This window comes from Echeneis naucrates, chromosome 4, assembly GCF_900963305.1.
Source record: "Echeneis naucrates chromosome 4, fEcheNa1.1, whole genome shotgun sequence".
NCBI lineage: Eukaryota > Metazoa > Chordata > Actinopteri > Carangiformes > Echeneidae > Echeneis > Echeneis naucrates.
Window position 1 is genome coordinate 21,281,271 of NC_042514.1, and position 144,179 is coordinate 21,425,449.

Genomic DNA, 144,179 nt, shown 5'->3' on the forward strand with positions numbered 1-144,179 from the left:
ATTCCTGGCCTGGGGCCTTTCTGTGTGGAGTTTACATGTTCTCCCTGTGCCTGTGTGGGTTTTCTCCGGGTACTCAGGTTTCCTCCCACCATCCAAAGACATCATGTTTGGGTTGACTGGTGACTCTAAATTGTCCATAGATCTGAGTGTGAGTGGTTGTTGGTCTCTGTCTGTCTCTGTGTGTTGGCCCTGTGATGGACTGGTGACCTGTCCAGGGTGACCCCGCCCTCACCCAGAGTGAGCTGGGATTGGCTCCAGTACGCCTCATGAGCCAGAAATAGATAAAGCGGATGAAGATCAATCAATGAATGTTGATTAACAGGCAATAAAACATATCATCTTATAGGAGTCCGTTAGCTGTTTCTGAGGTGCTCTGTGAATGAAATGTTAGTTTTCATTCACAGAACAAATGGCATAGCCTGCTAGCTTAGCTGCGTTTTCACAGCCTAGCTCATTATCTCTGGTTCCCGGATGGCCACGTGGTTAGGGTGGGGAGGGGTTAGGTCCAGACCAGTTGCATCCTTAAATGCAGGGAGTCTTCTGCTGTTAGCTTAACCTGACCTCTGACCTTCACCACATTCAACGTAAACTATGCTCATTTACCTGCAGATTAAAAACTGTCGCATTGTGGTGTTCTCTGATAAGACTAATCTGCTGGAACAGCTGATAATGTGATCAGAGTTGACTGCTAGAAATGGAGGTTACATTACATAAGAGACAAGCTACTGGTTCGATCCGTGGTGAATCAAATATCTGTTCGCCCGAGTATACCTGATGGAAAACCCTCTGAATCTCTGTCTTCACCATCTCTCTTTCTCCTCCCTCATGTTTTAGATGATCTCTTTTACTCCTGGAGTCCCTGCTCGTGTCATTCACCGATAGTACAGGGATTTCCTCCTCGTAGCACATTTTTCAATTGTTGCTCCAGCGCCCTGAGCCAGCAGCTTGATGCATGTTCTGAATGTAAGTCAACACAGCAAGAACACAAAATGTGTAGTGCCTCCTTTCATCTCGACTGCATTATGTCAGATTATATCTTGAATTGAATTCTGTGAAAATCATGTTTCTCCCTCCCTGATCCGCTTCCATCATATATTTGGTTATGATGATACAATGATAAAATCGAATCAGATATAAACACAGAGACCGTCGACTGCTGTCATGGTGATGTTGCGTCCGATGGTATTTTATCACATTTCCGCTGCTGTTTATTCCCAGTAGAGCTGCCCCCCCCCCCCCCCCCCCCACACACACACACACACACACACACTGTGCTGATTTAAATGAGACTCCATTGTGCTTTCATTCACAGTTATTTTTGCCTGTGTGAGGTCCTCATCTATATTTATCTACTGGATTAGTTGAGATCAACTTTCCAACTTTCGAAGAAGCCTCTGGACGGTGCTGCTGCATCCACTCTCAATATTGCTCTTTGACTGAATCAGGACACTGTGATGCCAGCAGGACTAGACGATCACACAACTTCTTTAGAGTTATAAGATTCTTATTGGGATGCACGCACATATCATGAACAGGCAAACATGCAATGCACAAAGATGTGGGGCTTTGTGTATTTCAGTGAGATACACTTCTATGAGATAAAACCACTCTGCCGTCATTGTGCATGAACAGAGAACTGATTTGGTCCTTGAAATTTCCCATGGCTCACGTTCAAGTACAGTCGCTCTCCTCGACGGCAGCTCTGAATGTTACGGCCTTGGATGGCATGTAGGACATGGTGGCCCAAAGCTCAGAAGAGCCCAGGTCCTTCACTGGCTCGTTTAGTATCTTTTACGTCTGCAGTGTGACCAATATACATCCTCAGTTCCTGTACGTTCTGCCTACAAATGAAAGAGCCGCAATCAGTGCCCTGTCCTTACACCCCTTGGCCTCCACAGTAATCTGAGAAAGTTCAAACAGGCCATTTCAAATCTCTTTCTGACCTCAACTCTGATTCGCTTCAATTAAAACTTCAATATCATGCCGTTGCTGTGACAACCTGCGTTCTCGTATGAGCAGAAAGTGCGCAGTCACACTCAGCACTTTCTTTAACACCCGGGGGCCAGAAGGGCTGCAGGATGGGCAGTCGCACAGTTCAGTCCAGGTCTTTTGCCGCGTCTAGTTTCCTGAGTTATGTTGATACTTTGATCTTTTGTGTCAAGCTTAGCTGCGTGATTTGCGTTGTCTTGATTTGCCTTGTCTAGTTTTCTCCAAGCATTGTCTTGCTCCTTTTGTTTCTAATAGTAATTTCTAAGCATTTGCTGGTCTGTCTTTTGCTACTGCTCACTATTCATTTTGTACCAATTTGTTTCCTCGAAAACTGTTTTTGAGTTGAACTGTGTGAATAAACATTTATTAAATTGACACTTTGTGTCGCGAGTTGTGTATCTGGGTTCAGATTCATACCGTTCTGTCGATTATCTCCACTGTGAGTTTGAAATCTGACCATCATAACAATATGGATCTGATTTGTGTAGGTAAAGCCTCAACACTTGGTCAAGTTCACGTTCAACATATTTCCTTTAATCAATAGCAGTTTGGCACCAAAAATGATGTTATATTAGATGATGCTGCTGTTAGTAACACATCTCTGTGTACATTCAGTAAATGTTATTTGACCAGCAAATAAGTAATTAGGATCATTATCTAAGGAGACGTTATGCTGGACTTCTTGAGTTTAATGGTCAGCTGGAATTGGTTCGGCCCTTCAGCCTGGAGGATAAGGATGCTTAGTGGAAGAAACATCAGACAGACTCTTGTTTGAGCCTTAGTCAGAATCAGATCAGGACTGTACTGAGACCAGCAGATGGATCAGAACAGTCACATCTGTTGGCATCTTGTATTTCTCTGTGTTGTTGTTGTTGTTGTCTCTGTACTGACAAGGTTTCAGGTGCACTTAGCTCCGCCCCCCATTACAACAACATGACAGGATTGGTGATGTATGTATCTTTTTTTGTCAGACTGTCAGTTGAGTTGGAAACAGTCATGGTGTTTACTGATTGTTTCACTCTTTTTGCATTTGGATCATGTACACTCTAATGAGGTTAGAGGGTCTTTAAATGGGGCGGCGTCTTCTCTGTCTTGTCTTGTGGTTTTGTTTAGAGTTGGAACATCTGATCCTGCCTTGTCTGACCCATTTACATTAAGCAAACCTGATACAGATCCTCTGTGAGGTTTAACAGCCCAGTGACGAGACACTGCTCTTTGCTTTTGACCTACCTCCCCTCCGCTCATTCATCCATCCAGCAGAGTCACGCTCATGGCCACCTCCTTGTGTTTTTGCTCCAATGTCAGTGTCATGGATGTGGTTTTCTCTCTCTTCCACCTCCGTAGTCTCACACCTGGAATCCATCTCCCATCGTCTGAGATAACTTGGAAAAGCCTATCCCTCACTGTTTTCCTGCTCGGTTTATCTCCCTCACATTCCCTGAGTGCTGCCTTCTCACCTCCCTGTACCTTCACTCCCCAAGAGCAGACGGAAACCCCCTTTCCTTATTCATTTTATTCTGAGTCTATATGTTCAAACTTCCCCATATTGACCGTATTGTTCAGCCTGTCCTCTCAGCGGATCTGTCCATCTGTTGACAGATCTGCAGACAAAGCCCGTCAGACCTGGCCTTGATTAGCCAACAGATGGGTTGAGTGAGCAGAGAGAAAATGTGCTTGTGTTTCGAGCGTACAACTCAGTGGTCTGATGTAAGGATTGTGTAAGAAAAGAGTTAACAGAGAGAAAAATCCTGAATGAGGCGGACAGCGATGGATCGAAGGCTAAGTGACCGCTTTAAGTTGGTCCTGTGGGAGGAATGTCAGAAAAATCTGCCTGAACCTGTCGATGCATCACAATTCAGACACGTACATGAAGTGCTGATCAATAATGACCTATGTGAGCGTGAGTGTACACACGAGCGTGTTTGTGTGGACATATGTTTTTATGCATCTGTCTTTAGCTCACATTGGTGAAATGCAAAGCTGTGCAAACAAATGGGATTTGGCATTTGCACAACAAAAAAATTCCCCCTTCCCTGGTACATTGGTTCAATTGTGTCAGTTTCAAAAACTTGAGGAGAAACAGAAGAAGGAAAAGTGACGTAACATGAGAAAAATGTTTTCTGGGAAGGATGCAAAGGCCACTGAAACGACATGAACAGCTCTGGATGGAGAGAAGAAGAGAGAATGAGGGAGGGAGCGTTGAACTGATCCAGGGATTTTTCGCTCCCAAACCATCACTGAGCAGCATAATGATGCTGTGTTGGCTGCAGAACCTGGCTGTTTCATTAATTGTGATTGAAGGCTGCTATGCTGGGCGCACCTCACCTCACCCCTGTGGCATCACTCAGCCCAGCAGAAAGAGGCGGGGCGTCGAGATGTCAGCCATCTTTGTGTCAGCGTGTTTTATCTTTCGAACTGATAATGGGCTTTTTGAGCCAGTTTGGCTCCAGGCTGGTGAGCCAGTCAGAAAAGGGGAGCGCACCCTCCCTTCTGATTGGCTCTATTTTTTGAGGAATCCAGTAAAAGCACAGCAAATATCAAGAAACCAAGCCCTTTGATAATTTCATTGTATTAATAGAGAACTTAAACCTGATTTATAATAAAAACAGATTTACTTACTTTTAATATTTACAGTAGATATACAGCAGATGTCTGGTCTACAACTGCAGTAAAAAAGCCAGAAGACACTTGTCTGTCCTCAACGAAGGGATTTGCTGTCCTACTTGGTAGAGAAAGCATCGGCCCCTATATAGTTTAACTGCTCTGGATTTTTCAGCGCACTAACACACACACACACACAGCGTTCACCGAACAATTCACCTGAAGTACTGAAATCGAAAATGATATTTATTTGCAGGTTTAGTTCTCCCTGTGTCTGCGTGAGTTTCCTCCGGGTACTCCAGTTTACTCCCCACGGTCCAAAGACATCATGTTTTGGTTAATTGGTGACTCTAAATTGTCTGTGGGTCTGAGTATGAGTGTGAGTTGTTGTCTCGCTTTCTGAGTATGTTTTTGCCCTGCGATTGGCTGGTGACCTCTTCAGGTTGCACCCCGTCCTCGCCCAATGTGAGCAGGGATTCACTCCAGCACTGCCTGCATAAGCAGTAGAAGATTAAAAAATATATATATATATATTAATGTATTGTCCAGTTTGCTGTTATATCTACAGAAATGTGTTTACTTCCCAACTTTACCCTTGCATGCTGCCCAGAAGGTGCCTTGTCCAGTCAGTGAGTTCAAACTGGGTGACTCACAAACAGCTCAGCTCATGTGACACCAGGGCAAGAACGAAGCATTGATAAATACCACCAAGGTTTAGACAGATTTTGGTTGAACAGATCAGATATTTATCTGGTAGTTTCTGAAATTAGGCGCCAATTTTTTTGGTTTCTCCTCTACACAAGAAGCTGCTTATTATCTGCACAAAGCCACCTCTGCAAAAGACATGGTCATTTTTAGTAGTTTTGGGAATGCCCCTATGCTGAATCATATTTTTTATTTGGTGTCCACATTAGCCACCTGATTTTTCACAGCACTGAAATATGACCCCTGTACCTGCAATGGACTCGTGAGCAGTTCTCCAGTACAATAGCACCCATTTTTCTGTTCGTGTGGGAAAAACAGACGCTCACGTCTCATCAAAATGTGTCTTAAACAAGTACTTTTTGTCACAGCTGTCTTTATAGCTCACTCCCTTTCAAGTCATAACTAACTCATGACCAGCCAACACACTCTGTGGATTTGTACATACAATGAGCATCCAGTTTTTCAGACCTACCACCTGGGCCAGAGGTGTCCAAATCCGGTCCTGGAGGGTCCTGCATGTTTTAGATGTTTCCTGATTTAAATGAGTGGCTCCTGATCAGAACTCAGCAGAGCTTGATGATGAGCTGATCATTTTAATCAGGTGTTTAGGAGCAGGGACCATCTAAAACATGCAGGACACCTTGAGGCTCAGTCTGCTTTGTTCAGCCAGGTGATATTTTTTTACTTATGTCAATCTAGAAAATAATCAATTTTTTGGAACACGTGAAAGGCTCATCATGCAAAATGATTTCATCATTAATGTCCAAAATAATATGCAAAACTCCTGATCAGCTCTAGAAAAATCCAAACACATGTGAGACCTTTCTGTGTTGAACATTTCTTTCGTTGTTTGGATTTATAGTGCTTTTACCTAAAAAATAATGAAACATTCAATGTGTGCCCTTAGTTTTTGTTTACTGAACTACTAACCCCAATTACATAGAACAGTCTCCAGATAGAATCGGCTGATTCTGAATATGTGGAAAGTTTTATTTTTTCAATCAAATCTTTATAAGTAAAAACACAAAGTGAAGAATAATTTTCACATAAGTTCACATCAGGTGCTTTCCAACATTTAACACTATTTATGTGTCACTGGGTGTCATAGCTTGGGATTTTTTTCATATACAGCCTTCTCACTGTTGGTAACTGAACGCGGCTCCGGATCATTCGCTCCCCAGTCAATCACACACCTGCTCCACCGCAATCAGACCCAACAGGTAGCACCTGGTTTCCTGTGCCAGATTGTTTCTCTGCAGCATGCAAGACTTTTATCAACCTCTCCTCTCACCAGCCCCTTGAGCTAAGTGTTTATTTGTTGTATTTTTCTCTCTCTCTCTGATTAAGAAGAGAATTGTGGTCAGGACATTTGTTGTGTCTGTGTTAAAGAAAAGTGCTAGTCCTGACCTTTTTGCCTCCCCGTTTTTGTTCAAGAGGAAGATTTGAGATTCTGACCTGTATTTCTTTATTTATTTTTCCCCTGTGTCCTATTAGGTAGAGGATCAATAGTCTTGGTCTGTGCTTTATCTGTTGGAAAGAAGAATAGTTTAAACAAAGCTTGACTGTTTCTGATTGAAGTTACTTTGCCTTTTCTTTTTTAATTAAAGGTCATTTCCAGCGTAGCTTTTGTCTGTGCTGCTTTTGGGCCCACACACTCCCCTGTTCAACTGGGGTTATGTTCACAGATTAAAAAGGAAATTTTAATTCAGAAAAAAAACAAGAAGAAAAAGATGTAAAATCATTAATATCGTCAGACTTTCCCCACGAAAACAGTCGGAACACTGACTCTGTCTGTTCACAAACATCCCCGCTGATGTGGTTTCTGCTGTCTTCCCTTGAGGAAAGCACACCATCACGCAGCGTTGCACAACTTAATGCATGTCACCTGAATCTCATAGGATGTCATCATAGAGACAGGAGAATCAGTTGGGGCTCATAAGCTGGAATCAGCTGAATGGAGTTGCTGTTGACTGTGGTCAACAGTAGTAATGTGTCGCGAACGGAATGGCTCTTTGAAATGAACGACAGGAACCGGATCCTGCCTGGCTCGGACTCTTATTTTTTTTTTATTTTTTATTATTTTTTTTCTGTTTAAGTGATTGGTGATTGGTCAACTACATGGCCTGTGGCTCCAAGGGGCGGGGACTATACACAGCACACAAAAAGAGAGAGAGAAAGAAAACAGGTGGGAATTAAAAATGAGTGGCAGGAAACAAAGCAAAATTTGGATGCATTTCTGTTTCATTGATCAAACAAATGCAGAGTGGGACACCAAGGTTTCAGTCTACCCACGGTTTGCACATATAATGGCGCGGAGACTGTGTGTTGTGGCCACATCTGTCGCCTTCGAGCAAATCTTCTAATTCAAGAGAGAAGGAACAGAATCAGTCCCTCAAAGCTGAGGCACTTGGCCTTTTTTCAATGCCATCTTCTCTAAAGACTTACCTGAATGCTGCTTTTTTTTTCTTTTTGTTTTATACATTTTTATTTATATTGCTATGTTCAATACCTTTATACACTGTTATTTTGTTGTTTTTATTTAGTTTTTGTATTAACACTAAATAGTTAAAAGTTGATAAATCAGAGCTTGAACCTTTTTTGTAAGTCCATTGTTTCTGTACTTTATAATTTATTTTTCGTAGTACTCTGCTCCATATTGAGTATAATAACCTATTTGAATAATGAACATTTGATACTTTTTTTTTTTTTACATTTAGTAATTAATTTACACATTTTACATTATGGTAACAACGTAACAACTTAACCAACAAAAAAAATCTGAAGAGCTACTTGAGAACCAAAAGAGCCAATTCTTTTTAGGGAGCCATGCCAAAAGAAACAGCTCTCTAAAAAGAGCTGGAATTCCCATCACTAGTGAACAGTTCTACAGTCTAAAACAAGCTACAACAAAATCAAGGTTAAAATAACTGCTAGTGATGACTGAAGACATGGAAAAATTCCAAAAATGTTTGGCAACTATAGGTTTCAAAGCTATAGTATACCACCATGCCAGAAGGGTGTGTGAAACCTACAGTGACTGAAAGAGTTAAATCTGTGTGCTTATAAATCTGATTTATAGAGACCTGGAGCCAAAACTGAGAGAAAAGGGTGAAAAGTTAAGCATTAAAGGTCTACTAAAAGTAGATGTTAAAGGTCCACACCTCTAAAGGTTTAATGGTCCTAATGGGGTCCTAAGGTAGGCATTAAATGTCCATAGGCTCTAAAGGTGAATGTTAAAGGTCCATACCGTCTAAAGGTGGACGTTAAAGGTCCATACCGTCTAAAGGTGGACGTTAAAGGTCCATACGGTCTAAAGGTGGACGTTAAAGGTCCATATGGTCTAAAGGCAGATCTCAATGTGGTCTTTGATTCTAAAATGGGTCTAGGTTGTATGTTAATCCAGTGAAAGTATCAAAGGTCTTATTCCACAGAGAAATGCTCACGGTATGTATTCAGAAGAGTGTTAAACCCAGCCGTCAGGACCTCTGGGACTTTGTGATGTATTTCATTGGGTCTCTCAGGAGGGAGAATTAGATTCTGTCTCCTGACAAAATTGTAAAACTAGACCGATTGGTTCTTTAAAGCATAATACGGATATGAATGTGAAGAAAGAATCCCCCAAACAACACCCAGTGGAAGTGCAGGGATGCTTTGTTTCCACGGGTGAACACACTGAAGGGGCCATCATATCTGGGTAGTGTACACAGTTGTTTGTTCCCAGAATGGCTAACTAATCTGAAGACCATCAACAGTGTCGTTAATATCAGCAGTTAAAATCTCGATCCAATAAAAAATAGGTATCTCAAATTAACAAATTACAGTCCGCTCTTCAGGAAACAAATTGTTTCATGCTCTAAAACACACATCCACAGACCCCAACAGAAATAAAAGGGCATTAATATCTTTTCATGAGCCTTGGTCCCATGGCAACTCCAACTGCGCTCTGTCTGGGTGTTGGGGGTGATCGAAATCCCCAGACAGATCACTTCACGATAACACAGGCCTCAGCACGCAGATGTGAAGAGGTCATCCATTGATATTAATGGCCTGGTGGTTTACTGGCCTGTGCTGATTGGTTAAATTTATTCAGGCATTAGTTAGGGGGGCAAATCAATGGAATTTAACAGCCGTTTTGACTCCAGTTGGTCGGGTGCATATGGGGTGGAAGAGGAGGACAGAATGAGAAAGATGAAGGGCGGAGGGAAAATAATGGAGAGAAGAAAGACGGTGTAAGAGGATGAAGGAGGGAAAAAAAGAAACGGCAGATAGGTCAAAGAGGAAGCTGAACAGGGGACGTAGGGGGAGGACGGTAAAAAACGTCCTGTGGCGCCATGATGTTTGTCCTTTGCTAATCTCCTGGCGTGCTCACGCAGGCTCCTTATCAGCTGCTATGTCAACAGGCAGATAAATCTGTAAATTGTCTTGGAGGATTGGACATCCCAGCATTTTTTTTTATCTGCCTCTGAACAGTAGCACTCCTGGACCCTTTTCCCAGAAACTACTGACCATGAGAGTTAAAACACTGGCCAATCTGTTCAGAACCCATCTGAACCCACACTTTTTTTTTTTCCCCCAAACACATTTTAGCCGAGGCTGCTCCAGGGGTTCATGGAGTTCAGCTGATATTTACTTAAAGAGCAATACAACACTGAATTCACCTTTTTAGTCAGCTCAGATGTGGCTGTGTGTGCAGTCTGGCTCAGTCCTGTCTGTGGTTACTCTCGTTCTTTACCTGTATCTGAGCACCAGGGCCTGACCTCCTCCAGAAACCATTTCCTTCAGGAATCCTGGTTTCGTAAAAATAAGGATGTAAATAATGCCAGATTTCAATGGATTAACCTCTAACACCCTCCTGTCTTTGATCTCTGTCCTTTCAGACCCATTCTCAGGAGATCTGGACCAGTTTGATGTGGTTTCTTTGACCGATGCTCTCCGAGGTTTCCTGCAGGACCTGACTGCCCCCATCATCCCTGCTGCAGTCTACAGCGAGCTGGTCTACAGCGCCCAAGGTACGGTGTGGTTTCACTTTCAGAGACCGATCTGAGACATAGATGAGCAAAGCCAAAACCCTCACACATCAATACAGACAGATATCAAATCTGTGACTTAGAACGTCACAGTCAAAGTGTGTTGTTCTAACTCAGCAGTGATCCAAACCTACCTGACGATGAGTGTTTCTGTAGCTGTGGACAGCATTTTCATGGCTGGTGGCTGATGTGAGTTCAGGCCTCCGGCTACATCCTCAGTCATGTGCTCTCTCTTCCCTCCGCTCTCACGCACCCCTGGGTCAACATCTGGAGCTAAATCTGGGCTTGTGGTGTTTTCATGCTTCTGTCACTCTGCATGAGCATTGACATTTGTCACACCTGACAGATTTCTGCCTTTCCCTGCTGTGGAGTGGACGAAAACTGTTACCTCTCGTCAGTGTCAAATTCCGGCTAATCTCCCACAGCTTCAGGATTCAGTGGAAACAAACTCTGAGCTGAGACGTGTCCTAATGCCAGTCTCTCCCCCTGTCTTTCTTTTCTCGTTTTCTGTCCTGCCGAATCTACCTGTCCACCCTTTTACGTGGTGCCCACCTTGCAGCCGGCCCTCCTCCCTTAAGCTTTTAGGGACTCTTAAAATGTCATCTATTTTTTTATGAGCCCTCCCTTCGATATCCTACTATTGTGTTCTTTGGATGGAAGATGTTTGTGCCAGTGTGTGGAAACAGGACAGTCAAAGACGGACAGACAGGCCAATGATTGTGTTGAACTTGTGCACCCTTGCTAGTTTTTCAGGCTCACCTTAATTTCGTGCCAGGTTCCCTGCAACCTCCTCCCAAAATATTACTCGGCCAGCTCTTTGATGTGCTCTCCAACTGAAAATTTCCTGAATTATGTAACTGGCCTTCTCTCTCAATCCGGGTTCTGGTAAGTGACAGCTCTGATTTGCTCGACTTATTCATAAAAATATTTAAGTCAGGATAGACCATATTAAAAGTGACTTGCTGAGGTCGTCCAAGGTTATACCCAACAAAATTAAACTTCTTTTTGGGGATGGTTCACTTGAAGGCCACATAGTGCTCTCTTTTGTAAATCAAAGGATCAAAGCATTTATTTTGTATAGTAAGGATAAGTCAAGCAATCACTTTGAGAGATCCCTGGAATATAAAATATTTGCTCGAGGGTGCAAAGAGCTGAGACTGTTTTCATCATATTGGTATGAAGTCAGGGTGTTTTCACCCTCCTCAGTTATTCAACAACAAAATACAAGATGCCTCAGGCTCCTTTGAGTTTCCATTTGGCCTCTAACCCAACCTCAAGTCTGTTAATGAGCCATAACTGCTCGATTTAAATGTTCTCATTCATCATTTATTTTGTTATTTCTATCTCTTTTTTGGTCACATAACTTCCTGTCTCACGGGATCCTGTTTTGTCTTTTTTATCAGAATCCAGGTATCTGATTTGTGTGATATTCCTCCCAACACCAGTGGATGGAAGTGAACCAACAGTTTGTGACTGGTATTAGTCATTTTTGAATTAGAATCAGAATCAGTTTTATTTGCCAAGAATGTTAATCCCCACACAGGTGAGTTTATAACACATTCAATTTGCCAGTTAAATGGCAAAAAATGGTCACTTTACTGGAGGAGCTCAGATTTTAGAGCCACCAGGTCTACCATTTCTCATAGGGCAGGCGTTTCTTTAGGACTGGCCCCTCATTGGGGATAGTCTCTCTTCAGGGATTGGCAATGGGTTGGTATTTGGTTGTTTATTTAAAAGCATTATGGATTAAAAACGTTATTGAAGTGGGAGTTGGGACAGATGTTCATGTGGAGTTGCAGAGCTTCTGCACAACACAATTACATAGACACTATACACTTGCAATGTACTTTTAATGAAATTTTTGTATATATATTTTAGGGCTGTCAAAAAATTAACATTTTTAGTCAGATTAATATGGCCACTTTGTGTTTCATTTTACAGGGGCAAATTAACTAATGAAAGAAGGCAAAATATATATAAATACTTTAAATGTGTTTATTTAAACTGAAGAGCAGATGGGCTGTCCAGATTGCAGTATATAAATAAAGAATAATAATAAAAATACCAGCCACATCATATTTAGAAACCACTCTTTTCTTTCTTTCTTTTTTAGTAAACAAACTAATATCCACATGAATGTGGCCCTCTTATTCATCTCTTAGCCAGCTGCTCCGACAGACTCACTTGTTTACTTGTTTATCGGAGTGAGCTGACTGCTTCTTATGTACAATGTTACCTGGAGTGGTGAGATATTATGGAGGCTGCAGTGTGAGCTTTTCATGAGCCCCTGAACGAGCTGACCACTAGTGATGGAGGTTTCCATATATCGACACTAATCAATAAATGTGAAATAAAAGCGCAGGTGTCACTTCTGAATCTGTTATTGTAACTTACTTCAGGGTTTTGTGTCCTCTCCAAAGGACAGTCAGCTTTGCTCTCTACTGCCGGCCGCCATCTTGGACAGAGACTTACAGCAACTCCGTTTGGACAAACTTCATTAGGACACTGCCCAATATGATATCACCAGGGGCCAATTTTTGGGGGGATTTTGAGTGCGTTATTTGCATTAAAAAATGTATTCATATTAATCATGCAAACAAATGAATCTAGATTTACATACATTTTGACAGCCCTAATATTCATGCTACTGTATAATGGGGCCCCAGGTCACTGGTGCATCAAGTAGATGTAAATTTTGTCTTAGTTTAGCTAAAATAAAACAAATCAATGATACAGAGCTGCCCTCAGTAAACAGCAGTCTCTTTTGGTTAGACTACACACCATGCTGCGAACATTTGAGTTTGAGGGGGCGTCTTTCGTGATTGTGTCCATATGGATGGAATCAGTAGCATTTCTGTCATACACAGACAGTTACCATCAGTCTTAGTCTGATCCCCGAGATTTGTTGATGTTGTAATAGTTGAAATCCCCTCTCAGTCTTTTTCATATATTGCCTCTCCTCTGACTTTCCCGCTTCCCGGGAGACGAGTCATACTCTCATCTGTTTGATCTGCATTCCATTTTCCACTTGATGGCTCATTGTGAGGGAAATACAGTACAAGCTATACACTGTAAAGGTTGTAGGTGGATGTTAGAGGTCGACATCAGCATCCAAATATCTGGTCTAAAGGTAAATGTAAGAGGACATGTTGTCCCTGGTGTTCCAGGGAGAAGCCTGATTCTTTGATTCTTAAAACCACAAAATATCATTATGGATATCAACTCTTCAAAATAAAAGACTATAGAAGTATAAAAAAGGGGGTATCTTACTGCAGAGATGTTTTTGTTGATTAAAATTAAATTCAAAAACACAATTTACCCTGAAATTAGTCCAATCATTGACTTTTTCAGAATAGCCATCACTCTGCTGTTTCTTCAGTAACAGAATAATATTATTTGTTGTCATCAGATGGCTGTAATCCTCCTGTAAGCCTCCTCTCATCTGTGCCTGTAGCATCCTCACAGTAATCAGCCTATTGTCATCAGGGCTGTGCCCCTTTTTGTTCGTTAGTTAGTCTCTTTTTGCCACAGAAAGACAATAGGATTGTGACAAAGGGCAGGAGGGGAATGGTTGTCATGCTGTGTGTGTGATTTCATCAGAAGTTGTAGTTTCAAATGTCAGGTGAGAAGAATTTTTCTCTCTGTCTCAGCTTTTTCTTTGTCTTAATTAAAAAGCAACAGAGCAGTTATCCATTTTCTGCCCCATGCCATCCCACTGCTCCCTCATCCTCCATCTGTCTTTTGTCTCTGGGTCACTTATCTTAATAATTTTAATCTCCACTTCCCTCCGTCTGCCCTTTGCCTTCTTTATCAATTCCTTTTCCCAACATCCACCCTCGTTTCTATTTCTTTAATCTTTTCCAATTCATTAGTTTTACCACAAATGAACCTTAATGGCTGGAAAGAGGTCATTGTCTGCAAAGACAAAGGTCGGCTGGCGTAGTTGGACTGACCATCGTCCATCTGGACCTAAAAAGTAGGCTGCAGATGGCGATTGTTCTCTCATTTCAGTCATGCAAGTGGTGGCCAGGATATTCGGGGATAAGATCGCTTCACAGAACCTCAGATTCATGACCAGGTTTAAAGGTGGTCTGCGGTTTTAGCTCTTCAATCATGACTTCAACACTGAAAAGCAGCAAAATAGATATATTTCGGCTCTTTCCTGCTGGGACAGACATTTTGGCCCTCAAGACATCTTTAAATGCATCATGGCTGCAGATGAGTCAGCATGGGGTGGTCAGTCACCTCAGACCACTTCAAGCTCTGATTAATAGTTGCCTCTTTTTAACATGCTGGTCTTTGTGTTTCGTGTTTATCTCTTGAGTTTTATCGTGTGTAAATTCTAAGAAGTTTTTTTCTCCGGTTGTGTGTGTGAACCCAGTGATTCAGTTTCCTTGTCTTTAGAAAATGGTAAAAAATGGGAATTATCCCCAAATTTGTTCCTGCTGAGAAGCTCCGCTTGACCCAATTTCTATTAAATAAGGTCTACAGCAACCTATTATCACTCGCAAACAGAATTACCCAGACACACGGAGACACAGCGTCCAGTTGTCCTGTCTCCCAAAGTCCCGTGGGGCCAGATGCACAGACCAAGTTCCCACTCTGGCCTGAAACTCCACTGACCATCAGGGTCAACCACAATCCATAATCACAGAGGCAGGAGGCCTCCATGTGTGTGCATGGGTGTGTGTATGTGTGCGATGGCCGTACATGGTCATTATTGGTCAGACAAAGAGACGTAACTTCCATGACCCCCATCAGGCTGCAGCAGATCGTCAGCCATCCATCACTGACCACCTGCCCACTCAGAGCGCTCTAGCACGTACAGATGCATGTACAAACGTCATTTTTAAGTTATTCTGATGATATACACCAGTTGGTCTGCTTTGGCTGCATTCATTTGAAAAGCAGAATAGAGAATGAACCAGATACTCTGTCAACAGAGCATAAGGTTTGTTCTAACAAATCAAAGTGAATGATATGTAAAATCAGTACTCGGGGGTTGAATTCATTTGATAAATATCAATGTGGTTTTGACAAAGTTGACTGAGCTCCACAGGGGTCAGATTATAAAAAGGATGATTAAGGTGACACTGAACCAGCCGAAGTTTGGACATTTGATCTGAAAACTTGCTGTCATGAACAAAAGCAGATGAAAACAGCAGGAGGGGCACATTTGATTTCCACCTGATCTCAATAACTTCATATACAATGATTTAGTTTCAAATTCAAGAGACTATCATTGCAGAGCAGTAGTGTAACGGACACTAGCAGTAATTAAACTGATTGATTTAAATGGATAAAGTACTTTTTGTGAAGTGAAACTACAAACAACATAAAGCAAAAACATAAATAAGGCAGTTCTGAGCGGCTCAGAACTGAGTGCAGGAAGATCTTTCATCACCACCGTCATCACCGATCATTACTTTGAAGATTTATTGTATATTTGGCCAAAGCTCATGTATTTTAACTAGCAAATCAAGCTTTTCACCTCTAAAGCTGCTTGGTCAGTTTTGGACAAATGAAACCATAAACAGTCTTTATTTCCAAAAACGCCAGCAGGGCGCACACACATACACAACCCACTGTACTGAGACAAATCCAGAAATACACACTACTAGTGGTTATCAAACAAAGCCTCTTGACTCCACCCTGTTGACCTCCTCTCTTTGTCTGTCTGACCTTTGACCCCTAGGCTGCAGTTGCCCCCCCCACAACCACTTCCCCAATATAGTAAAACACAGACACACACACACACCGATTAATGCCTGAAGCTCGTACGTAAATATTTCACACAGTAATTTGTCAGCTGTCGAGTGTTTGGCGGTTTACGTCCAGTCCCAGACATAATTTTGGACCCAGCAGTGATGGTTAATACACTTTGGACCTCAGGCTCATGGGAAATCGGGGTTTGTTATCGACTGCTTCAAATATAAATGCTATATAAATACAGATATTACTTCGATTTTAGCTCGTAGACATTTGAGTTATGAAGTCCCAGGGATCCTGATTCGGGGTGGACTGGAACCTGGATGTTGAGCCAATTTCCAGTTTCTGGCTCTTCTTCTTCTTCCATGTTTCATTCCAGCGAGTCCGTCTGTTGGCACTCAGTGTTATTGGAATTGATTTGAACACTTGGCTCCTGCACAGAGGCCAAATACACCAATACTTGCGATGATCAATCAATAGATATCAGCATCCTAACACCTGGATACAACCAGCACTTACACATGCAGAGTGCCACATCGAAAGAGTGCCACAAATCACTGCAGAGCAGATTTATGTAGTACCAGCAGTGTACAAAAATACACACTCCCACACACTAAGCTGCTGTGTTTTGGGCCAGCAGGAAGTTGAGTTTCATCTGCTGCGAGTGAAAACACATTTTCACCTTTGGTGACCTTTCTATAATACCGGTCGACAGCGTTTGCTATCTGTTGGTAATAAAAGCAGCGGTCACAAATGCTGTGCTGTCCATATCCTGTGTAGCTTTCATGTTGTGTTTGCTTTAACATCTGTTTCATTTGTGTTTTGAACATTTAATCCAGTCATTCTCGTTATTACACCATAATGAGCGCATAACTTTAAAATCACAGGCAAATTTCTTGGTAATTCCAATTTCCCATTAGAAACCTTAGAATCAGGGTCATTCTTTAGCAGTTTAATCCACTTGAACCTCACGACAACAGAAAGCTGAAAGTTCACTCCATGTATAGAAACAGATCTTCCAACCAGCTCCTTTTCTCTCACAGTCAAAATCTGTTGAAGTGAGTGAATGAGTCATTGTGAGTGACATCCCTGATCAGTTCCAGACAGAGCTGATGCCTCTGTGGATTCTGGTGCAAAAGAAGATGTGTCTGGCATTCGGGGGCAGATCTGTGTTCTCCCACTGAGCCTCCCCGTCATGAAGCCAGCATACGGCGGCTCAGACACAGATGTTTTCTTGTTTGCGGCTTGTTTGTGGTGGTACAGCGCCTGTGGTGAGAGCATTCATCATTACGTCTGCTCCTCTTCAAACATGCCTCATAGTCTGAGCCCAAGCTAATACATGAAAAGGAGTCGGTGTTATCCCGTGCGGCCTCCTGCTGTGACATTTTTACAAGCCACCGTAAACGAAGCCCCTGTGACTTTCTTTTTTCTGGCCTCCATCACGTCTGTCCGGCAGCTGCTCACTGGACTGGGTCTGAATCCAAAGCACTGATCTCCTGCCAAGGCCCAAAACCTCCTCAAAGTCAGTGAGATATTGCTGCTTGGATTGACAGATACTAATGGAGGTGCTGCTCCGGGGGGAGCTGTTTTAAAGTGATGGCTGTCTGTGGCATGGATGGGGGTCTATTTTCGCCGAGCACTCAGGCTGATCTTATTTTGTCTGAGTATTCGTTTTGTGTCTGCGAGTATCACTCTTTTATCAAAACCCACACATGATGTATGATCCATATTATAAATTTACACAAACTCTGAAAAGGACAAATACTACATTAGAGTTCATCAGGGGCCCTGGACCTCAATGTGTCCATTGAAGGGAAAAATTGAGATTTTGAGAGTCAAAATCAAAATGAAGTCATAATATTATGATCACTTATAATAAGTCATAAAATTAATAGAATAAAGTCGTAATTTTACAAGATAAATAGTGAAATATTAGGAGAATGTTAGTGTTTTATTTTAGAGGAGCGAAATCAGATGGGCATTAAAATGAGGAGCTCTCTGTTAAACTGGACTTCAGTAAAAGTTTCACAAAGACAATTTATTTAGAGAAAACACAAGAAACTTGTGCGACAAAAAATGGACAAGTTATCAGAAACGGGACTTAAAGAATTCACAGAATTGACTGATACCTGAGGAGGCTTGGAGTCTTTGTTTATTTCTGTCAAACTAAAAAAGAAAAAGGAATTTCTGATGCAGGTTTTATATCATAATATTATATTGTCATAAAATTGTTCCTTCCAGAAGTCTCGACCATACCGCGTTTTGCAGAACATAAGGCGCAATATCAATGAACGGGTCTATTTTCACACATAAGGCGCATGATGAAACATATATAAAGTGAAACAAAACACTCAGGTAAGTCGAACTTTATTCAACCCATTCACAATAACTCAGAATATATTCAGCTGTGACAAAAAAAAAAAAAAAAACACTCACATTTTGAATCATTTGTCTTCCACAAATCCATCAAATTTCTGATATGGATTTGAAAATTGGGTGTACGTTGGCTTGACGTCTAGATATAATAAGGTAACATTGACTGAATGTTGAATGATGGTTGCTTGCCAGGACTACACAATTAGTTATCTAACGTCTGACGTTGCAACCCATATCCAACCAAGGACCAACGTTAATACACCGTCCCAATCCATCAACAGGCTTTGTCACACTAAAACATTTGACAGATTTTTGAGCGCAGTGTACCACATAAAATTGGTTCAAGGTACAAAGCACAACAAGAATTCATACATGCCGATTTTTGAGAAAATTTAAGGGTTTTAAGTGCGCATTATAGTGTGAAAAATTTTAGTTCAATCAACCCATTGATGTTTATACGTAAATTGACATTGGCTCACGGATCACATGTCACCAATGCCACAGTCTTGTTCAGTCTTATTCTGCAGCTCTACTCAAACTGATCCAGGTGAAAAACCTTTCACAGGAAAGACAGGAAAGTCATTATTTCAGCTTGAATTTGGATGGATGTTGGTTGTTCAGGTAACCTTTCTCACGCCAAAGTTTTCCCATGGATGTTGAGTTAGTAATCAGTTAGTCATCAATCAGAGTCAGTAATCAGCTCATCTGTTTTAAATCAGTCCTGTGTGTGAAAGTCTGGACTCAAAAGATATGATCTTCGTAAGAAGAAGACACGGCTGAATATGGAAGTGTGTATTTCATGTTCAAATTAATGAAATAACTGTTATGTTCTGCCACGAGTTTATCATTTCACTGCTCCAAGAAAAAACAGACTCACTGGCAGTTACAGTGCCCACCCACAAATGACTTTCATTTAATGTTTCAATGATTGTCATCACGTTTGTTTATTCATTCATCTTCTAACACTTATCCATATCCGGGTCACTGGGGGTGCTGGAGCCAGTCCCAGCTCACATTGGGTGAGGGTGGGATCACCCTGGACAGGTCACCAGTCCTCACAGGGCCAACACACAGACAGATGGAGATCAACAACCACTCACACACTCAGACCTACGGACAATTTAGAGTCACCAGTTAACCCAAACATGATGTCTTTGGATGGTGGGAGGCAGGCAGGAGTACATGCAAACTCTGCACAGAAAGGCCCCAGGCCGGAATCGAACCCACGACTTTCTTGTTGTGGGGCAACAGTGCTCATGTTTACTTAACTGAAAATAAATCGGTAAATATAAAAATTATTCATTTGAATCAGTTTCATGTACGCATTCGTTTTTATTTAGAAAACTTCCATGCACACGCACATGCCACGCAGCTGTGGGCCAATCAGCGCCTGTGTTTATATTTCTATGAATCAATGGCCCAGGCGCTTCATTTTTAACCCGGCCCCACCAGTCAGAATACACAGGGTTCCTCCAAAGGTTCCTGGATCCTGGGGAAGGTCATGTGGTCAGAATCCGACTGATGTTGTTCATGTATGAGACTATAAGTGTCTGGTCTGATCTTCCTGCTCTGTAAAAGTTCTTACAGTAAAAGAAATAAGATATTTTAACCTCATCTACCTTGGACTGAGAGGGGGTTTTTCCCTGTTCAAAACATAAAGGACTGATGAACAAAATGTAACTTTTCTGTTCCCTGAATTTCCCTGTGGATGCTATTCTTGTCTTCTAGAAAGTCAGGGTGTGGAAGAGTGCGGAGAGAGGCTGAGGAGGATCCTGGAGTCTCAAAGTCTCCCTCAGGCCAACTACCAGCTGTTGTTCCACCTCAGCGGGCACCTGGCCCGGGTCAGCCAGCACCAGAACGAGAGTGGCCCGAGGATCCTAGCACAGGCCTTCGCCGAGGCCGTCTTCAAGCACTCTCCTCTCAGGTAGAAAACTTCTTTATGCAGCACCTTTAACACCTGTACAAGATGCCGTTGCCGTATTGGCTGACAGGTTTACCTGTAAGGCAGTGATATCACGTTTTTTGCACTGTCTTCTTTGATCAGGGTACTGTGTCGTTTCTCACCGCTCCCTAAACATGTCCCTGATTTGCTTCTTTATTTTTTCATATTAAAATAAGGTGCACGTGTTAATCGTTCTTCACAGAGTATGTCTCTGGGGCCAAACAGGGGAACAATAACACTTCCCTCTAGCAGGTAGTGGGAAAAATTGAGCAAAACCTCGAGTCACACAGGAGGGAATCCACCTCTCTGTAAACCACAAGTACTGGGGGGAATTTCCCGTACTATGAAGTCCCAATTCAAAGTTTTCTTTTCATTAGTATTCAGAAACACAAGAATCTCCTGGATCATAAAATACACATTGGTTTTACTTTGTGCTGCCAGTTTATGTGATTTCATCGTTGTTTCAGTATTGGGGTTATGAGGTGCCGCCAACAGCGTTATGAGGTGCAGCTGAAGCTGTGAATTCTGTTGTACTCGTGACCTTAGCTGGCATCATCAGAGAATAGAGACTGGTCAGCATGAATAAGAGCCAAAGCGAAATCAAAAACTGAAGCAGACATCACAAAGAACCAACCCAGAAGATTTGAAGCAGCAACGTCAAAGAATTTTATGTAATTAAGTATTTAAGACATAAGTCTCAATCTTTCACTGAATGAAGTAACACAACAGCGACTGAGCCTGTGACTTGCTGATTAAATTATGTGGGAGTCCTTCAGTTTCACAGTTTTCACAGCTGGGTGGTAAAAAATCACATGGACAAGCTATGTTTGGGACAACATCCTTCAGAGGACAGATGAAATCAAGTCAAACCAGATCCTGTGGTTTGACAAGACATTTGTCCCATCTTGAGGGCTCGTCCAAATGTCCCTCAATAACTTAGTGTCCCCATTTGGATCCTTCGCAGGAGTCAGTCCACGAAAAAGTCAAACAAAAATGTTGGCTGCGGTTTCTAATGTTCACGTGGGTCATGAGGGGATCCACCAGAAGACCTACACCAAATTTAGCTCAAGTTTGAATTTTCTCTCCACAACTGGGTGGTCTTTCTTCTCTTTATTCTCTTGTAGTGACCTTTTCCCCATCAGTTACTACGTCCAAAGCCTTGTACTTTTGACTTTTTTTTTTTTTTTTTAAAAGCCAATCTAAACAAAAAAAACAAAACAACAACCCCAAACCCAATGTATTCTCTAGCACAGTCTGTCTTATTTGTTGATAGTTCAAGTTGGGGAAATTTCTGTTGTTATAAAACTTGAAGAGCTGCCACTGTTGTTGCTTTTCTATCCATCTGTCTGCAAATGTTGACTCACAAACACAACAGAGAAATCTTTAAGACACCTTTAAATTTAACACAAATCGATAGATAATTGTCTGGGAATGTTTTATGTTTTCACATGTTGTTCTGTGCATGTTTAATGGCCTTTTGAAGAATTATATAAAATCTCAGTTCAAATCAAAACACGAAAGCCACAAATGATAAGGTACTTCCCACACAGATGTGAAATGCCATTTATGCTCTTTGGCACTTCAACTATTTCTTTATTGTTTCCATCTGTTGCGTAAAACCATTGATTATTCCAACCGCAGTCACATCGCCTGCAAAAGTCCAACAGCAGCTGTGTGGGAAGGGTATTCCCGTTTTATTCAGCATTTGTGAAATAGCTAGCCAAAGAGCTGGAAAAACATCTTGGCTGAGTGTTGTGGCCTTTTTCCTTTTTTTATTTTTTTCAACTCAAGAAAACGTTGTCTTGTTCCAGCACAAAGACCAATTATTTTTGTAGTAAAAAATCTGACCCCGCGAAACCTGCTCATGTTCGTTATTTTGCTCAGCTGTAACACCAACATCCAGGAGTCTATGAGCAGAGAGAGGGGCATCAATGAGTCTGTTTCTCTAAACCGTGTTCAAGCTCCACTGAGGTTTCTGTGGCTGTGTGTGTGTGTGTGTGTGATGGAGTGAAAGTGGGGAGTTGCATTGATGAAATTCACCTCTGACATTCTTAGTTTATCTTATCTGGTATGTCTGCGGACAAGTGAACCCTTTAAGGGCTGGATTTTTGACACCAACATTTCAAAAAGCTGTGATTGGAAAGTTTGTGAAAATACAGGCCTCATGTAAATACGAAAAATATTGAGTATAACTCGAAGTCCATGAAGGGATTAATTTCCCACCTACACAATAATCAGTCAGGGTCCAGGTGCTCCAGGCCTCATATCCTCCTGATTACCTCTCTGATCACCGCCCTGCTGTTTATGGATGCAAACAAAGTTAGTGTCCATGTTGTGTTTTTGTCAACAGTGCGGACGTGAACCCAGAGCACCACATCTTGATCTTGGAGTCTCTGATTGCAACAGGAGGTCTGGTGGAGATGCAGGCTGCACCAGGTAGGATGATACACTAAGACGCACCACATGGAGACTCTTCACTTCTGCCCGTTCTCTCGTGGCTTGGATTCTCCTGAAACATCATACCTCACATGCACGGCTCAAACTTTCTGCTGCAGTTTGTTTCTCACACTGAAAACATGACGTTCTCCCTGCCCTCCCTACTGCACCACAAACTGCTGCTGAAAACACACGTTTGGTTTGTGAAAAATGTGGAAAACACTAACTTTTTTTTTGCTCTGGTAAATTGAGCATGAAGTGTGACACAACAGCATTAACTCTGTCCTCTTTTAGTTCACTTCACAGAGATACTAAACATAGCAGGCTTTTTTTACATTCCTGTTTTACAGCAGATGGTAAGCCTAAGTAAGTGTGACAGGTCTGGCTTAGTGTATATGGACTGTTAAATGTACACTTTTAGTAAATCCTCAGACCTCAGCATCAGTTTTCCTGAAGCTTAAAAAAATCTCCATCCTTTGTTAGACCATGAGGTTTTGAGTCGGAGGAGATTTTAGTTTAGTTTAGCTTTTTTTTTTTTTTTAAGTCTTTTTCTTTTAGATAACTCACTTCCAAAGGAAAAGTAAACGCTTTTATAGAGTTTGAAAGACATTTGTGTCAGTGAACAATAAAAGCACCACGATCCTTCAAATGTTCACCGAGAGATCCTGCCAAAGATCTTTCATTTCATGAAGGTCATTTTGTGAATTTAAAATCCCTGGTTCTCCCTTCACCACCTCATGGACATGAGCAGACTGCTGCCGCTTGTTTTGTTGTTGGGTTTTGGTTCGGGGTTTTTTTTTTTTTTTTACAAACAGGAGCTTTAACCTCCATATGAGTCTTTGGTCATCATCTGCTGAAATAAAAATCAGGCTCTATGAGTATGAAGGAGAGGTCATACAGCAGGTGTGTGGCTGATTGTGCGTCTGCTGAGGTCATTGTGTGAGGGTCAATTCTTGTGTGTGTGTGTATAAATGTCAGTAGGGCAGTGTGTGCAGTGATACTGGTCTGTGGAGGGCCACAGTGTTAAGGCCAGGGTCGGCACATTGGTTGTAGTAGTGATTATGGCGGCTGCTCAGGGTTATGTTTCCTTTACATGGAGCAGTGGTGCTCACTCAGAGGTGATATTGGAAAATGTCGCTGGACTGGTGAGCAGATGATAGTCCAATTTACGGTTGACACATGACCAGACAAGGACACAACCAGGACAACATCAGTGTCATCCAACACTGGATGAGAAAGCGGCTTCTTATTCTTTCATTAATACATCCAGAGAATGGTTCAAATTAAAAATAGTTTTTATGTTGAGCTGGAGGAGGCGCAATCTGATATAATCAGATGTTTATCCGGCCAGAGAAGGAAGCGAACAACACCACTGATGCTCTGTACTCTCATCTGATTGGGTGGTACAGTCTGTCAGACAGACAAATCTGTCCCCTGCTTTTGGGTCCATTTTCCTCTAAATGGGAGCATTTATAGAAAATAAACATCATGTTGTTTGAAAACTGTATTTCACCTCCCTCTATGGTCTACCGTAATATTAATATCCACTGTATTGTTTGTTTACACACAGGTTTGTTTGGGGCAATGTGTTATGGTTGTAATATATTTGTTTACAACCTCAGGTGACATGTTTCCTGCAGCCTGCGATCGTGAACCTGCCCTTCTGCCTTGAGCTTCATGCACTCAGATTCAACCAATGATGTCTGGATTTGAACTGTTTGCCCTGAAATCCAGAAAGTTGTGATTTTTTTAATTTTTTTTGGGTTTTCAGCAACGTTTGCATGTGAGCATGTGTGTGTGTGTGTGTGTGTGTGTGTGTGTGACAGGATGACTGTATGTGACTGAGGTTCTCTTCTCTTTCCAGAGAGAGAGAGAGATTGTCCTGCTAAAATCTGGAGGTCAGGTTCATGTGTGAACATTTTCTTCCCCCCAGCCACCCTTCCAGGCTGCATTAGTGGAGGTCAAAGGTCACCACAGTGCCTGTTGGCGATATGTTAACCCCTTAGAAAAGGCATGTGGGGGTGTGTGTGTGTGTGTGTGTATGTGTTCACGCCCCTTGACCTCAAAGGAGTGCTGATCTCCCAACTTGCTCTCCAAATGGTGTCTTAATATATGACCACTTCTACTCCAGCTCAGCATTGCTGCACTGTGTGTGTGTGTGTGTGTGTGTGTGTGTGTGCGCGCATGCATGCAATTTGCCTATGAAGCATTGCCTCGTGCAGCCGCTGTCAATCCCAACGCCAAAATCAGAAGGGGGGAAAAAGCTAGTGTTGTAAAACTTCCAAACACACCCATTGAAATTCTTGCCCTGTGTCTCTGCTTTTGTGATGAGCTGTTTTCCTTCTCAGACACACAAATTGTGCCCGCAGCTTGGCAGGACACACAATAATACACTCAAACACACTGTCATTTTCTCCACACATTCTTTCTGCTCTCTGCTGCCTTTTACTTTGCTGCTCACATACCAATGAGGGTTCGATGGTAAACACATCATCAGTCCTCATCATAATCTTTCACCTTTAGACTGTGTGGATGGTGCTGGTTTGCCACCAACTCACATTTGTATTACCATCATGTTAGTGCTCATCTCTCTACACCAACGCTTCTACTGGCTCTTGTGGGTTATGTCACAGCAAGAGTGTCTCAAGAGAGTCTCATTCAGAGTTCCAGCTTGTACAGCCAAAGTCTGAATCCTGCATTTTTCTGACCACAGAGTGAGCAGAAGCTGGTTTCACTTCATTGTGTTGACAGAATAAAGACAAAAAGAGATGGACTTTAAGATATTTAGAGCATTACAATCTGATTTTACATCATTACTACCGAACCACTCATCAGATAAACATAGAAACTTTTTGTTCCCTGACCTACAATCTTCTATTAGAGAGTCTGTACTGAGTGCCACGCATAATTAGCTGAGGTTGAGGTGATTGTGAAGGGGGAGACAGGATGACATTTTAAAAATAAGAACTATATTTTCAAGTCCCTCTAAAAAGAGAAATGAATGGAAATGGAACAGACAATATATAATGTTTTGTATCTATGTATAAAGCAATGAAGGAAAATCACATCTGGAACCTGCCCTACAGCAAGAAGGTTGAGGGTTCAGATGAGTTTGCATGTTCTCCCCATGCCTGCATGGGTTTCCTCCCACTGTCCAGAGACATCATGTTTGGGTTTACTGGTGACTCTAAATTGTCTGTAGGTCTGAGTGTGAGTGTGAGTGGTTGTTGGTCTCTGTTTGTCTCTGTGTGTTGGCCCTGTGATGGACTGGTGACCTGTCCAGGGTGACCCCGCCCTCACCCAGAGTGAGCTGGGATTGGCTCCAGCACCCCCAGTGACCTGGAAACAGATAAGCGAACAAGATTAATGAATTAATTTCTTCCTGCTGGAGTAGAGTCAGGACATGAATTAACTTTTAAACAAACACACACCAGCATATGTAAATATGTGCAGGGCATTATGGTTGTGTAACTTAGTTCAGGTCAAGTAAGAGCTCATCTTTTAGCGGCTGTATTTATTAGTATTCGGCAGGTTAGAAGGTCTGTCCCAATCATGCACACACACAACCCTCCATCCACTCCCCATTTTTACCTCCTTTGAATTAAACGATCACAGATCATGAAAGGCATCTGCTCCCTCCTCTAAAGAAGGCCACTCAGTCCTCCACAGCGGGCTGATGGCCCACTTCAGCTTGAGATCAATGTGTTGTTGAGGATGTGACACAGACAGACGAAGGACAATGGAGCTCTGACCGACCAAGACAACATCAAGGTCCTGACTGCATAAACCTTCATCCTACTTCATATCTCAATAGCACACTGACAAGTTGACTAGAAAATATTAACATCAACATGTATTGCTTTTGGTTTTTGTTTGGAGTTCAGATTTCCAATCTAACTCCTTCGACTCTCTCTTGTTCAGCCTAATGTTTGGTCAGAGGTCACAATACAGCAGGAGATGAAGGTAATGGCCTTTGAAATGACTTTGTTAGCTGGATACAGGGAGACATGTGACCTAGTCAGTCCCAATGAGAGGTGAGAAGGTGAAGGTGAGGGTCATTCATTCATTCATTGATTCTTCTTCTACCGTTTATCCGTTTCTGGGTCGCGGAGGGGGTCAATCCCCAGCTCACATTGGGTGAGGGCAGGGTTCACCCTGGACAGGCCACCAGTCCATCAGGGCCACCACACAGAGACAGACAGAGACCAACAACCACTCACACTCAGACCTACGCACAATTTAGAGTCACCAATTAACCAAAAGATGATGTCTTTGGACGGTGGGAGGAAACCCACACAGGCATGGGGCTGCAGAGCTGCAGATAGTAACCACAATGAGCTGGACACACGTTTGTTGGTCCGCCGTGACATATCTCTATAACTATGTGATTGATTTAACATAATATTTGGCGCACAAGTTCATGATCCCCAGATGATGAACTGCCACGGTACCATGGTGTCTTTGTCGTGAAAATTTTCATCATGAAATTCAGTGCAGATGTTCATATAACTTTGATGAGCAGTGAGTCAGACTCCATCCATTTATTATTATGGAACTGATGTGAAAACATATATCCCTCTGGGACAATAAAGCCTGTTCTAGTCTATTTGAAGGATGGGTTAGGTTTGGACTGATCAACAATAGGTTGAGTTATGACCAAAAACCCATAAAACAAAAAAAGCCATCAGTGTTTTGGCCAAGCTAGGAGCACACTGATCAGAAAACCAAGGAATCAGGACATAACTTGTATTTAATGTGTAAACCTTTGAGTCCATTATTTCATTCAGACTTTCCTCATGGTACTGAAGTGCCATTTAGAGGGTTAAAATCCAGCAGTGTAGTCCCCTTCCCCCGACGCAGTCTTATCCTTCAGCTCAGTCTCTATTGGAGGATTATCTTATAATACTCATCATCCAGCACACTGCTCTCTGGTTGAGTTGTTTTATGATGCATTCTGGGAAGTAGCTCTCCCCTGGTTAATGTCCAAATTCTGCTGTAATGTGCTCATGTAAAGCTTGAATTAACACCAAACAGCCCCTGGCTCCCATGTTTATCCCCCTCATATGTAATTTTAAGGCTCATAAGGGACAGAGGCTTCACTTCTTGTCATATACTGCCCCCTTAGCCTTCCTCCCTCCATAATATAGTGAAAGTGTTAAAGGTCTCAGTCCACAGAGAAGTGCTCAGAGTCTGGATTAAGAAACTGACCATGGGACTGTGTTCTGAGACTTTGTGACATCACAATGAAGCAGTCAGTACCCATGCCCCCCCCAAACTGGAGCCAATCCCCGCTCACATTGGATGAGGGCGGGATACGCCCTGGACAAGTCACCAACGCAGGGGCAACAAAGTGACAAACAGAGACGAACAACCGCTCACGCTCACGCTCAGATCTACGAACAATTTACAATCAATTGCCTCAGTGAGGCGTTATTGTGGGGCAGCCATGCTAACCCATGCTACCCCGATGTAAAGCATGCCATCAATAATGCAGTGAACGTCTGACATTATATATAACTATATATAACATCCGAAGTTCTGATGATAAACATAAAGTAAAAATGAAACATCTGATTCTCCCATGTATCAATTAAAAAAGCTTGTTTTTGCTTCAGCTCAGTGGGTCAGTGTGTGTGTGTGCAAACACACACGCACACACACAAACACACACACCACAATCAGGCCTTCCTCTGCATTTACTTGTGATAAGCAGATGTGTAGTTTCCACCAGCTGTGTGTGAGACATTTGCGGTGCTGAAGGGCAAAGACTGTAAGGCGGATGGATTGGTGAGCAGACGTGAATACCAATGTGCTGCCTCCTGTGTGCGTCTGTGTCTGCCACCACCCCTTTCTCTCTCTGCTTCAATCTCTTTGTTCAGCTTCTTCTCTCACGTCACCTAATTGGGGCCGAGCCATCGGCCGCCATCCTCCCCGACATGTGGCGTCAGCCCTCCGGAGTAAGGGAGGGCTAAAACATGGAAGCCATGGTGTCGCTGTTAGGTAATCACCACCTCTGAGTGTGGGCATTGTAAAATCGTGTACCTTCCAGTTTCCTTCCAGCAACCCTTCATCAATCGATGTGCAGCGGCGTGGCAAAAAACTAAACAAAACACACAACCCAAATTTTGTCTTTGTACACAGAGACCCAGTTAATGGTGTGTCATCCACCGTCAGGTCCAGGCTAACAACAGAAACAAACAAACAAATGCGTCAGATTGACTGGAATTATAATGGAGCCTGTTGGAGAAATGCATCCAGAGTTGACTGCTGTTCACCAATGGGGATGATTCATGTTTCATTCCATTTACTGCAAACAGTTGACAGCGATGGCCTTCGTCTTTGGCATTTTGAATATATATTCACAGCCAAAAAATCAGAAATCATCATTACAGATATTTTTTGGGACCAACTGATGAACATCAGTAAATTAATTGATACATTTATTGGTCTTTGAATTACTGCGAACAGATACCTGGTCGTGGTTCTAAGAAGAAGTCTATATCCTACTTTGAGGTTTTCAGGTGTTGCATGTTTTCGAGACATCTTTGGCGAAAAAGTGAATGGTGAACATGGAGTGATGGTATCAGCGTGTGTCTGTGTGCGTATGTGGTGTATATTTGCTTCCTTAAAACTTTTCTTCCTCCACCTTCCACTGGGGAGATGTTGTTTTTCGGCAGTAATAATTCTGTTTTTAAATCAGACCTACTGTTTTCTCCTCCTGACTCAGCCCGATGTGCATAACTAATGACTTGGTTTTCTTTACCTCTGGGCAGCTCTGGGAACAGCTGGTCACAGAGTGGGCTGATCAGTATGCGCAAAGCACTTCATCTTGCCTTGTATTTTGTTGAATTTCAGTTCAACAAATTAGGTGGAATTGGGTGGATTGGAGCAGCTTTTGGCCTTGGATGGCTTTGTGAATTCAGCCTCAGGAGCTTCATGACCCCAGATGACGTAAATTCGGCCTCTGTTAGGGGAGCTACTGTAGGTGACCAATTGTTTTTGCCAAGTTTCAGGGAAAAAAACTGACAGGATAGCATCTGGGGAGAAGTAGGTGGTAGTAAAGCCCCCCCCCTCCTTTTTATCTCCCTCGCAGCCTTTGGGGTTCACTATACTGCAAAAGAGTCTGCCCATGATAAAATGAATTTGTTTACATCATCAGTTGTTCTTCAGCATGCGAAGACACTTTGCTGACACAAACTCAGTGGATAATGGCAGTACGGCTAACACCTCAGCAACAAAGCTCAGGTCACGAAAAGCTGGTGCCTCTGTAAATTTGCTATCTAGGAGCCGCAAATCAACAGTACTTTTATCCCAGATTTTGTCACAAAAAAGCTTTTTTTTTCCTCTGAAAATCAGATCCTACATTTACTATCAGTAGAAAATGGGGAAAAAACGGCTCCTTTATCCTTTAAGATTACATGTTTTTGTATCTTCAAACTCAATTTGACTAAATTACTTGGATATTTTTTTCTTTTCTTTTCTTTTTTTTTTTTTTTTTTTTTGTATCCTGACTTTGCACCCGACCTGTTTTATGTGTTTTATGGGCTCAACGAGTTATGGCAACACACTTTAACAGCTAATCTGTAGCAAGCTGCCCTGCCAGCCTGCAGTGCTCTGCTTGCTCAACCACACGGAAAGTTATAGAGCCCCATTATGATGCTCTATCAAGCCCCTCATATTGCTTGAAGGTCAAGGGCACTTTATATGAAAGATGTGAAATCTGCCTGATATTATAAGGACTGAGATGGATAAAAAAAAAAGAGAGAGGGCCATTTCCTTCCTTTCCTTCCTCAGGTTCCACTATAAAGAGACAATTTCACCTTTCCTTTCATGCTGGGAGGTTTATATGTGGCTTGGGAGCAGTAATTGGTGCCCGACAGGCCGATCTTTGAGGCGGTAGATCAACAGGTGACGGTAATCTGCTGGATCTCATGGTACACATACATTTGGCCACATACCTGCTGAGGCTGCACGCGCACACACACACACACACACACACACACACACACACACACACACACACACACACATTAATGCAAGCTGCATGCTCTGATGTGTTTGTGGTGCCTTTGTGATTCAAGAATAATGAGTTTTGAATTCTCGAAAGAATAATAAAAATCTCTCTCCTTCTTTTTGACTCAAACAAAGAAAAATACTAATTTTATTTAGGAGAGTTTTATAAGCTAATATAAACAGTGGCTCTTTAACTGGTTCCTTACTGATGGAAAATATTCACCGTACCATAAAGTCTCCCACATATAGTGGAATATTATATGATATACGTGGTTTAATGACACTGTGACTCTCATACAAGTGACGTTGGGAAGGTGCAATGTTTTGACAGGCATCCCTCCACGACACAGGTGACGTCATTCAAACTATATTTGAAGCTATTTATGATCAAGATGAAAGAGGATCAAAGTCTGTCCGTCCAGTTACTATCAGTTACTTCTTACATGTTGAGCTGTTTGTTCTCAAGGCTTTACTGACCTCTAAAATCAACCTTGAGATTGTATGGCCCTTTAACATCTACCATTAGACTGTATGGACCTTCAAAATCTACCTTTACAGGAGTTATGGCAACACAACCTGTGCAAAACCAGGACTGACAATAAGTGACAAATGAAGGAAGGATCTTACAGGTTGATTGGCAGCAAAGAGCTGTAATATGATGCATATATATAATACATAAGGTAACACAAGGTTTGATGCCAATAAGATGGAGAGACACTGTGTTTTGTATGAAGTGTTATTTTTTAATACTGGACCGAGTCTGTTAGGGATTGTAGAAATTAAGAGCTGTTAACCTATTGCGACCATGGTTTCAAAATACAGCTAAAATTTTGTCGAAATTTGCTTATTTTTTTCACAGAAGCTCTTTTTTTCTTTCTTACAAAAAACTTTCTGATGCAACGGGGCATAAGGTCGATGTAAAAATCAGTCAACGAATGTGTCAGAGCAGCGAAATGAGGAGCCTGAAAGAGTGGGTTTCAGCCGGGTCATCAGTGTTTGTGCCCGACAGGCTGCTCTGACCTCATCCCTGGCGTTGGCTCAAACCCTGCAGCTAACAGCAGATGTCCTCTCTCTCTCTCTCTCTCTCCCTATCTTCTCTGCTCTCCTTCCTCCATCCATCCCTTCATTTCCTGGTGCTCTTCTTCATCTTCCCGCCTCATTGAGGTGAATGTGTTTCTGCTTCAACGCCTCTCCAGCACATGAACGCCGCACTTCCTTGCCTGGCTCTCAGTCAATGGCCTCGCTGTGCTGTGATGCCTCATCAGGACGGCTAAGAGCGGCTGATTTGTTCCCAGTGCCACATCAAGCTCATTGTACACTTTTGATTTCTGACTTTCAGGCTAATTTCATTAACTGACTCAACCCAACTCGCTCAACCTAAAGGTATTCCCCTTGATGCCCTCACACAGACACACGCACATATTAATGGAGAGCAGATTTAAGGGGGCTAAAGTAGTTTTCTGCTTTAGAAGAAACTAAAACTTTGTCTAAAAGTAAAGAGATGATCAGCAAAAGCTGTGTCTATAGCCTTGGGATATTAGAAGCCAAAACTAAAAGAACATTACAGCCAAGTGTCATTGTTTTTCAGGGCGTCTTGAAAGAATCACACCAACAGATTTGTCTGTCAGCTGGTTATTATGATGTCATCATTAGGTTTTGTTGATAGGCAACTCCCAGCGGTCATATTGTTGAAGTGAGAAAGTCCATGTCAGGCAGTGATTGGCTGTGCTGTGTTCGGTTCCCATGTGACAAAAGCAGTTTGTGTCGTATAATGCTCCGTGACCTTTGTTGTTGTTAGTGTAATCATGACAACGGAGATCCTCAGATGATGAGGATTAATTTTACCCTGCTTTTATCCTCAAATATAGCAGCACATTGTTCCTCAGGATCAATCTGATGCCAAGGATATCTACCTCCAGAAGATGATTTTAATTAAATTACTAGCCAAGTTTTTGTATCAGGCACTTTGTTTCTTCATCGAATACATAAGTAATCCTTTGATAATGAAACTAGCATATTTCCACCATCAGGCCACCATCAGGCTTAACTTTCAAAGTAAAAAGAATGTATCTTGAAAAGATTTCATCTGAATCTTTTCAAATCTTTTCAAACTCAGAGCAGAATTTTGTGACGTTAGAACATGAGAACACTGGTCAGAACATGAACAGTTTTTTTTCTTGATACTACATGTATGTCTTTTTGGGCACAGTCAGTTAGTATGTCCTGCTCTACACAGGATGTGCTTTTGTGCATATTCCTTGAAGACACCCTCACTCACTCACTTATTTTCCTTACCGTAAGGGTTAAGGGGGGGTGCTGGCACCAATCCCAGCCAACTTTGTGCCAGAAGGAAACCTATGTAGGCAAGGAGAGAACATGCAAACTCCACACAGAAAAGCCCCAAGCCGAGGAACCAAACCCACAACAGCGAGGCAACAGTCTAACCGTTATGCCTTCATGCTTACTTGCGGACATTTCTTGCATTGAGCACAGGTCAGACTCATCTTTTTGGTGGGACGAACCTGGCCCCTGCCACATTACCTGCCTGGTTTGTATGATTCGAGATGTTGGGGTTCCTCACCAGGGCAAGTGAAGGGCATGTGAAAATGCGATTTTTTCAGGTGCTTCCTCAGGGGATTTTCCTGTGTAAACCTGCATATTTCAGACAAAACTGGACTGTGCATCACATGCTGCCCAAACCTTGAAGCTTTATTTGGCAGGTTTGCTCAGCAGATATTGTCGGCCAATATCAGCCCATGAAAAGCATTCAGTGAAAATCAGCACGAGAAGTATCAAAGTTCCCTTGCGAATTACACTTTCCCTGTCCCTTTGTCATGTACCAACTCAAAAGTATCAGTTCTGCACCTGCAGGTGTTGGGATGTGCGGTGTTACACACAGCTAAAACAGCTTGAGGTCAAACTAACCCCAGAGGAACACCGATATGTGCGAATGTCTACAACAAATGGAAAAAGTATCATCATGATAATTTCATGCTAAATCAGTTGTTCCCCTCAAATTGCAAAAAAGTCATGTAATATGAAGCAAAAAAAAAAAAATAAATAATAGAGTGGAGGACTCGGCCCTGTAAAACCTGCATCACTGAATCTGTGAGGTGTTACTTTTTCCCTTGTCAGCTGATAATAAACATAAAAATGTTCCAGGCTGGACCAACACCAGAGACCAAAACAATGAAAACATCTTAGACCACAAAGAACTTTCAAACTTTCAAATGTCAGTGGAGGTGTGCTGATATTTGTGGTTTCATCATCATCTGTTGGATCATCAGTTCGACCAGGAGGCGGCGGAGCAGCAGTTCGAAGGAAGTCCTGCTTCTTAATGTGTTTCTTCTTCACTGGTTCCAGACAGGTTGCAGTCTTTGGATGTCAACAAAGAGTCACAGGGTCACTATTTTAGTTTCAATCTGCAGATGGCATCAATTTTTTATGTTAAGCGCAGCTGGCAGCCCACACTATTCCTGAATTTATTTTTTATTCAGGAAGAGCAGTGAAGGAATAAAAAATGGGTGTGATAGTGAAGAAAAGGTCAGTTTTCACCTGAGAACACGAGCACCAGGCCAGAAAAACGTTGTTCTCATTGTCTTGCCGCACATTTTATCGACACCTTTAGTGCCGATATCTCCTACTGAATTGTACTTGAGTCAAAAGTTTAAGAACTTTTCTAATGATTGAGGCTGAAAATTGACTGAAGCAGCTGCCGTGGAGTCTCTGAGGTAGTTGGCTTTCATCTCAGAGATTCACAGCAAGGCTATTTAATAAATGATGAGGCAGCCAATGACTATGGCCAGGCCTCCTTATAGAGATAATCCATATCTGATCTTATATTAACACACACACTCACACAGTCTTTGTCTTCTTCTTCTGCTCTTCTATTCACATGTTGTTTTACGGCTCATGGCGCATTGTTTGACGCCTGACTCCTCCCAGCTGCTCATGTACTTTTGTTTGACAAACACAAAATACAAAACATCATGCCCAAATAATTTATAATAGTTACAGAGGAACTGAAAAATAAAACAGAGACAGTAAATTAAAATTATAATCTTCTAATTCTTATGTAATCCTGATTAACATTCAAATGATTTGCATTGTGATGAAGTCAAAGTCAAAAACAGTTTTTACAGTCAATACTTTGTTACTGGTTTTTCATCTTCAACCTTCTGCCTTAAAAATTCATTCTATATCATGACCATCAAGACACAACTCCAATGATAATTCAGATGGCATTGAAATGGGAAACTGTTCCTCCTTCTTCCTTGATTTATTAGCTCCGTTAACCCTTTCCTAATGAATTTACAGTCTCAGGCTTTAGCTTCAAGCCTTCACAATGATGTTAATTTTTGAAATGATGCTCCCATTTAAAGGGAAGGAGACCAGAAAGGAGGCGATGGATTAGGGGCCGGGGGGCTATTGTGTGACTGACAGGCTGTACCCCACTCAGAAGAGAATACAGAGGAGGTCAGGCCCACCTTCTTTTCTGTATTCCGTTTCATGTGGTTTCATAGGAAGACAAGATGACCAGAGGACATAATTACAAACTGGATGCTCTAAAGTGTCACTGTGGATTTTACAGCACCAACACTTGTTCAGCAACTTACAGGGTCCACTCAGAAACACACAACATAAGTCAGCTGCACCACAAATGAATCTGAAGCTGTGTGAGCATTGATGTGATAATGGGAACTGATGACAATGAAGATCATGAGTGATGAGTGTGAGGAGGACAATTGTGCCGATGATGCGGAGTACAATGAAGAGTATAGGGTGAGTGATTGGCTGTGTTTGATGAAAACCCAAAGATCTCTCATTATGTGTCATAATTGGCAGCAGCTCTGTGTTCACATATGATTAATTACTCTAAATGAGGATTAGAAGTCTGCAATTACTCAGTGATATCACAAGGACCGAGTCCTGATTATAAGGGTTAATTATCGTGACCTGCCTGTGGTCTGTGTGTGTGTGTGTGTGTGTGTGTGTGTTACAAACTAGGCCTTTTCTTATTCAGGATCTACGTTCCCCTTTTTCCTCAATGTCAATTAGATGCCCGTTCATTCTTTGTAAATGTCATTTAGAAATGTCATATCTTAAAATAATCAAATGAACACAGCTGGACTCATCTGTGTCCCTGCTTAACACTCGCTTCAGAAATTAGTTAAAACATAAAATATGCACTCAATCCGGGCATAGATTTCTTCTGTAGGACAACCTTGTGCTTCTTCAACGGGGAGAGCTGATGAACATCTCATACTCTCCCACGCTCTCTCTCACTGGTTTATTCTCTCATGAAGGTTCATTGTGTCAGAAAAGCAGGAAAGAACATTTAACAGAGATTATTTTCTTAAAACTCAACACTTACATCTCCTGTATCTTCTGTAAGTATGTAACTACTCATGGTTATTATGATAATAGTGCTGTCTTGGTTAGGTTCAGGAAAAAATGCTGATTGTTGTTGAAAGAAAGTAGACAGCCTCTGTTATCATGCATTGCATTAAAAACAACAAATGGTCATGGTTAACAGAAACAAGAGAAACTGATGCTGTCACATGAGAACCGAATCATGTCCTCATGTGTTACACAGCAGGAAACTTGCTGGACTTCCTTCACTTTTACCATAAATTTCACATCTAATATAAATGACACTACATTTTGGCTCATTAATGTTTGTATTTACACAACAGCCATAAAACAGGACTTGTGCGTGTGTGTGTGTGTGTTTGCTGTGTGTTGGTGTGAGCCCACCCACCTTAAAAATGTCACGAGTTGAGAAAAAACAACAACCCAAACCTAATTACTGTTCCCAGTACAAGACTTTGTCTGAAATAATCAGAGTGAGATGATGGAGGACAGAAATATATTAGACATAATGGATCATGGAAATTACTTTCATCATTGTTATTATTATTGTTATCCCTGAATCTAATTCATCCTAATTTACTGCCCTCCAGTGGTGTCGAGGGGGGTCGTGACTGAAAGCTAGCTGGATTTTCAGCTGTTGTATCGTTAGTTTCTGTCTTATTGGTCGAAGTGACCATATCCTCATGAACAGAGACAGCTCCTTCCAGGATAAAAGGTTGCAAAGGTTGTGAGATTGCAGAGCATAACCCCCAAAGAGTTAGCGCATTCATTTGCAGTAAGCAGTGTAGACATGAGCGTCAGTAAATAAATTCTACAACTCCTCCAGGCACAGTTGGCTGCTTGGTTCCGCTCACCGCCTGCTGCTGATTCTCGTTGAAAGAAGGTAAACTGATGAGCCAGTAACAGTTTCCTGTTGTAAATATGCAAAAATGTTATCACAACATTTTTATAAAAATAAATATAAAAAAAAAACCTACTTATTGAAAGCGGTGAAATGTCTGTTGATGTCTACATCTAATGTGTGAGAGCAGTTTCACAGGATGTGAAAGGTCAGATCAGAGTGTGTGTGTCTGTGTGCATGTGTGAGTGCACAAATAGCTTCCCTTATTCTGTTTTCAAAGTACTGGGGGGGTGTGTGTGTGTGTGTGTGTGTGTGTGTGTGTGAGAGAGAGAGAGAGAGAGTGTGTCTTCCAGTTTCTAACCCAGCCGTCCCTCCCTGCCAGATCAGTCCTGCTGCTAATGATGCTGTCAAAGTGGAATGTGGAGCAAAAAAAAAAATTTTCTGCTTCTTTGCACGCACATAGACACTCAATAAAGACTGTTTGTTGTAATAGAGGAGAGATAGAAAACAAGAAAAAACTAATAAATGCGTATTAAATCGTTCTTATTTTCTGGATAAAAACTCTGTAAACCAGAACAACCAATGAAATGCTGAAGATGGAAAGTTCCTCACATGTTTTTGGGTTGTTTTTCAGCTGATCTTGAAGTTTCTATCGTCATCAGATCAGGAGTTCTGCGCATTCTTTCACACAGTAATGATGAAAAATCAGCTCCAAAGCCTCTAATGCTCGAAATATCTTACTGTCCATGTCTCTCTGACTTTATTTTGTCAACACAATAAACTCAGACCAATTTCTCAATATAAGATCAGAAAAATACAGGATTGATCCCGGAGACTTTGGATGTGCACGTGGCCAACAGCTAGGACTCTGAATGAGACACTCTCGGAGCATCCGATGCAAAGAAATGGCTCTAGACACTGCTATTGGAGGAAGAGAATCAATGGATGAACACAGGTAAGTAAAGCAGCAACGTTCAAAGAGTCAAACTGATCCAGATCTGAAGTGATTGTCAGACGCAACAAATCGGGGCTGTTAGAAAGAGCTGATTCTCCAATTTTGCAGTGTTTTGCCAAAGACAACTGAAACTAATCACAAAACCTCAAACAGTTGACTCTGTCGCACCACAAATGCTTTCTGCTGCAATTGAGAATACACAAGAGTCATTCACTTAAAAGCATCACTGGGATCGCTAACTGTCTTGTGATCACTGAATTAAAAATGTAATCCCTGATAAAAGTAATCAGATTAATGTGATCCCCCTTGACATTGAGCTCTTATAGACTGGCTCTGCTTGGACGTCTGTTTTAAAACTGCGGTTCAAGAAGTTCGCCTGCCAAAACTCTGGAAGTAAGACCAACTGTAATTTGTGAAATTAAACAAAAACTTTGGGGGAACTGCCCTTTAAACATTTACAGAACCCTGACTACACAGCCAAACAACCAAACAGATTCCCTCTCTCGCTCTCTCCCTGCCCACATGTTCATGTTTTCACAGCAGCTGCTGACAAATTGACATGATCCTGGGAATTTTCCCCACATGGAAAACCAAAATTTTTTGGTTTTATTTTGGAGCTCTGTGCAGGGCGAGGTCGGCCTAGGAAAAAGAGGGAGCATGCTGTCCCTGTCAGTCTCTCCCTCGTTCTCTCAGTCTCTTGTTCTTTGTGGTGGCAGCTTTTCCCAGGCTTGGCTGAACTGACGTATTGGCAACATTTAACACACACACATAAGAAATAGCACATCAGGATGAACAGTGTAGGAGACTGCGGCTCTGGAAAACAGACTCAGAGGACGTAAATCCTGTCTTCTTGTCTCTATGTGGATGTCCCTGCTCCTGTTTTACTGGGGTCTCCCAGGTCAACATTCATGTCTACATCACAACTCAGCTCACTGACAACGTGACAGCTGAGACACTTGCCAGCTTTTTGTTGAATTTTCAGTCACAATCAGCAGAGACACCCAGGTACAAAAATAAATCAGGTCCAGTTTCATATCCACTGACCAAAGACCACGTGGAGGTCTACCTTTAGTCCTTTTGGATCTTTAAACCTTTAGTTCAAATGGACCTTTAACACATTTAGACTGGCCGGAGCTTTAACAGACCTTATGGACCTTGTTTATCGACTCAAAGGTGTGAAACATTTTTATCAAACACAAGAAGAAGAACGGCTTTCCGCTAAACTTCCCTCGCTCTATCCTCCAAAAGTGACTCCGGACTGATGGACACAGCAGATATGTAGAACTGGACTGAAGCCCAAAATGAGAGGAGTTTGGTCACACCTGCTCTGAAAAGTCTGTGCGTCTGAATATCCTGAGCTGAAATGAGTAAACACATCCATCCTGATCAGATTCTCACTCTGAGCCTTTCGTGCTGTAATTCATTCAGCTCCATCTGGAAACGCTCTGGCGCGCTCCCCGCGATGATTGAAAGAGGATTTGTTTTTAAAAAAGAAAAGTTTAAAGAGGAATTTCTTCACTTTAAAGCTTAGAAACCACCATCTAATCTTGTTGAGGAGTGTTCATTTTTTTGCACCCACACAATCATCGTCATCGTCCGCCTCCAAAATCAGCTCCCCTGCTGTTTTCTGATCCATTTTGAGCCGACCCCTGATCTCTCCTCTCCTCGTATCATTGTGCGAGCGAGTGCTGTGGCTGTTTGATATGCAGCAGGCAGTAGTGTGCTCTGTGTGGCAGCTACAACTTAGATTACCACTAATTGCAACCAGAAGGGCCAGCATGAATTTACAAGCTTCATTTGTATTCTGGCGAGATCAGAATTTGTGATGGGCTGGATTCTGGCCCATTGCTTTGTTGTGTGATCTGATGCTGAAGAAATTAAAAATTTGGTAACTGAAATGCCTCATTACATGACTGAAGACGGCAGTCTGTCTACCTCTGAGACCAACAAAGGTTAAAGTTCAGCTCATTGTGTCTTTTTTTTTTCTCCCTAGAGGGGTGGAACTCAGCCAATGCTCACCTTTGAAATGAAAGAGGAAATCTTTCACAGAATTTCTCTGCAGTCAAAGACTCAAAGGAAAGAAAAGACCACCACTTGGATGATGCATAAAATATACAACACTAATAACTTCCACCTTGTAACACAAGGTCGAGTAGTTCAGTTCTAAAGGATCCAATATAATTTATTTAGTATTTGCCCTGATTAGTCGTGATGTAATGAGTTTAAATTTTAAATGTATCCAATATTTTCATCAAATGTCCGCTAAAGTGCTAAGCATGAAATGTTAAATGTTACAGCTGCTGGAGGTCAGGATGTGTTCAATGTGTTAGGATGCTAACGCTGAGTGTGGTCTTACTTGGCCAGACCAGATCCTTCGTTCTCAGTGCAGTGGGCCAGTTTTTAACCTCTGGTCTGAAACTATCCTAATATGTATAGTTTATTAGCTACAGGGAGAGAAGAGTTGGCTTTCATCACAAACCATGGATTTCAGAGATGAACTTGTAGCTCGTGGCACAATTCGGAGTGAGGGGAGTTTCGTTCCAGGGGGGTGGAGGGGTTGACGGTGGGACATCCAAAGCCTCTTCAGTCCATCCAGCAGGTAGAAAAGATCCTTTCAGAGAAGCACAGTCTTTCAGGCTGCCCTCTGGCAGACACCCACACACCAGCATGTCCTTTTTCAGTCTGCACACATGAATATGCAACATGTGTAGCATTTATTCTTTTCCCACGGATTCACCCCACTTTGTCTTTCTTTCTCTTTTCCCTCAAAGAGAAAAAGGAAAAATGTCAACACACACTTGTCACACATACAGTGACGGGACACATCTGAGTCCGTCAGGTCACTGTGTTGCCAAAATGTTTCGCTCAGTTTCAGAGTAGCTGCTTCTCATTCACAAGCTCTGCTCTCATGGTTTTAATTTTACATGACCGTTTTGTGAACATGAAGACGACTCTGTGCTGGTTCTGGATACAGCAAACACTGTGATGTGTGTCGGAAATGTTTATTTAATTCAAATTAGAAAGCAGGAGAAAAAAATACATTTTGGTTCTTACGGCTGGTTGTCTTTTTGTCGTGCGCTGTTTCGTCAGTTCTTCACTCCAGTCTTATCACAGGAGTGCGATAATTCTGTATTTCTGTTTTGGTTGTCAGATGCGGTCTGTCCTTGTTTATTAGTTTGTTGTTGTAAGTCCACTCAGGTTCAGCACTCTGAAGCTGCGTCCACATTGGGGCCACATCTTTCAGAGAATGAGGACCTTGAATGCTGAAACCAAGCTGAGACATTCTGATCTATGGAGGGTTTCCACTTTGCAACACCGGCTATATTAGCCCTGGTTGTTGCATATTTGCTCTGTCACTTAGCAACCTGGACAACAAAAAATGTCTTTTTCTGGTATTGTTTCTTGGCTGCCTTTGAAAGACGCCACTGGTTTTCAAATGCAGCCGCTGAAATGGGACACAGTTTTAAAACACATCATCAGAAGTCAAGCCCCTGAAACCTTTAGAAACTGCTGGACCCGTTTAAGTTAGAGAAGTCCACGTTAACAGTATTTTTGGTTTTTGAACCTCAAGTCATTTATTTGTTGAATCCAGAGTATATTTTTCCTCCGTTTAACTTTTCCATAAATCTCTTTTGCTTTTCGGCAGCAACCCTCTTTCCATCACCTGTCTTTAACATGTGCTGGTGACACTACAGGAGGTTGAAGGAAGCCAGATAGTGAATGAGCACACACACAGAGTCATTAGTCTGCTACACTCACCGGCTGAAGTTTATTTAAATACCGTATGAAATTCTTTTTCACACCCATTTTCTGACCTAAATACATTAACCAGATACAAAATGGTAATCACAAATAATCCAGGCCACGGCTGAGGACACCTGCATTGTCCACCAACCTAAAAACACCAAACCAAAGGACAGTTTTAATACAGAAACTGACGAGTGTTTTTTGATCTCTATGTCTGCGGTTAAAGGTCAACAATGTAATGCTCATTCGTAGAATTGTTAAATATTGACACAAAAGTCACATTATTTGTTGTCAAGAGAGAAGAGAAAGAGAAATGAAAGAAAGAGGAAAAAAAAAGTCACAAAAGAAGTCACTGAGTCATGTCGCTAAGTCAGCATCACTGGAAAGGCAGCTCACCTAACAAATACATATAGGATAAATAGTTAGATACATGTAAAGGCAGAGACGTGGCATTTTTCGTCAACAAAATGTTTTTGTTGAACATTTATTCATGTATTTAATTATTCAAAAATAGATCGCGAGAGCGAGTGAGATTTTGAATCCTTACATAACGGCTTTGCACTGCTAGATCAGATCAATAACAACAAATCCTTTCTTTCGATTATATCCTTGGAGCCCCCCAAATTCCCCCCGAATTTGAAAAAAGAGTGGGAGACCTTGAAACCTTCGCCGACACTTACGATCAGAGGACCCAAACAAGAGGAAGAAGGCCGACTCCTCCACAGACACGCAGGATCTCATAACCACTCAGTTTACTCCATCAGGAGACCTCGAAGTGAGCCTGGAGTTCTCACCTCGGTAGATCAATGACTTAAAAAGCAATAATGCTGAGCTTCGAGCTAATGTCTCGTCCATTACAGCAGAGGTGGACCAGCTCAAAAATTTCTTGTTAGGATCCTTCCTTTTGCTTTGTTTTTCCTCTGTTTCCTGTTGGTTGTATTCTGTCTCCTTGGCGTTGCCTGTGTCCCTGTTCCTGCGGTCCTGTCTCTTTGGTGTCGCCTGTGTCCCTGTTCCTGCGGTCCTGTCTGCTTGGTGTCGCCTGTGTCCCTGTTCCTGCGGTCCTGTCTCCTTGGTGTCGCCTGTGTCCCTCTTCCTGCGGTCCTGTCTGCTTGGTGTCGCCTGTGTCCCTGTTCCTGCGGTCCTGTCTCCTTGGTGTCGCCTGTGTCCCTGTTCCTGCGGTCCTGTCTCCTTGGTGTCGCCTGTGTCCCTCTTCCTGCGGTCCTGTCTCCTTGGTGTCGCCTGTGTCCCTGTTCCTGCGGTCCTGTCTCCTTGGTGTTGCCTGTGTCCCTCTTCCTGCGGTCCTGTCTCCTTGGTGTCGCCTGTGTCCCTCTTCCTGCGGTCCTGTCTCCTTGGTGTCGCCTGTGTCCCTGTTCCTGCGGTCCTGTCTCCTTGGTGTTGCCTGTGTCCCTCTTCCTGCGGTCCTGTCTCCTTGGTGTCGCCTGTGTCCCTCTTCCTGTGGTCCTGTCTCCTTGGTGTTGCCTGTGTCCCTCTTCCTGCGGTCCTGTCTCCTTGGTGTCGCCTGTGTCCCTGGCTTGTTTCCTGCTTTTCTTTTTATACTTTTGCTGTTTTACTCTTATCTTCTCCCAGTGTTTTTTTTTATTTCTCTGTATCTTTCTCTTGCCCCTTCCCAGTGCAGTAATTTTGATTTTACTTTTTAGAATATATTTTTGCTATTAAAATTCCAATTTGGTTCTGTCCTTGACATACAGTCCAGGAGTATGTGGGACAGTTTGATATTCTCAGGAATCCCTGAGAGCTTCCCAGACAATCCAAAACCCAGATTAAGAACTTTATGTGTGCTCTCAAACCTCCAATGGAGACTGTCAACAATATTACCTTCCATTGCAGCCACCGACCCAGAGCGTGAGGAGGAAACCGTCCCCGGCAAAAAGTAAAGAGCACTGCGCTCAAAGCAGACAAACTGTACATCGATGGTCAGCTGTTCCAGGGCACCAATATCACCCCCTGGCTTTTTTTAAGGGATAAGCACTAGGAAAATATCACCTTCGCCCAAAAAGTTCATTTATGTCACGTCTATCCAGTCTCTCACCTTGTCACTCTCCCCCTGCTTTTGTTTCCTATTTCCTCCTCTATCTACCCATCCCCCCCGATACACAGGCAAATACTTTGTTTTCAAAAGCCTTTGCAGTTTATCTTACACATTGTAATTAATACAAACTGCAACATTCTTTTAAACAAATAAATGTAATCTGCAATAAACTTCAAGAAACAAACTATAACCTCTTTTGGAATAAAAAATAATTAATAAAATAACAAATCACCTTAACAAGGTAATTATTTTCAGTGTCCTTTTTTTTTCAAACTATGTAACAGTATTCAATATTGCTGTCAATATTTTTCAAAAATGTACTCTCTGTGCAAAAAAATGTATTTTAAAACATGAACAACTCCCTGAGAAGAAAAAAAAACAAAAGATTTGTTGGTCTGGCAATGGTACTGTTGGACAGAGGAATAGCGATAAACTTACTGGCTGCTGTGTCATCAAGTATAGTTGAAAGCATGTCCATAGCACAACGAAGGATTAATTCTTCAGCTATTGCGTGTGGCATTTTACATTTTGCCAGTTGGATAGGCAAATTTATACAAAGTGAGTTGGGCATTTGTGGGCACAGATGCAGCTTTGGTAAAGCGACACTGTTGAGAACGGCAGTTTGAGTTTTTTGTTTGACTTGCCTTTGTGCTCTGGGTGTGTTGTTTCCAAGTGGCGCCTTAGCTTGTTTGAGTTCAAACTGTCACAGGCTAGTATTTTGAGACACACAAACACCATGGTCTCTCCTCATTACCCACCTGTTACACAGGTGAGGCCAAAGGCGAGATATGTCTCTTCATGTGTTCTCCTCTTTGCCTTACCTTGCTTTGGGAGCACATCTGGTGACGGTTCAGTCTCTGCTTTACGTTTCTGTGGGAGCCCCGTCAAAAAGTTGTCTATGTTTTTCTCACAGTGTGTGCGTTTACACGCACAAATTACTGGCTTAGTCATTAAGACAATTCGATTTTCTCATTCATTGAGCCCTGTATGCCGCGCCCCCCAGTGATGGCTCTGTGCCCCCCACTCTGAGAGCCACTGAACTCTTGAACTGAAATCTTGGAATGTTCATGGCATCCGCTCACCGGAAAAAAAAGGAAAATGACATTGGACTACATCTCAAAATTGAAAGCAGATATCTTCCTCATTCAAGAAATACATTTACTAGATACAGAAGAGAAATCTCTTATAGATCCAAATTTTAACCAAATCTTTTCCTCCTGTTACAGTAGTATACAAAGAGTCTCCATTTTGGTTCATCAGAGATTACTTTTTACAATAACATGTATGATCTAGATCAGATCTAGAATACAATACACGATTATCCTGGCAGCAAATTTTAATAAATTGTAAACAATTGTGAATATCTATCTATCTGACTTTGCAGTCATCCCAACAACAATCATTGGAGGGGACTTTAAGACTATGTTCAACTGGATCAGTTGTAAATCCTTACTTCACAGATCACACGCCTATTTCCACTCTCTCAGGCTCTGCTCACCTGTGCAGCATTTCTGGTCAATTGCAACGCAGAAACTTTCCTCCATCTTATACTCCAGAATCCCACTAACTCCAAATTTTTGCCTCATTGGTAATGTGACGACAACCAACTTACCGAACCATCGATCCCAATTTCTTCTCATAGCTCAAGCAATCGCTAAGAAAAACAATCCTTGTTAACTGGAAAAATAAACAGTCTCTGTTGAACCTCCTTGCCGTTCCTCCTTTCTGATGTTACCATAACTCTACATCCTGTGTCTCTGGCATGCTAGGGCGGGGGGGGGGGCATGGTTTAGGCGGGGTCTTTATGCATCCAGGGGCAGAGAATGGGGGGGGTTGGCAGTGCCTTTCAACGGCAGGCCTGTGTTGGTTCTTGGTGGCTGGCATCCTCCTGCCAGATTCCTTGGAACCCCTACCCCGACTGCGGGCCCCTGGACCCCCTTGCTAGGCACAGGTCCTTCACTTGCCTACCTCCTAAATTAACATCAGCTCATCACTCTTCATTAACAACTTTGCCCTATATAGTTTCTCACAGGCTCATTTACGCACACAATACACATAAAACATAAGATTTTCATGCACCACACTTTTGGGGATGGACTGAATATCTCTGAATATCTTTTTATGGAGCTCAATGTGAAATTGGGCCAGGTTTTGGAAAAACCCACCTGAGACAGGACATGAGTCCAAGGTCATTGAGAGTTTCTATTTCAAATGTTGCTGTTGGACATTGAAAAAGCCACTTCACAAATTTTAAAGAAACATGAAAGACTTTGAAGTTACACTCAGCAAATTCAAAAATGTTCTAAAATAGATGGACTGAACGCTATTTGCATTCAACCACAGACTTTTAAAGATGCACAGTAACTACGGTGGAAACAAACAGAAGATAAAAATGGGACTTCTCCATGGTAATGTTACATCAGCAAAGCATTATGGGCTAAAAGAAACCACACACTGACAGCAAACTGGCGTTGTAAACTGACTTTATCATCACTCTCTCTCTCTCTTTTTTTCAATAAAACCTTCAAATGTGAGATCAAAATGTTCTTCAGCTTCTTCCACAACTAAATAAATATTGTACTGTGAGATGAAGGTGACGAGGTTTGACTGCAAACACTGAGTCCGTATGACGACTGCTTTCACACATACGCTACATACACAGACAGACAGTCTTTGCAGACTGAGGAACTGAAGCACGCAAAGCAGAGCTGTGCTACCTCATATCTCTGCAGTGTTTGGTCTGTCACACAGTCCCTCTGAGCTCACACACACACACACACACACACTCTCATAGTGCTGCCCTGTTGCGTGACAGAGTCTGGCATGTTTCAGTTCTCTCACTAGAGTAGTTCACTCATTCCAGGAAAAGCCTCCATCGTCTGCTGTCTCTTCTTCTCTGCTCTTACACTCTTTACCTCTTTTCATCCAGCCTGCTCTACCTTTACTCTGCTCCGTCTTTTCTTCTCCTCTCCCCATCCTTTATGAGAGATGCCCAGCATTCCTGACAGCTCTGAGATCCTCATTGGCCAGGGGGAGAGTCAGGGGAGCTTATGGCAAAGGCAACGTCTCTGTAAACCATAGTGCGTGTGCGCGTGTGTGTTGGAAGGATGTTGGGGTCTTTAAAGCACTTCTGAACATGTATTTTTTTTGTTTGGAGTTTTATCTCCAACAGAGAGTAAGGTTGATATAATGTTTGTGTGTGTGTGTGTGTGTGTGTGTGTGTGTGCATATGTGTGCACTCAGGGGGCAATGGGGATTGCGTGCTCTCCTCAGCTCCTTGTCACGCTACCCCTCCCTCTCATCCCGCTCTTGCCAAACAGGCCGATAGCTCCTGACATGGCTCTTTGCGTTACATAGGATGTGCATTGATCAGCTGAGCCTGTGTGCATGGCACTGTAAACAGCAAATAAACAACGAGACACGAGGACAGGTCAATGAAGCTGAATGGAGCTGATCCTTCTCCCTCATTCCTCTTCTGCTCTGCGTTTTTTTCCCTTGAAGCTGTAGCAAGTCCAAGATTCATGAGCAGGAAGGAACAGAAATGGCAGCAACGCATAGAAAAGTTTGACAATGATCAAACCTGCTTGTATGTCCCAAGTCTCTGGGATCAATCCTGTATTTTTCTGATCTCAGAAAGAAGCTGGTCTTAGTTTCTTGTGTTGACGAAATAAGGAGATATGGACAAAAAGAAATTTAGAACAATAGAGGTTTTGCTGATTTTCCATCATTACTGCTCAAAACAGTGAGCAGAACTCCTGGCCAGATTGTGTGGTTTTGAAAGTTTAAAGTCCAGAATCCACTCAGCACTAGTCCTTTGCTGCCTTTACTGTGTTTAACTGTTTAAAACTGACTAAGACAGCAGTTGTTTCTTATTCTCTGCTTCACATCACTGGCCTACTTCCTGGTATTTCAAGGCAGCCGTGTGACAGTGTATTCATCCCACTGTTTTATTGACAGATTTGCAGCGTATTTATAAAATCCACCATATCTGACTCTATTTCTATGTCATTTCCGTCATTGCCTCTGGCGTCTTCACAGTCCTAGCAGCGTCTGTAACGACGGAGACAGACTGTCCATGTTTGACCAAATCAAAAGACAAAGCTAAAGACCAAAAAAAGGGCGGGAAAGTAGATCCCATGAAGAGACAATGAATAAAAAATGTGATGGAGGAACTGCGCGTGCATGAAAATCCTTCTAAAAGACGGAGACAGCAGCCTTATGTCAAGAATCTCATAAACAAGAATGTTTCTCAATATATAAAGTCTCCATCCGTGTGTTTGCTTAAACACACACTAGGTGTTCACTGCACACTGCTCCCTCTCTTGGGAAAACACAGAGCAAGTGGGAATTTTCCACTTTGGAAATTTAAACTGTTGGATGTTTTCCACTCCCTCTCTCTTTTTCTCACTCTTGTACCCACTGATGCTTCCTGCAGGTTTAATGCATTTACACACGCGCAAACACACACACACACACACACACACAATTACTTGAATTAATAAACCTGCCTCTCTCATTTTGGACTTATGCTCTCTCTGAATCCTTCTAATGCACTTTAACCTAAGCTCAGTTTTGTAACGACATCTAAGCTCCCACTGCGCTAACGCAGACCCCTGCTTTTACATGCACTTTCATTCACTTTACATTACTAAAAGCATCAGCTCAATAGGAATCGGTGTGTCTGCTGTGTTTTCCACCCCTATAAGCTCTGTCGGCTTTTAGCTATGTCAGCTGTGTGTGTGTTAGGTTCTTTGTAGGTACATTATATACACTATGGTGTGAGTGCATCATGCATGAGTGTAAACAGAGGGGGAGTGAGAGGCAGAGATCAGTATAGGTCACTGGGTATGGCTTAGCATTGCTGTATGGTTTTAGTTGCAGCACAGGGCTGCAGAGATGCCATGCTAAGCTGATTAAATGTTCACAGTTGGGGTCAAGTCCGGCAGCCACTCAGCGTCCCCCCGCTGACCCACAGCCAGCGCTGAAAGCTTTTTGTGGTCGGACTGGATGGCCAGTCAGAATAAGACTTTCAGTTAATCATTTATTTCCTGTGCTCTCTTAGTAATAGATGGAGAGTGTTCACATGTGTGTACAAATGTGGTGACACATTAAAGGAAAGAGTTGCGGCTTCAGTGCTGCCATTCTTCCAAAAGGGATTCCATTCGGTTGGTGTTTGGATAATGGAGGACAAAACATGTCAGCTCATTATAGGCAGCACATTCATTAGACCTGGAAGTTCTGATGGCTGTATGATGCGTTCACTGCATGCTCGTCTGGAGACTCATCAAGTGATTTTCCATGACTTGCATCTTTATCATCTCAGAAGACGAGCATGCACATAAAAAGGTTTATTTATGAGAAAAATGAAAGGTCCCAGTTAAAGGCTGTTGTGATGAGAGCTGGCTCCACCCCCTGACCAGGATAAACACATTCATACTTTTCCAACCTTTTCCAAACCGTCTCTGCTTTGCTGGCACAGGAATCGCACCAGTCCATCTGAGTCAGGATACCAAAAAAACCTGAGCTGTTCAGAAATGCAGGTTCTCCCTTGATGTGAACTAAGATGGCGACTGTTGTGATACGTAACGGCTGAATGTTTGACTGACGGGTGTTTTGAACTGAGACTTTTACAAGATTAAAGTTTATTGATGTTTTTTTTTTTTTTTTTCATCACAGCCATCAATCAGTTCTGCGTCACCTTGTCCCATCATGACCAGCAGCCTGTGACTGGGCTGGTCTGAGTGTGTGTGTGTGTGTGTGAAATACCACTTTCACACACAGCTGCTAATGCACAGTCTAATATCTCCTTCCTTATCACCCCAAGTCCATCAACCTATGCTCCTGCTCAGTGTCCCATATTCAGACTGGGCTGAATTGATGAACCCTCCCAAGAAACCCACTTTTTTTTTTGTACTATCCACAGACCCAGCTCTCTGCAGGTTAACACAGAAGGGGTTGTTGAGGAGATATATACTGTATGCAACAAGGAGTTGAGCATCAAACCTCTTTATTGCTTCTTATAGACTTTTCTATTTCCCATCGTTCCTTTTCCCTTCATCCTTATCTTCCGCTGCTTGTTCTTCATTTGATTCCAAACAAACCAACAGTTTCCTGATCAGGATGCAGATCAACAATTAAGTTTGGACTTGAGTTTTTTGCAGATGATTTCCTCTGCGTGCAGGGCGAGACAGACAGGGTAAGGACTCTGTCTAATAGGGCTTAGTTCAGCTGTCCATGATACCATCTGGCCTCCGTCTAATCTGAATTCTGCTGCAGTCAGCCCCACCCCCAGTCAACCATGAGTTAACCTGCAAAGAGAAAGGAGGGAGGAAATGAGATAGGGAGGAAGCAGGAGATGTCATGAAAATTGAGAGATAAGCAAAGATCTGTGGCTGTCATCCAGACGGACGGGTCACATCCTGGTGAGGATGAGTTATCTGGATGAAGAAGGGATGCAGTTAATGAGTGTTCAACATTGACCCCCAAGCTTCGGTAATGATTCTCTGAGCTAAGGAGAGCAAATTAACTGTAGAAAAGATGGAAGGAAGAAATGAGAGGGAGGAAGGAGAAGCATTACCAGTAGCAGGGTCAGAGCAAAATATACAACATGCACAGAAGACTATGACAAAGATGTTGAACTTTAACCCTGATGGGGATAACGATGCTGCTAGTTGGGCCTCAGCAACGCATTAGGAGGAGAAATTAAAGGACAGGAAGGAGAGGGGACAAGGGGGCAAGAAAGAAATTGGAGGAAAAGAGGAAATTAAAAGAGCAATATAGAGAGAAAAAGTAAGAAAAGAGGAGACGAGATAATGACAAAGACATGAATAAAAAAAAGAAATGGAAATAAAGTGGACAAGTGGGAAAATTACACAAATAGACAGCAAAGAAGATGAGAATAAAAGAAGGGAACAGAAAGAGGGCATGTTAAGAGTGGAAAGGAAATGACAAGAAGGCAAGTATAAGGAACAGAGAGGAAAAGGAAATTGAGATAATGGAAAAAAAGATGGAACTGGACAAGGGAGGATAGGAAAGCATAAAGGACAAAGGAAAGGAAATGAGATGACAGGAGAGAGGCAAAAAAGAGGGGGAAAAAAGGAAAGGACACAAAAGCGAATAAAGAAAAAGAATGGGTGAAGTAATGAATCACTGAATAAAATATTTCAGTTTTTAGATTAAGCGTCAATGGTTGGTTGGTTTGACCTTTGACCCCTGCTGCAATTCTCCCTGGAAATCAGTCCAGAAACTCGAAAGAAAAACGAGGCGATGAAATGAGAGTAAAAGACACAGCAATGAGTGAGTGAGTTCCCACCATGATGATGAGGTTGAACTGTAACCTCCGCTGTGGTATTGATGTGGTGAGGCCTCTGCTAACAGATTAGCCACAGTGCTAACTAGCAGCGTGTGAGCCACAGGGGAGCCATCTGGTCTGAGGAAACATGAATCTTATGCGTGTGAAGAGAGAGGAGATCAGGGCTGGAGGGGGACAGTGTCTCAGATTGATGGACCCTTATCTCTGTCACAGTGGCCCTCAGTGGCCCTTAGTCCCCAACTAGACTGTCAAGGCCTCGTTGTAACGATAAAGCTCATGATTTGTATTTCCTGAAAAAATATCAGCAGCACAAAAGAAATCAATGTCCCATTTAGATCAGACCAACATCCAGCTCTGATCTTCTCCTTGTGAGTCATTAACTATGCATGTGTGTGTGTCTGTCCGTGTGTGTTTGTGCACGCACACAGCGGGGCTGAATGTGATCATGTGTAAGAATATGTCTCTCTTTATTGTAAAAAACATGATTCCTCCAACACAAATTTGAAGGAAATGAGGGAATCATTTCAAACTATCCAGTAACAATCAAGCCCTTTGGTCGGGTGATGACCTCATCCTGAGGTAACCATGACAACAAAGATTGCATAGTGCTGAGGAAGAACTTATTCCAACTCATTCATTCATCTTCTACAACTTGTGAATGTGACAAAATCTGTGAACACAGAATCTTTCAGTCATGATATTCAAAATTATAAGAAATTATAAGAAATCCACTGAGATTGAAAAATCATTAATCAATTCATCTTCAACCTCTTATCCCTTTCCGGGACGTGGAGGTGCTGGAGCCAGTCCCAGCTGGGTGAATGCGGCTACATCCTGGACAGGTCACCAGTCCTTCACAAGGCCAACAACCAATTTAGTCAGTAGTCACTAGTTAACTTAAACATTATGTCGTTGGACGGTGGGAGGAAACCCACACAGACACGACGAGGAGAACATGCACAGTCCTCAGTCCTGGGAATCGAACCAACGGCCTTCTTATTGTGGGGCAACAGCGCTGTGCTTCCCTTATTCTAATCCAAAAAACCATATCCTGCCAAACCTAATCAGGGCTGTTGGGAAAGACAGGCGCAGCATCTTCCACAGAGCTGTCTGGGTGAGTTGGCAGTTTGATTCCTTCCTCTTTAGCAGGGATTTTCATCATAGTCAAATCAAATGTCCTGACGTCATCCTCAATGTTGAATCTTTATTTCCTGCAATAAAATTTGACATGTAGACAATTACTGCTGATGAAGATTCTGCAGTTGAGAAGTTGGATTTATAGATAATTGGTTGGACATAATGATGTCCTGGGGTGCAAAGTGTTTTAAAGTGCTTTAACAACCTCCATTAGGATCTGCTGCTGTAACTGCTGAGCAGGCAAAAGTGTTTGATTCTCACATTGAACAATAGACCCATCGCTTTTACCTCACACAGCATCTTGACCTCCTCTGCACCTAAAGCTCCACCTGATGCACTTTGCATTGGTGGAGGTTAAAATTATGTTTGAGCCCGTTTACAGATTTCACGGTGACGTTTCTGCAGCTGGAAGAGGACTCAGCTGTGCAGCCAAACAAGGCATGAGATCTTGGATTCCCTGCATTTATCATTTTTTTCTACTTGATCACATTCAGGTGTTAAAAATCTTGACTTCCCAAAAATATTTCTGATGGGAAAAGGAGCAGATTTAGCAAGAATTCTTGCGAAATACAAGCATCTCATTTCCCGATATTCAACCGTCTTATCTGTGTGCGTGTGTCCATGCTGAAAGGCGCTTGATGGAATGAGTGTATACAGATGTTAATTTAAAATGGGCAACATCAGGATAAATTAAGTTTCACACTGTCCTGCCTTTGTACCGGGGGCCAGGCTCTCTGAAGAAGGATGTTTCTGAAAGATGGTGTGTGTGTTTGCGTGTGTCACTCACTCACTCATCTTCTACCACTTATCAGCTTCGTGCTTGCAGAGGGTGCTGGAGCCAATCCCAGCTCACACTGGGCGAGGCTCGGAGTCACCCTGGACAGGTCACCAGTCCATCACAGGGCCAACACACAGAGACAGACAGAGACCAACAACCCCTCACACTGACACTCAGACCTCAGAGTCACCAGTTAACCCAAACATGATGTCTTTGGATGGCAGGCAGGGGGCGAGCATGCAAACTCTGCAAAGAAAAGGAACCAAACCCATGACTTTCTTGTTGTGTGGCGACAGTGCTAACCACTATTCTGTTTGCGTGTGTTTGGTTGAAATGAGAAAGTGACGTCATTCAGATGTCTCCAATTACAAAGTATTTTGCTGTATCATCCTTCAACTCTCCTCTGAGGGATGAACTCTGCTGTCTTTTATTCAACCAAACCTGCACCTACCTAAAGACTCTGCCTTCATTCAAATCCAGAGACAGAGTGATTCACCTTAACATTGCAACACTAATCTTGGAGCAACTTTGGGGATTTCAGACCTTGGTCATAGGGTTTTCAGCCACTGGAAATATTTGCAGCCAGCTCCATCTGAAATTTAATAATTTCAGGTTTGCTTCGTGAGAATTTAAGGTTTCTTTCAGGTTGTGTAGGTCAATATTGTAAATATGCCTCTGTAGCTCGCGAGCAAGAACTGCTAATGGATTGTACTGTACGGCATTATTTTTATAAACCGTTATAAACCGTTCTCACCAAAATGCTTCCTGGGAGTAACAGGTAACCTCTCTCTTGCAGTATTTACCTGTTTAAATGTTGTATTGTGTTTAGATTTAAAGAGTAATCCTTGGTGCTCAGTTTGCCCGCTCAGAAGCCTTAGCTGCCCAAGAAAAAGATGTTTGAATAAGCCCCAGAAATGATAAACCAACTGGGACACAGTTTTTTCTGTCTGCAGTTTGCACCTCTCAGTTCTGAGCCATGCAAGCTCCTTTGCTCTATATCTGTCACTTAATACCAGATGCTGTGAAATTTGATGCAGACATTTATGTTCCTGGTTTGGCTGCATCATCTGCCCAAAGTTATTTGTGATCAAGTGTATTCATAACATCTGGATCACTTGCAAGTCACAAAGGTTTACATGGTGGAACGTTAAACTACCGGGAATATGGCAAGAGCATTGAGAACACTGGTGCAAGCATTTAGCTTATCGAGCTGCGTGCTAGAAGTGTGATTAATGTGTGAAGAAGTTGTGTTCAAAGGCAGGTGTTCGTCTTTTTTCCCTGATTCAGTCAGGAGAGTTTTATACCCAACTATCAGTCACTCCCCCTGCACTCCCCCTCCTCAGCTGCTTCCCCTGCACATCTTTGCTGTTCATCTCTCATTCACAGCCCCTAACATTTTATTGGCTCTTCCCGTCTAAGAAAATAGTTTCTGTGTGGAGCAGTTTTTACCACTTTTCTCCTTCCTCCGGCTTAAAGGGCCGTGTGGTCTCAGATCAGGTGAAAATCCTGCAAACGGATCATTATTTACGCTGAAATGGACATTTTGATTGTCTGCGTTTGTATTGAGCAGCTTCACTGCAGACAATAGAAATGCCTAGAACCTCCTCAACCTGCATGTGAGCCTGCCCCCTCCTTCCATCCTTTTCTTCCTCTAATAGGATTTCCATCCATTAGATCTTTTATCGTAACCTCCATGCATGTTAAGAAGGGAGGGATGAGTCGAGGTGTATTGATGCGGAGAGGTGATAGGGAATCAATACGCCTATAAAATGGACAATCAGGCAGCATGCAGCCGGATATAAGCCCCTGAATGGCCTGCTGCCTGCTGAGGGTGAATATTACCTCCATCGCTGTGTGTGTCCGTATCAGGAATTAAAATGTACAGCCTTCTCGTCATGTCTGTCTTCTGATAAAAATGGAAATCTGTCATTTCACACTGAGTGGCAGGTTTGTCTCCAACTCACCATGTCATTCAAATTAAAGAATAGAAAGAAAGAATAAAACATTTCATTAATGAATGAAAATGATACTAAGATGCTACTCAAAGTTTAAATAGAAAATTTTAAATTGTGATTTCATTCATGATTGACTGTCCACTGAGGACAGAGAAATCTACATCAGGTGATGAAGCCCAAGAGATTTAGCTGAAAGTTCAGGAAAGCCACCCCCCACCCCATAAACTGCTCTTTTCAAGATCAAAGGTTAAAACCCCCTAAAGACATGACAGAGGAGCGTTTAAACATTCTTTTAAAAATAAACTTAGGGATTTGCTTTGGAGTTACACACACATACACACACACACGACATCTCAAACAATGTCTCCAATGTTCTGCCATCTTCTCTGATAGAGAACTCTACCTCCTGTTCTGTTGACTCACAATCACTGCCCCCATCTGGACCTACACAGGTTCATGTTCTTACAGACAGGCACTCACACACTTTATGCAACTGTATATAATGCCTTTATAGTGAGTGTGCGTGTGCATGTATATATAGGTAGATAAAATATGATAAAAATTCCTTCTATTGCTGTGTCTGTGTGTTGTGTAAATGCATGTGTGTGTACATGTGCTGGGTCAGCTGCTTTTTATATCCTATGTAAAACACTCCACAGCAGCTGCCATTAATTCTCCTTTCTGCACAGCTCTTCTCTTCTTTCAATCTATTTGAATCACTCGTACAGGAGCAAAACACACACACACACATACACACACGCATATAAGGGTTTTTGTTGATCATGAGAGGAAAATTGTTTGACCATCACTTTTGGGGCCGACCCTTTATAGAAGTGCTAGAGTCTGATGTCAGATCTTTCGGACATGCTTACTGGGAACTTCCAGATAAATGTGTCAAGGGGACATGAGTTTGCATATAATTTGCATGATGCACACAGTTCTCCATTTGACTTCTGGGGAACTAAAAAGATTAAATACTCAGATAAGTGCACTTATCATGTATGTATGGATATATTCAGGAATAAACTTTTCAAAACACTTCTTTGCAGAGCTTTTGCATACATACATTTTATCTAGCTTTACATCCTCAAAACAGATTGAAAATTTTGGACTCATGAAATACATAATCATTTCAAAAGGTCAGTTTCATTCAGATCTTTGATGAGTTTTATGAAAGACAAAGAAATAGAACCCCTTTAAATTGCTTGACTGAATATTTTAGCCAAACGATGCAACAAAAATAGCAATTCGTTTGCGAAAAGGGTTTAGACTCCAACCATGAAAAACTTGAGTTTTTAGACACACCTAACAGAAGCCTGGTACTTTGCTATTATTTACTCAGCACTCTTTTGTTGTAGGATGTAATGCGATTGTATACAAAGAATATCACTTTCCGCCAGGTCTGCTCCCTGAGAATATCTGGTTCAGCGTTCAAGCATCTCTCAGTCTGTCTTGGCTGGCACAATGCAGGAGTGGATGAATCATCTCGTGTCTCTCCACGGCCATGTGTTCTTACCTGTTACAAATAAAGAGGAAAAGAATTTAAAGTTAATCAAGATGTGCAAGCCGAAGTACAAGTTTCTCATCATAGGTTCTTCAACATCACATAAATTCATACTAGAGTTATGATACCCACTGGAGAGCTTTAATAAGTAGAGATGCTTTTACATAGCAAGTACTATAACTCCTGGTTTACACCATTCATCCATCTTTCCTGCAGTTTAGTAGTCATAATCATGATCAGGGGGCCTCTGTTGTCATTTGATGAGATAACAGCCTTTGATGAAAGCAGGTATACTTTTGTAATTATATTACAAACTTTTTAGTTGGATTATGAGAACTTAAAACCAAGCGAGTTAAGATTTCACCTTTTGAAGACTCCTGACTACACATGCTTTGCTGACCGTGATCTGCGTCTCTTATGTGTCATGAACACAGACAGCTCAATATTATATTGTGCGACAAAAACAAAAGATCACTCACACAGGAGTAAAAATCCAGAACAACAAAATCCTGGGTGACACAACAATCAGGCAACTCTGGTGAGGAGTCAATGAGTTTAAGTAGCTTCAGAGGCAGCTTTACTGCTACCACACCTCCAACCTGCCCGAGAGCGAGAGAATCTCTGACAAACAAAAGAACCACCACACAGTGAAGTTATGTTTGCATTTATTCATTTAGTTCCTGAGCAGCATGGGAGCCATTTGCAGGTTACACCTCCTCCATGTTTGAGTTTATCTGCGATGAAGTCACAAACCATTGCTTCAAAATTCGACATTATTTTTCAGCAAAAAGACACTGACATGATTCGAAAAGACAGCAAAGTGAAAATGGAGACACAATTCCTGACACTTCCAAAAGAATATTTCTTGGATACGCACACACTAAATGCTTTGACATTTCGCACAACAAGCTCCTGTCCCTTATGGGGACTTCATTTCTGGTTCTTCTGCTGCTTCACGCAAATAGACTCAAGCAAGTACCTAAAGGGCATTGTGAAGACAAAGCAATTCTCCAAGAAAAGTGTGTGAATTTATCAAAATTTAAATAATTATTGACGTTCTAATCTGTTAAACTCCATTATGATTGGCTTTCAACTTGTACCACATCAAAGTGCACAAATTGCCTGGCTGACAATAATTTACCTCATAAAATGCCAACTCCATTCACTGAACTACTTCAAAACTACGAAACAGAGTATCAGCGCATTATGTGGATTACTGAATAGAACTGGACCTTTGGTGGATTGTTGTGGGAAAATGTAGCCTCAAAATTTTTTTGTGTCGAGTAGCGGCATGTGAAAATTCTGCAGTGAGGTCACAAACTATTTTTTTAACCCTAACCAAACACATTTTTTTAACCCTAACCCTAACCCTAATACCAGGGGTGTAACGGTAAGCTAAAGTCACGTTTCGGAACATTTTCAGTACAGAAAAATGCAACAAAAAATATTAAATAATAATCTTTTGTGAAAACAGCAAACAAAACAATTTCCTGATCAAAGGATGGTTGTTTTTAAATAAACGCATACCTGGACAATAAAAATAAGTAATAAAATAAAGATCAAATCGTCGCATTTAGAAAATACTGTAAGCATTCTCAACTTTCGAGTCTCGCGCTCCTCTGTGCTAACGCTAGGTGCTAAATCGAGCTGCCAGATGGCTCCATCACTAACAGTAGACTGGGTGGTTAGTTATATTAATTAACTCCAGTTTGTTTGGGTAGGTCAAACTCAGTGAAGCTGGTCTGTTCTGTATGCTAAACCAAGTTGGCTCTACAACAACATACAGGCTTTGCAACAGTTTCGTGTTGTTTCATACAGCAAACTGTGGTTAAAGACCGTTCAGGTTCTCCGACAATGAGCTAAAGTCAAACGTCATGACAGGGCATCGTGAATGCCCTGCAGACTTTCATTGTGATTTAATGTGTGTGATCTTCAGGGTTATCCGTCACTTCACTTCCTATGACTTTTTTTTTTTATTATTTGTTCTGAGTTCAATTGCACTGTCCTGCCTGACATACATTGCTACAAGGGCAATGTTTCCCATCATAGTCATATGATCTCTTTTTTCTTCACCTTACAGTTGGGGTGTTAACGCCCATCATTCAACAATCACCCAAATTATCTTCTCTTGAAGCATCAGTATAAGTATTGATGTACAAAAATAATGTCAAAGGGGGAAAAAGCTAAAAATTAAGAAACTCCAAATTATCATTTTAAATATATAATGCTGTGTACACCAGTACAATCACTTAAGATATAATGCACCACCAAATTTTCCCTCTACATCTGAAGTAAAACAAAACCGAACAGCAAGACAGATGGTAAGGTTTTTTTCTTCTCTCAGCTTCAGCATCGGGTACAAAATCTCCCCGGTATTCAGCCATGAAATCCACTTTGAGGAATGGACCTTGTGCTAATTCGCCATGTCCTGTGAATAGACAGACATACAGGACTCAATTCTATACCCAGCGCAGATGATGCATGTGTCATATCTTACACTAGCTCAGTTGACATTTTCATACTTTGCACCCATGTCATCTCAATACCAAATGCATTTGCACTGGTCAGTGCAGCCATGAGGTGTGGCAAGATGCAGTTCTGGTGTATTGCTATTTTGTGCAAGAAATGTTAGATCAACCAAAGCTTGGTCATAAATTCCATAGCCAAGTATTAGCCTTTGTTATTTTAAGGGTGCAAGGCAAACACACATCATGAGCAGGTGCTTTTAACAGCAGGTTAACAGCTGGAGTGAGTGTAGACCAGACGTGGGCACTGTGCAGCCTGCAGGCTGGATTCAGCCCGCATGATTGCTTCTTCCGGCCTACCCACATCTGGCCTAGAGATACAAAGAAAAATCATCTAAATAAACTTTTATTTTGAAATGCTTGTGTGGTGCGAGTGCACTTGATAAATATTTGCCCATGCTTGCTGTAGACAGTGTTTGTGTCTGTGTGTTTATTAGTCAAAATAAAAGTAATAAACAGCCCTGTTGGCTAACACAGAACAAGGCCCGAGCTGTTCACGGCCCTCGTCTGACCTACACAGAAAAAGCTGTGTGTTTTTGTCAGAGCCTGATGCTGGATGTGTTATATAGATCATTCCATGTTGGATAACCCAGAATTTTTATACTTTGTCGTTCTGCTGTTACTACATGATATACAATTGCTTTCTCCTTAAGTCACTGGATCAGGCTCATCATGTCTTGCCCCTTGAAAATCCACCATCATGTTTGCAATTACATGCAGGTAACTACTCTGCTGGTCCACCTGCATGTTAAAGGAATGACAGCTGACTTTCTGATTGGTTTATTTGCGTTCCTCTTATGTCACACCCAAAACACAATCGCTGAATACATCAGACAGAACAACACTTTTGTTGTCTGCACTGGTGAGATTTTTTATTTTTTTTTTCCCCCCATCTTAAAAAAATAGAACTAAATTTGGCCAGACCTTGAATATATAACATTTCACGGTGATTTGCGCATCTCAATCTGTGTGCCCTAGATCGTCAAACAGGAGCTCGTACAATGACACAGGAAATCGGTTGGTAGTTCAGTAGCATACAGACACACACAGATATGTGCCTGCATGTAAAATAGCTGCAACATCTTACCTTTGATTGACTAGATATATTTCACCTCCAGTTTATTTGTTTTACTGTCTTTGAAGCCACATATTGGAGGACATCTTTGAGAGAACGGATGCTTGGTGGGATTGTAAACTGCAAGGAAAGGTTTAAAATGTGAAGAATATTTGGCTATATTTCTAGCACTTGTATCGTAAGACAGCACACGCTTGCTTTGGAGGCTGCACAGATTCTTTGTGACGTGGCTCGGAGGTAATGGACCCAATAGCACGAATCAGACAGTGTGGAGATACAAAATAATCCAAAAATATATTTGTGTAGTTCCAAAAAGGCAGACGTACCAAAGGGAGAAGGCAAAGGTGAGTCAAAAACAAGCCAGGATCAAAAACACAGAGATCAAAAATATCAGAAAGACTTCGGAACACATGACACAAGGAACGAGACGAGCAGGCACTGAAAGGAGGGCGCACACAGACTAAATACATGAGGGAAGACAATGAGACACAGGTGCAACACATTAGGGCAGGGCAGGTAATCAAAGTGGAGGGAAACTTGACAGGACGCAATCTGAAACGAGAGGAGAGTAAACAAAATAAAACAGGAAATGCAGATCAGGAATGAGAAGCCTGACGGGACATGACACTTTGCAGCATTCTGTCATTTTCTTACACATCATCCTATCGCATATTCCCATCAGTCTTAATCCTGAGGTTAACCAAAGTCGCACATGCATTGTTGCCAACAGGAAATAACATACGACAACTTCAATAAACCGGAATGGGATCCACATCGATACACCATCCATACAGTTTTTCCTTGCATTATACATAATCATAATACCTGTGTCACATCTAATCATATAATGTAGTCCTGCTCAGTGTTGGTTCACAGCCTTGTCTTTGTTATTAGTAAAAGTCGATTATGTACTTTCACCATGAAAAAAGTTCTGGGCACTGGTACAGTAGGCATGGATCATCTCATCTGACTGACAAACGATTAGGATTTTAGCAACTAAAGAAATATGGAGTGCATTCCTCATGTAAAGAAACATATGGCATCCGCAGATAGCTTGTTCAGACAACATCAGTTCATACATTTTAGAGAGATCAAGAATTAAAAAAAGCAGCATTAAGGTAGATGTAGTCAACAATATTGAGCTAAAATAGTAAATACTTAATGCCGATTTCGCACCTGCCTCTATCACCATTAGCAGGCGTTCGCTTGCTAAGACACCAGTGACATCAGCTCATGAACTTTTTAACTATATTTTCAACGATAGTTTTCAAAATTAAGACACTACACTAGCATGGAAATACTCGCAAACATTTAGCAAAAACAGTGAATACTCACTTACCCTAACCCTAACATCGGCTTCAATCCTGCATCCAACAATTTTTAGAGTTTTAGAAAAAAGTTTTATTGCCAGAAATAAGCTTGTGCTCACTGATAAATTTGTGGTTTGTTTGTCTCGTAAACTAAATTATCGTAAATTCTAACTATCTGTGAAATGGTGTGGAATGCGTTCTGTCTGAGCTGTAGTTAAAATTATGCTAAATTGCTGAGTAGCTGGCAGCATGGCAGGGTAGTGATTAAAGATGCTAAGAATCAGAAGGTAGCGGGTTTGGTTCCTGGCCTGGGTCCTTTCTGTGCAGACTTTTTTTGTTCTCTCTGTGCCTGTGTAGGTTTCCTCCCACCGTCCAAAGACATCATGTTTGGGTTAACTGGTGACTCTAAATTGTCCGTAGATCTGAGTGTGAGTGGTTGTTGGTCTCTGTTTGTCTCTGTGTGTTGGCCCTGTGATGGACTGGTGATCTGTCCAGGGTGTACCCCACCCTCACCCAGAGTGAGCTGGAATTGGCTCCAGCAACCCAGAAACGGATAAGCTGAACACATGAATGAATGCTGAGTTGCTGAAATACAGCCAAATTGACAGAACCTTCAATAGTAATTATTATCCTAGAAGCAGCACGAATCTACATGTTCAAGAATCTTTGAATCTTGTGCAGCCAGCAATGCTTTAAAAATATAGACAGATGCCACATGACATAACAAATACGTGGAACACAATTTGTCAAGTTCATTAAAACATACCTTAGAAAGTGCTTTAAAAGTGCAATTGCCGTAGGAATGAAGGAATTTTTGTGTGCGTTTGGGCAGACTGCGGCCATAATACTGGTCAACTTTAATATGTCTGAGTTTCCAAAGAAAGAACATCCACTTGTTTGCTTCTCTACACATGGTTTCTCATCAGTGACACACCTTTAAAAAGTTTCAGGACCCTGTCTTTGCTGTTATGTACACTGCTCTGGCCAGAGGCAGAGTTTGTAAGTGCTAACAGTTCGTCACTGAAATCAATAGTGTTAAAACAATTATAAAAGGGATTGAGCTCATTTGCAAAGTCAATAGCAGATTTCTCGCCAAAGGAGATTAGACCTTTTTTGGACTGCATGCCTGTCATTGATTTTTACACTCTCCCATGCGGGGCGCGCATTGCCTGACTTCATCATGCACTCCATCCTATCTTTATACCTGCATTTCACAAGCTCTAGTTCTTTTTTAGTTTGTTTCTGCAGTTCTATATACAGATTCATATCACCTTGGATAAAAACTCTGATTAATAATGTTTTTAACAGAATTTGAGAACCATGGCTTATCATTTGGGTATATGGAGATGGATTTACGGGGAATAACAGAGTCTTTGCAGAAAGTAATGTAGGCAGACACCGTTTCTGTCAGCTCATCTAAATTTCTGCAATTGTCTTGGAGCAAGTCCCAGTTGGTGGAGCTAAAACAGTCCTGTAGGCACTAGATTCATCCGACCGATCCAGAACCAATATTCGTTCTGGCTCGTCAAATCAAATCAAATCAAATCAGATTTATTTAGAAAGTGCCAAATCATGACAAAGTTACATTTGAAGCACTTTACACACAGAGCGGGTCTGCACCAAATTCTTTATGGAGCTGTTAAGGAGAGCCAACATATCCCTCCGAGGGAAAGCACTTCCAGACACTTTGCACTTTACACAATAAGAGCTATTTTCTAAAACTTTGTTTCCACGACAGCGTAGGCCCCATCTTTGGTTTTGGACCTTGAACTGGGCCAAAGCCTGACTGCCTTTAAAGGTTTAAAAGACCTTTAAAATACTACATTGAACAGGCAGCCAGCCACTGAAAGTTGAGCCATCAGCAGTGGATTAATTCACAGGCGCAAATGAAAGCACAGACAAGTTTTTTCAGGTCTAAGCTTGATATAAAAAACTTAATCCTGGCAGATTTTCTAAAATTGTAGTTTTTATATCTTTATGTTTTTGTTATTACAGTGAAGTTTGACTATTACGTTTTTATGTACTAATAAACTAAATAAACAATCCAGATAAAAAAAAACCACTTTGTCCACTTTGTCAACATTTCCAACGATTCAACAGCAGCAAAGAATATGGACACCAACTGTTTGTGGCCTAAAACACAAATTCTGCTTTTGCTTCCTTCCTGTAATAACCTGAAAGTTGCATCTTCACAGGAGACTGCAGCTTTCTGGACACAAAGGAAAGATCATGTCTGCTTCTGTTTCTCTCGCATGTCATTCATGGACAGACTTAAGTGAATCCAGGCCGGCTGGTCTATTTTCTGAATTAGTCCTCGTGTGTTCAGCGTCTCCTCCCTCCTTCTGATCCCTGCAGGCTCTTCTCCGCAGAGCATTTTCCTTCACATTCCTTATTTTCTTTCCATTTCCCCTGCGCGCTCCAAAATCAAAATTGCTTTTGTTATTGAGGGCAGGATTGTGTAAGTCTAATCTGTGTAATCGAATTGTGATGCTCAGCACAAGCGTCTGCACCCACGGAGCACTCTGAATGTGTTTGCTCGCGTGCAGAGTCAAGTGTTCAGATTTACATTATTGACCTTGTGGCTCTATTGTGTCTCAGGGAGAAAGAGAGAGAGAGATGGGGGAAATTACAGAGGCCGCCACACTCAGAATAGGCTGATCCATCACTGCTCACAGCTACACACTCATGTCAACATTCAGCTGCCAACACAATAAATGCATTTTTGGATTACACTGATATGAGTTAAAGATCGTCAGTCAGTCATTATCTCATATGTCACTTAATGCTTTTATTTTGAAGTGTTGATATAGACAAAAAAGATATATTTGTGATGGGGGGTCCAGGTAGGCGGGGCTGAGGGAGGTGAATGTTTTGTTGTGGCATCGCAAAATTCTGACGTTCTGACGGCAGAGGCTCAATCTAAGCTGTGAGCATTTCTCTGTGGACTGAGACCTTTGATACTTTCACTTTATCAATATAGAACCTGGACCTGATTTAGAATCAAAGACTCCGTGGAAGTCCTTTAGACCTAATGGACCTTTGAACCTTCATACCGTATGGACTTTTCCGACTCATTAGAAACCTCCATTCTTGCAGTTCGTTGTTGTTTTCTGAGAGAAAGAAATCACTAATTAGACGAAACAGAGAAACAGTGAGACGTCATGGCAATGGAATTGGCATCCACATATCTGTCGTTCCTCATGTCCAGGGGATAGTAGATGTCTACTGGATGTCAGGAAGCAGTTTTGAGATGAATTCATGGATATAGGAAAGAAGAAAACCAATTTTTTGTTTCCAGATATGATAAAATAACCCTTGAGGGAGGGATCTTCGTAAGAAGAACAGCTCAGAACAGCTCAAAAACTATTAGCCATTGAGAAGTGTGTACTTCTGTGACACATAATGTGTATATATATATTTAGTTATTATTATTTTTATTTTATTTTTTTTGCTTTGACTCTTCGAAGCTCCAATTGCTACCATAATCCCAGGCTTTAAAACTGGGTGTCCAAAACTCAATCATTTTTTTGGGATGGGAATATCTGTAGAAATGTGGACAGAACCAGCCCCCGCTCAGTAGGTCCACACAGAGACATGAGATAAATGTTCATCTGCTACAGAACTCTCTGTCATCGATAAAAACCTTAAACAAAAGACAGAAATCATTCAATTACTTTTGCCCCCCCTTCCACCCCACCACCAGCATATGGGGGCAGATTCTCCTGTATCTATTGTTGCCGGATTCAGACCAGACTGAAACACCGAGGTCAGTATACTAATTGAAAATACCAAATACTAATCCTTCAATTGCTGTGAACATGGACTCTGTCTGGTCTGCACCCACCCCGAAATCTCTACTCCCACTCAAGTCTCCATATGGGATGTCCATGCCCAGCTTTCTCACTGTCCTTCCTATTGTTAGCGGTGGCACTCAGAACCCCCCCTCCCCCCAACACACACACACACAAACAAATCAGCCCGGAGACCTGACGAAGCTTCCCATAGACAACAAGGGCAAAAGGTCAAGACACGGGTGGACATAAATCTGTGGCCTTGCCGTGCATCCCACGACCTCCCCAATACCACCATCCACTCACCCCCCACTCTATCTGCAACACACACACGCGCCCAGCTAACAATAGGTCCTCTCCATCTGGGTGTAAATAATGATGATATTGTGGTTGTGAATGGTGCCCTGTGTCCAGGCGATAAGCCCAATATAGTTATAGCAATATGGGGGCGGGGGGGTAAAGGAGACGAGGGGGGTCATTATCCTTTATCTGTGTCATGGCTAACCCACTTTGTGTTTGTGTGTGTGTGAGTCACACTCTTAATTATTAATGCCTCAGCCCTCCCCATTTCCTTCATTCATCTCTTAGGCAATTCACTGGTTCCCCTCCCAAATGCACACTCTCACCCTTCAACCCCACCAAACACCCACCCCACACCCAAACACCACCTCACCTCATTCTCTATAATATTGCTTTTGTTCTCTCTCCTCTGTTGCCAGGTGTTGTGTTTGTTAAGGAGCTACCATTGTTCTCTAATATCTCCTCTTCTTCTTCTTTCCTTCCTCGTCATTAATTATCCCCTCTCCAGCTCAATGGGCTATTTAGCTTCATTTGCATGTTGCGTTTCATGATGTTGACAATCAATTAGTGCATGGCGATAAAATCGGCAGCAGGAAAAGGAAGCAAAGCCCGTGTGTGCTGGAGGAGTTTGACAAACGGGCCCCAGCTTCATCAGAACAGATGCAGCTTCACCACGAGTTTACCAGACATGAAGGGCACATCGTCCAATCAGGTGTAAAGTAAAATGGTCCCTACCTGTTCTGAATGTCTTCCTTCAAAAGTTGGGGTTATTGCAGCAGGGTTACAACTGTCGTCGCAGCTCAGCCTCTCCGTGTGAACAGCTCAAACTTGAAAATGCGATTGTACAAAGTCGTTCATCAAAGTCACAGTGGGTCGTTAGCATCCACTGAAAAATTGTCTGGGTGATCGTGTAGCTCTGGTTGAAAGGGGACTTATTTGAAGAACATGAGAATGATGAATTTGCAGCAACAAAGTTAAAGTAATTAAAATTATATTCTGAATGTAATTAAAAGAAAACTTTTAAATGATGAACTGCGGCTGAACCAGCGTTTGCTGTAAATTCAGAGTGATAAAAGGCAAACAGTCATTAGAACAAAGTCAGATAACACGTTTGGGAGTGGAGTGGGTTTTTGGGACTGTGTTTATTTAACATACATTGAACAGAGCGACGGCACTGAGGAGAATCTTATTAGTGTAATAAATTCAGGTAGTCCCTCATGTGTCTCATTGGTTGGAATGGAAATGGAGCAGATGTCGCCCTGTTTCTTTTCTCTTCCCCTTTTTTCTTCCTCTCAATGGCCAATCTCCATATCATCAGTTTCTTTCTGCTGAGCCTCCTCCTCCTCCTCCTCCTCCCCCACCCATCACCATCTCTCCTGTTTCCCCTCCTCTCCATCTATTGGTCTCTTTGAAGACTGTTTCCTTTCTGTCATCCCTCTCTCTCCCCTGCTCAGGCACAGTAGGAGATCCACACACGTACACTCATTTGGTTGTCATTCATTGATCTTGCAGACGTCGGTGCATCTGGCCAGCGTCAGAGTGAGAGATGTCACTGAAGTGACGTTGTAATTAATATATTGATGGTCCCACAGTGAAACTTGGGACACGATGACAAGGAGATGAACCGAAAGAACATGCACACACGCGAAAGCAGATAGAGATGTCAACGGGGGGGGGTTTGAGTTTAAATGTGATGTTTAATATTATGTTCAAGTTTCGACTGAAATACGCAGAATTTTATTGCCACAGTGAAAACAACGCTCACGTTTGAGTAACAGGAAGCAGGAGTTTCTTGTTATTTCTTCTCAACAAAATGACTTAATTGCTTGACGCTACAGATTAAGCACCATGAAAATATATATAAATACAGGCACAAATGTATTTGAATATTTTTATAATTACCCAGTTTAATTAGACGGTAAGGGGGAGAAAATAAAAAAACATGTCACCATTTTAAGGTTTCGACTGAGAGTGACAGAGAAAATTCAGATTTCACCGTTTTCTGGACTGTAAAACAGGCCCTCAGGAGGTTTTTATCTAGACCTGAATGGTACACAGAGGTCTCCTTCACCCAGGTCTAACAAGTTGATCAAGATAGGACTTCAAATTGGATAAAAGATATCAACACATGAGCAGAGAGGACATTATGCCAATGAGACAATGAGTCAATTACACAGTAGGCCCGGCCCCCAGTCTATCCCCTTCTTTTTGATCTGTTTCCCTCTAAATGGGACCATAAATAAAAAAAATAAAAAAAGATTGTGTTGTATTGAAGTCTTGAAATTCGAAACTGAGACCATAAACTATTTACTGAGCTAATGAATAAAGAGAGAAGGAGGGGCATTTTCCCATAGACCTCAATACAATCTGACATCTTTTTACAACAAGTACAGTTGCTGCCTGAGGTCATGAGCTAGAATGAAGAGTATGAGTGTACTTTTACACTGTGAACACAACTTAGCGTTTAATCATTTTTGACACTTTAATGAGGAGACATTACAGATTATGGCTTTTTATCTTTTCCACAATGTATGTTGCGCTTTAGATGCAGGAAATTGGGAAACATTTATTCAGTCATTTTTATTCTACCGCTTATCTGTTTCTGGGTCACGGGAGGTGCTGGAGCCAATCCCAGCTAACTTTGGACGAGGGTGGGGTACACCCTGGACAGGCCACCCAACCTAAACATGCATGTGTTTGGACAGTGGGAGGAAACCCACACAGGTACGGGGAGAATCCCATTTAACTTCTTATTTAAATATCTGCACTCTGCAGTCACCAGCTCGACTCTATTTACAGCGAGTTTTGACTGAGTTTGGAGTTTGGAGGGAGAGTCAGATCCTGGGTGGCCTCTCATGGTTTAGACAGCCATGAAAAGATCAGATATGCGTTGTACTTGCAGTCTTGGAATGAAGCGTGTGAGAACCCGTAAGAGCTGTGATGGGATTTCAGAGAGCTCACCCAGACAGTAATTGTGGTGCTGCTGCTCCTCTCAGAAAACCCAAGTGCAGTTTGGATTTGGAAAGTTCCCCGAGGAACAAGATTTGTGCTTTTCCTTATTTTATTTTTATTTTTATTTTTTCAACAAAACACCTAAATGAAAAGAGTTCAAAGCTGCAGAAATACTTAGAACGAACTTCCTTTTCTCCTCAAAACCACCTTGGGATTGAGTTGTGCTTTGAGAGATTTACACAAAAATCCATTTTGAGGCAGAAACAACAGAAAGAGAGCAGCTTACAGAGCAATGTTCATATCTACACTTCTGGGAAATTTAATATCATCCCTCCCTCTATTCTGTGTGTGTGTGTACATGCACGAACATGCGTGTGTTCGTGTGAGTGTGTCTGTTTTGCAGGACTGTCATGACTCAACTCTTCAGATTACAGTGTTGACAATTTATTTCAACAATCTTTTATGTTTGCTATTTGAGGATGATGATGATGATGATGATGATGACAAATGTGTTTGTGTGTGTGTTTGTTTGAGGCTGCTGTTCACATTCCTCTCCATTTTCACTGAGGATTTATGTTCCATTGTTCATTTAATTTCCCCCAAACTTCATTTGCTTTACAGAATCTTGTAGAATCTTGTTATCTTTTTATTTCCTCGTGTAAAACCAACTTTCTCTCAGATTATTTCCACCTTCAACAAAAACACATCTGATTAACTCTAAAATTTGGCTGAGCAACTGCAGCGATCACAAAGAAGCAAGTCATAAACTCATGTCCTCACCCTCATCATCTGCCTCCTAACCTAAGGTGTTTGATATTTCCCGCTGCTAATCCGTGAATATTGCTCTTTAGATGCTTGGTTGTATAACGTCCATCAGTTCTATCAACATCTATGGGTAAATAGGCTCATTAACATAATGAAATGCTGCCATCTCTCTTTATTAGGTCTGAGCTGTTGTGCCAAATGAACACTTTCTGGTTTCATTGGACACAGAAATAAAACTGCAGATCCACATCTCAGTCTCATCCTCCATTTTCCCTCCATCTCACTGTTTTCATTGAGTTTGGAAATACATTACTGGTTCCTCCCCTTGTGCTTCATAGGCAAGATGACGACTTTTGAGGAACTGAGGCATAGCCTGATAGATCATCGTTCAACCTTATCAGAGCAATTAAAGTTACGTTGGACAGACTTTTCTCCTGCTACATGTATTTATAAGATCATCTAGTGTGGATTACACCGCCACTTACATAGTCCCTGACAAATGCACATTTTTTCCTGTTTAAGTCACACTTTCAAAAAGTGATGGTGACCAGCTGTTTTAGAAAAATGTGTCACTCATTAAAGGAACAAAACTTTGTGTGAGGTGTTTTCAAAGACAAAGCCAAGTGAGATTAGAGCTGAGCACTGCAGAGACAAACACTGTGTTAGTTTTGACTTGATTGGATTTAACGACAAACAAAAGCAATATAGAGCACAGTCAATGTGTCTTTTCAGTGTTTGTGTGTGTGTGTGTGTGTGTATGCAAGGTTTTCAAGGTCATTTGAAAGTAGCTGTTCATCTGGAAGGATGCTTCAATGAGCTGTATAAATGTCACAACACACACACACACACACTGGTCATCAGTTGTGGTGGCCTCTCTGCCCCAGGGCAGAGCTTTCATGGTACATTTCCACCAATCCTCCAAACCTCAACCACTAATCCATCATTTTGGACACACAAGAGCACAGTTTCCAAACACTCACACGAATACATTCACTTTGAAAGCTCCAACCCTTCTCATTTCCTGCATACACACACACACACACACAGAAATATGATCTCTCACTTACGTGTTTTCACACGTTGTATCTGCCTGGTGGCTACTCCATGGTCCTGTATTGGTGGCCACTGGGTTTGAGCAGGTACAGCTGCTCAACCTGATAAGACCCCCTAAACGCACAGACACACACACACACACACACATAGATAGTCCATTTAAAATCATGTGGTTAACACATTTCCTCGTACTGAGCTCTCTGGTGGGCTGGACAGATGTCACGGCATCCGCAGAGCTTCGGGCAAAAAGAAAGAGAATCAAACTCAGTGTGATTCACAGTGCGCATTTAAGGAAAATTCAGGGAGTTGTTGCGTTATTGTGTGTTCATTTCAAATACAGGAGAAGTTGCCAGTCACAGTGAACATCAAGTTTTATTAATAAAACATGAAATGGCAAAAACAACAAGTGTCTGAGAAGTGGATTAATTTGGTAAATGAGGGCTGAACAACAACAATTATACTGAAAAAATGAATTAGAAGCTGTTTGATGGTGCCCATCACACACACACACAAACACACACTGTACATGGCATCTGTACAATATGTAAATCCTGATTAATAAATTTCTCAGCTGACCTCCCCAGTATAATTAAAAAAATCTGCTGGTAATGACACACAGACTTGTACAACAATAAAAAAACACAAATTCATAGTTTCTTCAGGACTCATTTTGCACATTTAATATATTTAACATGAAAACAATTCATCAACATTTGACTTGGATTTCAAGGCTGATACTCACTCGTGAGGAAACTTGATTTGAGACATTTGAGTCTTCCAGCAGCTAAAAATCGGGAAAACCCAAAAAACAAAAGAGTAAAATCAAACCTAAAATAGCAGCTACTTGATCTCTTGCAAAGGCTTCACCCTGGATATTAGTTTGGTCCCTTGAAGATTTAAGATTTCACTTGACCTCGCCCCAAAGACCTACCAGCTTATCTTTGGACTTGATTTGATATTTGACTTGAATTAACCTTCAGCAAATTTTAACCCTCTGCATATAAATAGAATAAAACACTCAGGGTGTCACAATAAGAAGCTTCACAAATTATTATTGTTTTAAAATTCACTGTTGATATCACTGCCTTTGTTTTGCCACACACACCCCCCCCCCCGCCCCCCTTTACTTGGCCTATCAACACAATTTAAAAACTGCTATATACTTTGCAGTGAGGCTGCATCTTGTTGCTGCACCATCTTAAATCGGTCTTCTAATTTAGACATGCTTGCACATCCGTCGACTCCAAAGTGTTAGAAACAACTTTGCTGCAGCTTAACCTTAGCCCGACAGTGCATGCTCAACTTTTTAAGATGCACATACTGCACAGGTCTTTATCTGAGACTTGAAACTATTTCATTTGTTCGTGTAGTAAAATGTCCCCACCTGTTTCTAAAAGAATCATCTCAGAAAATGGAAGCAGATATTCAAATGTTCCTCCTGTACGATCCAGCTGCTTTTTTAGAACTAAAGGGATCCCGGTGCAACATTTCAGAAACACCACAGCATGCTGTCAAAAATGCAAGCGATACACATTGGCTGGAGCTTAATGGACAGGAGTGAGAGGAGAATTTGTGCTGCTGTGGTTTACATTTATCTTTTTTAAGTTGCGCACAGGATTTGTGGATGTCACTGTCGGCCCATGACTGGGCTGTAATTATTCAGCAGAAACAACATGTGGGTGACAGCGTGGCCTAGATTGGAGTGAGATCCAACAGCCACCCGCCTGCTCACTAAGTACACGCAAGACAAAGAGCAGGAGAAGGAGAAGGGGCATGGAGAGAGACAGAATGTGTGTCAGAGGTCGGGGGTCGGGGGGATACAAAGACAGTGGGAACGTCCAAGCTAACTGCTCTGATATTTACGGCGTCTTCTTCATCTCATGACATGCTTTCACTGCTACAAAAATGTCCATCTCTTTGTGGATTAGTCCACATAGCTTAGAGCTCATTCAAGTCAAAACCTAGACACAGGGATACACGTTGGGTCCTCTATTGTATATTATTATCGATTAACGCTCAGCAATAGGATAAATCTTTATGAAGATGATACTATCTTCAATGATATCAGGTTCCACTCTTGTTTGAATATGATTCTTTTTAGAATCATATTTCAAATCTATAATGTAGAATTTTGATAGTCCTTTAATACACGTTTTAGATTTTGGTCACATAGAAATACAAACATGTTTGGCATTTTATTTCAATTCATCCTGTGGACCATAAAATGTATTGGTGGACCAGGCAGTAGTAGTTTGGCTATCAGTTCATGCTGGATGTCAGCTCACTGGTTTCTTCCGCATTCCTCCATGCAAAGTGTGCTGCACTCGAGTTGATTCCCATAGATTTTCCTAAAAACGGAGCAATATGGGTTTCAATAAAATTCAGTGTATTGTGAACAACATGCAAATTCCATAGCACATATAATACGGCAAAATTATCGATTTGTTTCGTCTCTTTCAAGTCTTTTTGGGCTTGCTCCATCACCCTCCTAAATTGAAAAGTGACTTTTTAACAGAATTTTATTTTCCATCAGTACTATAAACTATCAGAAAGTCTTATTATTAGGTGACTTCAATATTACTGTTGGCAACCAAAATGACAAGCTTACATCTGAGTTCCTCAAACTCATCCATATCTTCGATTGTGCTCAGCACCTATAAACATGGTCACATGCATTTGTTCATTACATGGCTACATATCACATGCACGTTTCTGATCATATTGCAACCCTCTTTAGTGTTACCCCTGAGCCTATTCTCTCTAACCACAGAGGTCTTACATATCAACCCTGAGCAGTGGGCTCCTCAAAATTAGTTGTTTTTTTTTTTTTTTTTTTTTGCCTTTTCTTTTTTTATTTTTCTTTTTGTTTTTTTGTCTGCATTTGTAGTCATAGTTTAACACCACAAAGAGTATCAACAGTTATGAGGTTGATGTACTATTAGTCTGGCAGCTAAACCTTTTTATTATTTCAGTGCGTGAATGTGAATTGTGTGGCAGCGAGGGCAGTGCTACACCTCAGCGTAGCCTCAGGGAAACAAAGGACAGAAGATACATGGCAAGATGAATAGAGGAAGGGAAACAGGCAAGCTGGTAGAATACAGTGGAATGATGGTTGCTGTGTTTTCCTGTCACCTACTTCAGGATTATGAGAGTCTAGAGGATATATGTGTAGATCCTTGGAGAGGCTGTTGCCCCACAAAAAGACGGTCACAGGTTCGGTTCCCGGCCTGGGGCCTTTCTGTGCAGAGTTCGCATGTTCTCTCCGTGCCAGCGTGGGTTTCCTCTGGATACTCTGGTTTCCTCCCACTGTCCAAAGACATCATGTTTGGGTTAATTGGTGACTCTAAGTTATCCGTAGGTGTGAGTGGCTGTTTGTCTCAGTTTGTCTCTGTGTGTTGGCTCTGTGAAGGACTAGCAACCTGCCTAGGGTGACCCCACCTTCGCCCAGAGTGAGCTGGGACTGGCTCCAGCACCCCTCCACACCCCAGAAACAGATAAGTGGTAGAAGATGAATTAAAAATGTCCCAGGTCAAAGAAGTTAATCAGTGATAGGTTGAGAGAATAGCTGAGCCCATTTTTGATGGGATTCAATAATTGTGACCCAACACAAGCTGGCAAATGAAGCCAGACATGCATGTGGACATTCCCTTGATATGTGTGAGGCCATCACCAGGGCCCAGACTCTCTCCACCCACCACCCAGTGTGGTGCCGAACCCAGAGGGCCACAGCAGCCATAAGGCATGCCATCGCCCCGGAGATCCAGAGGGATACCGAACCTCTAGAGCCAGTGCACATAAGAGCAAGGGTTAGGGTTAGGGTTGCTCCCCAGTGCCAAAATGGGATGTGATTGTTATGTCTTGAGAGCTCTTTTAAAAGATTTCAACAGAACTGTAAGGAAAGAAAGATCTAAATATTTCTACAACTTTATTGCTCTCAACAACCAAAAACCAAGTCTGCTATTTAAGACCATCAACTTCCTAATCCATTATCCTCCTGTTGTTAATCAATGCTCTTCTATTGCAAGATATGAATTATTAAATGTTTTGATGACAAAATTTCAAACATCAGAGCTCAGACTGTGCCATCTGTTTACTCTACCAGACAGAGAAGTAAATCTCACCTTTATTTCCGTTTATCTCTTATCCCATTCAGAGCTAATGAAGATGATTAATAACATGAAATCTTCCTCTTTTTCTTTAGACGTTATGCCCACAAGACTTCTTAAAGAGGTTTCTGCTTTTTTATCTTCAGATATTTTCGTAGTCTTTATCTTCCAGGGTTGTTCCTTCAGTTTTCAGCTGTGCAATCATTACTTTAAAAAACCCGACCTTGACACACTTGCTCCTAACAAATTTAGACCATTTTCTAAATTACACTTCCTTGCCAAAGTATTGGAAAAAGTAGTATATTCTCACTTGATTTCATTCCTGAATTACCCTAACCCTCACTTTTTGAAAAGTTTCAACTAAAAGTTGTGGGTTATGTCAGGATGACCTCAGATGCCTGGCTGCTGTAATATCTTGGTGTTACTGGAGCTCTCTGCTGCATTTGATACTGCTGATCATGCTGTACTTATTTACCATCTTGAAAATTGGGTAGGAGGTGGTTGCTCTGGATTCATGTGGTTCATCTCCGACCCATTAATGCAAATATCGTCTGTTGTGTTCAAAAGCCATCAATTCTTCAACCTTTACTTTTCTTAATGCACATTACTATTAGTCAAGTAATCCAAAACTTCAACATTTCTTTCCATTTTTATCTGGATGGCTCTCACATGTCCATCTATCTGTAACCCTGGTCTTACCTTCCCTAGGCCTGAGATCGCAAATCTCAGCATCATCTACTGTATGAAACTTTAGCAATATCACCAAGACAGCCATCCATCATCCATCCTTTCTGTGCGGAGTTTGCATGTTCTGCCTGTGTTTGCGTGGGTTTCCTCCCACCATCCAAAGACATGCATGTATAGGTTAACTGGAGACTCTAAATTGTCCGTAGGTGTGAATGGGAGCGTGAGTGGTTGTTGGTCTCTGTCTGTCTCTGTGTGTTGGCCCTGTGATGGATTGGCGACCTGTCCAGGGTGACCCAGCCCTCACCCAGAGTGAGCTGCGCTTGGCTCCAGCAGCCCCACGACCCAGATATAGATAAAGCGGATGAAGATGAGAGTGTGAGTGAGTGAATGCAGCATTGCGTTGTGTTGGAAAACACAACACACACACATTGATTTTCCCATAGATACAATCATATTAATTTATTTTTATTTATTTCATTACAACTAGTGGAGTTGACTCCTGATGATCACTACACAGAAAGCAGGTTTCAAACACAGTTGTTCATAAGAAAGGTCATCACCTAAATATCTTCATCAGACTAAGTGAGGATATGCTTAGAATCCCATTAGAATTAAAAGCCTGCTGAAGCAGCTGTCATTGCTTAAGCCTCACCTGTTTATGAATGTATTTCTGGGCCTGTGAATCCAAATTCATGACATGGTGGACCAGATAAAGGCACAGGCTCCCTGGATTAGCTCTTTCCCGTGAGGAACCTCCTCAGCCTCTGATGTCCTTAACTGAACCAGGCAGGCAATCCAGATTAGCTCTGGTCTGAGGCACTTTCCTTCTGGTCGAATGAAACATTGGTACTGTAGTTGTTTCATAGAAGAGCAGAGAGGCTCCGATGCTGCTCTGTTAACTTTTATGGAGAGCTTATGTAACCGGGCTCTCTGGTTGAGTGGACCAAGGCATTTGCCCGTTAGCTAAACCGTCCATTTACTGCTCCACAGCTCTCACTTCGTCTTTTTACAGTCATTTAGGCTTTCACTTAGAAGCTATTTGACCGAATATAAAACATCTACATCACAACAGCAGATATTCCAAAGAACCAGAGAGTAGCTGGGCCCTCTCATTCTCTCTCTCTCTTCAATTCTCATAATCTCATTTATCCAGCTTCTTCTACCTTCATCTTGTCAGCCGATTATGTGGAGTCAAACAGCCAGGCTTCCCTTTAAGATGCTTTACAGATTGGTTTTCAATCAAGTGCACATTTAAAATCACGTCAAACTTTCTGTCTTTAGTCATTCATATTTTTAATTGCAACAACAGACTTTGAAGTTGATTTTATTTTCAAGTTTTTTGCAAACTAAACACTGTGGCTGCACAGTTGAGTATATTAATGTTAAATATTTCTTTCTTTGTCCATTTCATCTCTGATTCTAAATCAGAAGAAATATTTTACATCTTCTGTTTATAGGAACACAATCATTTTTAATTTACGACCTTTATGACTGAATCAACATGACAGCATAGACTTCAGCGCAACACACCACAGAAATGTGGTCAATTATTCAATGCGCAGGGCACAAAGTCCCAAAGCAAAGAGACACACGTGTTGGCATGTTTTCTCACACAAAAACACACACACATTTGGGATGCTGTCGATCATCACCTCTGGTACAACTCCATCACCACTGGTTCATGCTGCCTGTGGCGACCGCTTTGACACAGCAAATGGCTGAATGTTGTGGCACTTTTTGGCAAATGAAGAAGAAATGTTTAGATTGGAGTTAGTGACGATTAAAAAAGCAGGTGAAAGGTTTTCTATGTTGCCTTTGACTATGTTCAAGCAAAACGAACAGAAGGGTGTTCTCTGTCTTCCTTACAGCTTCTGTTTCTACATAACTTTGATTGGTGTTGTTCTCCAATCAAGAAGGGAGGTATTGTGAATCTTAGCTGCTTCTACGTTACTAAGCAATCCTTCATGTCTACCCCCCTCCCTCTGCCCTCCCTGTCTGCCTCATCTGTAGTCGATGTTGTTGTTGTTGATCAGAAGCTGATACAGCATATTGTGTTGTCCTCCTCTTAAAAACAAACGCCCTCAGTTTTGCAGCTTCACACCAAAGGGCCTTTTTATGTTGGGCTAGAAGTCATTTTAGGTCACTCCAGCATCTATGTCAGCGATTCACAGCCCAAGTCTACTGCTCCACCAAGGGGCCTATTTGTTGTTGTTTGTTGTTTAGTAATGCAGCGAGAAAGCTTAACATCCAAAAGCGAGGACGAGAGTTTTTATTAAAAGTCATTCAATCCCAGTAGTGCAGCAGGAACCAGTGAAGTTTTGTTGTTGTTGTTGTTGTTGTTGTTTTTGTTTGTTGTTCTTTTTTTGGAAGTGCGATATTGCTGATGGAGGAAGAGAGACCACAGGCCAGCTGATGTTTTATGTCAGCCTTTGGCTGCTCAGTCAGACATTGAGTTCTGTTTGGTTTGTTCGAGTTTATTCTTTCCAGGGACGAATATGTACTTTTCTGGTTCTAGAAGATCAAGGATTAAAACCCTACGACGGAAATATTGCATTTAACCTTGTTAACGTCCACATGGTGTTCTGATCATTGAAACAATCTGTCAGCACTGTGACTGGGTGTTTAACCTCGACTGACAGGTTGACAAAAACAGATCCTGAGATTCATACATAACAAACCTACAAAACAAATCATGTCGGCTTGTGAGGACAGGGTTCGAGTTAAATAAACCATGTTAGTATAGAGGGCATAAATAAACAAAAGTTGCTAACTGTGCTGATCCGTCTGCTGGTATTTGATTCTGAACAGTTTAGGTCCAAGTCTGGCTAAAACTTGAGTCTCTCTGATGTTTCCTCCTCCAAACCTACTGGTGGTTCATGTTTGACAGTTAGACAGATTCAGAGTCTTTCCACACATAATAGCTGGTTACAGATAAAAATAATTTAGTGTAAAAGGTAAAATAATGTGTTTGTTATTTTTACAGTGGGTAAAGTGAGATGAAAAGGCAGATGTCTGAAATGAGAGACCTGTCTGTCTTCCTGTCTCCTCCTGTCTGAGTGTTTTAGGGTATCCATTTGAAGGAGGGCTGAGAATAGCTTAAGGTTCAGCCAATGCACAGACACACACACACACACACACTCCTATGTCAGCACAGACAGTTCTCTGACCTTTTACCTTTAACTTTGACCTTTAAGTTTCTTCAGATCTCAGTGGTTGATGTTTATATCTATAAATATATTTTCAAGCTGCTGTCTTCAAATAACTGCACAATCTTATTTGATTTCTAATAGAAAACACAGACACTTTCCAGTTTTCAATGTCTGACTCGTGATGTTATGTAGAAGGGGCCACGAGCTTGTGATGCATTGCTGTTCACAGTCAGTGAACGCTCAGACCAGGCTTCACTCAGATGCTGTCTCTCTCTCCAACACCCTTGGACCTGTTGGCAGGATCTCTGCATAGTTTAACCCACCACATGTTTACCCCTCTATGCTCCTCCTCTTCCCCCTCTTTACTTTTCTCTCCCCCAGCAGCAAATCCCCCATTTCCGCCCAGAGTGGGGGGGTGGGGGATGGTTGTTGGAATCCCTCTCATATTAGGCGATTGGTGTGCTTGGCTCACTTCTTTCATTAAGTTTAATGTAAGCTGTGGGTGTCAGGGAAATACAAAAACTGTGTGTGTGTGTATGTGCTTGTGTGTGTGGTTGCCATGGCCCTGTGGGCTCGGTGACCCTCCACCTTTGTCCCCACAGCAGGCACTTTGGGACAAACACAGTTTCTCTCTGTCCCTTTTGGCTCTCAGGGTAAATCTGTTTGTACACCTGCCACGGATTTCCCTCACCACCCCAATACACACATACGCTCATCCTGTAAATGTGGTGGTGGTGGTGTGTCACTGTTCCTGCCTGAGCAGTGACACAACTTTACTTTACCACCCCCACCCTTGACTGAAACTGCTTCAGAGCATTTCTACAGTCCTTCTGCATCAATTCTGCAGTTTGCTGAAGGTCTTATTTGGTCATTACATCGGCGATGATGATCAAATAACACAAGTATCTCAATTAGTCCCAGGCCTGTTTCTGTCCTAGCAGTTTAAATACACTTGTGTTGTTGAAGAAATTCTGTCAACTGATATGTAGATGTGTCTTCCATAATGGCAGCGTATGGAGGAAATGCATTCTTGGCCGCAGGGGAATTTCCTGTAGGAGAATCATAGTTGGCCATAAGTGGTCTCAAGGCTTACTAACCCATAACTGTATCCAGCTTTGTCATTACGTCAATAAACTGTCATCTCTCCAATAAAACTAGGCATCCTAATCTGCCATGTTCTCTCCAGCCTGTCAGCCAGCCAGCCTGGAAAATCAAGCACTTTCTCTTCTATTTCATGAAACTGTTTAAACCCCACAGAGGAGGCGGCTCAGCTGAAGGTTTTTAACATGTAGTTACTCGGCTGGTTTCACAGTGAGTTTGGTCTTAACTCAGACTTATCGTGCTGCATGCAAAGCAAACCCACCAACAGATGACAAAGAGGAGTGGGGGAAGAGCAAGAGAGAGAGAGGTCTGAGTGGAGCAGAGGAGGATGGGAGGTCGTCCTCCTGACTGATGTACTGTTTTAGAAATCAGATAAGGAGCGTTTGTTCTCTGCTGTAATCTGGCCTGCTGATGCTGACTCTCTGAGAGCTTGATCATTCTTTGCTAAAACAAGGCCTGAAACGATTGAATAGGAAGTAGAAACACACACACTTCTTCTTGTGTGAATTTATTAGCATTTTTAGCCCTCCATCAGGCTCTTATTCCTCTGGCCTTCAAAATAACCGTGCTTCTGCTTGAGACCTTAATTCTCGGTCAAGTGATTTTTTTTAACTTGTTTTGTATCATGTATGTGTTGTCTCCATCAGGGACAATGAACTGCTCTTGACATAGCGATGAGGATTCGCTATCAAAGATGAAATTTTTCTTTTTTTATATCCACTCCCATGCACATTTTGAAGCTATGAATCGAAAACCCAAACTGTAATAAAACTGGGATTAGCCTCAAGGGGGGAGGCAGGAAGGAGTTAAGAGTTGCAGCAGGTCTGTCTGACTCTACTGGACTGGTTCAAGGCTTTGCTGCCTCCCTCCCTGGCTCCGTGCCCTTCTAACTGCTTGTCTGTCCGTCTCTCTGTCTGTCTGTGCGAGTGCTGCTGCATGAATAATGCTGAGCCATGGTGCCCCGCTGCCTTGACAACCAGAGGAGAGCAGGGAGGGAGCGGAGGGAGCGGAGGGAGGGGGTGCTTTACGTGGGTAGAGAGCAAATATAGAAGAAAGCAAAGGAGGAGGAAGAAGAGGAGGAGGAGAGCAGGCAGGATGGAGCTGCTGATCTGATCAAATGCACAAAAAAAGGGAAATAACAGAAATGTAGGGCAGAAAGAAGAGCTTCAGAGTAATAGTTATAAAAGTTTATTTAGGACAGTGAAATTGAGATGAGACGCAAAGTTAACACACACATGAGATGAAAGAAGAGGAGTAGGAGAAGGAGAGAGGAAAAGGAGGAAGAGAAAAGTAAGAGGCGGCTCAGCAGTTTTGGTTGCAGCCTGCAGCAGCAACCTGTTTCACAGTGACACCAGAGTGTTGCATCTTGGGATCAGAACCACGGGGACGCTCGCATTGCAGGATGACATCACCCGTTACCGAGTCAGCTCCCGTCTGCTTGGCTCAGCCCATCTGCCCGCCCAAAGAGGGAGAAAGACGTGGGGGTTTCGATTTCTGCTCTGTCTGTTTGTCCATCTGTTCGTCCGTCCGTCTGTTGGCTCATCTAAAAGCAAACAAAGCAGAGCCAGATCAACAGATGAACAGAGAGACACAAGTGAAAAAGAGGAAAAAAGACAGAACGCAGATGCTCACGGAGAGTTTCAGTTTTCTGTGCCAGCATGATATTGCAATCTGAAAAAGAGCAAGGAGGAGGAGGGGTGGACAGATTTGGGTTTGGTTCAGTTGGAAAGTGTTGGTGGGTTGTGTGATCTAGCTCCTGCCCTTCCTCTCGCTGTTGGCTCTAAACCTGCGTCCTTGTTCTTCTCTCAGATTGTCCACTGCACCCAAAAAAGGGACTCATCAGATTTAGTAGGGGCGGGGGGGCTGAGTACAACAACATAAAATCATCTCACTGCAACAGTCAAAATCATATTTTCAGTCTTTCTTAGATGAAAAATGCACCAGAGCGACGCTCTCCCTTCCCTGGTTGGTTTATTTCTTCCTCTTCAGTTAAATTTGCTGTGTGTCATTTTCAATCATGCCTTCACGCCGTCCTGTCACTGAAACTCCATGTCTCTGTAATTATTTCCCCTGAGACTGTCCCAAAGCATCCGTCTGTCTAACAGTCCCACACTGAAAATATGTTGGGTTTTTTTCTTTTTCAATTTAAGCAAATAATCAGTCACTGAGGTCCCAAGATGAAATGAATTTTTCACTTCTGTTCTTGCCTTGACCCAATCCTATTACTTAAAGTCTCACCCCTTAATTATGTCCCCGTAGACTGTCACTGCATAGGCACGAATATTATGCTGTTTATTTTGGGAGTGAAAATGATCACATCATGGATCTATATTGGCATTCTTGATGTCCAATGGCCTTGACCTTAGCCTGTTAATGAAACACCTTATAAATGTTGCTTTACCTACATTGCTAACGTTAGTGTTAAGAGCTGTTTACTTACCAGTGTGGTAGAAATGTCTCGTGTTCGTCACCCACGTTTGCTCCTGTACAGTGTAAAAGCTGTCTCCTCAGAAGCTAACAGGCTAACCTCAGATGAACCACCTCTACTTTCCAATACTGAGTCAGTGTAGCATCACTGCAGCTGCTCAGAAGACATTTTTTCATCATCTGTCATGCAACACACAGATGACAACGCCAACATTGTCTATTTATTGGTATCAAATGATACAAATTGCTCCTTCAAAGGCAGCAGAGTTGCCAGGAGGCAGTTGGGATAGATTGTGGGGGGGCATCTCAGTCTGTAGTAGTGGCTACAAAGGCATTTCAGTGAAATAAAAGTTTCCAGTGACTTGAAAATCATAGTGAGATCATCTGTCAACAGGCTGTGGTGTGTTTGAATGAAAATGAGTTTTTAAACCTGCAGATAACAGTGGAAGTCTATTGTACTGTATGTGTGCATGTGTATGTCAGATCATGCAGGGCATTGAAACAAAAAGTGTGATGCTGTGGGAGAGAGAGTGCTGTTGCTTCTTTTATTCTACTCTTATTCTGTTTTTTCCCATCCACGATGAATTCAATCATATTGAAAGTTGCCTTCACTTGATCATGCTTTTCTCACTCCTGATGGTTTAAATATGAGGATGGTTCATGTTCAAGCTAAAGGTCCAGATACAGTAAAAGTAGGAGTTTTCTGAATGTAGGGTTAGCAACTAATAGCATGTCATGACCCCATTTTCAAAGGTGTCATTTCTAACCCGACCTTCAACCTATCCTTAGAGTGTCTCAATCCTGTTTACTCCCAGTCTTGTTTGGTTTACTCCTGATCTGGTTTTGTTTACCTAGCAGGGGATTTTCTTTGGGATCTTTGGTCAGAAGTTATTCCGGAGCTTCTATCAAAACAATTTTGGGGTTTTAAATTCAATATGTCTTTAACTGAAACACTGAAACTTATAAATTCCCTAATTTTTCAGTTACACAGCATTCCTATGTTTCTTCACGAGTCTGCACAGGTGTACCAGCTTTCTTTCGTTGACTTTCGTGTGATGAATTTGCTGTCAGTCAGATTGAGTACACTGGTTCAGAGGACAGAGAACAGACCAAGAGGGCTAAGTTAGGGGAAAGCTCCTCGTTGAATTAGCTGAGCTGGAAAGTCTGAAGTGGCAGAGTTAATCGGCGTATTTGAGCTGGAGCGCACATGACTCACAGCCAGTGCACAACTCAGGCCGAAGGAGCCAATGTAAATACAGCCGGAGGCAGTGATGCATTCAGAGCAGCCTCTGTGATGAGATGTAAGCTAAAGCACGCTGTCTAGTCTGGGATGTTGAGCCTGGTATCACACCTGGAGATATTCATTCACTCAGAAGAAAGATTCTTAGCAGACTTCTGCTCAGCATCTTGAATCTGGATCCATTTGTGAATGTTTCTGAAATAAGGAGAATAATGGAACAGCTGATGATGTTTGCAGGATCCCACTGCATGAAACTCACACACCGCAACACTGTGAGTCATTTATAAATAACACTTTTTTGTATCTTCAGCAAATAGTTCAAGAAATAGATGAAAGGCCATTTTGTGAGCTATTTTTCTTAATTTTTTGGTTGTTGTGTTGAGCAAATATAGTTGTATAATGTGGTATGTGAGGAAAACGTCACATTACTCTGGGACATTGTGTAAAAGATTATTATAGCTTGTTATGAGTTCAAATTAGTGATAATAGTTTAAATGTTGTATGAAGAGAAGATTGTACTTTCTTAAAATAAGATTAGTTTTCAAATGAAAAAGGTGCTTTTTTTTTTTCTCTTTTAAACAAAAATAAGCTCCATTTCCCAAAAAGGAGGCTTCTTCACATCTTTTTAACTCCCTTTCTTTTTCACAGAGCTTGACTCGCTCTGAGAGGAAATAGCTAGAAATGATTGAACATAGTAATCTGAACATAATATTCACTGAACATTTTCCACAACGAAGGAGTTTGTCATGTCGTTATGTACTTGTATATCATTTTCCTGGTGAAAAACATTCCACGCACGGATGGCGAGTAGGGCGGGGGTGGAAGTTGGAGGGAGGGGTTGTAGTGTCATCCACAGCGTTTCAATAGCCATATGTAACTGTGGCTGAAAATATGGCCTCTCTGCATGGCTCACTGCAGTGGCTCTGTCCCGCTGACATCATGATTGCATACCATACACACACACACACAGGCTGTCCGATCGAATAAATATTTTGCGCATCATGTTTAATGGTTGGAAAGTTTGGGAATGAAAAGAAAAGGTGGCTGCTCAGTCACAATGTTCATCTAAATGATAATTGCAGCAGCAATGTAGGCAGATGACACACGGTGCACTTCCCTGCACCCTCCAAAAACACTTATGCATAATATATCCAAAACTGCCGCGCCATATTATGCAACCATTCTGCATGTGTGTGTGTTTGTGTCGGTGCGTGCACTCTCCCGGACCCCACTCCACAACTGTCTATGTTTAGCAGCCTATTCATGGCTACATTTAAATTGTACTTTCCACTCTAGTTATTACAGCGGCAGACAAAATATGAAAAGCGCTAAGGGCCGTGCATAATAAGCCCAGAAATAGAGTAGGCAGTGAGCAAACTGCAGCCTCATCATCACTGTACAGTCCAACATCCCCCATTCGCACACACACACACATGCTTGTGTGTTAATGCAATGCTGTTCCTGAATCCACAAGAGAATCGTGTCCTGAACAGAACTCTATCTTCTCTCTGCTCTTCCTTTGGCTTCCCCTTTCTGTGTCTCCTACATCGTTTGCTTTGGTCTAGCACTGCAGCCGGGCAGATTAGGATCCCTCCTCCTCCCATTCATCCTTTCCTCAGTGCACTTTCTCTGTTTCTCCCATGACTGTCAGCAAATGTGCAATTTGCAGGTTCTCCTCTAAGCGAAAAAAAAAAAAAAAAGTTTAACTGCATGCTTGATAGATTGTACAGTAGTGGCTCTCTGACACCTAGGAACGCGTCAGGGAGACATACAACACTGTTGTGTCTCTTTTTGAATCACTGCTTCATTACCATGCACACGCACACACACACACACACACACAGAAAGTCCCTCAGGGGGCCAATTAAACCTATAAAACACAAAACTGCACATATGCCCATTTGTTTGTAAAAGTAGTAGAAGAAAAACTCAATTTCCCTGAGTGAAATAGAAACTTGGCAAAAAAGTAAATAAATAAGACAAAGGACATACTCTTCCAGCCCTTTACAGCATTCTTATCTACAGCCTTTCATGAGTATTTTTGCATAAACATGAGACCAGGATATCCCGAATTTTAGTGTCTGGTCCTGAATGTGTGAAGTTCCAGGAACAACAAATCCAATTGTTTCTACGATACAATTAGAACAAGAATCCCAAACCCTTGTGTCTAATACCAACCATCCCTTTGGAATCATTCCGTATTTAGAAACAAAAAGATGGGTTCCTTATTGACCTGAAGTCCACACTTTGGGGGACACACTTTGTTTCATGTTTTTAAAAATCCATGTTTGGCGATTTTTATTCCAATGAAACTCTCATCGCTGCTGCAAACTCTCTGCCTGTCTGGAATGAGAATCTTACTGACCAATGAAACAGCGCACTGCCGCTATAGCTACGAGAATTCTTTCATTTGTGTAAGGCCCCCCAGGATTTAAAAGATTAAAAATCCTGTCCCTTTTATCACCTTAAGTTGGCTATCCCACCAGTACCCATATCCTAGCTGATTATGTGTCCATTTTGAATAATTTGGTGGGCGCATTCAGACTCTATTTGCTGCCCACCTGGCATTTTTACATGCATCTGCAACACATTTGAAAATCTAAAACAATTAAATTCCAAGCACTGCCACAGTAAACAACAGAAACAAGACATGGACTGACAGGAGTAAATGCAGTTGCAGCAACTGGAGGAAACAGCTCAGACTGACCCGAGCAGCTCATAGAGACAGCTGAGACCTAGAGCATCTCAGTTTGGCATCGTGTCGTCAACATGTTAGCACCTTCAAATGTTTCTGTCTGAACTGGGAAGTTAAAGTTGGGTTGTTTAGGCTAACGTAGTGGCACATCGCATTATCAGCAGCTGCACTCACTTCTCATTCTGTTAAATATAAGACTGACTGTTTGATGAATGGATATTATATATTATAATGAATGTTCATCAGTTTAAACTGCTGCTCTAAACCTGCTAAATAGATGCGGTTGTGTGTGTGTGTGTGTTTTTGAGTGTGTGTGCAAGTTCACACTGTGTCTGCAGCAGCCAGATTTTTGCTGTGGTATCAACAATCATAGTTCTCTACATTTTGTGCACAATTATGTAAAGTGTATTTGTCAAATATATAACTTTTTTTTCTGGCAACTCATCCGTTTTATGTACCTACTTTCACACATGCTGACCTGGTCAAAAGTATGTGGACAGGAATTGCACCCTTCCATCAATCCTAAACCACTGCCTTGAACATGTTGCCATTTCTGTCAGATATTCTGACTGCAGAGATTTGCTCTCATTCAGACGGGAGATTATCAGACAATACAGATGTTTAGGGACCAGGTCTTGCTCTCGGGTCAGTATTCAGGTCAGGTGCAAGTTAAATTCTTCCCCACCAAGTTTTCTGCTGTTAAAAGCAAAACAAAGCTGCATGCATTTGCAGCCTAACTGTACATTTTATATAATTATATATGATTCATTGTGTCATCTGTTGTATTGTGATTTTTTTATGCACTTTCGTTACTATGTATAACAGTCAATACATTCCACCATAGTGTGTTGCTCTGTTATCATATTTGCTTTGGATTTTGTTTTTATGACTCTTTATGACTTTTAATAAACTGTTCATGCAAAAGCGCAAGTAGAGACAGTCGAAGGCTAACAGATATAAACTCAGCTGCTTCAAACCTTAAGCTGAGAATATATTAAATTGTCCCAGTGAAAGAAGTTAAAGAATCGACCAAACAAAAAATCCCTCTATGCTGAGTCATTATTCTTCCATAGTCTCTGATACAACACTTTTGGCCATGTAATATAAAGAATTTTATGATTTTTTTTTTTTTTTTTTTTGGCTTGTTTGTTTCAGTAAAAGGAAATTCTTAAAAGATACACGTGTGTGATGCAGACGATGCAGATGAGCTGCTTGTTCACAGGTACTGGAGAGTGACGATAAATCCGTTCAGCCGTATCAGTGCGTGTCAGTGTGTGGTAGTGCGTGCCAGTGCATGTGTTTTTCAGTGTGCTGTGCTCCTCGTGTTGTCTGGCTTTCTCCCTCGTTTCACAAAGTAGGTTGTGAGTTCACTGATTATCTTCTTCTGTGGTCGTAGAACACGACACTGTGTTCTGATGTGTGTTTTGGCAGCTGCAGCTCAAGGCACAGGTGGTGTTTGACCTCAAATGTGTCCCCACATACACAGATAAATAAGGTACAACTTAAAACAAGACACAAACCTCAGTGCACACACTCACACAGAAACTTAGAAAACCACAGATTGCATCTAATTTACCGAACTGCTTTTTGTTAAGGAGCAACAGCAGCAGTTCGAGTTTTTGGCTTCAGACCTATTCCAGGGCCAAATTTACACATCAGATGTATCTGAAACATTAACTACTTCTTATAATTTAAATATGATCTTCCAGGCTGAAGCACAGCACCATGACAGACAGATAAAGCCCTGATAGACAAACAGGAGCATCCATGAGTTCAGACATTGACCTCAGCACTAAATACTGCTCAGTGACACACAACTACTTCTGAAATTCTGGGAAGGATGCCAACATTTCCAAACATATCAACTATGTTAAGCTGGATTTCAGGGAATTGTGTATGAAAGGGTTTACGAGACTAAATCCTAAAGGACCCATATTATGTTTACACTTCTTTAGTCTTTTATTTTGAAGGGTTGATATCAATAAGAAGATATTTTTGTAGTTTTAAAAACCATCTCAGCGTACCTTCATATCTCCTTGGCCTTTAACCTTTATACCACAAGGGCATTTAACGTCTACCTGCATCTACCTGTCCGACTGCGGGGACCTCAGTACAGACAGACTGTGCAGACATCCTTGCCTTTTAATTATGCTGCAACAGAGGTGTCACACTGAAACAAGGATATGCTCAAGCTCTCAGATGCAGGATGTAAATGTGATGTTACACAATGTGGGAAAAAATATTCATAGAGGGGGCAGGGTCTTTTTTTATAAATTTAGAAAAATCTAAGTTGACCAGGCTATGTTACTCTTCGTTTGAGATACCCTCATGATTACAGAATCATGCCTGCATGGATTTGTGCTCCCCTGCAGCATATACCTCAGCAGGCAGCATGTGGTATAAGTTTCCAGACACCACCTTTGTCTGTGCTTAAAGCCCCTTAAAAGAGAAATTGTTAGCGCTTCATTGGATGTTTTGGTCTCCATAGCAACAGAAATGCCAAACTCAACACCTGATTCCCAGGAACTCATGTTGGGCTTCTCTTTCGTGAGCCCCTGCGCACCATTCCTTTCTTATTGTTTATCTGTGTGCACACACAGATAAGAACATAGGCCATGAGAAGTGTTACAAAGTGAAATTGGCGAAATTAAGACACAAATCCACTTTTTGTGTTGTTGTTGTTGTCGTTGCTCTGTCTTAACCAGTAAAGTATCCTCAAGAGTCCAAACTGGAAGAACTCCTTCCCAACTGCCGGCTCTCCTTGTCTGTAATCATTTACCTTTAATGTTCCTGGTCCATGTGGTGCCACATGAGACTGCTGTTGTTCTGCTTGTAGCCTGAGGAGATAGTGTAACAAACTGGAAAATATATTTGTTTGAAGTCTTTTCAAACTTGAAACGTTCGGTACAGAGCCTGAGCCAGGATGTGGTTAACTTAGCTCCACATAAAAATTGGGACCAAGAAATTCATATATATATATATATATATATATATACTAACTGCACCTAAAACCAGTGGAAGATGGCATAATTAGAATTTGAGGTTTATTTGGAGTTGTGGGAGGGGGTAGATCGTATGTGATTATGCATACGCTATGCAAATAGGCCACTTGATGCCACTCTGCTGTATTATTGGGAAGGTTAAATGGGGTGCAGCGCAGATTAATACTCCCATTCCCATCATCCTCCACCCTCCAACTGCCCCTCCTTCTTCCTCTCTCTTTCTCTTTTGTATGACGAGGGGCAGAGTTAGTTCCTGTGTCATTGTTAGGGATCCATCTGCCTGGCTGCACACGCACAGACACAAATGCAGACACAGGCACAGACACACACACACAGCAGCAGCAGCAATTAAACCTGTTTGACACAGTTGACAGAGAGGATCTTTGGGTTGTGTGTCCGGCACGAGCCATCTGTGAAACAACCACCCACACAAACATACGCTCATGCTCACACTAACACACAAACACACACACACACACACACACACACAAACACAATCAATATGCATGTGTGTCTGCTGCTTTAAATAGACTTCATTCACTGACATCCCCCCAGCCCCCCCTTCTTTTCTATTTTTCTCTTTTTTTGGGTTCTAGGGCAAAAAGAATGGCCGTCCTCCTCCTTTCCTCCGTCTGTGATGGACAGACGCGACAGATGAATTTAGGCAGGGTAAGGCGAGATGGACGGATAGATGGTTGAGTGGGTGAGTGGATGTAGAGGGAGGACAGGATGGATGGATGGCAGATTGGGGAGCAGACCTTTCATTTAAGTAGGACACCAGGCAGACAGAAAGATAGACAGGGCAGCTGTAATTACTGGTGGCAGCAGCCCCCATCTGAAGATATTGTATTGATATAAGGCTGTTAGCAGGAGATTAGCAAGTGGAAGACTGGGTGTCTGGGCCAGTCTGGGTCTTGACTATGTGCTATGTGTGTGTGTTGGGGGAGTAAGCTGATCATGATAGTGCCATTGTTCTTTTTGGTAACTTAACAGTGGTCTACTTTCTGTCCTTGGGGCATAAATAGAGGAAGTTTAAGGGTCATAGTTTTGCCTTAGTTTAGTTTTCTTTGAAAAAGTGTATATTTTATAGGAGCTCAAAACTCATGCCCAGCGACCAATCTTAAACGCTGGAATCAGCACTTATAACTAGTCACTGGAACTTATTGTGTTGTGCCTGTTTGGTTGTAGTTTGGACTTAAAATGAATAAAAGTTCTTTTCAAGATTTTGGATATTAGGTTTGAGGGTTTAATGTATTTCATGGCTGAATTTGTATTTGTCCATGTAATGACTGGGCTAGTATTCACAGGTTTCTGAAGTTTATTTGGGTGTCCCCTTTTCAAACAATATTATTTTCACATTATGCTGTTACCGGTTCTCTGTTTTAATTTCTGTGAAATAGAGTGAATGAATGTTACAGCTAACAAAACAGAGCTGCCATTAATTACAATGGAAACGAACTTAACTGTAGCTGAAAAAAAGGGAGGAAATCTGGATCTCACAAATATTTTTCCTAATAAACCTGAAATGCGATTTAATTGCTTCAACAGATTTTGGGATAATGAGGGGCAGAAAAAGCATGATCTAAAGACAATACTGACAGGTACTCATCTTTTGAATTTATAAATACTATTAAACTATTAAACAATCATCCCCTTGGGTTTTTTTTTAATCCTCTGGATGAATTTAAGCCTGTTAACATTTATAATTTTTGCTCTGTTTGTCAACCTCACCAAATGAAATGCTAGCTAGTCCCCAATGTTGCCTGGCTGCAGTTTGATGCTGATGGGCAGGTACCAGCGAGAAAACAGTTTCATAACAACAGTTCTGTAAACAGCTGCAAACCGAGCTAATGGTGGGTTGTGGGTTGTTCTTGTCTCATTTCCCAAAACGCAAGCTCATATGAGTCATCGTTAATCAAAAAATGTTGATTAAAATAGTAAAATTTGAAAATAAGAAGCCCCACAATTAAGTCCTGAAACAGACCTGAACCAACAATCCCTTAAATCCATAATATCCATTTTACCAGGTGTGTGTTTTGATGTGAATGTGCAGTAATCCCTGTATTATAGGCTTCCTTAATACGTGTTTGCACCTCTCCAGCATCCCTAAGCTCATAGTTAAGCTTCCATATCATTTACCGTAACTGGGCTTACCTCACTGTAGGTTTGTTTCATGCTGTAAATGGTACCTTTTCTTCCTCTAGAGTTAAATAAACCCAATGAGCAAACAAACTATAACTCTGCAAATATATCTCTGCAGCGGAAAGGGCATTATGATCAAAGAGAATACATTTCCTTTGTCATTGGTACAGGACTCCTTTAAAATTTTAACAAAGCAAGAACAATGTGAATGTGATAGTGTATTAAAAGTGTCATAGCATATGGCCAGGTAGAAAGCAGGCAGCAGCCTGACACCAGCTAACAGACACCACAGCTGGGAGGATAGTTGCTGACGTGGTTGCATAAACTCAAGGTAGATCACACAGTCTAGTCTGTATGACCCAATCTATAATCTCAGAGGCATTAGACTCTCTGTGTCACTGCACTTGACACTGATGCTGACCATTTTCTCAACCACTTGGTAATGATATGGGCTTTTAAACGTGGTTTTCCTCCCTTTTGCTCAGCTATTATTCTCAGTCATTTGAATTCATTCTCCATGGTAAATCAACTTCAAAACAGAGACTTGAATCTTGCTTGATTGGTTTGTTCCACCACTGTTGTTGTTTTATGGGCTGATGGAGGGGAAAAAGCATTCAATTGAAATGTTTATGTACCACATCTACCTTGCAATGATCAACTCAAAGTGAGGGCTGGTTAATGTACTTTGATTTTCATATTATCTATAATGTCCATGAGAAAACAGAAGCCAACAATACTGGCCCATGTGCAGCTGTCTGTCTGCAGCGCTCAAATGTGTAGTTTACAACATAGAAATAGTTTTTTGTTGTTGTTGTGTTGGGGGGGGGGGGTATTTTGGTGGTGGCTATTTAAGTGTAGCATTGAAGCTCAGTGATGTGAATTTAAAGATATGCTAGTTACAGTTAGCCTTTTGTCACAGAGAGGACAAAATAGCAATATTTTGTCACGTTTGCTTATTATTAGTGGACAGCAAGAACAGTGCAAAAATATTAGCAGCCTTCCTTTTCCTTTTGCAAAACTTCATCAAAACAGGCATGGTAACTGATCACTGATGGAGTATATAATGTACCTGAGAACTGCTCAGACAGGAAATTTGTCATTTCCACCTTTACCTGGGGTTTTGGACTGCTGACCTCAGCAAGGTTACCTGAGTCGTAACTGTGGCTGTCACATTTGCAGCCGCATCTCTCTAAGTTTGGTTTCGGAAGGTATATTCCATTGTAGATTTCACCTTTCTGATTAGTTTTTGCGTTTGAGGATTCTGGGTTCCATTTCTAACTATGAGATTCAAAATCTGTGATAAGTATCTCAGTGCGGGATGTCATTCACAGCCTTCTTGATATCGGTTGTACTGTCACTTACACAAGCCACTATTTTATCACTGATGGCCCATTCAATCACTATTCTTGCCAGTTCTCTGGCCATATATGCAGCTGTGGGATTCTCTGTGAGTTCAAAACAGTCTAACAAATTTGAGTGCAGTTTGAAATCACTTAAAGAGTGACATGTAACATACATGTAATCTACTGTTGGGCTGCCGGAGGTCCAGCAGTCAGTTGTCAAGCACACAGCAGGTGCCATCTTTATCTTATCCATAAGATCAGCTCTTACCTTCCCAGATGGATCAGGCGTTAATGGTCTCGACACTGTGCTTCTACTGGGAAGCACATATGCAGGGCCAAGTGCCTTAGTGTATTCCCTAAATCTGCTGTCATCTACAACTGAAAAGGGTTGAAAATCAGGGAGATTGCCTCAGCTGTTTTCTTCTTATTGATAATTGTCCTTGTCCTGATGTTTGTGTGCTGAGATTATGTTGTGAGGTTGTTCCTGATGCGCTGCTGCAAGAAGCAGGCAAGGTTGTTGTCGTTGTTGTTCCTCCTGTTGACAGTGCTGGTTGTACAGGGTGAGCAGTTTGGATTGGGTTGTGCTGTAAATTGTCGATGGGGTGCTTTCTGATAAGATGCCTTCTCCTGTTGGACATGCTACCCCCTGAAAACATGAAATTAACTTGCAAATCTTGCATTTTGCATGTGTTGGGCTTTCTCATATCAAAGTGTGTCCAGATACCACTCTTCTTGCAACTATGCTCTTATGTAAGAGTTTGAGATGAAGTGTACTGCTGAAACTAACTTGCCAAAAATGGCGGCACAAGTGCAACACTAATTTCATCCTTTTATCAGCCCTTTCTTGCCAACATAAAATATAAACATCTTGCGTGACAGCTCATAGCGAGGATGGAAAACAACAAACCAGAGTTGCAGCTTTTCCTACAAGGTTAATACAGTGATTAACTTTAGTTCCCTGCAGTTACAGTTGCACAATAGCGACATGCTTTCTGGTCTCATCTTTGCTGTTAGATAACAGTAGCAAGGATGAGTCAGTGAATGAGTTAACAGGGATGAGGAATCATGATTCATGAGTCAGTAAGAAGACTTCTGAGTTTTGAACAATTCGTTCAGGAACTACACATCACTATAAGGCAGTTGAAGTGCATGCACGAATGTAGAAAGTATTCAGATATGCTATGGAAAATGTATTGCATGTGTCATTCGCAATAAATGGGCTAAAACATGCAAAAGCTCATCACTTATGGAGCCTGTTGTGCCCTATCCCAGTGTGCTGAAGCTGTGAGGACCAGTTAATAGCTGTCGTGGACTATAAAAGAGACGGCCGTGCACACTTTGACAGCAAGAAGGTGGGGATCTCTCTGGAAAACCACTGAATTTGTAACCTGGTCTGATGGGACTGATGTCATTTCCCTGCTGGCTTGGAAATTCATCATCTGAGCATGCGTGTTGAGGCTTCGGTCAGCGGTTGGCCGAAGATGGAAAGCGGGCCAACCACTCCAAGTGTGAGCCGCTGGAAGTATCAGAGAAAATACGGACATAAATCGCGGACAGTGACATTTCCTCCTTAAGGTCCACATTAAAATAGACACACGTTATTAATTATATATTTTTCTTATTCTCTCTGTGTCTATCACGGTCAGAGACATTTTGTGTCCTCCCCCATGAGTTTCGCTGGGATGGTTCAGCCCGGCCGTTGACAGCCCCAGACAGCCACCTCTAGTCAGTGCTCGGCTTAAAATGGAGCCAGAGGGTGGCACGTATCTGCGGAGGAGACGGAGAATGGACTGAAATGTAGAGCTGGCTTCTACTTTCCCACCGTTAAAGGACGACTATAGAATACATACACACACACACATATATATATATATATATGTGTGTGTGTGTGTGTGTCCATATACACAGAGAGCCTTCATGAAGTTATTAACATTATTATTGTTATGTCGGAGGGAGCAGTCGCAGCCCGGTGCTTGCTGTCCACAGTTAGTCTATTTATTCCAGTCTGAAGCAGGAATTCAGATTCAGAATTTCCTTATAGATAGATAAATTATCTTATCCACTTGAGTCTTTTTTTCGCCCGTTCGCAATTTATAACCTTTTTAAATATTACTATTATAATTGTTTTTATATATATTTGCCCTTCCGCGGAAAAAGATTGTCAGATTCGAAAGAAATGTACAATACAGTTTGGACGACGGAAAAAGCCGGCGAGGACGGAGACTGGAGGGACGTGATGATGCCCTACTCCACCGAGCTCATATTTTACCTGGAAATGGACCAGCCACCAGGTAAGGAGGTCGGTGAAAGTCGGGACGGAACGGGACGGGGACCTTAGTTAACCGGAGAACCGAACTGCTGAGTTTTTTGTTTTGTTTTGTTTAGCTTTTTTTTTTTTTTTTTTTTTTTTTTTGGTCAAATGGGAGGAAAGTTTTAAGGCATAAATGCTGGACTGCTGCCGCTCATGCTAGCTCCCTGCCGGCGGTCCTCGGTCGTATTGGGACGCCCGCCTCCTTGGTGGGTTCACTCATCTCTGCTCGGCTTTTGGTAGAATTTAGTATTATTATTACTAAGTGTATTTATTTATTTATTTACTCCATTCCTTCCACTTTTGGTCATACATGCACAGTAGCCTAGTTGTGTTACTTTTAGTTAAAGCGAGAGGCAGAAGTTTAACTGAAAGGTCTTGGCGACATTTTATGTTTCAGTTTAGCCGCTTTAAACACACATTGCTGATTGGTTCTTGCTCGGTTACAAAAAAATGCACCTTTTTTTTTCATAAAATCTGCAGCTCTGCAAAACACGATAGTTGCATGAAGTGTATACACGGAGGCAGCCGAAAGCGTCCTCTGTCCGCCTGCATATCATCAAGAAATGTTACTCTAAATCTTTTTAGACCAAAATGCACAGAACGCAACTGGAGTTCGCTGTAGCCGAGTTGTTTTATTGACACCGGGAGTGCGTTTTTGCTACTTTTTGCACACATTTATTTTCTGATTTGTTCCCAGGTCAATAAAACGGGCTCGGTCCACAGCAGATCGACTGCCCGGTAGCGATGGGGGAGGAAGGAAGGGGGATCGGAATAATGAATGAAACCGGGAATAAAAAGCACCGGAGCATTTTATAACCATAACATCCTTCACTGGAACGCAGCTATAATTCTTTCATTCTTTGTGGGCTTTTATGACCAACCGTCAGCTAGAGCTGAATGTGTTTAATTCATTCATTCATCTTTGACAATTGTGCCACTGTCGTTTGACCCCTCCCTTACCCGTGCATACAGTTTGCTAGTGACTCCATCCCTTTTTCTCCTCTTTTCTCTTCCCCCATCTGTCTATTGAGATGTAGGGCATAATCTACAGACACCGTCAAGTGAAAGTAATACGTCTTATCTCTGGCATACTGCAGAAGTAGTGCAAAACAGTCCCCTCAGGTTTAGATGCTTTATCAAAGGAAGTGCCTCCACCTTAAGATTACTTTGATTGAAACCATATCCTCGCTATATTTTCATCTTGAATTTTTTTGTCAGCATATAAAATTTAAAAAGGTTTTTCAGCTACATGCACTGCCACATTTTTCTAGTAGGTTCTTTCATCCTGAAGTGCAGAGATTTTATTGAGTATATAGAAGTGGAATGGTGCGATGCCTCTTTCTGCTCATTTGAAGTTAATGCTTCCTTTTTTCTTGAATGGAAAGCACTCCTCCACACGTTGGTGAATGTAAATGTAACACACTGGCTCTTTTCTGGTGATTCACACACTTAACTACCACTGGACCTTGGCTTTTATTACACCCAGAGTCATTGGCGCTTTCATGCTTTACATATAGAGTCATTGTCGTGGTTGAAAAATGATGATGATTTAAAAAAAAAAAAGGCTTTCATTCTGGCGTAGGAGTAGGCAGAGACAGAAATAAATAAACAGGCAGCATTGTGCAATGAAATTTGCTGTCAGTTAACAATGTGGGATAAAATTCGGAACATTATGATAACAGAATCTGGCAGACTTTCAAAGGTATCAAAAGTTTACTAAACACCCCAAAATGAAAGTTTCTTGACAATGTATATGCAATTTTTCAGCAGCTCATATCTACAGCAATTGTACTCTAGGTCTTTTCAGTCTATCTCTCACCCTTGTTGCTTGAATGTGCTCCTCCAGTCATCAATCACATCACCTCGGCCTCTTTGAATCTTTTTCTGACTCTCACCATGGCTTTGTCTCATCGTATAGAGTGTGTCTATCTGCCTCAGTGTGTGTGTGTGTGTTTGTTTGTGCATGCGCGTGTGTGTCTCTTTGTCTTAACACACCTGACATGTAACCTAAGGATAGTGATGGTGATAGAGAGGCTGGAGGAGGAAAGAGGGATAATGAACGTTTGGGGATAGACAATAAAAGATGAGCATCCAGTAGATGTTCATTAGAATATTTATTACACTCGGACTGAAAGGTGAACACCTCGGTGACAGTTAAACTGGATGTCTATCTGTCTGTGTATCTCTCTCACAGATGTGCAAAGTGTGTGCTAGTGTATGTGTTGCCTTTGTGTATGGAGTGATTAGCACAGGTGGAGTGCCAATGCTCCCCCTAGGGGTGGGCAAAGCCTGCGTTTCCACTGGCAACTTTGTGTTTGTGTGTGTGGATGCAGCGTTAACGATGAGTCTCATCTTTCAATGGAAAATCACCGGGGCGTTATAGACATTATGTCCTAGCTCATTTGCAGCTGTTCTCATGTGCTGCACGTGACAGTTTTTCTGTAGGTTCTATTCTCATTTACATTACCATGAAAATCATCCTGCTCAGGGTGGATGCCTGCATTCCTCAGAGTTTACAAGATGTCTGCATTTGATTTTTGTGCAACTGTGGTAATGTTGTACAGATTTCACAAATCCATCTGCCCTTTATGCTGCGTTATTATGCAACAGCAATTTTACACTGCCAACAATAGACGCTGTAAAGCTGCATTGCTCGGTCTGTCATCAATAAAATCTTGTTGCTCTGATCATTTTATGGTGTTTTAACAAACTCCATTGCCCACAGATGTTTGTTTTTTTTTGTCACAGAATATAGCACAGATTTGAAGTTTTTTTTATCTTTAATCTTGCATACAGCTGAATGATATTCTTTTTTATATCATAATATTTTGCCCAGCCCAGCTGCTGTGGAGAGACTGCACTTACCTGCAATGGGAAAATGGAGAATGATGTTTCTGTGGCAGTTCAATGTACTCAAGGGCTCCTCTACAAAACAGCATAATCTTGTCAGTAGGCAGTTTCCATGTTTGTTCAATGTTTGTTTTAGTTTTATTTGCATGCAGAAATGAAAATCTAAGAGGCCAAAGAGCATTTCAGAAAAATAAAGAAATGAAGCTGTAGTAGGCACCTAGTATAACTGATGATCTCACTTGGACCATGGAGATTTTACTTTTTGTGCAACTTTAAACTGGATCTTTGTCAGTGTATGGAGATTGCTCAGCCAACTTCGCAGAAATGTTTTCAATTTTCAATGAGCATTTTTAATATTGGTGCACTTCTGTTTTGTGTGTGCTATCTTACTCCAATAGATTGAAAATGTTTTGTGGATGTGTGAGGTTGTTGCCCTGTGTTGGATTTAAACTCATAAGCTGCTGAATTAAGAAATTGCTCACCCAAATTTTCAGTGTGTTCAGTAGAAACAACCTGTTGATTAAATGGTTGATGCTGCGAATGTGAGATGACCCAGAGGGAGAAGATATAAGATTGTGGTCAACTCCACCTTCCTTTCTTCCCTTCCTTCTTTCTCTGGTGAGGTCTGCCTCCCTGCTCTCCATTCTCTGTTTCCTGATTGGCTGAGGGGGCGGGCCTCTGTGCAGGGATTAGTTCGCTCGTCATATGTCTTTTAGGATCAGCCTTGCTCGCTGTTGTCTTCAGTCTGACGGAGCAGAGAGCAGGAGGAGGAGGTAGCAGTGGAGGAGGAGGTGTAGAGGAGGAGGAGAGAGAAAGTGAGTGAGAGAAAGAGAAGGGGGAGGAGGAAAACAGCTGAGAGACGAGTGGCAGCATGCAGTTAACAGAGGGCACGATGGTGGACGACGGTAAGAGGCTGAGTGGGACAGAATTTTTATGTGAGGCTGGTTCTTTTTTGTGTTTTTTTTTTTTTTTTTTTTTTCCCCTCATTCTTTCTCTTTCTTGTTCCCCTCTTCGATCAGCATCCATTTATTTACAGTTTCCTAGTTTCAGACTTTTCTTTCTTTATCTGTCCCTTCTGAAGCCCCCTCCTCCTCCTGTCATTCAGTTCATGACATACAACTCAAGCCTGCAATGTGTCTGTTTGTGTTGTTTCCATTTTGCTGTTGTGCTTTTGTAGTTCAGCTTTGTTAGGAACTGGTGCTCAATCAATCAGTAAATTGACAGTCAGTTGTTTACAAAACACTTCCTACTCTGCTTCCCAGATGTGCATTTTCTGCTTTTCTGTATTTTCTACATTTAATTGTCAAATTATTATAAAATATGAGTAAGGTATAGTACTGGTGTGGTAGAAACCTGAATCCAGATTGCAAAGGAAAAGCTGTCATGTGTCTCCATCTGTGCGTGCTTTCACAGGCATGACACTGACACATACCCACATACTGTCAATGGTTACACACACACACCACCTGCACCTTCTGACTTCACCCAGATGTAAATTTGTTGATATAAAAGCAGTAGCTTTCTTTGAAGTGAATCCATATCTCATGCTTTGATTGTGTAGTTAATTCACCCCTTGGTGTGAACTCATGTGGCAATGAACATCTTTGTTGCCTCCCTCTGATCAGCTGTGTGCGCACGTGATTTATTTTTTTCTTTTTAAATGAAAAAAGTTTATTGTGTAGTTAGAGGTTTACCAAGTCTCATATTGGTCCTTTGTGTTTGCCAAGCGTATGGGTTTTTATCCTGTGTGTGATGGTCATTGTTCGGGAAAGCTGTGTGTTTCTGCCTGCATGTGCAATGACAAGAGATCTTGGTGCGTGCTTGTGTATGTGACAGAGCGCTGCTCCTTTGTCTGGTGAGGGGGGAGGAGGGGAGGAGGAGGGGAGGTGTTGCATTGACGGTCCCCTTTGTTCATCGTCTCTCGCGCTCAAGTGTTTCTTGCAGTAGTTGTGGTTGTGATGTTATGTCAGATTTTTGACACTACAGTTATATCAGTTTTCACATTTTGTGATTGTGTCCTTTTTTTGTTAGGATGATTGTCAGTCTCTAAGTTTGACTTGTGTTGATGTAGGACAGATCTTTTGTAAAAACAGACTAATGAAAATCATTGATTTGTATGTCAGAGGGTACGGCTCCATAGATGCTGCAGAGGTCCCTGCCCCCAATTTTATTTAACGCTTAAAGTTTCTTTTGGATCTTTGCAACAAAGGACTTCTGTGTGTCTGTGTGTGTGTTATTATTAGTATTTTATTTTTTTCAGAAGTCAAAGTCAAAAAGTAATTTTGTTGCTGATGACAATCTTAAACTTCTACTTTTATTTATTGTGAGTATTTTTTTATTTCCATATACATTTTAAAATACTGTCTGCAACTTTAAGGTGCAAGAGGTTTGTTTTAATTGGAAATGAAAAGAGTAGTTGCATTATTCGTGACCTAGCTATTGTCCCATATGATGCTATCTGTTGTGTGTCCACACAGGACACACATGTTTTATGTCCCTTTGTACTTTTTTTTTTTTTAATAAAAACACCTTTTCCAAGAGTTTCTTTTTTTAAACAAGAAGTGAGGTGTGTGTGTGTGTGTGTGTGTGTGTGTGTGTGTGTGTGTGTGTGTGTGTGTGTGTGTGTGTGTGTGTGTGTGTGTGTGTGTGTGTGTGTGTGTGTGTGTGTGTGTGTGTGTGTGTGTGTGTGTGTGTGTGTGTGTGTGTGTGTGTGTGTGTGTGTGTGTGTGTGTGTGTGTGTGTGTGTGTGTGTAAGAAAGAAAGAAAAGTCGATAAAGTGCTGACGGAGGGAAAGAGTGCAGCTGCAGAAGGACGGTTTCTGGCCGCAGTAACCAAGTGGCATAATGACGAGAGAGTGAGGGAGGAAAAAGTGAGATTTACAGGAGGGTTGAAGGAGAACAAAGAACATGAGAGGAAGAGGAGCTGCAACTCTCCTCAATTCCTCTGTTTGTTCCAATTTTGTTCTTATCAGCAGTCCAACGTTTTTTCTAACACCTTATTAAATAACATATAGAGCCATTTAGCCAAGTATGCAGGCCCAGTGAAAGCCTTTGTTGGCCCTTAATTAAATGTTGCCTCACCCTCTCCCCATCAATCCTAAACTAGTTATATCAAAGTTTAGATTTAAATAATTAGTTTTTTACAAAAATTATACTTTCAAATCAGCTAGTTAAATTTTTATTTAACAGTTCAGACAGTGGTACATTCATCCAAATTCAGAGCTGGAAGCTGTGTCAGTACTGACTTTATTTTATTTGTTTAAATTGGCACAAACTGATATTTTAAACTGTATTCATATTAATTTGCTGCATCCAGGTGGTCAGAAAAGCCATCTTTAAGACAAACTACTGCAGAGATATACAATTATACAGCATGAACAGTGGATTATAATTGGCTGTAACAATTTCCATTTGTTGGTATGTGTCTCACTCAGTCATTAACACTAACCCTAACCCTCTTGGTGGTCACTTGACATGCACAGACATCTTACCTTATCATTTCTCAAGTTTGTGTGTGTGTTGTCTGATTTATGCAACCTGAACATTAATAGACGCTGCAACCCCTCACTCATGAGCCGCTCTAGTGTAAGAATGCTACTCTGCTGCTCTTGTGGTGTTTGTGTGTGTGCACGTGTGTGTGCTTGTATATGTATGTGTATGTTTTTGTTTGTGTGTCTGAACTGATTTGTGGTATAGCAGCTCTCCAGTAATTACACTCCTGTTCCTCAAACTGTATCCAGATGTGCCTGGAGACTTATAAACCTCGATCTGCTTCTGTGTGTGTGTGTGTGTGTGTGTGTGTGTGTGTGTCTGTGCGCGTGCCTGTTAAAGGTCATACTTAGGCTAGCACTCTGTTTGGCACATGGTATGGCAGCAAACACAAGTACTACTGTGTATTAGCTGTTAGCATTGACTCCAGACTATAAAACACTCTGGTTTGGTTCTAATTAAACAAACGTGGAGGTACAGATTCCACATTTTCAGAGACCAGGAGATTTAAAGCTGCTGTTGCTCCACACTCAACTGACACATCATATTATTTAAAGTCTGTCTAAACTCAAGCAGCTTTAATTTGACTGAAAGCTAATAACATGTCACATTTTGATGCAACGCTTTCCAGGTTAAAGTTAAAAAAAAAACTTTTAATACTTGAATCATTTGTGTACTGATGTTAGGAAAACTATTCTTTCAATATGTAGCTGCAGAGTGTTTAAACCCGCGCAGACTGAATATCAGTGATCCGTTTTCTTCTGGTTCTTGTTGATGCCGGATCCCTCACTGTGTCTGATCCTAGACATGACATGTTGTAAACAGCCAACAGCCAAGTGGTTCAGGGAAGTCCTTGGTTTGACTCTCAACCAGTGGGAATCCCGATTACCACTGTCTCTGTCCCCGCACTTCCTGTCTTTCGATCAGCCCTGTCAAAACAGGAATAAAGGAATAAATCCCACAGAGAGTGAGAGGTTCACCAGCTCAGTGGGAAGATGAGTTCAGAGACAGAGAGAGTCCAACTTTGACAGGTGTAAGATGCATCTACTTCCATCCATAGGACATGAGCTCTCTTATAGGTAGCATGTAACTTTAACTCACATCCTCCTTACTGTGTGTATGCAGTGTATTGTATGTGTTTTATGGCACATAATTACCGTGATGATGTATGGCCTGTGTTTGTCACTGTTTGCCTATGTGATTAATAAGTCGCCAACTGCTACATTCATGCACAAATATAAATACAATGTCTATGGTGCAATTTGCATATGAAGTATGTGTGCATGTGTCAGAATAAAAATTGCTATGTTTGTGCACAGTGGGGTACAAAATGCTGTTCTGGAAAACCCAGAGTATGTATGTCCTTTCACTATTACTATACACATTCTCTCTTTCTGTCTCCAGCTCTTCCTCCAAAACCAGTGAAGCCCCAGCAGACCTCCTCGGTTGGGGTAGGAGGGGGAAGCAACAATGGTGCCAAGGACGGCGGAGCAGGAGGCTCACTGCATGAGGCTGAATGGTACTGGGGAGACATATCCAGGTAATTCACTCATGATGTGTCTTTAGATTAGAGTGAGAAATGTTTGGCAGCAGACATCCTCAAATCTTTGGAAGTGTGATGAGCCTAAATGACCTCAGTCACTTGCTTTCAAGTGGAGGTTTGTCCTCAGTCACACACAGTTGGAGGATAAAGCACACCCACATTGTAGACAGCCAGTCTGTTACCTTTAACACACACATGCAGCTGAGATCAGTGTGTCCAGCCACGCTCAGGATCATTTATCTAATGGACTGTTTCCTCTGGTGTGGGTGTGTGTGTGGCTGAGGAGAAAGTCTCCCATTCCTGTCACTGATAATGGAATGAGCTGCATCCCTGCACAGATCACTCAACCAACTCTGTATTTTCTGGTTCTGCATTCAGGGAGGAAGTGAATGACAAACTCAGAGACATGCCTGACGGGACCTTTCTGGTTCGAGATGCTTCCACCAAGATGCAGGGCGACTACACGCTCACGCTAAGGTAAACCCATTCGTTTCTTTCGCAGTCATGAATGGAGTTTTATTTAAAACCACAAGGGGATTTAAGTCGGCTGCAGGGAGTGGTGTAGTGCTTGTTCTGCTCTGCATTTATACAGCAGTCCCTCTGGTTAACTGGAGTTCGAGGATAATCATGTGTTGGAGCATTTTGCCCACACAGCATCCTGGTAAATTGGAGCAAATCACCCACTGCCCTGGAAATGAATATTTCACTGAGTCCTAAATTAGAAACTGTTAAATTTTGAGCGCTAACACAAATCTGTCTTTCAAAATGGGCTGGATATGTACTCATCTCCTTGCCTCTCTTATTTTTTCCTACCTGTGTTCAGGAAAGGGGGCAACAACAAGCTGATAAAGATCTACCACCGCGACGGGAAGTATGGTTTTTCCGACCCACTGACATTCAGCTCAGTGGTGGAGCTCATCAGCCACTACAGACACGAGTCTCTGGCTCAGTACAACACCAAGCTGGATGTCAAGCTCATGTACCCCATCTCCCGCTTCCAGCAGGTTTGCACACATAAAATATTCATACCTACACGCACACACAGATCAGGGTTTTTACGGGATGGGTCTTCAATTACTTGGCATGTGCTTGGACTGCTCATGGTCTATAGAGTCAATCAAAATGTGTGTTATATTTCAGACAGTAGTAGCCTTACAATGTCCCCTCCACAAAGTTAGTCCCACAAATAAAAATAGCTCTCCCAGTTTGTTGTTTGCAAATGTAGGCATTTCTTGGAGAACAGAACTTTCACAGCATTAATATAAAACTTTGGCTTGATCAATAAAATGACCACATGGAGGGCTACCATTAGACTGCACGGGCCTTTAGCATCAACCCCAGCTGGCACTTAAAACCTGTCCAGTAGTTTGCTTCAGACTTATTTCTATGTCTTCACATTTTGGCACATCTACAAATGTCTGAGATGAGACAGGAAAAACAAAGAATAAGTCTGATTGACATGTTCCTAGATGTCATATCATTCCCCCTGCAACCGGGCCACCAACACTGCTCCCTCTATACTAGGTGGCTCATGCTGTGTAGTTCAACTCCAAACTGCATAGGCAGCAGGACCATAGCTCACTAAAATACTGCCCCATTCCACAGCCCTCGTGCCACATTCCCCCTAAATAATTGCACCCATCCACAGTGTCAAAGGGCTGTTGTTGCATTATTCCCCCCTCCTTCACTTTCTCCATTTGTTTGCTGGGCAAGTCATTACTCAGAGCGATGCTATGGCTTCGACCACTTGCACCTTGCCATATACCCAGGGCATTGTGGGTGGTTTATTAACGAGCCTTCTCGCAAGTTGCCCCCAGTAAGCAGAATCTGGGGTAAAGGGAGCTAACACGCCCATGCACTTTTTACTCTTTCCTTAATTACAAACAGCTTCAGGTCTTTCACACCTCACACTCTGACATATCACCATTTTCCTTTTCTCCCCTCAACTTGCCTTCTCTCTGTAATGCTGTAATGTTCCTCCCTTCCACAGGACCAGCTGGTGAAGGAGGATAATATTGATGCTGTTGGGAAGAAGCTCCAGGAATACCACAATCAGTACCAGGAGAAGAGCAAAGAGTACGACAGGTTGTATGAAGAATACACCAAGACATCGCAGGTAAACAACTCGTATATTATGGCTGAACAAACAGGGGGGTCTGTTATTTTGTCCACTCACTCACCTCCATCCCTTCTGCCACTTTAGGAGATCCAGATGAAGCGCACTGCCATCGAAGCCTTCAATGAGACCATCAAAATCTTCGAGGAGCAGTGCCACACACAGGAGCGCTACAGCAAGGACTACATCGACCGCTTCCGCCGCGAAGGCAATGACAAGGAGATTGAGCGCATCATGATGAACTACGAGAAACTCAAGTCTCGGCTCGGGGAGATCCATGACAGCAAGGTACGGTTGGAACAGGACCTGAAGACGCAAGCCATGGACAACCGTGAGACAGACAAAAAGATGAACAGCCTGAAGCCCGACCTCATACAGCTCCGCAAGATCAGGGACCAGTACCTAGTGTAAGTATAGGGAGGAGCTGCGTCATAACATTATAGTGTCAAGTAGATGGAATCTAAAACTGAGCCAACTCTTTGTGCTTGAGGGGTTTTTGACATAATAAATTCTGAAAATAATCTTGTTGTGTGAAGCCATTCTCTTAAAGTTTATCTGCTTTTTGATGAAAGTCATACAGTTATACAGTATAATGCAGTATAAAGAGTAAAAGTAAATGTTTGATATTTGAGAACTTTTGACAAAACAGTGCATCATCCCATCACAGGACGCAGTTTGGTCCCAAAGCCTCAGACACTTGATTAAAAACTTGTGTTTTCTCTTTTGCTGCTTTGGTTCCCCAAAAAACACATGGCCTAGATCATTCTGCGAACATATTTGTTAGCCTCAAATTTGATTTCTGTTCAACGTCATGCTTGTTCACTGCATCACAAACCCTGTTGACGTGAAAGGAAACTTTTCAAAGGATTCCTCATATTAATCTCACTGCTCTCTCTCTCTCTCTCTCCCCCTCCCCACAGTTGGCTCAATCACAAAGGAGTTCGTCAGAAACGAATTAACGATTGGTTGGGGATCAAGAACGAGAACACTGATGAGTGCGTCTATGTTTGAGCTTTTGAGATAAAGATGAGAAAATTAGGTTACCACAGCTACAGTTAAATCTGGCCTGCTCACTGTGTCCCTCTTGTTTTGTAACTGTGTGTACGCATTCAGAGGCTACTTTGTGAGTGAGGAAGATGAGAACCTGCCTCACTATGACGAGAAGAGCTGGTTTGTTGGCGACCTGAACCGGATGCAGGCAGAGGAGCTGCTTCTTGGGAAGCCAGACGGAGCGTTCCTCATCCGAGAAAGCAGCAAGAAAGGCTGCTACGCCTGCTCTGTAGTGTAAGTACATACAACATGTAACGCACACTCAACACGTATAGATGCGCAAGCTATGGCTGTAGCACGATAAAGCCATCTCATCAGACTTCTGTCCTTGTCCCTGTATACATGCACACTTTAAATGCAGTGCGACTTCCGGGTCATAGCTTAGCGTGACACTTTAGCACATGCGCAGATCACCTCCTCCAGCTCCAGTCTGAACATGTAGCAGTAGATCGACTTTCAGTCATATTATCTGGGTGCGTTAGTCCGACAATTATAAATTCGACTTCAGTTGAGCTAACATGTTTACATGTACTTTAAAAGTCCAGTTTTGGTTGGGCTAACACAATAATTTGTATTCTTTAGGTGTCATGTGAATGCAGTGAAGGTTTGTCTGACATGTAAACCCAGTTCGTCAGTACAGCTCCTTTTCTTTGGGTGTCTCTAATATTTAGACTTTCAATTAAGAAGCTAATGAATCTTTCAAAATAATGCACTTTAAGACACATTGTGTGTTAGCTCTGTTGTGAGATTTAAAGCAGGTTATTAACAACAGTTTTCCTTATGACAAATTGATAATCTGGGCAGCACAGCAGCATAGTGATTAGTGCGGCAAGAAGGTTGTGGGTTCAATTTGCAGGCCTGACGCCTTTCTGTGTGGAGTTGGCATGTTCTCCCTGTGCTTGTGTGGGTTTGCTCTTGGTATTTTGTTTCTTCCCACAGTCCAAAGACATGCATGTCTAGGTTTATTGGTGACTCTAAATTGCACGTACGAATGTGAGTGGTTGTTAATCTCTCTCTGTGTGGGGCCTGCAATGGACTGGAGCCCTTTGCCCAACATCAACTGGGATTGAGCTGGAATCAATTAAGTGGAAGAAGATGAATTAATTAACTGACAGAAACTGATCTGTAAGAAAAACAACTCATAAATAAAAAACAAATATTGCTTTCTTTGTTCACAATCGCAACTTCATTGATACAACGCAAGTGTTTTGGCAATGAGTTCACAGATTGTATTATCATCATTATTATTATTATTATTATTATTATTATTATTATTATTATTATTATTGTTATTGTTATTATTATTATTATTATTATTATTATTATTGTTCAAGTACTTTATTTATCCTTAAAGTTATAACTTTTAGTAATTTATAACCAGTAAAAGAAAAGAAAAGGTTAATTTCTTTCAAATCAGCAAATGTTTGTCCAAGAAGGACACAGTTATTCATGATATTAAAACTCCTTCTCAGGGTTAGGGTTAGGGTAACCCTAACCCTGTGAAGGGTCAGGAATTGTCCTTTTTATAGAGACTTTTTGTTGTTTGTTTGTTGTTTAAAAAAAGACTTTCTGTTAATTAGCACCAATTAAAGTTATAAAACAGGCTAAGTTTCACATGTAGTTTGCAGGAAAATTTTCCAGGAAGAGTATTCAGCCGATTAATCCTGTGTCTCTGTTTCCCCATCAGTGTTGAAGGCGAGGTCAAGCACTGTGTCATCTACAGCACACCGCGTGGCTTTGGCTTTGCTGAGCCCTACAACCTGTACAGCAGCCTGAAGGACCTGGTGCTCCACTATCACCAGACCTCCCTAGTGCAGCACAATGACTCGCTGAACGTCCGCCTCACATACCCCGTCTACGCACAGATGCCCTCCGGACGCAGATGAACCCCATCCACCTGGTCACAACCCCCCAAATAGACAACAAACAGACTCCCCCTTGGGGAAGGGAGAATGGAGAGTGAAGGAAGGAAGGGAGGATGGGGGGAAATGATTGAAAGACAAAACAATCCCAACACCAGACCAGTCATAGATAGATAGAAACGAATTAAACACTTGCTGCAACACACACGTCAGCCACCTTGGAGTTATATATTTTTACAAGAACTATTTCGGAGGGCATTCTTTCTAAAGACTGCTTGATTTGCACAAGGAAGTTTTAAATGTTTGTGAATGTGAAAAAAAGTGACAGAAGAAAGGAAGGAAGGAAACGGAGTAGGCAACTTCAGAGTTTCAGGTTGACCCCGCTGCTACCTAAACTCCAGCTCAGACTTTTTACTAGAAACTCAAAAAAAAAAAAAAAAAACGCAAATGACGACAGAAGACAACAACAAAACATTCCCATTTTAAACCCTCTTGTTTTTCACCTCAGATGATTCCATTACAACCATTTTATTATTTGTTTGTTTCTGGAGTCGTTCTCATGTTTCAGATATTTCCTTTTTGTTTACTTCTAACTTTGTGGTAGCTGCAAGAGGAGATGATGATGATGATGTCGATGTCAAGTGTCTTGCTTCTGTCCCTCCTCTGTATGAAAAGCAAAAATAATGTAGCATTACAAGACAACGGACACGTGTTCACACAAGTGTTCCTCCAGGCTGACTGCTGCTGAGGGGTTTAGGGGGGGGGGGGGGGGTGCGTGTGCAAGTGTGTGCGTGTGCGAGTGTGTGTGTGTGTGTGTGTGTGTGTGTGTGTGTGTGTGTGAGCAACACAACACTCCTGTCTTGAAGGACAGAAGATTTGCTTTTATACTAACTGTAAAGGTTTTTTTTGTTTGTTTTTTTTTTTTTTTTTTTGCCAATGTGTTAACAGCATCATCACAGATTACAACCAGAGACCAAAGTAAGGGTGGAGGGTGAGGAGTTTATTTTATTTATTTTTTTTTCCCTTCTTTCTTTCTTACTATGAATGGAGAGAAGAAGACAAGCAAACGAATGGTGTGTTTGAGACCACACATAAAAACGAGTTTTGGGCCCTGTGCTTATGCACCAAATAACCTTTTTTGTTGTTGTTCTCTGAAAAGCCAAATGGTACGTAAACAGATGACAGGATCTTCTGTAAATACAGGTGGTTAAAGGAAGAAGCACTTAAATCCGTCCCATTTGTGACCTTTTGCTCCCTGAATATATCTAAGTCCAACTTCACCTACCAGCTCTGACTCCAGTTAAGTCACCATTGACACTGTTTGGATGAACCCTGCAGGGGTCACAAACAGGGATACAAGAGACAGGAAAAGGCTACAGAAGGTCAGTCTCACTTAAATAGAATCATCCTGTGGAGGTAAACACAGGGCTGACCATAAAACCTGAAAATCATTTTATGTGTGGTTTAAAAAGAGTGAGAAAGATGCCTGAATATATGCTAACGACTGTGGCTTGAATGTTGGGACTGTTATGTTTTTGTTTGAAAACCGTCAGAATAAGAAGTTTTGATGAAAATGATTGTGTGTCGGGGGGGTCCTGAATTCAAGACACAGGCTTTAGAAGAAAATACTGAAAACTTGAAAGAATGTGCAATCTAGCATCACGTTAACATAGGTCAGACTCAAACGGAGAGAGATGCACTAAAGTCCAAGAGATAATCAAAGTGCACAGTGAAGCTTTTGGAGTGAAACTCAGTTATTGTTTTGTCTGATTGCTTCGGTTCCTCATTTTATTTTTTGGTTTAAACTCAGAACTTCTTGCCAGCTGCTTGACTTTATAACCAGTGGACGAATTTTCTGTCAAAGACTAAAAAGAAAAAAAGTATCACACAATAAAAAATATCTTCAAAAACTGAAGAGAAAAACACAACCAAGTTGCATTCTATTCTATTCTTCCTTGAAATTCTGTTGCTGATTGGATGAATGTGCCGTCACTGCCTGTCTGATAATATTTAAAGGGCCAAATGTAAAGTGAAGCTTAGCGGAGCTGGAAAGGGGTGATTAGGAGATCCAGTACATGGCAAAGACAGCTATTCTCTATTCTGTCCACCCCCCTTCTCTAAAAGTGACTTTTAGGTTACTTTATTCCCTTTTTTTTTTTTTTTTTTTTTTTAACAGGACGCTGGTTACAAAGTCAGACAAAGCACCCACCCACCCCCTTGTCGTCTGCAGTGTTGTCACAGTGCAATAAGACAGCATTAGTATATGCCCCCCCCCCCCAAACACACACACTGACAGCAGTACATTGAGGAGTGTGTCAGGTTTAAGGAAGAGGGCCGATGTTTTGAAGCTGCAGAGGAGTCATTGCGAGTGATTGATACAACCTTGGTTGTACCCACCACGTGTTTATCTACACTCGTCTCAACGTCCTCCTTGGCACTACCCTGTAGTGGAGGAAGCCTTGAAGGCTCACCTTTACCTACCCCCCTAACAGTCCTTCCTGATTAGGGAGCTGGTTGGGTGGGGTTAGGTCTGTGGATCTGAAAGCCATTGATAGTTACTTTTTTTTTTTTTTACTTTTTAAAATGGAGTCTGTCTTAGCACCGCCCACACCAGGACACATCAAACATTTCAGTTCAGTCCGGTCTGTTCCAACACTGAGGTGTAACAATACAGCTGAAACACAGCTTCATTGTGGTACTTTCTGAAATCCTCAATTTTTGAGCATTTAATAAAGTCAACAGCGTCAGTTTCTGTTTGCAAGCGTCTCCACCTCAGTGACTAATTCAATTTCTCTAACTTCATGTGCACCAAAAAAAAAAAAAACACACACTGTGACTTCCAGGTCTGTTGTGCGACGACCACCTGTGTCCACACCTGGTTGGATAAGAACAAGACCTACACAAAGTTGCACAAACATGATCAGAACTCTGTCAGTGACTCTGTGCTACAACACACAATCAGTTGTGTTTTATGTCTATGAGGACAGACCGGATTTTTTTTTTTTTTTCTTTTCTTTTCTTTTCTTCCCCCCCCCCCCCCCCCGCGGTGCCAACTGGTATCTCTCTGCCATCCCAACATAGTTAAAACAGAAAGTGTGTACAAGGATGAGGGAGGAGGATGTCAGCACAGCTGGACATGCAGAGATGGCTCAGGGACAACTGCTGAGAAAATTTAATGTCACCATCTGTTACTGTTTTACTTTGTTTGTGTTTTACAGTGTGGCATTGAAATTGGCTCTTGTAAGAATGCTTGACCCTTGAACTGGGACAGGTCCTTTATTCCCTTCCTGTTTCTGTCCAGCTGTGATGACAACATTTCATCCATCTTCCTTCTTCAGCATTCTTTGATTTTACAGGGGACATCAAGGCAGGATTTGTTGATCCAATCCTGAATGTACAGAAGGATCAGTATGGGTCTAAAGCATCTTTTATTTTTATTTTTTTTGTGTCCCTTTTGATGTCCTCTATTCTTTTCAAAGCACCACCATTTGTTTGCAACCTGAACGGAATGATCCTGACTGAAGGTGCTTTCGGAAATGCAGGCCCATTGTATCCAACAGACTTGTAAATGTCTCCATCTCAAAGTCATTAACCCTCAGGTGTTTTCAAGTTTACCATAGAAACTACCGACACAACAAAGCCAGCAATTTGAGAGAAACAAAAAACAACCAAGAAGTAAATCAGGGTTTTGTTTTTTTTTTTTTCTTCACTGATACTTAAATCACTCTCAGTCGATTAAGCTATATCCCCACAACTTTGACTTTTGTAGTGTCCTCACTTCAAGAGGCTTGTCTCTTATGGCTTCCTGACACAGCAACATTACCAAAAGGATGTCTGTCTTTTTCCTCCCCCTCCATCACCACACAGTCTTGAACGTTTTTGAGTTTTTTTTTTTTTTTTGCCTTGTTTTGTTTTTTGTTGTGTTTTTTGCATAGGGAACTCAGAAAAGTCCTTTACTCGATTACTTGAACGATATTGCATTGCTCACTATTGAATGTCTTTTTATGGAAATCTACATTTATTAAAGAAAAACAATGGAAAATGAAGAGTTCCCTTTTATTTTCTAGTGAGCAGGGCAGGTGGCTTTAGAGTTTTATGACAGATGTACAGTACAGTATTCATTACAGGCAAACGTAGAGCTACTTTAGGAGGGAAAGGAGCTTTTTGAAACTTTTCTCAGACATGTTTGAATCTTTTTCTTCACAGAGGGCTTGTCTGAAATCGCACACATTATCATCGACAAGACACTTGTGTTAATTTTTCCCTGTGATGTCTGCTAATGCATCCTGAGTCACACAAAGATGTCGTATCTAATACATATATATATAGATAGATATATATATGCATACACACAGAGTACGGGCCAAAGGTTTGGACACATCTTCTCATTCTAATGAATAGGAACAAGTGTCCAAACTTTTGGCCTGTACTGTATATAGGTTTAAGATTAGTACAGTTTGAAGGTGTTGTTTGTAGTCAAGGTCATTGTACTTTGACTGTTTTCACGTCCTCTCTGCCCCCAACAAACCCATTTAGACCAAAGATTTAAATTTGTGTTAATCCTTCAGTTGTCGATTGGAAAGGGATGTTTCAGTGATGTTTTGTTTTTTGTTGTTTTGGTGGTTTTTTTTTTTTAAATCTCCATTGCCTTGAGATTGGGCAGCATGGTGGCCCCACAACAAGAAGGTCAAGGGTTTGTTTCCCAGGCCTGGGGCCTTTCTCTCTGGCGTTTCCTCCCACTGTCCAAAGACACCATGTTTGGGTTAATTGGTGACTCTAAATTGTCCGTAGGTCTGAGTGTGAGTGGTTGTTGGTCTCTGTCTGTCACCCCCTGTGACACAGAAATGGATAAGCAGTAGAAGATGAATGAATGAATGAATGATTGCCTAGAAATTGTCACAACTCAGAAGATTAATCCATAAATCCATGTTGTGTGAATGAGATTGTCCCATACAGGTAGTTAGGATTGTTGGGTGATCTGTTCGTTTGTGTTATAAGGAGAGAAAATTTAAAAAAAAAGGGAAACAGGTAACTTTAGTTGTGAAGGATCTGTCTTTAAAGTTCTTGTTCAGTGAAAATCAGATTTAAATGGATCTGTTGTCTGCACGTTTTTGTACCATTGGTAGAAACTGACTACCAACAGTAAACGACCAAAACTAACAGCTGTTTCTTGCTCACACTTCTTTACATAGTTGCACATGATGACCATAACTGGAGTTTATTTGGTTTCAATTAGGAATGTTTTAAATTTCATTGCTGAAATTCTTCTCTAGAAATCCAGATTTTGGGGGAAATTCTGACGCTTTGAGTCACATCTTTCCCCCAAAGATAGGCATGACAAGGTCCAATCTTGTACTCATTATTATTTAGGACCATTTACAGTTTCTTGTTTTCTGAATCTCAGTCTGTCTTGAAAGGGAATACCAATATCAAATTCAACTTGAAAATGCTCCAGGACATAGGGAGAGCCAACAGGCAACAGGAACTTTTCAACTTACACTTACGGGTCTGAGGTATCTACAGGACAATTTCCCGCCGTATCTTGCTCCATCACAACATGCAATACTCCCCTTCCTGTCAGCTGGGGGCTCGTGATGTAGGGGCAACAATTTTCCTTCAGGTGCATCAACCCCTAGAATGCAGGTTTTTCTGAACGGGTGGGCTTCTGTTTGTTGTTGTACGAAAAGCAGATGGGAATAAAAGTAGTTAAACAGTTAGTGGGTCAATCCCAAACTTTGGTTTCGTCAACTTTATTAACTTTATTAACTGTTAATTCTAGGAAACAGGTTAGGTTTCACCTCTCAGACAACAAACAAAGGTGCAATCTCAGTAACAAATATTTGTTTTTGTTTGTTTTTCTCTGAGTGTTTACACTCGTTACCACACCAGGACTGTTAAAATAGCAACTGTCTGTTGTTCCTCTGATACTACTATTATTATTACTGCTACTACGACAACTTGCCCTCAAGCAGTTCTGCAAAGTTTTATTTGCAGCCAGGTCTGAATATGTTTGTGATTCTCACCGAGGAGTCGTGTAGTGTTCTTACCACTGCTTTTTCTGATCACAGTACCCAGCACAGTGACAGCTTCATATATATATATATATATATATATATATATATATATATATATATATATATATATATATATATATATATATATATATACATATATATGAAAAAAGAACTTTTAGAAAAACAAACTAAAAAAAAGAGTTAAAAAAAAAGTGTATATGACACCCCTCCCTGCCCTTCCCCCTCTTTTACGCCTTTTTGACATACGTACAGATCCAGCATGCCTATTTGGTACTCTTGACTGTTGTTTTTTGTGTATAAAAGAAAAATGGTATAAAAAAAAAAAAAAAAAAAAAAAAAAGATGTCTTTGAAAAACAACTGTTATTTGTCTGTTTATGGTGTATTCAGATCTGAATTTAATACAGCAAATTTAACATCACTGCTTACAGCTGAAACAAGTTCCTGTCTTTTTTGTGTCAGTTCTATAACGCTATGACAATGTAATACTGAGAAAGTTGATCATCAGTCCCAGCTCCTGGAGACTTTTGGGCTTTGACTGTTTCTGTCCTCATATTGACCGTCGTCCTGACTACACAGGCCATGCTGTGTAAACTTTGTCTCATCACAAGTGGTCAGTTCTAACTGTTCCACCTTCAAAATACTAAATTAAAAGATCTAAATATCCAGAAACGGGAGTACCCACCCACCCACACACACAGACACCACATACACAGCTGTTTGACTGGCTGGAAGCGCCCTCTTTCTCAGTGTTACCCTTTTGCCATATCTGCTGCCAGCTTCTCTTGGTATTCTCCCTTTGAAAAGGTTTCGGCCAATCACGGAACACTTTACTTTGTTGTATTGGTTGCAATAGTTTGTTGGTTGTAGATTCTCTGTTTGTTTATAAGCTGAAATCATGTACGTTTATCAGTGGAGCTCCACAATATTCAGTTCTATTGCAGAATAAAGAAAATATTTTATTCAAATACAAGTTTCTGTAGTGTCTGTTTTCTGTACTCGTCTGGTTGAGCTACAGCATAAATGCATAGGTGCATACATATATGAAATATATATGATATATTTATACATATATAAATATATATATATATATATATATATGTGTGTGTGTGTGTATCCGTGTTTGTTTCTACAAACAACAACGAACAACGTGGATACAAACATGGATAGTGGCCTACAAATATAAACTCACATAACGCCAACCCGGCATACATGCATACATACACATCAACTTACAGACACAGATACATACAATAACGTGCCCACATGCATACAAGTATACTTATATACTTATTTTTATTTATTTATGCGTATATATTAGCGTGTATGCATACGTGAGTGTATGTATATGTGTGCATATATCTATATCTGTTAACACACATTTCTGTGCGTGCACACACACGCTTGTGGCTTATACAGTGCAGGCCAAAAGTTTGGACACACTTTCTCATTCTAATGAATAGGAAAGCGTGTCCAAACATTTGGCCTGTACTGTATAAATACGCTTGTGTGTCTGCATATGTATATGCATGTAACCATACCAAGACGCAAACGTGTATACTTACACACAAACATAAATAATTGTGTGCATTCTGAAATGCATATAAAGATGTGTACGTAAACATACAAGAATGTTTTTGTACACGTGTGCGCGCGCGTGTGTGTGTGCAGGCTGAGATGTGAAAATTGCCAACAATTTAAAACATCCAGATTTTTTTTTTCCAGCATTGTAAAGATCATTTTCTGTCCTCTTCTCCAAACTTGCTTTCTTTTTAAAAACTCAGTGGAATTCTGTCCATAAATACATTTGTGTGTGTGTTTGTTTGCTCGGTAAAATCAATACTGTGTGAGCTTGAGTTATTCCTCAATAAATGATTTGCGCTTGCTGCATTAATCCGGACTCTGTGCAGCCTTGAGTGTGGCCCGCACTTATTAAAAGACAATTTTTCTCCCAGCAGCAATCCACATCAGTATTCTGCTCTATAAAAAGCTTAATTCTGCTGCCTCGTCTTGAAAATAGAGGCCGTGGCCCCTCTGCAGACTAGCAACACAAACGTTGGAACGCAGGACGAGCAAACCCAGTGGGAGCCAACTTAAATGTACAGATTCACATTTGATGTCCTCTGCCTCTTCTTTCGCTCTCAACACTTTGAATTATAAATTCCATTCAATGAAGTAAAAAATTTAGCTCAATTTCCCTTTTTGGGGGTCGTGTTCATTAAAAGTGAGATTCAGAGTGGCTGTAATTAGATCTCGGCAAGACATTAACACAAATCAGGGCTAAGTGTTCCTTTCATCGTCCTGCTGACAGATTTGTGTGACATGTGCCAATCAAATCACTGGCGCACACAGGCAGCCACACAGGCAGACACACACACACAGTACACTGGCAGTCTTATTGTAGGTCCACACACAAATACACAATACACACTGAAAATACAACTGTTCAAAATACAGACACTTCCTAATGGTTGGCTTTTGTCTGTGCTGGTTCACACAGACGGACAGACACACACACACACACATACTACCAAGGACTATGAATATTAGTTTTACAGTGAAATCATGTAAATCTACATCTGAGTTGTTGGCACTTAAATTATATATGCGTTGACATCAATATGTGCCAAAACTACCAAGTGCTCATTATGCACAATGGCCTTTCAGTGCGATAATGTTACACATACCAGGGTATGTGATCCTAATTATTATTATTACTTATTCACATGTAAGTGTTTTAACATTGTGCAGCAGCTGCTGGAGGTGCAGGAAGCCTTCAATTAAACTAACGTTACCTTTGACTCATAACAACCTTAAAACCTGCAACAGGTTATAATAATATTCACCTTCTCTGTGATTCGTCAGCTGCTCATGTGATGGACTCTCTTTGCCACGTAAGAAATGGGATGCATGTTGTGTTTTTTAGGAGTTACAGCTGCTCTAATTGACATTTAAATTTTTATTGACTGGACTGCTTCAGCTTCAGCTTCATTAATCAGGTTCATGGTGTTTTGATAACCTACACTGTGCATGCATGAATTTGGATTCAGAACATTGATGAAATTCTGATCACATTTTGGTATTCATTTATCCATAAATACAGGTCAGTTCAATTAGGTCTCACTTTGTGCTGTCGTCTTTGTCACAGCTCAGACTTTGTGCTGGATCTGTTTCCTGAACATCATTTCTTCACGGATCTGCAGAGAGAAAGTAAAATTTATATAGAGCTGATTCCATAAATTTTTGAATCTCTGGAAACTGTTTCAGTCTGCGTGGTTGAAGGGAACTTCCAAAAAAAGAAAAAAATCTCATGAACACTGAATTTCTGCTGGGTCTTTTCTGATGATTATGCAGACTGGTATCCAGAGGGAGTATATGCTCCTGTTGCCTCCTCTTCAGCGGAAAACTCAAGGTTTTAATGTTTTTAAAGACAAAGCTAATCTGAGAAATTCTCTTTTCTGTGTCCTTGGCTCTTGAAAACATGTTGACCCGCTCAACATACTGAGGATTAAACAGATCGCAGCAAAGTTTGGACACAAAGAGGAAGCAAGGAAAAAATAAGACAGTGGTTCAATGAATGTAGGAAGTGTTTGTGATTAACTGTGCAAACGTTCCCCGCCATAGAAATATTATATCACTTATAATACCACATTTAAATCATGCACAGTTAGCTAATTAAGTCCCTCCAACGTGAACTCAAAAACACAAAGAAAACAATGGTTTTTCTGAAGCTGAATTTGACTGTCAAGGTTTACTCCTAAACACATTTGCCTAAAAATGGAAATCAGTTTTACAACAGGGCAGCACAGCGGCATAGTGGTTGATGCTGTTGCCTCAAAACACGAAGGTCGTGTGACTCTAAATTACCCATAGTTCTGTGTGTGTGTTGGCCCTGCGATGGACTGGTGACCTGTCCACTGCCCTCACCCATTGTGAGCTGAGATTGGCTCCAACATCCCCCGCAACCTGGAAAATGTTTAATTGGCAGAAGATGAGTGAATGAATGAATGAATGAATGAATGAGTTTTACAACATGATGACAGATATCTATGCTATAGACTAGTGAGGGTGTTGATTTAAACTGGGGCTGATGGGAAACATGTCAGGTTTACTGACCAAACCACGACAATGGATCCAGATGGAAACTCAAAAATCCTCATTATTAGATACATTTTCTGCCTTAGAGAGGAGAAAATGAACAACTGAACCAAATTTCATTACAAGATGTTTTAAATATTAACGTGGACCTTTTCTACCTGATTATATGTCAACCCCCCCCAACAGCAATTTCAGCCTGACCCCCAGTATTCAACCAATAATAGCAATAATAACATAACCACAGCTTTGGTATCAGCATCAAAATACCACAAAAAAAAAAAAAATTACTGGAGCATTGTTGGATGAAGTTGCAGAATCAGCATGAACATCAATATTATCCCGCTCTTCACTTTTAATGTGAAATATCTGCTGGGAGGTCCCCTGACAGGAGCCAAACATCAATCAAGAAAATGGTGACTTCCAGGATGGCAGCTGCCATGCTGACATGGTTTCGTTCCATTTTCCTACAGTAAGAGGAAGTGGAGGGGCATCGTCCATCTTTAGAATCAGGCCTGCAGTCAAACAAACAGCCGGATACTATTTACTTTCATGTTACCCCATGCACATCAAATCAAATTGTTACACCATCTGGGGGTTACTGTTCAAGGAGAGGGGATGGCTGGAGTCGCTGAAGCAATTTGACGAGTTTTATTTATGAAAAAACAAGAACCTTGGACATACAACAAACCAAACTGGGGGGGAAATATGTACAATAACATTAACCTGCTCTGTTCGGCAGCTAATTCTAAGCCTTGATGGCCAGAGGCTTTTAACTACTAAGCCCCTCCCTCTGGACCAACCCACAGTTCATTGAATAATTATCCAGCCACACATGGTATGCCCCACTATCAGCACACCTGCTTTCTGGTCACTATATTAGAAAACAATGGCCAATAGGTCTGCTTCAGACCCGGTGACTGGAAGAGAGAGACAGCAGTTCGACTACCTCAAACAATTGAAGTATGAAAAATAACCTGACTTAACTAAACTGTAACTTTTTTCTTGGAATATATATATATATATATATATACATATACATATATCTGGAGGCCTTTGTCACACAAATCAAATTTATTTATGAAGTACCAAATGATAACATTACATCAAGACACTTAACACGCAGAGCAGGTCCACACCAAACTCTTTATGGAGTTGTTACAGAGACCCAACAGATCTCTCCAAGAGCAAGCACTTGACTACAGTGGCGAGGAAAATCTTCCTTTAAGAGGCAGAAACCTCGGGCTGAACCAGGCTCAGGGGGGGCAGCCATCTTTTCAAAGACACAGTCAGTCTAAGAGTTTTTTATTCCAGGTGGCTCTGCACCATCACAGGAGTTAATTTCCTCGAACAGACTCATCCCACTCTGATGACATACACACCGTGATCCAATTAGCAAGTCAATTAACAGAGCTTTGTCTTGGCTTTAGCGGAATCTAGAGTCCGTCGCAGACACTTCATCTGCAGCATCATAGCAATGAGATATCTGCAGGTATGTTGTTTGATGAGATTAATGAGTGTAATCTGCAGCTCTGGACCGGGACAGCTGGCAGAGAACAATGGAGCCTCTTGGCTGCAGCATCATGTATGGATGAGCAGACAAAGATGTACAGGCATTCATTTCACTCTCCATCTGTGAGCTTGTGATCTGTCATATGTGAAGTCAAGATGAAACCACACAAACACACCTCAGGATTAAAGCCTTAAAGATCAACATCTAATTTCCAGCAAGGCTTAAGGAGTTCATTTTCATCAAACACAAACAGGATGTCTCATCTTTGATTATTCATTGTCGTTTTTCACACATGACTTTGTTCACATGTTGGGAGATTAGTTTTGAGTTTTTAATGTTACATCAACAAAGCGGATTGTGCAACAAAAGACACTGCGACAATGCCAGTCATTAACTGCAAACCCTTTTTGTGAAATTTTGGCCATAACTGCAGCATGAATCTTCAGTAATGGCGACAACAATTGTGATACCAAATTTAACATGAATAAAACGGAAAGGAATTAAACACTGGTAGAAATTAGCTCAAGCAAAAATAGATGAGACTGTTTTTATGAGCTTTTTGTCAAATATTTACTGTTAAATATGTTTCTGCATGCTTATACCTTTTGATTTAAACTCCAATCTCCAATCCAACATCAACCATTGCAGGAAGTGAACCAGACTTTCACTGCAAAAGCCCTGGACGCCTCAGAGGAATTCCTATACTTTGCAACTTTATTTAGCCAAAACTTCTCAGCACTTCATAAAAGTTTCCAGCTCATAATTGCTGCTTGCTGAATTCTTCTGTGCTGTGTTGGAGTGGACTCCCGCTGATACTCACCCAGCTGAACCTTGTTATCTGCGGCTCTCAGACCTTTGCAAACTTCTCTTGATGCTTCTGTTGATCTCAGGCTTTTTTTTTTTCTTTTTTTTTTTTTAGCAATGAGATTTTCTTCTTTTAGCAGATCTGAGATTATTTTAATGGAGTCAGCTACAGTGCACACAGACAGAGACCTCAGCTTCTTGTCTTTCTGACACTTTTCCTCTCTCAGAAGGCCGAGTATCTGAAAAGGATACTGGTGTTTCAGGAGCTGTTGATTAACATCCTAGAGGGGCTTTTAATTACATCTTTGCACTTTTCATTGAAGAATCAAACTAGTCGATATATGATGTATAGAAATAAGTGTAGCTTTGTTTTCAGGAGCAGGGGAGCAAAAAAAATGCCATGAGCCATTTGGAATTACTCTAAACTGCTGTTTTGTGAATGGACAAGTATAAAATTAAAAGTGCATCATAATCAGTTCTACACTAAATAAAGAATCCTGTTTTCTTAACGTACTGTCCTTTACTATCTTTGGTTTGTGTTATGTTCAGCATCTTAGGGATTTAGTAAACCACGTTTAATAATCAACCAATTTAACTATACCAAACAAACTTCACCAAAAGAGTAGAACTTTATTTTCTAGTGTGAGAAACTTGTGAGTCAACGGTTGCTGTTTTATTTCCCAACACAAGATCTAAATCTGTCTCTTCTCCTCGCTGCCAGGAATCAGATTCTCCTGAGTCAAAGGTGGAAAAATACTACCAGTGAACTCTTCAGTCCAAAACTGTAGAAACGTTGGAGTGACTGTGGAGCTTAAAATCTCCAACAAACATAACTTAAACCCAGAAATTCCCAGGAAAAATTATTGAAGGTTTAATAGCCTCCTGAACATTCATGGCAAGTCTATGAATAGGAGACAGCTTCCGTTACAGGAACTGACAGAGAGCTGACAAATTTGCACCAGACTGAGTTTATGGTGCACATTGTCCATTTAAGTTGATTAAAATGATAATTGCAAAGCAACAAATTTGAACAACTCCTGAGATTCAGTCCATGAATCCAGGTCTTGAGCCTTTAATCATTCCCTGTTAGTCTGGTGTTTCAGTCGTGTTTGTTTTACAGTGTGTCCCTGAACCAAAACAAATCTACCAGTTGACTGACGTCTGCATGGCCGCTCATGGAAGTAAAATGCACGGAAGATGTGGAGCATAGATGTGTTTTTCTTTTTTTTTTTAAGCTATTGCTGCCCAGCTCGCATTCAGGGTCACCGCCTGCAGCGGGTCTTCCCAAATCAGCATCGCCCTAATTAGCTCCTGCTCTGCCTCTATCCCTCCACATTCTCCCTGCACCTCTCCCCAATAACCGCAATTATCTCTCCATCCATCCCTCACTCTTTCCCACCCCATGCCACAGCCTAATTTTTCAGCAGAGGGTCACTCAGGGAGGAAGAGGAGGAGGAGATCCATGCATACTCTCCAGGCGTGGCAGGCATGCACTGAGCGCTGTGGGAGCAGCAGGGGAATAAATTAGAGGCAAACACAGAGAATAATAAAGTGATAATGAGTTTGCAGCTGGCTACCATGCCAAATCCAGGCCCAGCCCGATGAATATACTACCCCCCCCCCCCCCCCCGCCAAAAAAAAAAAGCCATATTAAGGACTGAATTGGTGGGTAAGCCAGGAAGGGGCCATTTGAAAGAATGAGGAAGAAGAGATGAAGAACAAAGAATGGAGGAGGTGTTGTGGCTACATGGCTAAATCTACACACTAAGCAGGCCTGACAAACACATGCATTTAAAAGAAGGTGCACAAACACACTCAGGGGACTTCATATATAATGCATGTATGCAGACTCAACGCCCAACACACACTTTAAAGACTTGTATTGCAGGGCAGAAGACTTTCTGCATACTATGTATACTGTTGCGTGCATATATGTCATATTTGCATGTTATTTGCATATTTGAATTGCACTTGTATGTCAAACTGCTGATACAGGGACAGGGACATCTGCATGTGTCTGCATCATCACTGTCTGATTTATGTCTGCAGGTCCCTCCTCCATATTTATCAGTGAACAGCTGTGTATGCACCAAGATTGAAATGCACTGAAGAAGTTGTGGAGAAGTTGCTCATTATATTCAGCTGGTCACTTCAAAGTATCTGGGTGAATAACAATAATTGTTTTGTTGCTTTGTTTTATTTTCATGACTAATGTAGTGCAAGAAAGATCAACGGTGACTGTTCATCAATCCATTCATGGTTTCCAGATGTTCAGTTCAGTGACGTTGATTACTCCTGAGGATGAACTGCAGTTACAAACAGACCTTTGTCACTTTATCACTGATTTTCATGTTGGGAAAAAATGAAGGCAATATCAACCTTGATGTGGTTGGTCATTGAAATATATTTAGTGGTGAGGATTTAAAAGAACGCGCTGCTGGAAACTCAAAGAAATAACAAAAATGCAACTGTACCTCAACAAGAGCTTGTTTCAAACTTCATTTAAAAAAAAAAACTATTAATCCTGCAGGAAAACTAAATGAATATGATCCACAACATGACTGTGCATGAGTTTGGATTTTAACCAATTCTGACCCAGTTCCTGAAACTGGGTCAACGAGGCAGTGTGGCTGGGAATAGCTGGTTTCTGTAACTCTGCCTGACGAAAACTGGTTTTGCACCGCCATCGGCCACAGGAATGGCGTCTTCCTCGCCTGGTTTGAGATATGGGCAGAGCTGGCAAGGAGCTGGTTAGCATGTAAATCAGGTAGCTTTGGTGCAGCTGGATATGCTTTTCATTCTGCTCTGGGTGGAGCTAACCTCTTCATTTAGTTTTTAAAGCCACATCAACACACCGGCAGCACGGCGGCAATGTGGTTAGCACCAATTCCCCACAATAAGAAGGTCTTGACTTTGGTTCCCAGTCTGGGTCCTTTCTGTGAGGAGTTTGCATGTTCTCTCTGTGCCTGTGTGGGTTTCCTCCCACTGTCCAAAGACATCATGTTTGGGTTAACTGGTGACTCTAAACTGTCCGTAGGTCTGAGTGTGAGTGTGAGTGGTTGTTGGTCTGTGTGACTGGCGACATGTCCAGTGTGTAACCCGCCCCTTGCCTGGAACGTTGGCTGGGATTGGCTACAGCAACCCCGCGACCTGGAAACGGAAAAGAGGTAGAAGATGGATGGATGGACGCACACACCGTGTGTATTCACTGACGCAGATATCCAATGTCTAGATGTCAATGTCAAGCAAGAGACTCTGAATGCTGACCTAAACTATTTAGGGCAGCACTGTGAGACCGATTTTCATGAAGAGCTCAGGCATGTTTCATCTGGACAGCAGAAGCTGACGGTGAAGGCAACTCAATCTGCTCCGTCTACTCTCCGAGGTGGGCTCTGCTGAAGCTCTGTTACTGTAGAGGCTGAGGTCGCAGGTGTTCCATCTCACATGCCAGACCAAGGCCAGACTCTCAGTCCGCATCCAGGACGTCCTGACATACACACACATGACGCACCGAACGCCGCCCATTAGCTGCTCTATAACAGTTCCATTCACAGCATCCAAAAATAACAACACAGCACCCTGGCAGGGCGAGGCCGACCAACACCCTCCTCATCTTTTACTCAATAAATGTTGACTATATTTTGGTTCAGCTGAATTCCTTAATGAGGCCCTCCACTTCCACAAAGCAGAGCAGCTGAGTCCACCAGCCTTATAAGGCCACATGTGCAGGCAGAAGGAAAAGTTCTGCCATTTCACACTCACCTTTAACACCTTTTGATGCACATTACATCAAAGACTCTAATGAGGAATACAAATGCAGTCCTATCAGAAGAAGCAGCTTGAGTGTCATGTAATGCCCATTTCTGATGTAAGGAAATGTACTTTTTTTATAATCTGTCAGACAGCAAACTCAAAGACTAAAAGCCTGGGCCCTGTACGGTACATTGATGTTCATGTGGCTTTTCTCAAGAACATACAAATCAGTACAGAGCAACAGATTTTAAAACATCCTCCTCAAATCCCTCCTCGAAAATCAAGCACTAATTATCTCTTCAGGCACATGTTCCATCAACATGTTTTCAGGTTAATTTAGTCCATATCATTTTCCTAAGGCAGAGTTGTGCTTTCAGACATGAGCACCTGACTCCATCTATGGCTTGCAGGCAACAACAAACTGTCTTTATCTGTCTCGAAACACACAGCAGAGAGAAAAAGTTAAGTTCACCTTGATGGTTTGAAATTAATAACACTCATCAGGACTATCTTCAGCATGCAAATGATGTGTGTGTGTGTGTGTGTGTGTGTGTGTGTGTGTGTGTGCCTCCGATTTATCAAAAGGAAGAAGCATCATCAGAGAGAACCAGAAGGATTGGTCTGATGGACAAGATGATTGAAACCAGCGTCTGGTTTCAGTAGTACGTTGTTGAATTTACAGCAGAAAAGTGACTCTTCTCTTGATTTACATGCAAACACTGTGAGCTCTTTTAAGAGGAACCTGATTTCAGCTCAGTTTGAATCAGCACTTTCACAGAAAATGAAAACGAAGGGACAGGGTGTGATGAAACTGATCGCTTCAGCATCCTAAGGCAAATATACAGAAAAGGGTTTTGATTTCATCAAACCAGTTTAAAAGGGAAACTAAAACAAACATTGTTTTTGTCACAAGCTGGCATCAAACTTCGCAACGTGACTCCAGGAACATAAAAGAGCAGAAATTCCCCACAAAACTAAATCCAAAAATGTGTTTTTCACAGTTCAGTGCATGCCAACGAAAGAGAAACAACATGTAAATAAATCAGCTGCCCGTCATTTCGGCCTGACTGCAGCCTCATGCAGCTTGAACCAGTGAAAACATGTAATTTAAATGTTTTTTTAACAGTCAGACTTACAAGTCTGAGTTCAACAAAACAGAACTACAGTATCAGCTACATCCTAAACTCTGCTTCCACGTTCTGAATATCTGAAACTTTTTGGTAATCTGCTTCCTCCCTGCTGGACGTGTTGCTGCTCCGCCACTGACCCGCGACTGAACTCAAAGTGTTTGGGGAGAAAACACTGCACCGAATCTTGAAATAGGAGATAATTGCCAAAATAAGGAAACACTTGCGCAACCGAGGGAAACAAAGTACATTAAACCTGTGAGGTAAGACTTTCCTGGCAGAAGCCAATGCTTCACTGAGGGCAAAACAAACATGAATAAACACGACATAATTCTGAATAATCATCCTTCATCCTGTGGCAAAGGATTTCAGGCCTAATTGGAGCGCTCTCAGTGAGAACCAAGGGCTCTGTTGGTCACTGAGATTGATGAGTGTGAGAACAGCATCAACCATTAGTCATGGATGCTTCTGTTACCTGGTCCAGACCCAGCTGAAAGGCCTCAACCTGCATTTTCCATTTCAGCACAACTCCAGATGATGGGATCTCTCATGTCAAGTCAATCAGACTCTCCATTATGTTTTTCCATGAAAAATTCCATTCAAGTTTTCCCTCATTTTAGACATTTACGGAAGAAATGTTTGGGTTTTTTTTTTCACCAGCTGAAGTATTTTCATCATCAAACACGCAGCTGTCTGTGAAAAGGCTATAAAACTTTAGTAGTTTAGAAGAACAGCAGCTTGAAAACGGATCAAAACATCAAACTGCTCCTGCAGCATTTTACTCTTGTCCATTGTCTGTTCATCTAATATGTCCCACACCCCACACATATTTCCATATGGCACCACAGCCCCTGCAGCCTTCACCCGCTTCAGGCACTTCGCCAGTGTTCGCCCACAGGGGCATTGCTTGGGCACCGGGTGGGTCTCTGGCTGATCTGGCTGATAGGGTTAGTGCTGAGAGGTGGAGGTCCTTGCTGTCCCACTCCTATGTGTGTTGTGTTCAGCTGTGCTGGCCATAACCCCCCTGGATCTGGGGTGGCTGGGTTTGGCACCTCTTGTGCTCTCACACTCGGGATGGTGGGTCTGGGGAGCCTGGGCCCTGGTGATGTTCTCACTCATATTTAGGGAATGTCCAAATGCATGTGCGGTGTCACTTGGCAGCTCATACTGGGTCACATCATGAAGAATTGATGAATCCTGCCTTAAATGGGCTGAGCTGCTCTTTCATTCCATCACTCAGTATCCTATCTTTGACTCGGGACAGCTTCACCTATCTGGACCCCCCATTTCTGCAGAGATCTACACAGAAACCCTCTGGACTCTCTTAATCCTGAGTGAGGTGACAGGAAAGGCACAGCATCCTTCACTCCACCAGTTCCTACCAGCACCACCTGCTTCCCCTCCCTGTCCATCCTTCCACACCTTTATTCCCCCCCTGTATTCACAGAGCACTGCCCTCCCTGCCACACAAAGGGATTCCACTCAATAAAGAGCCACAAACTAGCTTCCAGCTGGTGATGGTCACGCACACACACAGAGAAATAGTAAAATATTTAGCTGCATGACTATAACTGCATCAATGTCATACAATGTTGACACTCCTTGTGGTGTTCAACTATGAGGACAAATGAAGACACACAAACAAAAAAGTCACACACATCAGCATTTGCATCAGAGCATCCAGCTGATTTTTAGAAATCATAAAATTCCGTAACAGTTTTCAGTCTTACATCATGCTGTATAAATCCTGGGGGTCTTTCAGGGCCAGACCAGTTTTCTCTGAAATCATCTCCCATCATGCTGCTGATGGAGCTTTACAGGAAGACCTGTATGCTCCTCAAAATTCCGCATCACTATTTTTCTAATCTTTTTCTTTTTTTCTATTTAAGCCAGTATGTCCTGACACCAAATCATTTGGTGTTATATGTTGACAGTATTCACGTCATATATCACTGTACACTGACACTGACACTGATGACCCAATAAAGTTGTAATGGCAGATTGGGTTACACTTTAAAAAACATACAGTAACATTACCGTCAGCGTTTCTGGCCACCTAAAGTCAGCCCAAGATTACTCCTATTTATTTTCTGCTATTGAACAATTCCTTCAAGCCAATACTAAAAAAGTATGGAAGTATTAACATATTTGAATTCTCAGATTGTTTCTGACAGAGGAAGTTGGTGTTAGGCAAAAATCAAACTGCTTTTGGAAACCGACAAAAATATCCTGCTGCTAACAGGGCTGCTAGAGGACAGTGTTGCTAAAAGTACTGCTAACAGGGAAATTAGCACGGTTGCTAACACTGCGGCTAACCGAGCGTTTGGCGGAGAAGAGACAAACAAGTCGTCCCTCACCGACCCTCAGATGTCATTCAAATAATGTAACTGCAGTTGTTGGACTTCGAGGTAACAAACGTTCACATCCTAATAAACTTTCATCAAAAGTGTGACGAAGCAACATGTGGTTGCCCTTTAACATGTGTGGAACAGAGACATGTTAAAGGGCATTTTGAAAATACATCATTGAGTCTGTCCACCTTCAACACAATAGCTGTGTGTTGAGGAGCAGCACTGTGGCATAGTAGTTAGCACTGTTACCACACATCAAGGTTGTGAGTTCAATTCCCAGGCCTTTCTGTGTGAAGTTTGTATGTTGTCCCTGTGCCTGCATGGGTCCTCCGGTTTTCTCCCCCTGTCAAAAGACATTATGTTTTGGTTCATTGATGACTCTAAATGAGTGTGAGTGGTTGTTGATCTCTGTCTGTCTCTGTGTGTTGGCCCTGTCGTGGACTGCCCACCCTCATCCAATGTGAGCTGGGATCGGCTCCAGCAACCCCTGCGACCCGGAAATGGGTAAGCAATAGAAGATTCAAAAGATTCAGTTACATTTGGCTCAGTCAGTTTGCAAATCTTCAAATGACCTATTTCTAAGTTTTGCTATTGCTACATAGCCAATGTCAGCATGAATATCTGTTTAATTACCAGCCATGCCAAAACTGTCTGCCACTTAGAAGTGCAAAGGTTATAACACGCCTTTAGGGTGGCTTGGATGCTAAGAGCCAAACAGGGCGAGCTGGCTGGCATTTGAATTGAGTTTAAGATAATAAATCAGAAATACGATGCTTGGTTTACACCACGGGAGACAGATCGGGGAAAAAAATCAAGTCTCAATACAAGTAAACAGCTGGTTATGCTAAATTTACCGTAAAACTTATGTGCAGATCCTTTAATGTACTTTTTTTTATCACATTTTTGGTCATTATTCATTTTTATTTTGATAGTTGGGCAAAAACTTTGTGTTACGTTCAAGGTGTGTATCCTTCAATAAACAATTAACATGATGTCGCTATTACTGGAATATACATAGCTTCAGTTTGTATTTGTAATTACATATGACCATTTTATTGTAATGTTAGACCTTCGTTCACGTTGATGTTTGGACTGACCACGCTGTAAAGCTGCCTCATTTCACACCCTTATGCATCATTTGGATCTTTTACCTGCTCATGAAAATTTCACTGACAAATGTAACTAATTTGCAAAAGCTCTGAGAGATGCAATGACCTCTTCTGGCCATCCCCAAGGAAAAACAAAAAAAAATAATAAAAACATATTCAAGTTAATATTTCATGGAAAAACACAGCCAAATTTCAGTTCAACTTTTATTGATCTGGACTTCAGAGAAATGAAGCCCCTTGGCTGCCTCTGCTCTGCTATTATTTCTCTAGTTGGTTCAACAGTTCAAAGTTATGAAACGGACAGTTCATTTTGGTGCTGGCAGCCCGACCAGTGGGCGCACCGCTGGTTAACAGCTGCAGAAGAACCTGCAGACTCTGCAAACGTTAGCAGCAGACATGTTTATACAGTTGGAACTTGTCAAATATGGGAGAGCGGCACTTAAAGAAACCCAGAAACTTTGAAGCTTGTTTACACAGAACAGGAGTCTGAGAGAGTGCGGGGGGGTGCTGAAGTGAGGATGTTGGATTTGGCAGCAGTGTGAACAAACCAATACAGAGGTGAAAGCAGCTGCTGCTACCTTAGCTACCTGTGTGAGCGTGTGTGTGTGTGTGTGTGTGTGTGTTGGACTTCAGTCTCTGAGGGTTTTGGCTGTTAATGATACAATTGAATACACACAAAGATGTGAACACCTCAGCGCTTCAGCTGTAGGGGACCGTTGATCCCTATTACAATAAACTCAAAATGAACCACTGTTAAAGGCTTTCCATCTGGCCTTGAAAGAGCTGTGTGGAAAAACACACACATCCAGCAAGGGGCCATGTTGTCCAGTCAAATACCCGCAAGCTACCATTTCTGGTCCATTAATACAGAATGTCAGTGTTATTTCTGCTGTTTACTGTGTAATCACTTCGGCTAAGGATGAAACTATTTCCACAAATGTAAAATCAGTCTTATATTTTTGTAAACCCATGTCGAGCATTTGAGCGTACAACTCACTGATCTCTTACTCCCACTGGACTCCACTAGGCATTTTACAGCCTGAAGCAACAAGGTCGACATTTGAGGCTGGAAGTTAGGCCGTCTCATACCTGATGAGCTGAAAGGAATGAGCAGCAGTCTAACTGCAGAGCAGAGAGAAGGAGTTTCCTCTCCTTCCGGGGTTGTTCGAAATAAGCCACCTGAAGACAGTGCAGAGCAGCCAAGTATCACAGAAATACGCCCAAAACAGGGTCAGCGGTGGGTGACGCTGCTGGAGGCACGTGTACGTGCCCATTTACAGTAACCAGGTCACTACAAGTGCCTGGAAGCACGTCTGCCTTCCTCCTTTCAGTCATATGGGTGCCTGTGTTCATATAAACATATTTAGTACGCAACTTTGACATTTCAGGCCATGACAAGTACAACAGCAGTACAAAGCTCCAGCTTGAGCTGAAGGAGAAATTTGAGCTCCAGCTGAGGACAAGGGCAAAAACACAAGGAGCAAGCGGTTTCACACAGGAAACAAAGAGTGGGCTCAACCCATTCTCCACCTTCTCATATGGACTTTGCTCTCCGTAGTACGGCCTGGAGAGGTCACCTAACAATACAACGTGATCGTGAGTTTTAAAAAGAAATGTCCCGATTTGGCAGACAACAGAAACACTTCTGTGTGTGTCAGCCATAATGTGTTGTGCAGAAGAGACGCTCTCTTTTTCCCATTTGCAACACACTGGAAAACTACTGCAAACGCTGTGAGCACAAACGGCACACTGTCCAGAAGATGCCAGCGACAATCACACTCCGTCACACATATTTAGCATCATATACTGCACTTACGCATGTAAGCAGGTACTAGGGGGGTAAAATTAGAGCTCATCTGGTCACACACTGCTGTGAACGCCTGTAATTACAGTCATGACATAAAACAGAGCAAAACAGAAACATCAGATCTCATTTTTACAGAAATAATCTCACCCTTAAAAAAAGACTTTTATTAGTCCATAATAAAAGTCAGTTTGGTATGTTAGCAGCAGCTATTTTAAGCCCTCTTCAGCATGTGGCCTTTTAGCATCCCGTGTGTGCGTGTGTGAGCATGTGAATGTGTGTTTATGTTTGACTAAGGCAGGTGGAGGTGGAGAGGGGCGTCAGGGGTGTGTGAGTATATGACAGGATGTGTGGTCAGGTTGCATCACAGAATCAGCTCGATAGTGTTGATAAAGACAGAGTTGACCTTGTTGTCGCAGTCAATTGCTCCCCTGTTAAGCACCGGCATGTCACACACACACAAACACACACGTGCAGTAACGCACACCTGAATGGAGGCCAGTGTGCTGCAGGGTGGGGACATGCACTGTTATACCAACAGAGAGGGAAAGGATGAGAGCGAGATGAGAGGAAAACACAGTGAGCTAACAAGGTTAAAGACTTGATTTGAATCAGAAGGCCTTAAGTCGCTGCACAGTAAAATTCCACTGTTGTTGTTGTGGTGTGGTTGCAACAACTGTTTAATCATGCTGCTAAAAATGTACCTCACTGAAAGCTTTGAGCTACCCAGGAAAAAAGAGAATCCAGCGTCTCCTTAAGTTTTCCCTGCAGACAGAAAGTTCCGCTGCTTCAAAATATTTGGAGGGAGCAAAGTAATAAGGAGTAAAATTTCACACAGAGGAAGTCTGAGCTCACTTAAAATTCAGAACAAGAATATCCATCGGATTAAAAGAGAAGAAAGACAGAAAGTAACTCCAGAGAAGATTGGATTCGGAAAGGGCTTGAGTTTAATTGGAGGTGACAGCAATTCCATTTTGGAGAGTTTTCCCTTGAGTACCAAAGAGCCTTCGATACAGAGGAGAAGAGGGGAGGAATTAGAGGAGGGGTAGAGGAGAGGTGGAAATGAACAAATGGAATACTTAATATAGAAAAGTCACACAAACAGAGAGGGATGGAAATGTACTAGAAATAAAACACACGCCATTCCGGGTGGAAGAAGTGAGCGTGCCATGTCAACGGCTGACACGTCCATCAGGTGACTCCTCCCTGGCTCTTACCTTCCTTGCCTCCTTCCTAATTCACCTGTTTTCCTCGCGAAGCTTTCTTTCTGGAGCCGAGGCCTCTAAGGCGTCACTGATGGATTAAAAATAAATGAGGGTAAACAGACTGCTGCTCCACGACACTTAACAGAGACACACCACAAGTTGGGCTCATCTCTACGTTCATCCAGCCCTCAGTTTCATCTCTTTTAATCTCTCTGCCCTCTGCACACACTCTGAAGTTCTTTCCACACTAATGCTGATAAATGTTTCATTGTCTCATGGCCACACTCTTAACCAGAGCAGAATTTATTTATTTCATGTCACCCTTCAGTGTGAAGTAAATGATGGCCTGTGACTTTCAACTTGTCCAATTTTGTACCACCCAGCTCTACAGGAGGATTAACTGCCCCACAGGAAAGATGAGGGTTACATTTAAGTTGTTGCTGAAATACAGAGGAAACGGGATCAATCCTGCAGATAATATGTTTAAAGGTCCCATATTTTCAGTGTAGATTTACACCAGTAAATCTACACGGTGTGTGTTCACCCTGGTGTGTATCCACGCATGCATAGCAGCCACGCCTGTTTACACACATGGAACACCTGAGCATTCAGTTTCACTCCGCTGAAATGTATTTTCGATTTTTTTTTTTTTTTTCTAAAACGTGTCTGCCTCCATATGCAATATACTTCGAGATAAACTAGATGGTGACGGTGAGCAGGTGAGCCTTCTGTCTGATTTATGGTCAGGGTGGGCCATTCTCTATGTTATACCCCTTCTCTAATTTCCTGTCTCCCTGCATGTGCCAATCTGGTAATAAATGCATAAATTAACTCAAAAAGTTGCTGTAATTTAAATTGTTCTGATGCAAGTATTAGAAATTTTTTATATACTTCTCAAAATACTGAATCAAAGTATTTGTGATTTATTTCCACAAACTCTATAGATCAGATGTTTACTTGCTGATAAAAGATTCCCATTCCAACACATTTGCCCTGAGCTGCTGGCAGCTTCTATTAAGTACGGCCTACTGGTGATCTAATAGTCACAGGTAGGTCATAGATGAATCTTAGATTTGGGGCAGCTCAGACCGACTTTTCAGATTCACCTCCAAATCCCTGGGTAACCCGGATCAGCCTCCACACCTCCAGGAGCTCAAAACTGAAACAGTGCCGCATACATAACAGTTCAAATAGAAGGCGAAAGAGCATGTTTTATAGCTTGTCAGGGCAAACTTAATAATAATTAGAATAATTACAGCTTTTCAACTTGCCGACAGATGTCAAAGTCGTTGTCAGCTACCCGAAAAAGTTTTCCCTGAATCTAAACCATAAATATTTTACAAGAAATCTCTGGGGGAATGGGAGTTTAACAAGCAAACTGAGATCATTTGACAGTAAATTATTATCATTATATGGGCTTGAAAAAGCTTCAGCTCTTCAGGTTCGCCACCTGCTGACGCCGCCTCAGCTCGGCTGCACCACGTGCTCCTGTCCTTGCTGTAGCAGGCTAGCAGACTGCTAGCTGCCTCTTTTCCTCTCTAAAGTAGTAGTACAGTTATAGCTGGAATCAGCTGAGACTCACATGGCCACTCCATTAGCTCACACTGCAGACAGTTACTCAGCTCATTGTCCACTGTAGAAGACTGTGGTCTCTGTCCGCTGCACAGTGAGGAGAAAAGAGTCAGCTGATAGTCATTAGTCGTACTGGCAGTCCTGCTTCTCCAATACTGGGACTCTGGCCCTGGATGGTAATATGAAAGAAGGAGCTCAGCTTTTCAGCCGCAGTAATGTAGCACACACAGAGAGGTCACATAGTGAGAGTTTAAAGGTCGTGACATGTCACTAATAAACACACCGCATGCCCCAAAGTGTCTGATCTGATTATCCAAACACACATATAGGCCAACACCAAACCATGACACTGATGTCTGTCCTTTGGAGAGGACACAAAACCCTGGAGTAAGTTACAATAACAGTTTCAGAAGTGACACTTTCGCTTTTATTTCACATTTATTGATTAGTGTCGATATATGGAAACCTCCATCACTAGTGGTCAGCTCGTTCAGGGGCTCATGAAAAGCTCACACTGCAGCCTCCATAATATCTCACCACTCCAGGTAACATTGTACATAAGAAGCAGTCAGCTCACTCCGATAAACAAGTAAACAAGTGAGTCTGTCGGAGCAGCTGGCTAAGAGATGAATAAGAGGGCCGCATTAATGTGGATATTTGTTTGTTTACTAAAAAAGAAAGAAAGAAAAGAGTGGTTTCTAAAGTTCTAAGTGTGTGTGTGTGTGTGTGTGTGTGTCTGTGTGTCTGTGTGTCTGTGTATATGTGCGTTTACCTGAATTCTGTTCTAGTTTTAATGGATCACTCAGCTCAACTTGCATAATCCTTTGCTTCAGGGGCTCTCAATGGTGTTCTATGTTCAATTGGAGTCAGGCTACAGTTAGCCTAGTTTATCTTCAAACCAGTTTGAGATGAATGGAGCAAATTCTCCTCTGGAGTCAAAACGAGAGATCATTTTTTATCATTGGCCAACAAACAAACAAACAGAATAACTGTTGACAGTGCCGCTAATTGAAATTAAAGAACATTTCTCAGTTCTGCAGAGTTAAAGGAATCCATGACACAGAGACAACAAAGACAACTCTTATCCCGGGGGATGGGGGGGCAGCACGGGTAACTAAGGTCAGACAGGGAAGTTTATCAAAAGTCCCATTTACAAGGAAGGATGTAATGAAACCCATCTGCTTTTAGATAAGATTGAGATAAAGATCTTGACATAACTGATTTTTGCCCCTAGGTTAATCACAGCTACTACATTCAGATGGAAACGTAAGGAAGCATCAACTCACATCGCTCATCCATGTGTTATGGACAAAGTGCTGTCATAGAAATAGCATTTAAATTGTTCTATCGGCAGTCAAAAGTTTAGTCAGCATAATCCATTTGGTCTCTCAGCCCTCTGTTGCTCTTTTAATCCAAACCGTACCACCTGTACTGTAGATGCAATAATCAAATCTGGTCAATAATCTATCTGAGACTGAACTCATTCACAGCTAAACACACCAGCAAGAAACCAAACTGCTGCTGTGAGAGAAGAGCACTTCCTCCCCACTGACATGTTTATAATACCTGAACTGAAACTGGAGTGTTTCTGTGCATGTGTGTGTGTGTATGCTCACACTATCCAGAGACACCACAGGTCTGCTGGGAAGTGAGAAACAGACATGGGCCAGTCAGACAGAGGCCCCCATTTGTTTATAGTGAAGCAGAGGAAGATGTGTAGACAAAGAGAGAGATGAGAGAAAGAGATGGTGGAGAGAGTATGAATGCCACAGGGATGAGCGAGAAGCCAAACAAAAACTGAGGATGCTCAAGAGAACGAGAGAGAGGTGGCATAAGGAGGAAAAAGGGACTAAACTATTTCCCACATCAGGTTCATCAGGTTCATTGCTTTCTTGGCCTTTCTGAAAGTTAAAATTAAATACACACTCTGTTGATTAGTGCTTCAACTTTTGAAGTTTACATATGGTTGACTGGCTGACAACAACGAATTCACAAAGAAAAACGGTGAATCTAATCCAACTGTAGCCTTCATAACATTATATGTGTAGTTGGTTGTTTTATTTATTTATTTATTTATTTAAAAACTTTATCAACTAATTTGAATTAGAATGCAAATTTACGATGCTGCATGAACAAAATTTACTTCATCAAAAAAAAAAAATAAATAAATAAAAAACATTAAGGGCATTACATCAATTTTCTAAGTGAGGAGTTCGCAGACAGGCTGAATAATAAAAAAAAAAAAAATATTATCGGCATGAATCACTACGGTTAAATAGAATAACATAATCACAGGAGCTGCACTTTTTTCACCACGGATCATAAACAAATCAGAGTCACACATAAAGGACTCAAAATTACCATTTCAAAAACAATTCATGACTCATAGCTCAATAATATCATCTGCTAAAACGACTACATTTTCATTTCTTCTTCGATCACTCAGCTGTAGTTTACAGCTTTACAAAGTCTGAAAGATAGCAAATATAGAATATGCTGTTTTGAGATTAATGAATGACAGAAGGACTAATGGGCAATAATTACTTTGGGGCATGTTGTCATCGTCTTTTTTTTTTTTGTGCTTTCTGATGACGGTCATCTACGATTGGACATCGGAGCAACAACATAACAACATAAATAAAGAAATTTGTTGTCCTCACGTAAACAGCTCATGTCAAATAGTTTGATGCTGTGGCCACCAGATGCCTAAAAGGTGTTGCAACTCTTATAAACTGATCATGGCAAATGTCATTGAGCTGAAATTCAGAGCCAAACCTGAGCTGGCGTGGTTTACATGGCAGATATTAATGAATCAGTTTCAAAGCTGTGGACAGATGCCTCCTGAATCCCCTCAGTTATTGATATTCTTCTGGCTGTGCTCTCGGTGGATCAGCGGCCCAGAGTCAGGCGCTGCTGCCAGAATGGGAGGATTATTAGGTTGGACCGAGCCCCTGACAGGGATTCAGCATAATCATTCTATTTCATTGTACCGCACCTCTGAGAAAGCTGCAGGTATGATCGTGCATTCATCTCTGCCATGTTACCGTGTGTGTGTCTGGAGATGGGAAAAAATGTTTTTTAAAAAGGTGGAAGGGAAGTGTTAAGTCTTGCCAGAGTGTGTGTCAGTGGCTGACAGTAGGATTTAAGAAGAGAGCTTCTAGTAAAAAGGAGCTCCTTCGTTGGTCTTCGTTGAGTTCCCATCTGGATCGTCAACTTTCAAGTCAAACTTGGAGGTCAGGGATATGAGAAACTTCCATTTTAAGTCATTTCTGTAGTTTTTTATTTCAGGTTTTACTACAAATTGAGCTCTTCACTATTGGCGGGTAGAACAAAGGTATTTTTAAAGTTTTTTGTTGTTGTTGTTTCACCATCTTTCTTTTTGGGAAAAATCACACAAAAAAAACAACTTTCCACATGAAAGGATTCCTGATGGCTCAGTTGGATAAAAGTGATCTGATCACATGGCCCACAGTCCTGACAAAGTCCTGAAGTTCTGCTTTAAGGACACACCCGATACAGACCATTTCCTGTAATCAATGATTTGAACGCTCAGCAATCACCCTCGTTAATACTGACATAAAAACCTAGGAAGTTGTGAAATGGAACCAATCCATTCGGAAGGATGAAGTCAGGCTAAGGATGAAGGCGCACTTGGATAGATAAAGTCGAATTCTTCTAAGATGATTTTCCTAATTGAAAACATGTGGAATGATACTAAAAACGTAACAGTGAAATCTTAACAGTGAAGATTCATTGAGATGCCAAGCTGACTAGCTGAGTCTGTCAACACAAAAATCCGCACCACAGTTAAGGAGTCACATCCAACTGAGGCTCCATTTGAAAACCAACCTAATCACATACACAATCCTGTGGGGATCTAACATATCCCAAGATTCAGTGCGTGCGAAGATAATGCTAACAGCTGCTAAATGATTTAATTGAAAGCATTGGATTTAAACAGCTGACAGTACAATTGTACAAGGGCCTTTAAGCTTCAGGTACTTGTGAAAAAAGTTTAGTGTCATCAGGGTTGCTCTGTGGTGCAATAAGGCTGCAAGTATGCTGATGATGCAAAGCAACAATCCTGAGACAACAAAGTTCATCAAATTTCAACATTCATGGCTTTTTCTTTTCCTTTTCTTTCTTGAGCTACGAAGGACAACAACAAAAAAATAAATAAATAAACATTATCTTAAAGCATTCACTTTATTAAAATTTGGTTCTATACAAATAAATTGAATTGAACATCCTTAAAAAATTATGAAATAATAATCGGCAAAGATCAAAATGAAAATAAATTGATAACACAACTCCAGACTGTCTGTTATATTTACAGGCACCCAGGAAAACAAAAAAAGAAGAAGAAAAAACTAATTTTCATCACACAGAGGCATCAGAAAGAACTAAACTCATAATAGATGTCCACAGCCAAAACCTGAAAGTCCTCATGTGTCCTGTGCACTTAGTGACGCATAATCTCCATTAGCTATTGTGAAAGTGCACAAATTTCCAATGAATTTTTAAACTTTTCATCCCAGTTTCCATAGAAGCGCATAAAGGTGTGATGGATGGCGGTGAGTCAATAAAAATGTTTTACCCTTCCAGTGTGTTTTCTCCACAGAAAAACAAGAATCACTCCTGCTGTCCATTCAGTGGTCTTTCCAAACAGAGGCGGCTTCGGCATGGACTGAAAAGGTGAACACTTCAGTTAGCTCACATATTGATAACACATTATTGCGGGGTGGAGCTGAGATTAGCAAAATCCTCAAATACATAAATCTCAAAACCTATCTATGTGACAAGGTGTCACAACTTTTTTATAATCTGACTAATTTGATTTATAAAATCCAAGTCTGCAGCAAATGCTGCACATTAAAAAAAGGTCCCATATATGACTCTTCCTCTGCATTTTAGCAATGGGGCTGTGACATCACAAAGTCCCAGAGGTCCTGATGGCTGGTTTTAAGGCTCTGTTTCTGAATACAACCCATTAGCATTTCTCTATGGACTGAGACCTTTGACACGTTTGCCGGATTAACATAAAAACTGATTTATAATCAAAGAGATAGCATCTCTGATGCATTACAGGACCTGCCTAAAACCTGCCATTCAATCAGTTCAGTCAGTTGGTGTGTAAATCAGATAACTGTATAATTCCTTTCTGATCATTGTTGAACCCAGATGTTGAACCATGCGACACCCGAGGGGTTTGTGTTGGTCCGAAGAGACTAGTGGCTGAGATGTTTTCATGTATAGCCACAGACTGCATAATTATTTTCCATAGAGTCTGCAGCTATACCTTCTCACTGTGAATCATTACTACATAAATCAAAAGAGACCTGGATCCTCACCTCACTGACTCTATTAACTTTTCACTTCACCTTTAGCTTCGAACCCGCTGGCACTAAACGCTCACACACTCCCACCACCTGACTGACAGTACATGCAGTCAGAGTGATGTGTTCAATAACACCCTGGTCAGCACACTGCTGCACCTTAATAGCATAGACACAGCCTTTCTCCCTCCTACCAATGGATGTTATAGCCAAAATATAACTCTTCCACATCAGAATGCCCAAAATGGCTTTTCATATACCTGAATTATTTATCACTGTCATCCCAAAGTCAAACTCAATTTACCTGGACCAGGACTCAGGGTCTGTAAAGTGAGGCTTGAAGCCTTAAACCTTCATTCTCTCTGATGACCGACTTCTCTGGGTGCTAAAGAAGCCTGCCTGTATTAAGGTCTATGGGAAAATGTCACTGCTTCTCCCTTAAATCATTATCTCAGTAAACATTTTCCCAAATATGGTTTCTCCAAGTTACAAATAAACAAGATCACTGAGGGACAGATTACAAACTGGAGTCTTTGAACCAGTAGCTGACTGACTTGAGATGTCAAGGTGGGTGAGACATCGTTTTCCAAGGAGAAACACATATTTTGCTATCTTAGCAAGTTGAACTCACAGGCAAAGGAAACACTGATGCAGGTGTTCTGCTGCCACATTCAGATGGGTTTACCATAGAAATGAGCCATGTTTGTCCCAGTCCCACCCTTATGCTCTCAGAAAACTCACCTAATGAGTGAAATAAAGCTGATTTCATTTGCTGCTTGTGTTCATTGTGGCTGCTGTTCTGCAAAGGTTCTGTGCCACAAACTTTCTTTAAAATTGGGTTTGTTTGGGGAACTAATTTGTTAGGATTGAAGCAAAGTTGTGTTCGTGGAGGAGGAAGCATTTTTGACAGCTGTATGGAGACATTATGCTAGCAGCTGTGTCAATCCTGACCTCCTTCCTCAGACTCTAGAACAAGCTCCTTTGACTCTCTGCTGCAATAGTTAGCAGGTGGTCAGGGAGTAATCATGATCCATCATCCACTCCAACCTCCTCCTGCCATCTGACATCTTCCTGAAATCCCATCATGATTACTGTGACCACCACAGGACGTCCCTCTGTTTAGTAGTTCTTCTTGGGGGGGACAGCTTCTTTTATACCTGGACGCTTGACAGAAGCTAGAATGTGTCGCACCCAAAGCAGGGTTTTGTTACAAATTAGTGTGTCAGACCTTTATCAGGCTGATCTGGTGAAGCCTGTCTGCAGTGGGGATAGTTTCCTTCACTGCCAGTGACAAAATAACATTAATTCAATTTTATAGCTCATCACATACAGTTGTTTCCCATGAAGAAAAGATTTTCTACAAATTCCATGTGATCAAGTTAATGAGCTGAGTTGAACTGAACAGCCTTGTTCTGCAAAGGATGCGATATGAGGTGAGTTTTCATCCTCAGCAGAATGTGTTCACTGTGTCAGACAAATGAATCAGTTAAATATGGCAGTAAAACCTTTACTCCCCTCTCACCGTATATCACATGCTGAAGGCTGCATTCAAAATCAGCATGCAGACAAATAACAATGCAAAGGGCCAAACAAAGCTGTACAGAAAAAGTGTGAGGCTTTGGTCGGGTCCTTGATTAGTCCTTGTGTTTTCTTGCCATCCCAAAAACAGCACATTCATCCTCTACGTCTCCATTTCTCCAAGAGTTCACGGCTCCGCGGGGAGCTACAGGTGTGTCCCATATCACAGCATGTATGTGTCTGTGCAAAAGGATGAAGCATGGCGTCATGGAGGGATTTCTCCATCTGATGTTTTTTCTCATGCTGTGTCCTCCCCCTGAACACACACCTCCACTAAATCACTCACTCTGTCACTCGCAGTGGGGGGGGGGGGGGGGGGGGGGGGGGTGTATGTGTTTGAAAAGATGGAAGATGGACAGCATGTGAGCAGCCAGCGGAGCGGGAGAAAAGAAGGAAGAGTGCATGGAATCCAGATTTATTTTTAGTCACACCAACAACAAAAACAAAACAAAAACTGAAAAAAAAAAAAAGGAACGTATTGACTAGAGTCACCTTTTGTATTTATATTATGTTTCTTTTATGGCTGCAGGAAAAGTGCAATGATGTAACAGGTTTCTGGGAAAACAAGTGTAGCGAGTGCTGCAGGTTTCTCAAATTTGAAGTTCAACACATTTGAAGTTACCAGTTTTGCTATCATTGTTGTCTGTTTGGCCGCCAAAGGATAAACAGCTGGGTGTATGTGGTCAAAACATTACAAATCTCTCTCTCTCACACACACACAGGCTATCCTACTTGACCACGGATTTAGAAATGTAATGTCAGATGTTCAGATTGTTTCCTCTAATTGGCTGACTGATTGGCTGACTGCTGTTTCTGGAGTTCAAGAGAGAGGACATGAAAAACTACACTGAAATGGTTTTGACTTATAAAGCCACACATATATCTTCTTATGGATATTAAAATATGGGCCTTGAATATAAAACCTTGGCCTTTTGATAGAGATTACATTTAACAAAATGAGTACTTGATTGCAAAGGAAAAAAATGCTAGATGTAGGTGTCTGGAAAGGCTTGTTTCTTTACACCTCTGACGCAGAGGAGGAGCGAGGTGATCCCCAGAGCCTCCATCTCTATCCAGTCTGAATGCTTTATCTTCATCATGAGACGCCATAATCACTCTCAAAGTGCAGTCACGAGCTGCTCTCCTTATTGTCTCAACTCTGAGATCCAATCTCATTCAGCCGTCGGCAGCCATGAGACAGCAAACACATAAAGCTTTGCATCTGCCCCATTGTTCCATAACCGTCTCTTATTTTTCCTCCGGCGTGTCGCTGACAAACAAAGGAGCTTCTGTTGTGCTGGTGTCTTGATGCGAACACCCATCCGTGATTATATCATCGAAACACCCAAACCACATTGCATAAATTGCAGACTGTGTAAAAAAAAAACTTCATTACAGCCTTTCCAACTCATTGCATGGTTTTTACTGTTAATTACAATTCCATTTATGGGAGTCGAGGAGAGAAAGAAAAAGAAATCTGCTGTCTCAGCGGTCTGGGACACATAATAGGTGCTTTATGAATTGTCAGTGAAATGAAAAAAAAGGTTTTAAAGACAGTTGGGACAGAAATGGCAGCCATTGTGAAATTTAAACAAGGCTTGACTTTCGTAGCACAGCGTGGTTTGTGAGGCGGCTGCTTCGTATAGTGCTGGCAACAATTTTGACTCCCATATGTCACAGTAAAAGCATAGAGCTGAGCCCCTGTCACACATTAACAAGACATTAAAGTCGAATCAAAAGCAGGCCCGCGAGAAACCTTAGAGCGTGGGGGTTGGGCAGAAATCAATACATAGGGAATCAATTAAAAAAGGCCATCAGATGCATGAGCGCCTCCTGTGCCAGGTTTACGAGGCCAGTGGGAAGAGCGCCGTGTCATGTATCCCCCATTCATGCAAGTATAAACACCCCGCACAGAGATCAAATGTCTCACTCGTGGATCAGGTCTGCATGTGGGCCGGTTTCGACCCGCCTGGTCAGGTTTACCACCAGCGTTTTCTCTTTGTCTGCAGCTCTGCAGCTGCATCAGGCCATTCGAAGTGTGTGAGTGTCCGGTGTGCCATTGTGCATAAAGATCACGAAGGGTCAGTCCTGAGATGAATCCTTTGTATTTCTGTGATGAGTGGAGGGTTAATGTGGCGCCGGCAGACATATTTGGAGCAGTCAACTGATTAGAAATCAATCCGTTTGTCCTGTTCAGCAAAATCACATAGAAATAACCTTCAGTTACATACAGCAAGCACGGCAGTCAAACCTATACCAGGAAGTTGTTTTGTTGGACCGGGGTGTTGCTAATGATGTATAACTATGTTTACTTTACTTAAAGCTATGCTTTTATCTCCTATATGAATCGGAATTGTTTTCACTGACTGAGGGGCTGAATGAAACGTTGAAACCATCAGACTTCTAAATCTCAGTAACAGGAGCGGTTATAGATTTGTTCATCAGGGAGAAAAATGTGTGAAATATAAATATTCATAGCATTTTCAATACGCATATACATTAAACGTATACAACTTAACACAATGAGCATCGAGTCAATTTGCCAACAAGGTGTGTTCATAAGCTTTTCTCATGTCTGACAAGTAGCAGCGACATGCAGACGTCCTGCATCCTTACAGACATGTTACATCAACATGTAGGAACTGCTGCGTTAACTTTCAAAAACTTTTATTTCCCCTGTTGCAGGAAAGATGGATGGCTGCCAGCTTTTTATCTTTTACATGGCTGATAACTGGACTTGAAACGGGAGTGATGGAGGGTTAGGGTTAGGGTTAGAGGAACCCTAACAGAGCTGGACTGTGTGAACCGATAATCTAGGTCAGTGTGGCATAAACCCATCTTCCTCTGGCAATGTGTGATTTTAAAAGAGGATGTGATAACAGGTTATTGTAAGATGCAATTATTTAAGGGCTCCAGGCTGCATGGCAAACTTAGCAAAGACTCTGACACACATTCCTGGTAAAGCTGCACTTCTGTATCCTGTCAGATGGCTCTGACAGTTGTTAGGTCTTTCTGTTTTAAGACTGATCACATGCATTGTGGAGTTCAGATGTCATGTCCCACTTTTGGAACCATTTCTGAGTTGGCAAAATCTCCAGTTTCCCTGGAGACACACACCAGCTTAGTATGATCTCTGGGAGCAATTTGCAGAAACTAGATCACTTGACAGGGAAAACTATCCTTTCACATTTATCGTAAAGCAACATATAAATACTTAACACTGCAACACAGCTCAGGAGACCCTTTGATTCTGCATAGCTTTATTCATTTATTTATTTATTTTGCATCATCGTCACATCGGAAAAGACTAAAATGTCTGACTGTTCTCACATCTGAAGACATTGAGTCACAGTTTTTAATATCACGCTTTATGAAGACTGACTCCTGGAGGATTTGGAAGACAAGACCACTTTGAATTTATATCCTTACAAGCTTCTGGTGGAAATTTACAGGAGGACTAATTCAATCCTTTTCCTTGTTTCTAAATCACCTTTGCCTCCTTCACATATTACATCAACCTCACACCAAATGACTCACATGTTTTGAGTCATTTGTTGCCCCCATGTTTATCTTCAGTTTAGTTTTCTGCTCCCTGTTTGCTACTTTAAAGGTCAGCGGTATTCATGTCATTCAACATCACCATTTGCTCAACTAAAAATACCCTAAATGTACTAAACATGTTTGATTTTATTGGAACTGCCAGGCTGAAGGAAAGACCAAACTGACCCGTCCCCAAACAGCTGAGCGAAACGATTATGGCTTTAGCAATGTGTTTATATCTTTTTGCTCCACAGTGTTTTGGTCTCTACAGTCCACTACAGAGAGTCCACACTGAAAGAAGCTGAAACTAATACTGCAAAGTGATCATTTTCTGCTCATCAGTACGACTACCCCTTTAATATTACATGCTGCCATTTCATTAATTATTGATATGAGAATATTGATTAGTCAAACTTTAAATATTTAAATTTAATGCTGATGTGAAGCACAAGGCTGTTTGTTGAGTTTTTTCTAATTTTAATTAACTTACATGAACCTCAACCCAGTCGGAATGTCACATTTCCTGGAGTGGAAAATTGCCTAATCCAGGCAGTAATTACATTTAATCTGAAATGTGTTTGGAAATCCTAATTAGGAGTATATATAACCATATTTTGAAGGGAACAGATCAACGTCACATTTAATCCACTTAGTTCGAAAACCTTGCATGAGGCTTCAAAGTGACTGAATGAGAAGGTTCATATTCAGGTCAGTGACACACACACACACGAACACAGAAAGGTTTACACGTCAGTCTTTACCTTTTTGTAGCTGCTAGTACATAAACGTCTAAATATTTCCTTCCAGAGAGTCTGATAGGATGCGACTATGAAACTGTCTGACTGTAACCCTGGATCCTTTCACATGGTCTTAAAACAACCCCACAGTTACCCTCATTATCCGCACACACACTGACAGACAAAGAGCCACCACTGCTGCCTCCGATGTGTTTACAGCTGCTGTCGCAACCTGACGAAGCACCGAAACATCAGACATGTTTTTCAGCATGTGGTACGTCACTGAAAC

At 41.7% G+C, this 144,179-nt stretch overlaps 1 protein-coding gene across 5 annotated transcripts; it reads left to right on the forward strand.

The window, feature by feature from the left end:
• The first annotated feature begins 22,727 nt into the window (after positions 1-22,727).
• pik3r3b (phosphoinositide-3-kinase, regulatory subunit 3b (gamma)) lies at positions 22,728-107,785 on the forward strand. 5 transcript variants are annotated; one of them, XM_029499498.1, is made up of 9 exons: positions 22,728-22,785; positions 102,167-102,302; positions 102,684-102,782; positions 103,129-103,309; positions 104,296-104,421; positions 104,509-104,828; positions 105,342-105,416; positions 105,535-105,705; positions 107,159-107,785. In XM_029499498.1, the coding sequence occupies exons 1-9, from the start codon at positions 22,770-22,772 to the stop codon at positions 107,355-107,357; spliced, it is 1,323 nt and encodes a 440-aa protein (XP_029355358.1). In that variant the 5' UTR covers positions 22,728-22,769; the 3' UTR covers positions 107,358-107,785. The 5 variants fall into 5 exon arrangements, with proteins under 5 accessions (XP_029355358.1, XP_029355359.1, XP_029355361.1 ...); XM_029499499.1 differs by lacking the exon at positions 22,728-22,785 and adding an exon at positions 93,868-94,404; XM_029499501.1 differs by lacking the exon at positions 22,728-22,785 and adding an exon at positions 93,868-94,404 and having other exon boundaries at positions 104,509-104,678.
• The last annotated feature ends 36,394 nt before the right edge of the window (positions 107,786-144,179 follow it).

Excerpts from the sequence above, each read along its gene's own strand:
- pik3r3b (XM_029499499.1), top strand. The coding sequence starts at position 94,290 with ATGTACAATACAGTTTGGACGACGGAAAAAGCCGGCGAGGACGGAGAC. Across the intron at positions 103,310-104,295 it reads CCATCTCCCGCTTCCAGCAG|GACCAGCTGGTGAAGGAGGA; the intron begins GTTTGCACACAT and ends TCCCTTCCACAG. Across the intron at positions 104,829-105,341 it reads ATCAGGGACCAGTACCTAGT|TTGGCTCAATCACAAAGGAG; the intron begins GTAAGTATAGGG and ends CCCTCCCCACAG.